Source organism: Sinohyriopsis cumingii, chromosome 17 (genome assembly GCF_028554795.1).
Source record: "Sinohyriopsis cumingii isolate HCF-2022 chromosome 17, ASM2855479v2, whole genome shotgun sequence".
Lineage (NCBI taxonomy): Eukaryota > Metazoa > Mollusca > Bivalvia > Unionida > Unionidae > Sinohyriopsis > Sinohyriopsis cumingii.
The window spans coordinates 44,860,298-44,982,193 of NC_142977.1; the positions used below are offsets into that span (position 1 = coordinate 44,860,298).

At 34.4% G+C, this 121,896-nt stretch overlaps 1 protein-coding gene across 1 annotated transcript; it reads right to left on the reverse strand.

Moving 5' to 3' along the window:
• Positions 1 to 57,391: 57,391 nt before the first annotated feature.
• LOC149778531 (uncharacterized) lies at positions 57,392 to 121,221 on the reverse strand. The gene is made up of 4 exons (XM_089938353.1): positions 121,143 to 121,221; positions 108,634 to 108,741; positions 58,789 to 58,971; positions 57,392 to 57,633 (listed from the first exon to the last, which is right to left on the reverse strand). Exons 1-4 carry the CDS (start codon positions 121,219 to 121,221, stop codon positions 57,392 to 57,394), a joined length of 612 nt encoding a protein of 203 aa, XP_089794479.1.
• Between the last annotated feature and the right edge of the window lie 675 nt (positions 121,222 to 121,896).

The following is a 121,896-nucleotide window of genomic DNA, read 5'->3' on the forward strand; positions in this document are numbered from 1 at the left end:
GTAGGTGACTGACATTAACCTATGTTACATTACACACACAAAGCTGCTGGTTTCCATCCTACAACATTCTCGCCGGTAACGAAACACCTTATGCCTTGCAAATGTACTATGTATAATGTGTAAATGTTACAAAGGCCGGTTAATGCCAGGAGTTACATTGCAAATTGCAAGTCCATAACTGAGAAACAAGCTTTTTAAACACTTTGGTTTTCGCGCAGCTTAACCGTAGCTGAAAACAACTTTAGTACCTTCACTGACGTTGCAGCTAACTTTTCATTGCTTTGTCCTAACCATTACATGATTGGTCACATCATGGGATAAACGTTTTGGTCCCATACTACCAATTGCAAAGAACAATAGCGGTACATGATACTTCCAGGACAATGTATCTTACCTACACCAACCCGATACTTGCGGGATAAAACAACACTGACATAAAAATTACCCAAGCGCATTCATGTAAATGTGAACAAAACTAAATTTAAAAACACATATATAATTCTTACATGATAGAAGGGACATGATGCCAGCTGAGATGGATGGTTTTGGTGGTAGTTGTTATTGTGTTTCTTTTATCTTCCTTTACAAGTAAGTCGTGTGAGTCCTTGGCAAGTAAAATTTGTAACATTGTTGCTTTACTCATATACCTTTCGTGTCTTTATTTACTCAGATGTATTCACTGTGAAACAACTTAATTGTATATGAAACACATGAATTATTTATTTTAGCTATACAATTTTATATGAGAGTGCTCATATTAAGGTGTAACTGAAAATACCTTTTAAATAGTAGATTAACAGATAATGAATTTCATGTGGACGAAAATATACATTAGACCCATTTAGAATTAAGTACGAAATAGATTCAAATACATTTTATAATAAGATAATAGTTTAGAAGTAGTTAGCTGATGATACAATTGGCCACACAGGATATATTCGGTTAACACCTTGAAAGTGAATAATAAATTCGAAAATTAAATAATGCTTTTTTAGTGTTGTCTTATGCTCAGACGGGCGATTGATAAAAAATGTATCCTGCTCCTGAACATCTGCTATGAATACATATGCACACAAATTATCGGTTCTATTTATACGTACGAGTACAACAGGTGACCAGTCTACTGGAGATTATTGTTCGACAGAGCTAGTGAGAGAAACAGAAATCGTGTGATTGAAAACACTCTTCAATTTCTTGAATTTTTCACCATGTCAGAATTCTTTCATAACCGGTAAAAAGCGTACTAATCTATTATATATTGAAAAGAATCAACCAAACAATTAAATGAATGGTTATAGAAGTTGTATTGCTGTTTAAAACTGAGACGTATATATTTCATTGACCAATTCATGCTAGTTATCATTCATTTAAGACAATAAAAACAAAATGTTTGAATTCGATTTGACCAGAGGCTGAATTTCAAGTAAGTATGAAAATAGTTTTGTCTACATTTTCAGTTACGACAAAAAATATTATTGAGTAAGAGTATATATATATCGACTGATGCAAAGATAAAATGCTGATTGATTTTTAATTTTGTTTTTATTCAAAAGACCCGTTCCATAGTAAAGTATAAACTGTTCATTCTCCTGACGGTGAATCAAACCCGTAAGGTTGCATAAACATTATTGAACAACTAATTATTAAAAATTATGTTTTCGATTAAATACTATTTGTTATATAACAACAGGTGTTATTAGTCATACAAGATCAGAAAATATGCAAAACCTGGTCCGAAACGGGCATTGGTTGCTATATATTGTTTAAAAGAAGCAAGTTTTACGAAGCCATACAAGATCAAGGGCAAGGCCGACTTTGTTGTCGCCAATAGGACGAGTATGTTATGAGGAAATTTCTTTATTAAATTTGTATGGGCCAAATCTCGAATGGGCCAAATTCGTTATGGGCCGACTCCGTTATGGACCTAGATCTCAAGTTGTTAACATGCACGATCCAAAGAGACATCGACAAAGGGCGTTCTCGTTCGCAATATTTCGTTATTGAACCGATATAGTAACACAAATCAGTAAAACATAGTAAGAAATGTTATATGTATTTATACATTAGCCATTGAAGTTGTGCTTACCCGGCCAGAATTACCATAGACTGAAACGTTTACATGCGCATTTTAAACAGTAATTTCATAATTTCTAGCGTTGTTGTTATTTAGAGTCGCCGGTAAATGGGGTACTGTGAATATAATGTGCAAGAAAAGCCCCAGAAAACGTATGAAAGGCTGGTTGCCCGAAAAGATGGTAAGTGTCATTTGATGGCATTTACTGGTGTTCATGTCACCTACGGATCCCATAAATTCTATTGGGTTCGATAATGGTAAAACTATACGGTGTAATATTTCACCACAAGGGGTAAATGATACAAAATTCATATAATTCAAACATTTTCTAAAGTTTCTGCAGAAATAATGGAACCGTGACATCAGGGCCACTAAACCTGCTCTATCTGGTTTAATCCGTTTAACATCCTTGACGACACTTGAAACAGACTTTTAACTATAATTTTATTTTAAAATCACTATAGGCCACCACTGCTTCACTCCTCTACTATTCGTATCTAAACCAGATTTGCCCTCCACCTGGATTCAGTGTAAAGCAATGAGAACCTCCCTCTTAATGAGTGCTTAACTTCCGGTTCTACTGAACGGGAAAAGTTTATGGAGCAAGACCTGGGCACTTGAGGTCAAAATATTTTGAGAAAATAGCATTTTAATTACCCCCAGTACCTGGACCAATGACGTTCAAAACTTTATGAGAAAATAAATAGGTCACAAATGTTTAATGAAGGAAACCTGGACCACCTGCTTTTTTAATTAGTAGATATACCAATAAAACTGGTGGTACAATAAAACCACTGTGCCAGTGATCTATTAATATTTAAAATAGTTGTTTTTACAATCTATGTACCAGCCCACCTGACTCGCAAAATAGTTCTGTTAAGAGACTATGGTCTTAAAATTATTTAAAAGAAAAGAGTGAAAGACAACAAGCTTTGTAATAATAATAATAATAATGAGGACTTTGTATAGCGCCTAATCTTTAGATGCTCTAGGCGCTTTACACCATTAGAAAAAACATATAACATCAAAAACATATATAATGATATGATTACAAACACAAACACCATGAAAACAGAAAACATATAAAACATGATGGAAATATTTCAGGTAGGAAACATTATCAGTAGGTCTTTAAGTTTGTTCTTGCAGTCTAAATAAGTGAGTTTTGAGATTACTCTTGAATGGGATCACTGTGTCTTTGTGTTTAAGTTCAGTGGGCAATTCATTCCACGTTGCTGTGCCCTAGTATGCAAAAGAACATTGTTCATATGACTTCGTTTTCATTGTAGGAATAATGAGTATACGATTCTCAGAAGAGGATTGTAAGTATCTTTGCTGGTGTGTACGCATGGTGAAATAGGATAGGTATGTTGGACTGGAGTCCGTCAGTAGAACGTAGCACAGCGAACGACTTTTGTGTTTGATTCTGGATCGAATGAATAACCAGTGTAGGGTAAAGATCCATGGGGAGGTGTGCTCTGTTTTTAACTTTTTGATTTGTTGTTGTTGTTGTTGTTGTTGTTGTAGGGTTTAACGCCATTTTTCAGCACACGATAGGCTATACATGGCGGCCAGTATTAGTGGTGGAGGAAGAACCCGGGAAAACCCCGGAAAGAACCACCGACCCACGAGAAGCTACCGGCAAGCTTTCTCACATACCCACATTAGCCGAATCCGAGACTCGAACCCACGCAGACAGAGGTGAGATGGCAATGATCCGTAACGGAAAGCGCTTTAGACCACTCGGCCACTCGGGGCCCCTTTAACTTTTTGAAGTTTCAGGAGTAGATATTGAGATGATCCAGATACAACTAGGTTACTATAGTCCAGTCTTGGAGATAATAATGAACACGTAAGTGTTTTAGTGGCATCAACTGAAATATATTTGCGAATGGAGCTGATGTCTCTCAGCTCAAGATACGCAGCCTTGCATATGTTCATGACATGTTGGTGCAATGTGCAATTACTGTCCTGAGTAACATCTAGGTTTCGGACTGACTGTGTGAATTTAATGTTGGTGTTGCTGAGATAAAGCATGTAAACGACAAAGTCTTTGTGTTGTCATCAGAATGGTCTTAGTTTTATCATCATTCATCTGCAGCTTGTTTCATGTCATTCATGATTTCAGATCAGAAATGCACCTCTCTACACCTTGGATGGTAGCATTAATTTCAATTGGTTGGCTAGATTTGTATATATGGGTGTCGTCAGCATGCAACTGGTTACTATACGTCACTGGATGACGATCTATGACACTTGAGAGCGAGTGAATGTATAGAATGAAGAGAACCGGTCCAAGAACAGACCCCTGTAGAACACCACGACATAGATTAACTGGGCTGGAGCGTATTCCGGTTGCGGACACAATTTGTATCCTGTTGACCAAGTAGGACTTGAACTACAGTAAGGCAGTAAGGCTGTATCATTAAGTAGTATAGCATGGTATATTGTGTCAAATGCTGCAGAAAAATCAAGGAGGGTGAGGACTGTAATCTTTCCGCTATCCAAAGCAAAGAGAATGTCATTAACTACTTTTAGAAGAGTAGTTTCAGTACTGTGGCAAGGGCGATATGCAGATTGTGCATTACTAAAATGACTGTTTGAATTCAGACGAGATACAAGCTGGGATAGAACAATTTTTTCTAAGATTTTTTTATATGAATGGGAGATTAGAAACTGAGCGGTAGTTCTTTAAATCGTTATGGTCTGGTGTTGGTTTCTTCAGCAGAGGCTTTACAATGGCAGTTTTGGAAAATGATAGGAATTGCCCTGATGAGAGAGAGGTATTAATAATATCAGTTAGTGAAGGCAATACTGGATCTAAGTACTCAAGCTGCAGTGATGTTGTAATTGGATCAAGTTCACGTGACTTTGGTGCATTCTTCATCAAGATTGTACGTACGAAATCCATAGAAACATATTTGCATTTGAATTGAAAGAATAATCAAAGACATGCTTATGATTTAAAACACAGCATGGTTAGTTTCTTGAACACTGAACTCGTAGTCAACCAGTCATTGGCAAGCATAACGAAACGAGTGTTGAATAATAAACTAAGCCAAATGACAAAACAACAAGATGTAATTCAAACATTCAAAATTATTTACAGTCGATGTGATTCTGTTCATCCTTTCATTAACATTGGTTCCGATCATAAGATTGATCGATTTGTAAATATTGTCATCATTCGTTGTTCCATAGGCATTGTCGATCGGCACAGGCGATAATTGCCTATGCTAGTTCTAGCTTGCGACGATTGTCCAGAGAGAGAGTAAAACGTGAAAGTGAGCAAAGAATCAAATGTGTTAAAATTGATTAAAAAAAAAAAAACAGAGAGAGATAGAGAGACAGAGAAAGAGATGGAGTGGTACACGGGGAGACTTACCAAAAATATCATTTATATCGTCTATCCCGATGTTTTTCTATTGTAGATTAGTATGCTGCATTAGCAGCCCACAGAGCGAGAGAGTGAGAGAATAGAGCGGGCGGTCTTCGGACATTTTAGTATTGAAAAATAATCTGTTCAGAACATTTAATCGACTACAGAATGTGTATGCCTTCTAACGAAGAAATTTACCTTAAAGTTTCGATTATCCATTACAACTTTGTATCGTTGATTTTGTGAACACCGTAGATAAATCCCTTGGAAAATGTATACATACCATTCCAACCCTGTATCTTGAAGAATACTCGGTGTAAGTTTAGATTTAAGAGGTTTTCTCATTACAGATACTTTTATTCTTCCATTTAAACTATCTTTTCTTATATTTTCCTTTATGTATGAAAAAGAGAGATAGAGGGCTCAAAAGGAAAGTATAGGGATTTCGATTAAATTTTGTACCATGTTAAATCCATTTAGAAAAAGGTTATTATTAGTATCATCTTATGGCAATAATTATTAAAAAGTGAAAGGTCATCACTGATCTAGAGAGAATGGACGCAATAGCTACTGTATAAACTACATTCATATACGCACATTCATGTTCCATGAACGGATCAAAATATACATATTTAATAGCAATTTAAGAAGCAATTCCCAGATTGTTTCACCTAAAAAATAACTCAGATAGTAACAAAGTTTTATTATATTGATAACGGATGGTCTCTGTACGACCGACATGGCTTGGTTGCCGTCAGAACGAAATATATTGACTGTAATCCAGAACATCGTAGGCAAAATACCCCTTGCTCTCTTTTCACCCTTTACATGTTGTGTTAGCACCATCTTCTTGTTTCTGACTAAAATGCATAAAATAAATTTTATCATCACAGTCCCATTGATCTGAGATAAGAGAGAGAGAGAGACGTTAATCAAAAGTGACCTGTCACCGACTGACATGTGCTGTAATTATAAGAAAAATTCACACTAACACACTAAATCATCATAAAAGTCATACTGGTTGAACCTTCCATAAAGTCTTGCTCGGATTTCCGACGATTGGTTAAGGACTTGTATGCATCTTCATGAGAAACTGTAACGTCTTGTCACATAAAGACACGGGTGAAACCCGACGTTAGTAGCTAATGATGACGCAATGACAGTAAAATGACGCTATGGTGCTTAGGAGAACTTAAGATTAAATACACTTTTAAAACATAACATATTGCAGGTAATTTAAGGTCTTCAAACGAGTAACAGTAGATGGCACCATTGTTATGTATACCTATGATATGTATACTATACTTCATAATTAAAATTAGTATACGTTAGTAGGTATTTTAAATACCACATTTTTTCAATAGAAAGTTCGCACTGTCAGTGAAGTATGTATCAAATTTGCCGATTTGTTCATAAAGTTCCAAGGAAGAGATATACTATAGTTCTGGTAAACATCACTGGACATGACACCATGACATAAATTCTGAAAGGCCAATCAGACCTAATGTATGATTAGTCGGTATTTGAACAGCATGTTGTTTTACTAAAAAAGTTATTTCAAAATACCAAGATCGTTCATTAAAGGCTCGCATTACATTCTCTCTAATGCATGTTGGTATTCTATATCATAGAACTATTTTCGTAGAATTATGCAGTCTTGATACTGATATCAGTCTTTGAAGATATATATTGAGATGATTGATTCATTTAATAAATTTAGGCATTCCTTGGAATTACAGCGTTCTAATAGTTTTTAAAGACTTTTTGACATACAATAGTTTGTGTTGGACGTATAGCTGTTACAGGATTACCCTGAATTCATTTAAATACAGTTTTCTGTTATAACAAAATGATTCTTCTGTATTCACATTACTCGAATTTTTTTGAATTGATAGAACATTTCTACTACTATAGCAAGTTATTCACCATGCTGTACGATAATCTTAATTATTTCACTTCGTATTTTACGGAAGTAATTTATATTTTCAATTCTGCAATATTTATTAGGTATCGCTCTTTCTTGTTACATATTTTAAGACCATATTGTGGTAAAACTATGATGACAAAAGGAGCATTTCTCAGTGTGGGTCACAAGCAACAACACCAACGGATCAATGCCTAAACTCAGCTGATGCGGAATGTAGCTCAGACTAAAACGATATCCAGAATATTATATTCGCATGGCTTATGTTAAAAGTTATACTTAATTATTACTAAACGTATACAGCTGACAAGAACATAAGTTCGACGACAAGATCCAGAAAAAATTCCAAATGGCAAAAGTGTCTCTAGAAAGTGTCATACACAAAACAATTATTTTTAATCTAAATTAAACAAATAAGTATGTAAAGACTAATAATTCATAAAAACAAAAGAAAATATCTGAAACCGAATAACAACTTACTAGCGAAATAAAAGCAACTATCAAGAATACAGTTTAGAGCATATTTTATAAGACACAAGATTATAACAAACGATTAAGAGGAAAGACACAAATAGGAAATTAAACACAAAAAACAAAACAAGTTAAGACGGTGTTTAAATAAAAAAGCAAAAAACAACAAAACTTTTAGAGAAACAAATAAATTTGAAAATAAGTTAAAGAAAAAAGTAATCTTTAAATATATGCTTAAATTGTAAATAACAATTAGTTATTTAAAGTTTTTAAAAAAAACTACCAATTGATAAAATCAAACAAGAACTGAACATACTAGAAAATTTAGAACATATAAAACAAAATAACAAACAGAAATTAGAAAATTACAAACACATAAAAAATGCAAATAACAAAAATAAAATGATAAAATATAAAATATGTTTGGAACTAAAACAAAAAAATGACAAAATATGAACAAAAAGTTTTGAACTAAAACAAAAATAAATATACAAAATCCATAAATGCAAACTATACATTAATTTAAAAACAAAAGCTAAAAATTGCAAATTAAAACATTTAAGGATATTTTGGAAGGTGAAAATTATGATGAGTTTCATAAATATAATAAATTGTGAGGGCATTATAAAATATAGTTAGAACAAATAAACCTATAAACATTTGCCAGTAGAAATAATTATAAGCAACCTATCCAAATGGAAACATTCTGCGATCATAAGAAGGAAACAGTAAAACTAATTAAACCTTGGACGCAAACAAATTAAAACAGATATTGAGCAAATTGGTCAAACATTGAACAAGATGCAAAAAGAAAGTAATAACAAATAAACGAGTGGAACAGTAAAATAAGAAATTTAACACAAATAAAATACATTAAATTAAACAGTAAACAGTTGTGCCTGCAATAGGAAAAGTAAGGTAAAGTATTCAATTACAAAAACTAACTAAAACCATTACCAATTGCACCATCTCTCTGTCTTTGGCATTAATAGGTTATAGATTTTATACTATAGATGTGTGTGTGGAAATCCAAATTATAATGCTACTTATACTAAGTGTATTTTTCATTTTCACTGGTGTTCACTTGTGTTTTCTCTTTGGAAAAGGAACGAATTCACACTGAAGTTTCAATTCTTTCACAAAGGTCCGTTTTGTATACGGTGTTGCTTAAATCTCTCATAGGGCATCGGTTCTTTCAATTCAGAAATATATTTTTTTTTCTTTGTCTCACTTGCTTCTATTTATCCTTACAGAAAAAATCTGACTGAAATGGGACAGAGAGTGAAAGTTTGTCACCTCTCCAAACTTCAATAATGTACTCTTTATATTTTGCTACTTTACTTTTAAATGGTACTATATAGCCAGTAAAATGTTGACATGCCGATAAACCAGATACATACATACACACATACAATACATGACGTACACTAGAGCAATTAGATAAACAATAAACAGCAACGTTCTTTTATATGATATCAAAGGAGAAACAGTATATTGAGATGACTAAAACCATATATTAGTGTTAATATTTTGTTTTATTTATAAACAATTGATTGTAAGATCTATTATCATTGCCTACCTCTGTCAGCCTGACTACTGGGTTAAAGTTATAGGCTTTGAGTAACCTTAGAGTGACGGTCAGTATTATAATCATATTGTAAGCATAAATGTCTACCTTGATTAGCCACTACTGCTGGAGACTCACTGCTGTTAGCCGTTTGAGGGTAACCTATAATCAGTAATATCGTAGGCTGAAAAAAATAAATATACAATATCCAACTGCTTTGGCCAGAAAGAACCATCTGTACAGGCAAGAATGCATATTGCATAATAAATATATGTCGTAAGCGGCTGAGCTCAAATACTTAACCAATGTTATCAATTGTAAATAATAGTGACCTTCTTTGTACCTAGGATGTAGTACAAAATGAAAAGCATTCAATTATCAAGTTTCACGTTCGTTCCATACAATACATTCATTAAATAAACATCAGAAAGGATAATAACAACAAAGTCACTGTATTTTGGAACATAGGTCACCTAGACTTATTGTTGCAATAATATTTAGTAGTTATCAAGATGCATCCCATCACGAAGTTTCAGGATGTTAGACATCGGTTGCTACTCCGACTTTAAATGTGCAAAAACGCTCATTCTTTTCAAAGTGTTACGATTTATGATCGAAACTTCTCTAGCTTCATGTGAAGAAAAGGATAGTGACTGTTCATGTTTACCGAGATGTGTGTGTGTGTAGCTGGTGACGTACACAAACATTGGAAAGATGTACGTGCCTGGAAATGTGTTGGCTACGACGTTTATACGCAAAACGTGGCACACTATGCCAAAGATTTGTGTGAATGAAATTGCTTCAAGAATAGACACTCACTTGAAACCAAAAGTGAACGTGACATTTTAGTCCATGTTAGAAACATGCGTAGAAGAACCCAACGCAGATTAAAACTAAGTTCTGGACAGTACCGTCATCCACATCAAAACGACTAAAAGACCATTATTGGAGGAAACATTAGCGGCTATAAAGGGTGTAGAGACAAATAAAACATTTGAGCTTGTCCCTAGTAAATGTGAGTCACAGTTCGATCAGCATTGATGTACACTGACTTGTTTATATTCAGCTTTGCAGATTTTGTGGTTATGACACTTATTCAGCCTCTCATCCCTCGCTCAATAAAACAGAACATGTCAGGGTCTGCGAACAGTTCTAGTTTTATTTTGCTGTAATGCATCCCATCGTAGTCCATCTGGCAAATAATACCAAGCGGGATCCAGTTCATAATTATCAGCGCTGATATCTCTGAAATATTGAAATATATAAGCCAGCAACAACAGTACATCTGTGGTAAGATACAATTCATGATAATCATCCGAATGAGTCTCATTTAAATTTAGCATAAGCATAAGCATCATCACTAACACGCTCAAGATTTAACCGAGAATAAAACTTATCTTTATCACGTAGACACATTTCATTAAATCTGTTCCAATCATCAAGATATTCGTGAAGAAAGATACCGTTCATTGTTAACAAGCTCAGCAAGTCTGGCTTGCTGCCAAAATGCACAGGTAAATTGTCAAACTTAGCGCAGCCTTTAACAAGCTCGTCCAATGATGCTGCCAGAAACTCAAGACTATCAATAAATCTTATCTTGCCAAGTGTCACTGACGTATTCTTTTATATGTTATTTGGAATACATTTTATTGTATCGCTGTTGTTAATTTTCAGACGGTTCATTATATACTTATTATCGAGTGCTTCGAAGATAATATGAGAATCATAACCACCAAAATTGTGAAATACAACAGTAACGAGATCCGATGCGGCATAGTTTAAGTTACATTTATGATATGACATAAGAGTAGTTGATAACATTCTTATTTAATCTGATATATACAGCTGAACTGCTGATTGCTGTGCTTTGGAGTTAGCGAATCAAATCACTATGTTAAAGATAATATTAATCGGATGTTAGATAACCGTTTGATCTGAGATTATCTAAAATTTCAACAATTTCGTTGTCGATTTCTGTGCTTAAATTCCTTTGATGATATTGAAAGCATTTCAACTATTTCAGCTTGAGAGTTAAAGATTGTGATACCGAACCATTATTTTACAGGTACATGCTGAGGTTTATACGTTTGTGCTAATGTAAGTAATTTAGTATTGCGTTAATTTGTATTTTTGAGTTTTTATATTTTTAAGTAGTAATTTATACTTTAGCAATAACACTTTTTCGGTATTTCATAACAAGAGTATACGCTTCCAAAAAATCCTTTTAAGTATGGATATTAACACGGTATTCAGATTGATTCAAATTATTATATATGTTAATAACTCGATATAGCTAACAACCTCTGCATCTGACATTCTTCTGATTTTACCTACCGTAACAATTCCTTGTAATTCAAATACATTACTTTCCAGATCAAGTATTTAGCTATAATGTAGGATCATCGTCAATTATTTTATTGCTTTTTCAATATCGTTTAATCAAATTTATCTTTTTCAGAGTAAATTTTCTCTTGTTTTCGTCGTTCTTTATCTCGTTATGTGTTTGGTCTTTCTTCTTCTGCTTCATTCACTCTTCCAATTTCTAGTAAACTATCACCTTTTTATTTACCAGGATCCCCTATTTTTTAACAATTTGCTCAACAGCTTTTTTTCTGTCCTTCTTCAGCTTAACCAGTAGTCCTCGCTCCTCTTTAAGATCTTCTGGTGATGCTGCACCAATATCTGACTGTTTGCCCAGTACAATTTCAGTCACTGGTCTAAAAAAATTTAGCAGTTCCTTCTTCTGTCTGCTCTTATCAACGACGTATTTGCTCTACCTTCTTCTTAAATGTCGCACTTGTTACAACAAACTTTATAAAAACCTCTTTTAGTTTCGAATCTATTTTTATAACTAGCTGTTAGACAAATTTTCACAGTACTAAAACCCGTCTATTCCGCATCGAAACATACGATTTCGATCTCGAGCTAACTTATCATATACAATGAAATTGTGATTTCCATGAGTAGAAGGTTGCTCAGATGTTGGCATTCTGCCAGTTGTGTTATGATAAAGCTCAAGAAATTTATCTTTAATATATCTCCGCACTGCGCTCGAGCTATATTTTGTACATCAATGTTGTCCAGTCCAGCAAATAATATGAAGCATCCTGTATTTCGCCTAATAAATCGTAAAACCCTTAAGCCAGGTAGACTGCATAAAATTTTCGGTTGCAAGATATTGAAAAATAAGATTGCATGGTATTCATCTCGCCGTTGCTAAGTGGGATGTCATTAAAACAAGTACCTTATGCTCGTTAGAATCTAGCTCGGAAAGAGGAATTAGAACTTCAGGTTGTTTTATGACAAATATATCATCGCCAAAGACAAGTTCATGTTTTAATTTTGTATTGTATTCACTAAAAGCAATCGATATTTATCCTGCTGTGGACTAGTAGTATAGATATATACCTTGGCGACGTTGAACAAGTCATTTTAAGTAACAGACTCGTCAGAAGGTTAGTTTGCTGATCCGATTCGTCCTACTATCAGGTAATGACTCATGTATGTCATGGTTAAGTTGATGATTGATTAATCTCTCCGTTTCAAAGTTGATTATCCTCATTCTATATTAGGTATTCACACAATTTTATCTCAAGGTAATACTAAGATTGAGCTATTACAAAATATTTGGTCCGATACTCGGCAGTTCAACAGAAGAAAAATAACGATTCTGCAAACTGAATATCATAAAATAAATAACACAGAAGCAGTACGTTATGCACAACTTAGCGCGTTCGATAATACCAAGTTGTCAATGATTAGTTGAATATGGCTGGAAATATAGATATGGGAGGACAATTAATATTTAATACTCAGCTAGATAATACAACGTTGACCAGTAGCGATTTGTAACAAATATCAAGTTTGTCAAGGACAATTTTGTAATAAAATACGGTGAAACGATGACAGGTACGCGTAACATTGGCTTGAATAAAATAGCAGCGACTTATAATCAAGTCGCCCCATTTGACCTAACAAATAAATAGTATGCTGACTCTGAAATAAGTGCTAGGACAATTATGGTGCGGCCGCTTATCTTAAACATCCAGAAACACAATTATAGGTGCGATCGATATTGTTACTAATATGATAACTTCTACATATATACCGGTTTCTACATCCGATCTTGTGAAAAAACAGTACGTGAACGCTGAGATAAGTGCACCATCAGCAAGTATAATTACTACTGCAGATACCGAGTATTTTAAAAACTCCGGAGGCATAATTACAGGTGCGATCGATATGGTTGCCAACAAGAGAACTTCTACATATGTACCTGTTTCTAAACAGTATGTAGACTCAGTTGCCGTAGCTAGTGGTAGTACAAAACGAGCTAAAACTAACGTTGGTCGCATCCAATATCTTTTTCTAAATAAATTAAAAAATTGATGATCGACAAATCTAACCTTCCTAAAACAAAATGTCATGGTTATAAGAAACAAGAGCAGGAGCGACTAAAATAAAATTTATGACGAGCTTGAAAAATTAGCTGAAACAAGACAAAATACGCTTTTTAGAAAATCGGAACTTCAAAGACTCATTTGCTAAACGTCGAATATTTCGTGTACTCGGTATGAACTATTGTGATAACAATTTGTTAGAAATAGTAGATAATAGTGCTGATACTAATCTGCTATACAACAGCGTATCTGGTTCTGATAGGCTCTCTCACCGGTGATAGAAAGGGTATAACGTGTATCACATTAATTCTGCAACCTATAACAAAATAATTCTTAATCAACTTTGAGCTTATCTGCGAGGTGAGAACTTTATAATGTTAGACCTGATACAGAAGATGGAAGTCAAAGATGATTTGCTAGTTGATACGATACCGAATAGACTTGTATAACACGAGAAACGATATTCGGTAAATTATGTGTGAAATATGAAACAGATAAGATATTAGAGTGTAAGGTATCACGTTATAGATGGAAAGAATTATTTTCCGAGGAAAGCATATGACTATTATGCTTGACAATGAAATGTGCAGCTTGTATTTCAAAAACAGAAATAAGATAACGTTGTCTCTGGTTCGCAAGGAGAATTCAGATTATTTTAGTAAGATTGCTTGGTATACAGATTAGCTTTCTGATACTGTTAAAAATCTTTACAATGCAATATCACAGAATAAATACACAAAGATTACAGTCGATGATGAGCTAAACAAATGTTATGTAAATAAATCAATAGTCTCACCTGGAAATTTTATTAAAATGTTAGAACCTGTTTCTCTTATCAGAGGCTCGATTTTTTTTCATTTTGTTCTGTCATGTTGATAAGAGTTATATAATAACAAAAGCTGAGACTTTAAAAATATCTCAAATGGCTGTGAAAAAATAGCAAAAGGAGGAATATAAAATTATGGATTTTTATTACCTGTAACTCACAGCGAGTTATTAATAACACATTAATAGCAGTCAAACATGTGGCCTGATATGGAAAAACCCTGCGTGTTAGGAATAGTACAATTGTGTGTGAATTTAAGGAATAGTGAAATGCATATCACTCTAAATTTATGCAAAAATTTATAATCAAAACCGGAATTCTAGAGATAAGCGGGTGTTTCTGAACCAATCTCGTTTTGATTGATTATAAGCAATGAGACGTCATCAAGTTAGGTAATCCGCTAAGAGCTGTTGACTCAACAACGTTCTTTTCGTATTTGTTTAGACTAACCTGGGGGTCTGCGAGGGGGAATCATACTGTCGTGGTAGTTCCAAATAGGATTTTGTCTAAGAAACCCCACACATATCTTAATACTTATGATCATGAACCATTCGGATTTCCATCTGCTAACTCTCCAGTGGAATTATATGAAAACTATTTTCTATATTTTCCTAAATCTTTTCAATATTTGTATCATCCACGTGCACATCTGCGTTGTTGTTGTTGTAGGGTTTGACGTCATTTTCAGCACACAATAGGCTATACATGGCGGCCAGTATCAATGGTGGAGGAAGAACCTGAGAAAACCCCGGAAAGAACCACCGAACCACGAGAAGTTACTGGCAAGCTTTCTTACATATGCACATTAGCCGAATCCGAGACCCGAACCCACGCAGACAGAGGTGAAATGGCAATGATCCGTAACGGAGAGCGCGTTAGACCACTCAGCCACTCGGGGCCCCGCACATCTGTGTATATCAATTGTACAAAACCTTTTCCTATTTTAGCAGTAGGAGATTATATATTATCTTTTCATTATTAATTTCATTTAAAGTTGTTAAGATAAAGGCATTTTAAATTTAATATAGTTCATTGCAAGATGCTAACGATGTAGCATGATATTGTTTTGTAATAAACAAATATGTTGCGGTCACTGAAGTTTTATTTAAGACACAGTTTGAAGTCCATCATCAATCAGATGTTAAAACTAAATAAATAGCAATAGTTTTGCAAATTTACGTAGCAACTGAATAAACACGAATATTCAAACTTTCTAAATAATGTTGGGAACCGATATATAAATATATGTTGTACCACTACAAGAAAATACTGTCATCCGTATCATTTCGTCAAAACATTCGTTACAAATATAAGAACGCAAAATATACTCAAAAGCAAACTAAGCGCAAAAGCAATAGCAATCAATTATGTCATATGCAAATGAACAAGTAATCATATTTTGAAATGAAATTAATAACTATGCATCAGTAATTAAGGAAATTTCTTTCATCAGACATCATTCGACCCACTCTAAAGAACATAAATCGCAATGTTTCTAAATATTTTCTGCGACCTCCATTAACAGCAATACTCTCTTTCTCTTTCTGCCCTCTACTAGCCGTCTTAATATGTCTTTTGATCAAACTTTGAGCACAGCTACACCATCCTCCCTTCAATGCCGATGGAGATGAACTACCGCTATTGAGTCCTAGAGAAATATTGTTGCAGAAATAGCTTATTGGAGATAGGTCTGGGTAACCTGATGACCCTTTTATCACTTGAAGACCGTTCCCCTCAGGGACTTTCTGTGCATCCTGCGAACTGTGTGCTCGTGCGTTACCATGTTAGATTTGACAACCAGGTGGTCTGTGAAGAAATTAAATGATTTTCGTTTGTTCAAGATAGTGCCGTGCTACAATATATCTCTGCTACCATGAAATTTAAGATCGACAGTTTGTGTGCGGGTCTTATGTGCATCACAAGCACCTATTACCGAATAATAAATAGCTAATATTTTCTATGAGTGTGGAATAAATTGGAAGATCATTATCAACAAAGGTAAACATATTCATTTGGATCTGATTATAAGATATTGGAACTACTCCATGAAGAACAGGAAGCTTCTGATGCTTACTGAATTCTTTATTGGAATTTCAGCAACAGATTCTATCTGTTTACAACTTAGACGTTTCTAGAAAATTGGAAATCCTGACTGTACATTTGTTTTAATTTATGTATAATCTTGTTTACATGAGGCATTATTCATTCCTTCGATATTTTGGAAGCAAAATCATTTGTACTGTTGTGTTCAGACCTTGAATCGGGTGGAATTATTTATTCAAATTATTATTCTCAGAAATTACAAAGTGCACAATGATATCCTTGGACAGAAATATTAGTTTGGAATTATAGTGAATTCAGACAAGGTCATCTTGGATTGTGTTATTGTGATTAATACGATGAATGTTAGCACATCATCACAGTCCAGTCCACTGGTATATTAGGACATTCAACTTTATTCATTAGGACTGCTGATAGAACTTTCTCTTTACTTTTTACTTTGCATTCTAGGGAAATAAATTATTTGTTGAATGTTATAAAACTTGTTGGTGTTTGCTATTTTTTCTAACTTAGTTTAAGACAATAGAGTATTAATAGAAAATTCAAGGCTCCAGTTGGGATACAAATTTCTCTAACATATTTCAGAAAACATTCTTTTAAAATTTAAATTCACTTTGCTTCGGAATTTTATAAGTCCATGATGTTTTATTTTACATATTTGAGAAATCAATAGCCAAACCAACCTGCTTACACAATATCATCTAAAGTGGAAAACTTTATTTTAAATCCTATCTCGGAAAGGTTAGAATTGTTGAAAATGGATGAATTATTCCAAATTGCTAGAAAATATGATCTTTCTGAACTGAATGCATCTTTAACGAAGCAAGAACTAAAAAATAATTTGGTCAAATATATGGTATAATATAAATTTTTGGATTAAGGTGCTTTAAAAAGTCATGGAATTGAAATCAAAACACAAGACGGAAATAGAGTTAAGAAAGGTGCATTGTCAGAAAGAGGAAAGCTATGAACAAATGATATTGGAGAACGAGGAAAGACAGATAGACAAATACAGCTACATGAAGAAGAAAGAGAATTTCAGTTGCAGAAATATAAGAGAGACAAATGCAGCTAAATAAGAAGAATTTCATTTGCAGAAAGAAGAACGAGAAATAGAAGGCGTGATAATTAAAGTCCAAGTGAAACGGATGAAAGAGATTTTCGATTTATATTTTTGTCGCGGAATAGAAACGAGTGGGTTTTTGGACTAAATGAATAAGACAAACACAATGTGAGAAAGATGGAAATTTATGAAATGAATTAATAAAGAATAATATATGATGTATAAATACAACGATTCGCTCACGCTTTCAACATACGATTGACTCAAATCACTCTACACAACATACACACATTGAAAATAAACAAAAACTATGAAATCAATATGAAGTACAGATCCAAGAAAATTCATGAACTGCAAATACATTTCAAACAGTATTCTACACTGCAAGGGAGATTCACATAATCTCAAATATGAACTCCGATTAAGATTCAAAATAATTTTATGAACACAACTAAGATTCAGAATAATCTTATGAATACAAAAATCCAATTGGAAAAATAATTGAACCACACATATGCTTCTAGACCCCTTGTACAGTCGCGCGATTCCTTGGGTTGGCCCACACTCTTATCGGCCGCTCACACCCGTTATGGATCCACCACATGTACAGTCATGCGTATACACACGTACAGACAGCATACAGCATCCTTTTGAATTTGGTACGTCTACGTCCGTGGTACAGACATACGTACATACATACATGCATACGTATCGACAGCACACAGCCTTAAATACTCTGGAAACTCCTGACATCTCTAAACAACTTTAGACAGCTTCAGACATCTCTAGTATACTCTAGTCAGCTCTAGTCATAGTCACAGTCACAATCCCAGTGTCAGTCACAATCACAGCGACAGTCACAATCACAGCGACACTCAAAATTAGCTACAAGAAAACCAAATTGGTCATAATAATAGTTTCTGTAAAATCTCTAGATATATGCTAATACAATAACCTCTAATAGAGATTTGTAATTCAAAATTCAAATCTGCGTTGTAATAAATGCATTATTAGGCGATAAGACATTACAAACCGAATAAGCTTCGCATATCAAATGAAATGTAAATTTAACATTTACCCCTATGGCTGGAGAACAATGGAGAGCGTACAATCCTTGACGTTATTCAAAACGACCAGTGTCGGTTTAGAAATCGATCATACTTAAATCCATAGGAGAGTGAGCACAAGTCAGGGTCAAATACCCGTGCATATCATGTTATTAATGTTCCTTCGTCGCTAGTAATTTCCGGCGATGTACATGTTAATACAGTCGCTTACCTGGAACAAACACTTATTCACCCTAGATAACGTTGTACGCATGTACAACGAGAAATAGTCAGATAGTTCTAAGGCAAAACCAAGTTATTTCCTTGCCTAATTCTGTGACAGTTTTGTTTTTGATGTTATCAGAAATATTCAGTTCATACCACTTTTAAAGAGAAAGAAAGAGATAAATCTTTTCTTCACCTTTGAAAAATTCCTAAAATTTAAAATTACCAAGAAAGTGATTGAGTATATTATTACAAAGTGTTATTGTTGGCAAAGCTCATTAAGTCTACTTCACTAAGAGTATAACAAATTAATTATTATCCAAATTAATTCATCTTTAAGGGGTATGAGCTGGTACCTGAGGCATATCGACAAATGGTTACGAACTCGAAAAGAAGAAACTGGAAAGACTTATGCCGAATTCGCATCAGAAACATAACACTGTTTTGATAGGTGGTGCTCAGCTATCAGTAACGTTTAGATCTGTGTGGATGAGCAAAGCGTCGAAACGTTAGATAATGCTACTCGTATAACTGACGATTATTCCATGACTGACACAGTTTCTTTTCTTAGCGAGTCTTCCACGTAGCAGTTTAGTGATAAAAAGCAATTTCAGTTTCATACGAGCAATTCCAAATCCCAAACTAACAAAACCTTTAGGAATCAAGTTTATAATAAGACTAATCAGAGGTCCTTGCAAGAAGAAAGGATACGTTATTTCTGACTGCAACAGATTGAAAAAGCCATATGATCATCGATTTTATTACATTTTAGTTATACCAATACGTTATTTCTGACTGCAACAGATTGAAAAAGCCATATGATCATCGATTTTATTACATTTTAGTTATACCAATACGTATTTCAAAACCAACAGTATTTGTTTGACAAATCAATGCACACTTCTGAGTACCTGGCGTAATCCACTTTACTTCGTTCAAAATGTCAATAAATTTCGAAAAGTTTTTCTACTATTCGTATGGCAAAGTTTTCGATATTTAATCTGACTAAAGCTTCTACGAAAAGTATCTTTTGTGAAAATATTATTACATTAGTCTATAGTAAATAATAATTTTTGAAATATTAAGAGTACATGCTACTTTTGTTCAAAACATGCTAGATACAGTACTAAATGGATACAACGACAACAATGCAGCCAGGTCTTTTTACTGATATAAGAAAAGTTCCGCACATAAGACAAAACAGAAAGAGGGGTTATTTGTTACAGTTTATCTTTCTGTCGTGTATTAGCTGATATACTTTTTGATCCAGCAGTTATAGGCCAGTTTCAAACTGATAATGAGCCACAAATCAAATCAGAATTACACATTTGTTCGAAAATAATTGATGAAGTAAAATGCATTATTGCTAGTAGTAGTAGTAGTAGCAGTAATAGTAGTAATAGTAGCAGTAGTAGTAGTAGTATCATTATTATTGAGATGCAGAATGTATGTATTATATTGGAAAAATGTATGCAACACCGTGGTTTCATTAAACACATTTTATGTTGTAATGTGGAGTATCATTTAAATATATAATCATCATTGCCTTATATGATACGTTAATAATACTTTTTCTACTACTACTACTGCTGATACTACTACTACTACTACTACTACTACTAATAATAATAATAATATAATAATAATGTTAATGGAGGATACATAATAATATGAAGTGACTTTTGAAATACAAAGAAAGAGTAGTATAATTCAAGTTAATTAGTTTTGAATTCGTACGCTGCTAAGATCTGAATTCATGGTCTACAGGTAACGGTACATATGCTTTGGCCTCCTCACATCAGGCTAGTTGATGGGTTCCATAACCCACATACCCGGTTACGATTCTCAGTAGATCATGAATTCAGAATTTTCTAATCTGTGTGATAACGTTTTCTTCATCATATATATAAAACCAAAGTTGAAATATAGTGCGAAAATGATATTTCAAAATATAATATACCCAGATTTGCTTGGGAGTTTAATTTTCCTTGTTTCTATTTCAAACTGCTTTCAACAATAATTTCAAAGTTATTTCCCCTGCACCATGGTATGCCAACGGTGAGGCACTTCAGCGTCATCTATATTGTATTCTTCGGGATGATTTGTACTATTTACATGTGTATGTGTGTTTATTCTTTAATTGAGGCATTACTATTACTTTAATAATTAATAGAAATCCGAATATCACATAGAATTAGACAACATTAGAAGAGTTGGAGAATATAAGCTTCGCACGTTTTCATTAATGTAGTTTACTTAGCTCGAAAACTGAATGCGGTTTACGTTTTATATATGTGTTCTTCATGTGGCAGGACATGACCTAGCAGGTAAGAATGTATAGCAATTCTTGAAATAATAACTGCCATTCCATGTGGTGTTCTCGTGCGCCCGCTCCCACATTTTGTTTTAAGACAAGGATGTTTATGATGGTTAAATAGAACAAATATCAGCATACAATTAAAACTATTTCTTTTTGCACCTACATCTTTACCAATTTTTCAGAAATGTTAATGAAGTCAAGTTGATAAAGTCATGGGTCAATAGCTTAAATTACCCTTAATGCTTTCATATCTGTCATTTCATTCTCAAGACTTAAGATAAATGAATAAATATTAACATAATTATATGGCTTCACTAGCAGATGTGTTGCATAAAGTATGTTTATCCCGTCTTCAAGAGCATGATTAGTGGACAATATGTTAAGTTTTCTAACTCCTTTATGTTGGAAATGGAACTAAAAATTAATCCATTTCCGATTAATGCAAATACAAATGTAGTTCTCTCATCTGGTGGGCAAGATGATATCTCAATTTTTCAATCATTCTATAGAACATAAAATCAACGTTGTTTGTAAAACAAAGATGAACCTTGGAAGAATTATTTTGTGTCGACAATACTTCTGAATGCATACCACATTGAAAACGGTATGAAGGTCGTTGATCAGTGTAATATACATTTAGCCAAATTTGGGTTTCTAAGAGTCATACCTGTAGGTTATACAAAAGAGACATTTCAGCCAATGGGACAATTTGAGCTAAACATATATTTATCCAAAACATAGTTTCTACCTAAAAGTAGTACATGTACATTATGGCAAGAGAAAATTAAATGGATAGCCAAATTTGGCTAATCATACGGTTAACCAGGTATTGTTTCTATCAGCCATATGTGTAGGTTATACAAAAGTGCATTGCATGCAGACAGTAGCAAAGTTTGGCTAAGCATGCATTTATCCAACGGTGGTTTCTGTCAAAAGGTCATACATGTATATTATGGCAAGAGACAATGAAATTAAAAGCCAATTTGTCCTAATTATACAGTTACCTACATTTTGGTTTCTAACAACCATGCAAGTGGGTTATACTAAGTAGCATTTACATGCGCTAGCCACGTTTTAGCTCAATATACACTCCTTGTGAAACAGCCTCAAAGTACATGGCAATGCAAATACTTAGCCGACGTTTGGCTTATTTATTCCTTGCTCCTTTAACAGAGTACCTTATTCAAACGTTATGTATAAGGATTAGAACCGACATTGCTCACCAGCACTACAAAAATTCCCATTATGTGTATTTAATATTTGGGGTTGAAAAAGTTTAGCCCATTGCAGAGGTCTGATTTGATTACCGGAAAAACCTCAAATGGAATAGTAAGGTAAGTGTAGTTATTTATTTCTGTGAAGAGATAACTCCATCATCCTGGCGATTCCTAATCAATATTGGCGTGATTTTTGGTTTAATGACTTTCTATTCCAATGAAATGAAACTGATACCTACTAACGAGCACCAGAGTTTTACCAATTCGTGCCCAATGCCACTCTTAAAGATTATACCAACGTTAAAAGAATTCCATAAAATGACTTTTCACTTAAACGTGAACACGTAACAGTGATTTCGAGTGGTCGAGATAATAAATTACATACAGGAGAATCTTTCAAATATATTATTAGGTATGAAACAAAGCGTCAGTAGTTTACCTCTCAATTCTATCAAACGGTTTTGGAAAAATGTGAAGTAACACTCTACTGGCATCCAAAGGTCACCTCCTTCTGCCATACACTGTGTGCGAGCATTATTCCAGTTTTTGCAGGTCTCTGAATCTAATCGATAACAGAAATGCGGCTCACAGATAGGGTCTGAGAACAAAGCATATCGCGAGGGACATCCTGAAGGAAAATTTTTAACACAGATGTCTTTATTGTAATAAGTTAGATCGAGGGACTCGTGTATTGCCATCAATAGAATTTCAATGTTGTTCATTCGATAACTCCAGTATGCAACATATATTTCTTGTTGTATATACTATATAGCGGGTATAGCTGGCGTAGGGTGATTTGGGGTGTTTCTTTCCATGCAAGCATTAATAATTTAAATGCTAGGTCAACAGCCTTTGAATATACTGCTGCTCGGGTCTGATATCAATTAACAAAAAAAGGTGAGTGGTACAAAATGATCTCGATACAAAGATGAGTCAAAATAAATTTATTAATTAGTAGCCATCGGCCCGATAATTCGACTGAATAAAAGGCAGATGCTCTAAGTTTTAAATAGGTTGTTTATATGAGTTTGAATTGAAAACCTTGCCTTTGAGTATGACCTTAGAAACTTCTTAAAGCGAACGTGTTTATATATGGCAACACGTTTTATTAAGAAAAGAAAGTGCTATGCTGACAATTTTGGATGCATTTTTAAAAAAGGTCTTTTTTGATCTAAGGCTTCAAGCCTATTTTAATATCTGTCCGGAAGCATTCAAGTTGTGTTAATATATAATTTGAGAGGAATCGCTTAATTTAAAAATGTTCATTGGAATTACAAAGTGTTCATTAATATCATGGACAAAATCATTATTTTGAGATTATTGTGAATTCATTCATAGATATTCAGGATTATATTATTGTGATATTTAAAGGCTATTCACACATTGATCTCATCTAGACCATTGATACATAAGTGCATTTATTGTTGGAATTCAATCGGAATATTTTATTGTTTTACCTATGATAGAACTTTTAGGATTATTGGAATTTCGTTCACATTACTGAAAGTTCCTCTTAAACATTTAATCTTTGATTATTTTACTAAATATATTGGTCTTCATTCTTTCTGTTACTTAGTTTAAGACCATAGAGTGTAAGTTCGTGAGAGGAGAGAGAGATCTGGTGGTACTAGTGATGTTGGTGGTACTGTTGTTACTGGTGGTACAGGTGGTTCACATGTAAGTTTCGAGCTTCGGAGTAAAATACTGAAAACAATAGACGCCAAGGTTGCAACAAAAAGACTATATAAATTTGCAAGCACAGTGAAAGGGATGGTGTTTTTGCTGGCAGATGCCGTCAAGTGAGAAAACAATTGGAGAGCTAAATATATTAGAAAGTAACAAATAAATAAATAAATAAATAAATAAATAAATACAAGATTATATACAAATAAATAAATAAATTTTAAAAAGAAGAATCCGGTTTTATGTCATGAAATTGCTCATCAGTCATTAATTCAATAAACAAGATAGTACAATGACAGAACGTCAACTATGGTGTTTCCATGTAATTTTAAATAGGCATGAAAAAAGTAAATAAATAGTTTATTAAAAATGATATGATGCAAGTCACAGATCTGAATCTTTTTCAGAAAATATCAATCAGTCACATACATGCATGCATAGTTTTGCACGTGTGTGTATATATTTCTATATTGGTATACGACTCTACGGATTAAAATGAGTCTCTCTCTCGTGTGTGTGTGTGTGCGCGCGCGCGCGCGTGTGTGTGTGTGTGTGTGTGTGTGTGTGTGTGTGTCTGTTTTGATATACTTGCGAGGACCAGACTTGAGATGCACAAAAACATCTCCAGGATGTGACAACATTGTGAAGACTTACACACCAGTCCTCGAAATCATTCTGCGGAAAATGTTTGAGAATGATCATAAGAGGTGAACTACGTGTTATTTTGAACGTCCTTACAAAGTCGGTTATGTCTGAGAGGCAGTTACACTCAGTATGCATAGTACACAAACTATGCCGTCTGGTTGGAGTGCAAATGATTAGCCAGTCAAAAAGACGTGTGCCTTCTGATTGTTGGTCATCCAATCAGAACATTGCTTCTGTGCAGTGTCACTGCATATTTTGCATACCGACAAATACTGCTCATAAAAATAATTGCTAGCATTATTATTGACTTTGAAAAAAGAAATAATTGTGTAACAATGGTAAAATGGTGATGCCGGCAGAAAGTTCGATATTTTAAGCCCGGTGCCGCTGATATAGTGTATTTGTGGCGCATTATTTGGTGTATAAATGGATTTTATTGCATCGAGATTTAATGCACCTAACAATCGGAAGATGGTAAGACGAGCTGGATCAAACTGGTAAGAAACAAATTGATTCTTTATACAGCTGTTTATTATATTCGTCCAAAACAGATGTTCGTTCATTCATTCGTTAACAGCTGTGACAACTTGCTTGTATCTCGTTCCAACAATAAGCTTGATGATTAGGGCCTCGTATCATTGATTATATTTAACTCTCAGTCGTACACGCAGTATCAAATAATATTATGAGTTACAGTTAAATTGTAAGCAGCGATACTAGCCCCTGTGCGAAGATCTTGATTATTATATTCCCATGTCAAAATAGTTTACATTCATGTCATAAGAGTGGGTTAACGAAGAAGAGGTTCTCTCTTTCTCCATCACTCTCTCTCTCTCTCTCTCTCTCTCTCTCTCTCTCTCTCTCTCTCTCTCTCTCTCTCTCTCTCTCTCTCCATTTCCTTTACAGCTGGATTCTTGAACGAGAAGCAGATTGAATTGAACTTTATAGCACAAGACTAATGTTGTGCTTTTCCTTGTTTATTTCTTCCAAAATATACCGAGAAAGAAAAATAAAATTTAAAAAAGGTCAGATAGGCAGGGAAAGGAAAATGGAATACCTCTGTATCAGTACTTGATACCCTTGAAAAGTAAATGGGTCGCCCCTTTCAAGCTAGTACCGTTCTCACTCTTGATGAAACAATATATCTCCCAACATAAAATAAGGCTTTGTACATGATATACTCGTTGATAAACAAACTTGATTACTATAGAATAGTCTGAATTCTGACTTGGTATCTCACAAGCAGGAGAGTTCCAAAATCACATTCTAATGAACTAGTCAGCTACAAGTAAGACCTAGTTATTTTCAGGGCTATGCCCGTTGAGGTTCGTTGTCTCATCGCCGCTACGGTAGCCGGATTGATCTGAGTATTTAGGGACGAAAGCGTACACTGACACTTTTACTTTATTCTGCCTTTCATATCATTACTCTTCTGACTCATATCATTTCCGTCTTTACTTTATCTTTGACCACACACAAACGGTTGCTTAATAGTCAAGTGTGACTATATACATCTCCCTGTCTTTTTATTTTACCCCGCCACCGATTCCAATAACAGAAATCTTTAATGTGAAAAAGGTGCACATAACTTAGTCATTTCATTCATTGAAGTCCTAACCTGATTGTGACCCGAGTTGCAATGACACTGGCATTCTCCTCACCTTCCAATCTTTCCATACTATCACGGCGGCATATTGTATACACTATGGATGAGTCTCTTTTCCTCAGAGAGCATTGTGATGTCGTGCATCCTGTTCGGTAACTGCCGGATAATTCCATACATTACATTAATGTTAAGTGTTTAGTTTTATATCTCTTTTCACTCATGAATATAAACATTGCACCGCTTGTTAAATCCACGGGAAAGGCAAATTTGTACTTGTCATTCTTTTTTCTTTCTTGATTCGACATTGTAAATATCGGAAGCAGACAACATAGTATTTTCCTTCTATGTACATGCATGTAGACCTGCATATTCCACTTCGCTGAAAATGGACTTGTCCAGGAACCGGAAATGACTGACAAGCATGGTCGTCTTTTAAACTGAAAACTCCGTTTGAAGTGAAATGTGTAGATGATAACTGGGCAAGGGCCACCCTGAGCATAATCCGGGGTTGAAATTATTAATCAATAAATGAACTGATTACGGTCTGAGCATCTTTGATCTCATTTGTGCCATTTGCTTTTTTAATTGGAAGGGGGATTAAAATCAAACGGAGAAGTATATTCAGACTATAGTTCAAGCTCGGTTAATTGGAACTTGATCTTGTTACTGAATGGCATGGCCATGTCAACATGTGATGTCAGAGCATTTTCACATGAACACTTATATTCCTAACGAAAATTAATTCTTATATTTGGAAAAATCTGCATTTTGCTATTTATACTTGTACACTTCCACACAAAGCCCTAACGAACTTTATCTGACGTAGGACTATACCATTCATATGAACGGTAGTTGGCAACAACTGGCTATTAGTCAGCTGTGAGACTGCAACTATAATTGACGGCCACCATATTGCTTGCATCAACGTACAGTGCTGACAACAGCTTTGTCTGTTGTAATATTTGTTTCACTGATGATCTATTACAGTGATACAGAGCTACGGACTATTACATGTGCTATCTCCCTGCTATTATTAGCACACGATTAATAGTTGGCCTAGATTGGACATCAGAGGTCGTTACTGTCCTGTGCCACAATAAATATTACCCATACACAGAGCTAGGTGATATTTGACCATAAATATATATTTCCCACATACAAATCTTGGTGACGTCATCCATAAATATATGGCTCCCAAACTACCCGAGTTAAAATTTTTTGCACTTTGCATCTTCACACAAGTCTACTACTCCCCGTGCCACCGTTGTAATATATGCTCCAGTAGCAAAACATGTTTTAGAGTAACAACAGTAATACATAGAAAACTCAAATTTACCTGAAAAATGATACTCCTTGGAGGATATCAACATTGGGCTTGATAAATGGTCCTTCAAATAATGATGTAAAGCACACAATTTAGGTATAACTGATATTCAGCTTGAATAAATGGCATTCCAGTGCATTGCTTTAAGTATAATCACTTTGATTTTAATGACCTCATTTTACATATTGATAATTTGTTTCTTCCCATTGCGATCCAATATTTTTCAATATTATTAAAAACAGCTGGAAGGATGATGCTGTCATTTTTCTATCCAAAGTCTGTCCGATTATTCTGCAGTTTTGTTTTATCCATTCATATGTCCTTTTCCTAACATTTAACCCAGATATGTGTAATAGCTAGACAGAGTGTCATGCACAGCGAAACATTTTCTGTCTGATGTGTTTTACATATCTGGTATATTGATATTTTTGCTTTAGGAAATATGATGATGAATCGACATGCAAATATACATTATAGGTCACCATTTTCACATATTTGATAGGTCCCAATTGTAAAGGTCACATCATAGCAAGATATAAGAAACATATCAGGTTTTATTTCTTTGTTATAGCACTTTTGATAATGAAAACATTTGGCAAGTATCCAGTTCTTACGTTTTATTTAATATACAATATATTTGAAGATCTATTCTTACAGATGTTATTGAAGACCATCCGGATGATGGTTCAGAGGAGGGAGAAGAAGACGAAAGAGCTCTGTTACAAGTCTATGATCATGAGATAAGTAACAAAAATGAGCGAAAAGTAATAAGCTTTGTAAAATTAAACAAATAATTTATTTTCCTAGAATGCAAAGTGAAAATGCAATTAAAAGGAACTTAGGGTATTATTAATAAGATACCAAATAATCCAAGAAATACATACACAAGTGATATTAATTTAAAGTCCTGAATAAGTTAAATCCAAACTGAGGGTGTTGATGTGTATGTAGTAGCTTTCAGAGTGTTGACGTTCCAACAGTCTTCTGTTCAATCATGGTAAAATAATTCCAGGTTTGAATTCACTATATATTCCAGTGACTGTCTCTATCCAAGAATTATATCAGAGCACTTTTGTATTTCCATAGAAAATAATCACTTAAATTCAATAATATGAAGGAAAAAAGGATTCCAGCCCGAAATAAAATATTGGACACAGCTTATAATTCAACTGACTAGATATTAAAGCTTGACTGAAAAATCCTGTCAGCATCAGAATTAAATAGTTCTCTACCTAACCTCAGGTCACTACTAGGGGTTTCTAAAACAAAACCTAATACATAATTGTGACAATAAACTTCTAGAATGATCCTGATGTTTAGAAAACAAAAATGTTAGTATTTATTATAACGCAGAACCTGGACTATGTGAATTACAAATTAAATTTCAAAACCTAGACCCAGGCTGTTGTTATGTCAATGATGTAGACAAAATATAACAAAAAAGCTCATAATAGACAACTTATCGCTCTCTCTCTCTCTCTCTCTCTCTCTCTCTCTCTCTCTCTCTCTCTCTCTCTCTCTCTCTCTATTATATTGCTTCTAAATATGTTAACAACGGAAACAAAGCAGATGTCTGGGCCTACATGTATCTTAAACGACCTCAATTTGCACTAAAACATAAACTAATTTAAAGTAGGCGATCCTGTGATAATAAAAAACATAAAAAATATCCATTTCGTCTTTCATATCAGCAACAGTATGCATCAGAGATATTTAAAATTTCTAATCGCCTCTTAACAATGGTACGTTATATTTACATAAAAGTTATGATACCGATCATTAATGTCCAGCTATTCTTTAGATGCCTTCAAAGGAAAATTAAAATTGCCACTTACATTTAACAGATTTATGATAGTTGGATTAGTTCAAATGTGTTCCTCTTTTAAAGAGATGGAAAGAAAAAAGATTCAATCATTACTACATGATATTTGTATACCAACATTTGCAAAGCATTGTGAAGAATAAGTAACCTCTTTTGGGAATTATTTTCATTTTACGCAATATCCATTCTATTTATATCAAGCATCCCTTTAAATTATACATACCCAGTTCACAACAATGGATGAATCTTTTTAAAAGACGCTGCAAATGGTGAAGAGTTTTCACAATCAAGCAATCAAATCGGTGGATCCAAATATATTCATTCTTTAATAGCAACATTATAAAATTATAAGTCCGAGGAATCTTTTTTATCATCTCATCAAACATCGTACAACGCTGAGCTCCGGCAAAGCAAGTCGTTGAACAGGTTAAATCTTAATTGTAACATGAATAAAATAATATTAATAGTAAACCACTACACTCATCTAAATTGCAACATAAGAGAAAACGTATAGAAGAGAAAGAATGTTAATAAAAAAAAGAAGACGATACAAGTCAACAATGAAGACAAACTCGAAACATGATATATCTCTTCAAGAAATTCGACCACTCTCACAATTGCCTAAAGATAGTCCCACTGAATATAAAATCAGCTGTCCAACTTCTATGGACTATTTGGATTTTGAAAGTGTACAGTCTTATGTAAAACTGAAGGTGAAAAAGCAGATAATACAGATTTAGGTGATATTTAAAAAGTCGGACCTCTGAATTAATTTTGTCAAGCTCGTTTCTCTGTAATAGAGGTTATCTTCAAACTGATGCGGTGCAGTCTGGCTTTAAGTGACCATTTTACATCAGCTAATCCATGTTGCTGTGATGCATATACATAAATAAACAGTCTCAAAATCATTCTACGTATTTTCTATTAAACACACATTTTAAGACCTGATTTAGCTGATAGTAATAGTATACAGTTGGAAGCATTTATATTTTATATTAAATGTTGATATTTCCCCATCTTGACTGCACCCAGAACTGTATAGTCAGAAAAGTTAGCAATGTGAACAGGCATCGATGCATGTTATTACCTGCATTAATAAATAATGTGTCGCAGCTCATCGGACTCATATGGTGAACAGTGTATTAATAGTTGTAAAAAAACGTAATAGCTCACTGGTATGTATGCTTCTTTTATTTTGTGTAACCTTTCAGTTACGAGAAATTCTACCACTAACACCAAATCTTATTGACCTTTAATTCATAATTGTTATGTACAGATCAGCAGCCGATATTGTTCCACTTACTGCCGTGATCATGGTAGCAATTCGTACTTCCTTTGTCCAGAACAATCCTTTAAGCTTCTGACAATAATTACAGCAAAACTTAGACTCTTGCATAAATCTTTACAATAGTTTCTTTACACTTTCTCCACACACTCCTTCTTTGCTCCCATATGATACTCTTTGATGATCCATGTCCACGGATCTTATCTCATCATATACTTCGACGTCTATTGCTATAATACATACTACATTCAATAACCCTTTATCTACGTTCACCCCAAGCCTCTCTGCACTCCGTTCAGCATGTTGGCCTGTAACGTTTTGAATTGTCCACTAATATTTATCCTATAATACATTTCACTCTTGACTTAATTAATCACTTAGTGCCCTTAGAAACGGCATATACAATTTAACTAAACCCCCATTAGTTTTTTTCTTTATTACCAGCCATAATGGATTCATGGACCGCTTTTAGCACGTGTGATTAATATTCCTGAGGTAGGTTTACGATGCTTCTTGTCGCTTGTCATTATTTTTCTCTTTCACCATGCCAAATTATCACTTAGAGAAACTGTCTCGACTATTCATTTTGAATTACCCTCAACTTTCGATATCCTGACATTTCCTTCCAATATTGATGGAGTCTCAAAAGTATATGGTTACCCTGTTCCTCGGAGGTGTGTGACTTCTGCATTGAGAACTTTATCCTCTTTCTCAAGCAGGTGTTTATCAATACTTTTTATTAATATGACAGAAATATTGGGAATGTAGATATTGTTTAATTGTTTTGAGAGAGAGAGAGAGAGAGAGACAGAGAGAGAGTGAGAGAGATTTGGAGGGGATGGTAACTAGATATTAAGTTTGATTCTTCTTTAAAAATTTCGATTATATCCACTGTATGTACTGACTTTAAACAAAACAGGAAAGTGTCAGTGGGATTAATATTGGTGACAATCCAATTTCTTGTTAGCCTTGATTGTACCAAATCATCAAATTTCCAATTAAAGAAACAAGATGGAGAATTCATATTTAATCGAACAAATATGACATGCAAAACCTTGAGGCTTACCTCGCCAAAAATGTCCACGTAACTTAACATTGTCCACTAATAACCAGATTCTTTAAAATTGAATTTGCCGTGCGTATTTCTCGGCGTGTTTAATACTGACCCTCCAAACGTACGAGGATCCAAATAAAGCGAATAATTGCTAATTAATGGTATCTGTAAACAAACTCTAAAACTGACACCCATTACTGAAATAGTCGGTTCTGAACACCGTGACCTGTATGAATTTTATTGTATGTTATATCATATTCGTACATAAAGTGGCATATGGGGCAAGTTGCCCTACCTTTTCTTTCACTTTTAATTTTCCTTACGGCGACACATTTAAGGAACGATATAATGAATGTATTGCATGTCTGAGCATGAATTACTTAGAGATTCTCTTATATATTAAGTCAGCTGACAAGACATGATGAATAATGTCTCTTTTTTCTAGAATATGAATTCCTCAGAATGTCTCCTTATTGTCCAAGTTAACATGATGTACCCCTAAAGTGATCTTTTAGTGAGGACGATATATACCACGACACTTTGGCAGATGCTACAAAGAAAGGAGGACGGTTCAATCCATTTGAAATAAGGTAGGTTCAAGTTACATTCAAATGTGGTGACGAAATGTGGGGGAAAAGAGCGGAACACGGTGACATACATCCCGTTGGAAATGATAATGTGCTTTACGCCTTCTTTCTGTGTCAAATAGTGTTTCACTTCCAAATAGTTTGATACATATATTTTGATTTGTTGAATGTAATCATTAATGAGATTAAATAGGAAGGATAATAACAGAAATCACTGGTCCATATGTTAATCCGCGCGTGATCTGTTGCATGATTCCATGTTACTGCTATAAGCTACATGTATTCTATTTCTATGCTTACGAAGGAAAATTAATGGTTTATTAACTGTCAACGCCATTTACTTATATGTTTAATTACGTGGATTTGAATGAAAGGTCTTAGCTACGAATAAAACTGCAATTTTCTTGAAACTATGACAATAGCATTTAGCCAGATTTATTGAAATATTTAGACAGTAAGTCAGTAGCTTCACTATTGAATCTCTTTCCGTAACAACCGTTATCTTCCTGATATGTGATTATATTTACTTTCAATTCCAGGAGAGAAAATAACTTTGAAACAGTTTACAAGTTCTCTCGGTTTTTATCGTGTTCGTCAAAATTGTTTTTCTGTATGTTGTAAAGATGAGGATGTGTGGTAACTAAATATTAAGTTTTGATTCTTCTTTAAAAATTGCGATTATATCCACTATATATACTGGCTTTTCACAAAACACAAAAGTGCCATCGGGATTAATACTGGTGACAAACCAAATTCTTGTTAGATTTTATTGTACCAAATTATCAAATTTCCAGTTAAAAAGACAAGAGGGAGAATTCATAGTTAATCGACCAAATATATAATACAATACCTTTAGGTTCACCTCGCCAAAAATATCCAAGTAATTTAACACTGGCCAAAACTAACCACGTTATTTAAATTTAAATTTGCCTTGCGTATTTCTCAGCGTGTTTAATACTGACCCTTCAAACGTACGAGGATCCAGATAAAGCGAATAATTGCCAATTAAAGGCATTTGTAATCAAACTCTAAAACTGACATCCATTACTGAAATAGTCGGTTCTGAACACCGTGACCTGTAAGAATTTTACTATATGTTATATCATATGCGTACAAAAAGTGACATATGGGATAAGTCGCCCTAACTTTTCTTTCACATTTAAAATTTTCCTTACTGCGACATGTTGAAGGAACGAAATAATGTTTATATCGCATGTCTGGGCATGAAGTACTAAAGAGGTTTTCTTAGATATTAAGAAAGCTGACAAAACATGACGAATCATGCCTATGTTTTCTAGAATATTACTTCTTCAAAATGTCGCCTTATTGTCCTAGTTAACATGATGTACCCTTAAAGTGATATTTTAGTCAGGACAATATATACCACGGCACTTTGGCAGATGCTAGAAAGGAATGAGGACGGTTTAATCCATTTGAAACAAGGTATGTTCAAGTTCCATGCAAATGTGGTGACGAAATGTGGGGTAAAAGAGCAGAACTTGTTGACAAACAGCAAGTTGAAATGGATACTATGCTTTACATCTTCTTTATGTGTTAAATCGTCTTTAACTGCCAAATAAACAGCTAATATATTTTGATTTGTTGGATGTCATCTATAATGAGATCAAAAAGCAAGGATAATAGCAGAAATCGCTGGTCCATATGTTAATCCGCATGTGATCTGTTGCATGATTCCATCTTACTGTAATAAGCTGCATGTATTATATTTCTAAGACTACGAAGGAAAATTAATGACATCTTAACTGTCAGCTTCAGATACTTATATGTACAATTCCGTGGATTTAAATTAAAGGTCTTACCTACAAAAAAGACAGCAATTTTCTTAAATAGCATTTTGCCAGATTTATTGAAATATTTAGAAAGTGAGTCGATAGTTTCACTATGGAATCTATTTCCTTAACAACTTTTATCTTCCCGATATGTGATTGTATTTACTTTCAATTTCAGGAGAGTATATAACTTTGAAATAGTGTACAAGTTCCCTCAGTTGGCATTGTGTTCGACAAAATTGTTTTTTTTTTCGGTATGTTATAAAAATAATCTGTGTACGCAGTCTGTGCACATTTTGTTCTGCAATTTCCTTACGGTTTTGAGAAATTCCGCTCTTCTGGGTTTCTCTGAGTTCCATACTGAAAGTGTGATAATTCACCGCAGTATCGTGAAGTATAGGACCATTATTCAATACTGTCGTAATTTTTTTAAAAACTACAAACAATTGCTAATATTAGGCTGCTTGCTGATAACGCATTTGCGTACAGACTTATATTAATATTTGTTTCATTGCTACGAAAATGAAGGGGTATGAACCCAGAGGAGGAATGAATTAAGATTAACTTAGAGAAAACAAATCAAAATTATAACATAAATATACATGTAAGAAAATGAAGGGTTGACACTATGTTTAAATTTAACAGTTAAATGTTCATTCCATTAATGTAAATGATATTATCAGAGGAAAATACACATTCTAGATGAATTAAAATTTATCATCTCATTCAATTTGTACGACAAATAAAAATAGCTGTCAACAAGGTGGAGTCAACTAGCTTGCGGTTCTTGTTTGAGACGTGTAAAGTGTATCCCCTACCGTATGTTAAACATAAATCATCATGCAATAAAGGCATAAAAATCACCGACATTACTCTCAAATTTTTCTTGTTACATCGGATTTGCATTTCATAATTAAAAGTAGTTATACTGCCACAAAAGGAATAAAAAATTATCAAGTGTAAAGAAGAAAGAATCATTTAATTACTCGAGATAGAAGTATATAACGATGTTACTTCTTCTTAGCTGCTATTTCCCAACTATAGAGGACGCTAACCGGAAATGACGCACATTTATTCCCCCAAAGACGAAGTACATGCTTCTTGGTGTCGAAATATAAAACACAATAAACTATGGATATAGAACATTTAGATGGAACTATTTAAAACTAATGTACCGTTCAGCGTAATATCGATGTGAGTGCATGATGCACTAGATTGTGTCGCTATCAAAAGTGTTCCATTGTTTCAATTTATTTTCGAAATTCTCGTTAACACGTGTAAATAGGAATCAATGCTGGCTTCCCTATATCAACCGACTTTTTACGAAAAAAGCAAATCGGCACACTGAAAAGAAACCAAAGGAAACAAAGTTGGCTTCCTTATGTCGGCACCATATATACAAAAAAAAAATTAAAACAATTGGCCTACTTAAAAAATCTAAGGTCAGTTTCCGGGGTCGGCTTGCTTAGTAATAAAATAACCTTTACATTTGCAATCCTGTCGGTAAGTTTAAGCAATGGGTTTATTGCTCGCTGCCAGTTTTGTTTATTCATCACCCGGGCTTCTCTTTGTTTGCCATATGTAATCATAATTGATGCAAATGACCATTGATGGTATATAATCTTGCTTATTAATACTATTGTAACTCATGCGAACGAAACGACAATCATTTGCACTCATAGTGAATGTATTTTCAAATAATGATTTTTATTTTCGACATACCGTCGTGTAGTTAAACTTGATACAATACAATTTTGGTAATTTTGCACCTTATAACGTATCACGCGTGAATGGCAGGTGCCTTCAAGCAAATGGCTGATATTACCGTCTCATTTGCGATTTTATTGTCGGACATAAGCGATGCACACTACAGTAAGGATGACTATTTAAACAATTTATCAGTCTTGTTTTAATTTCAGTCTGTTCAGATAATATTTAATATGAATTATTTATTTACATCATTCATTGAAATTTTAAGGAGCTCATATATTATTTCATTATGATTCTTCAAGACTATCGGTACATCAGCACATAGAACACATTTGGCGGATCAGCACAATCATAGCTATCGGAATTCATTCTGAACATTCCACACTGTTGGACTTGCTATTGGACCTTTAGGATTATTTGGAATTTAATTCACAGTACCACAAGCTCCTCTTAGGTTAACTTCAACAAATACATTTATTTGTTGAGTTTACTAAATTTCTTGGTTTAGCTCTCTTTCTGATACACAGTAACAGTAAGTAAGTAATCTTATGTAAGTGTATGTATGCATTTTTAGGGTCAATGTTATTTGCAAGGATGAGTTCATTCTAACATTCATTTACTTGCCAAAACATTCTAATAAAAGAAATATTTTATTCAGTGGCAGTATGTTTTATTTCACAAAAGATTTTAGTAAACTTTGGGCTAAGTTATCTGCTATAAAATTAATTCAGTTCTGAGACATATTTGTGTTTTTTATTTTCTTTTGGTAAAATTTTAATTGGCTCTATTATTTATTTTGGTTGTCTTACATGGGAAACACAAAAGCGGATGTGCTACATATTCTATTCTTGAGATTGATTGATTGATTGATTGATTGATTGATTGATTGATTGATTGATTGATTGATTGATTGATTGATTGATTGATTGATTGATTTAGTGCTTTCTCATATAAAACCAGATTTTATTTATTCATTTATTTATGTATATATTCACTAGGTTAATTTGCATGTGTCTACATTTCTTGATGGCTTCTTACAGCCATAAAAATATATATTTTATATATTTTAACACATTTCTTAATATTTGGTAGTTTGTTTTCGTTTTACTTTTCTTTCATATTTTTTTCCCTCTTAAGCCCGACAGTGAAACCGTTTCCAGGGCATTTAGAACTCTCTCTCTCTCTCTCTCTCTCTCTCTCTCTCTCTCTCTCACACACACACACACACACACACACACACAGACACACACACACATATATGAGTATGCATATACAGGTGAGGACCTTAACATATGACTACATTTCGAGGACCATAAGAAGGAGTGAAAGTATATCTTAAAAATGATATGTTAGAAATTTGAAAATGAGCTTAACTGTAAGCCAGGCAATATCTGTATCACTTCATTTTTGCCGTATACTTCTTTGAACGTTATGAGGACTACTTTTACTTTACCATCATTGTGAGGACTAATAATACACATTCAAAGACTACCATCAACCGGAGAACCTGAATATTTTTCTTATTGCGCCTGTGCTGCAAAAACATGAGAAGATATTTATTTAATAGCTTAGGAACTAATTTATCTGTAATTAATATAGGCAGACAGATACACGAGCTTAAATGTTCAAATATTCTTAAAATATAAGTTTAAGTAATTTGCCAAAAACGAAACCTCAGGCACTATTTTGCAAATGTGTAACTTCTTTTATTGACACAATCAAAATATACCGTCCAGTTGGGAAAGGTGAAATAGCATTATAGCAAAAATATGCATCAAGTCTAGATAGTGCAAAATAAAAACTTAAGAATATTAAACATATATAAATTCTCAATTCATCTATTAAAATACAAAATGTGATCTCTAATAATGTAGGTTGACAACAAAGCAACACATATGTCATAAGTCAGTTTGCCCAACGCAAATTCACTGGAACTGAAGTTGTCTTTGGGAAATATGCGCTTGACTCATTATATTGAAATACATCACAACTAAAGTTTAAATATTAGGCAGAATAGATCGGGAAGTTGAGGAAATTGCGCTCCATTTGTTTGACGGTTAATTTTTATTTTGTTTATGCCTCAAAATCATTTGTCCATAATTAAAGTTATCAAAACGATGTGTGTAAATAATAAATGAAGATATATATGTACGCAAGAAGGAAAGAAAGGGTTAGAATGCATATATATGCATGCGTATATGCATAGATAAATATATTATGGTTTTGAAATATTTAGAATTGAGAGAGTATAGGAGTATAGATAGAAAGGGGGGTAGGTAAAATACATTGAAATGAAACATTAAAAATGTTGTCTTCTCAAGGGTTCATCCGATTTGATTTTGGAACCGTTATTAAATTCAATTTTCTACGCCTAGATATGCTACCAGATGAACATGTACTGTAATGAAAGCTAGACTTTATGGAATAATATTTTGTTCATAAAACTAAATGATTTGAGAACACCTTCTTATCCATTTGCTTAACAATAATCATCTAGTCACCATGAAGTCGGCGACATGGATTTAAACTCCCTCTGACGAGCTTACTTTTAACAAAGAGTTAAGTACACTTATTTTAATTCGTTTACTTCTTTTTCAAACAATAAAGAGTTATCAGCCTCCTGTAATTTTAATTAATAAATAATCATACAATAGATGATAAACACCGATTCGGTTGCTAGTGTTTACGTTGATTGATTAGGCATTTAAAGAAATATAAATGGCTATAATAATTATGGATACGTGCTTTACTAAAAGCATGCCTGTAAAATAAATCTCACACGAGTTGCATTATTAACAGGTACAAGTATTACCTAATTACTATTAAATAGGCGACATGCATTAAAATAATCGTTGAGAAGAAGATTGTTTAGGGTTGGGAATTTCGGCATATAATGCAGCCCGCAATCTTTCCATGGTTGTGTTAGGGCTTGGAGTCCGCGTACAACGAGATTTATACATTTTTCATTAAAAGAAAAAGAGGCTTGTCGAACATCCTTTTAATAATAAAAGATTATTCGAGTGGTTTATAATTGATACAGCGTGCATACCAAGCGAAATGATGAACAAACAAGAGGTCATTAAATTATTTTAATATATTTACAGTTGATCGAAATCATCATTCTCCTTTAATAACAGTACTAATGACCATAAACTCTCTCTGGTTCTCTCTCTCTCTCCCCCTTCGGTCAGCTTGGATTAACTTTGACCATCATTCATAAGTCCAGAGGCATCTTGGGATGACACAAATAAAAATCCTCCTGTTAGCTCGTCCTTTCATAATTTTCGCCCGTATCTTCTACTATCGTCCAGAGAGAGAGAGAGAGAGAGAGAGAGAGAGAGAGAGGTGGTGGTGGTGGTTGACATTTTCATATTTAATTAATAATAATCGATTTTAGAACATTATAATAGGTTTAAGAAACAACTACTAACTATTATATACACAACAGTTTGGACTGCTCCGGTGGACTAGTGGTTAGTGCGTCAGCGTCGGATGCGGGAGGTCGCGGGTTCGACCCCGAGAGGAATCATACCAAAGACTTGTATGCGGCATGTTTCCCCAGTGCACTACATCACTACAAACTGCCACACTGCAGATATCGTAGGGATTTGACTGAAAACTTGCTAAGGCTTCTTTAAAAATTCAGATCACAAACACACATCATAGTATAGGTATGTGTAGCACGTAACCAAGAAATTTACCTTACAATGTCGACAGGGTTCGTAACTTTCTATCTTTGATTATATAAATCCCAAGGAATGTGCACACATACAGTTACAACGAACCATATTCATGTCCGTTACTTGGTTTAAGTTCAATTTCAAGGTTTTTATGCATCCCAAATTCTTTATCTCTCTCACTCCAGGTTTCTGAGTACGGATAGCAGAAAGGATTGTAATGCAATTGTCTATTCATTTAGAAAACGGGGATTATTAACATTTGTATCATTACTTTCATACGTCACTAGTGAGTAATAAGTGGGCAGAACACAGTAACAAAGGCGTCGTTGCAAGAATATTTATAAATGCATATTATTGCTTCATGGGCTCACAAATTGATATAACAACAGTATTGGTATATCAAATTGCTTTATACGAACACAAATGGAAACCATGTTATTATATATATATATATATATATATATATATATATATATATATATATATATATATATATATATATATATATATATATATATATATATATATATATATATATATATATATATATATATATATATATATATATATATAATGTGTGTGTGTGTGTAAATGACAAGATAAAATATAAATATATAGTACCTGTTGTCAAATATTCATGTTATGTCACGGATTACAAAATGGAAATGATACACTTTAACAGAGATAGACTGATTATATAAACTATGGACCATTATGTAAAATAAGATTGCGATATATGTAATCATACACAAAGGTGATGATATATGTACTTTGGGGAGATCGCAAAGTATGAAAATTGCAAATCATAAAGAATTACTAACTGTACACGACCTCTCTTATTATTTATTTTTTTGCCTTTCCCACGGGATAATGCCCGAGACTAATATGAACTTCTTCCTAGCATCAGGCAAGTAGATTCTGAAAGTGCTAATAACAATAATACGAGTGTTTATTATATTCTGCATCAAAATGATGACTTGTGCAAGTAACTGATGAGATTTACAACTATAACAACTGTACGAGGTAGGTGATGGGAAGAGCATAAAATCAAATTCAGTTATTTTTTATTCCTACGTTTTGAACATCTGATATTATCAATATTCAATTGTTTACATGTAATATATTGCATTGAAACAGTTTCAGATCACATATCGTTCACAATTTCATGATCTCTCCTCCATGAAGATCAAACTAATAGGACCAAAGCAACACTGTTGTGTCCATATTAGACATCAGATCAGCACCATTTATGTTTAGAATAGACTAGACATAATACGTTTCTCCGTGAAGAGCCGATGGCTATATAACTTTCTATTATGGGGTAGCAAAACGATTTTCAAGCCTACCATGGTGACCATACTTAACATCCAATCGGCACCATTTTAATTTAGGACCAATATATTACATGAAAACTGATGGTGAGAACCTTATATTGAGGCGACTATGCACTCAGAAGTAGCGAGAACAATATTGTCAAGATGGATGCTGTGTTGGCCATGTTGAATGTTTAAGTGGCATCATTTTCATTTAGAACCAGTTAGACTGCGTGTAGTAATCTTTCATGGCAATCCTTATGGTAGAGTCCTACCAGCAGACAATGCTTTTTTACAATGTGTTATCTTCGCATTTTTGTATCATACATCCAAAGAGCATAGCTCACTTAAAGTTATCGTGCATGCAAATATCTGAACAACTTCATTGAATTGCATTGTAACATACCACCGCGGAAACAATGCATTACCTGAGAAGAATATGACAAAAGCTAGGGATTCCCGTCCTCATTGCTCTAAATTATGCACCAACCATTTTGGACTAAGGATAGGAGCAGAGTTCTGTACAGTTGTAAATTTCCATTCACTTTCTCAGCTCTCCTTGATCAAAGACATACTCTATTTCAGTTTGAAATACATTTTTAGACCAGTGGTAGCAGAGGAACCCCATAATACTTTCAACTTCTGGTTCCTTTTCACTGTTCGCAAACGATTCATTGTTAGAGCGGTATTTTCAATAAAAGCAAAACTGCTGGTGGTTTGTACTTGTACGTACTATACAGGTGGTATAATGCAAGGATTTTTCTCTCAATATAAATGTGGGAAGTAGCCGAGACTCTTGATACCGCTGACATATAAAAACGCAACTTTAAAAACATGTAACAACGCTTGTGATTTATATTTAATTTGTATTTGTTTGCCTTTATGGTCATTTGTTACGTATCTCAAAATTGTGATGTAGACCTTGGACAGTAATTGAGTTTAATGCCTACCTGACAAGACTCATATTTTTATGTAAACAATATAATAAATAATTAATATTTATCGATGATTTTAGATTATATATTAAGATGAACATTACTTGAGATAAACGTTTATTTGAGATTGAATTTAGGAAACTGGTGTTCCTATTGGGAATTCCAAGTGTACCTGCTTCATTACATGTTCTTAACTGAAGTTTTAGTAAAAACCTGACCGTGTTTAAAACTTAAAATATTCTCAAAATAACCTTCAACCTGGTTGTGTTATTAAGAGAGAAGTAACAGAACTTCTTTAATGCATGTCTTAACATAAGATTTTGAGGATTCAATTTAGGTTGCAATTCAGTAGTTAATATTTCAGAGGATTAATTTCTTTAAATTATTCACTGGAATTTCAAGGTACTCATTCTTACTTCTTAGACTAAATCACTATTTGGAAATGTACTGAATTGATTTAAGACGTTTTGGATTATATCACCCCGATACATGAAGACTGTTGGCACATTAGCACATTCGAGGCTATTGACATATCAAGTTTGCATCACTACTGGAATTCATTTGAAGAAGAGAAAGACAACCACAATTTCAGAAAGACGAAATAGATAGAGAAGATATGCATTTGGTGTGTGTGTGCGCGCGATTTGGATATTTATCATAGCTTTTCAGTCATATCACTACAATATCTGCAGCGTGGCAGTATATAGTGATGTCTAGCACTGTGTATTTTGCTGATGTCCTACCAAGACACATTGTCCTAACACCAGTCTAACAAATACCAACATTAAACTCTTAATGATGAGCACCTAGCGCGGAAGCTGTACCATTTTTGTCTTTGGTATGACTCAGCCAGGGTTCAAACCAACGACCTCCCCCATCCAGGACTGACGCTCTAACCACTAGGCCAGCGGAGTGGTCTATAGGCAAATGGAAATATAAAAGAAGAGATGAAAATACAGAGAGAAATGGAAAAGGGGAAATGCAATTTAGATTAAAATTTTACAACTGAAAAGTGAAAAGCGACCCTCCCTTTACATGTACGCTTGTCTTTTGATGTCATCATAGATAATAACTTAGTATCTTGTTAGAGAAGAGGAAGTAGATCATCAGCAGTCAACAACAAGGACAAGTTTTCAAGAATTTCTCTCATGCATTCCCTTATTGAAAAAACTACTCAGATTTGATCCATACTGTGTTAATTAAACAAAATTTACTCTGATGCCTATCTCCTTACAAGTATATACAGATAAAATCATATGTGTTTTTTTCTTCAAAATGTATTGACCATCATTTCAGTAGATTGAAGAGTTATGGAAGCGGAAATATGCCTAATATGTGCGAACTAAGTGTAAAATTTAAAAGAAACGAAACTACTTGATTTTATGTGGATATACTTCCACAAGGAAAAGGGTATAATGGTAATTTCTGTATGACCAAAGCAATTAGACAACGGAACATGTATGCAGCAGCTATTATTTAGGAAATGTGTGTGTTATTTGAATTTTTAATGTAGCTTTAAAATATTTTCAGTCATATCACAATGATGTCTGCAGTGACAAAGTTTATAGTGATGTCTAACAATAGGCATTATGCTACAGACATGCAGCATCTTGTCCCACCCAGTCACACAGCACCGGCCTTAGCAAATGTGGGGCCCGATTCGGATCATTTTGGTGAGGCCCCCTGGATTTATGCACACGACCCCTTTTGAACAAGTACTTAAAAATGATTTTTAAAACAAGTTTTATATGATGTTGAACTTATTTTTATGATATTGAACTTAAAATCGGTCCCATTACACTAAGACCGACCCTGCAGTAACATTATCCTGACACCTGGCCAACCAGTTCTAGCACTAACCTCTTAATGCTGAGTGCTAAGTGAGGCAGCTGCTAGTACCATCTTTATAAGTCGTCCGTATTACCCGACCGGGGTTCGAACCCACAATCTCCCTCATCCGAGGCAGACACTCTAACTACTAGGCCACCGGCACGGTTTGTTTAGGAAGTAAGACAATTACCAGCCCTAATCCCATTATACTTATCAGGGGTGAAAGCTTACACAGTAAGACTAGAGTAACAGTGTTATGTTGCTCAGTTTGCAACCGTATAGTAGTCCATAATGCAAGCATTAATTTCTAATTTTGGAAACAGTAATGCAGCCAGTGCTTTTAAAATTCAATACTTTACTGACCGCTAAACGGGGCCTTCAATGAGACAACTACTTAATTCATACGCGCCAATTAAGATTCAAATCAAGCTAATCATAAAATCATATTAAATGCTGCAAATATAATAAAAACTATGCACTTTTCATTTGATTCTGTAGAAAGCATTGATAAGGAATCTCAAGACAGAAACAATCATGCTACTGTTTTGCCAAGGTATGCCCTCATTACACACAGAGGCAGGGTTCTCAACAGATTTCCAGACTAAAGAGTCATTTGACAATTAATTCCAAAATCCCAAGAACATTTTATTATATGTCTTCTCAAAGGTTGTAATTTAAAGCGTTCCTAACACTATGCTGTATAAGTTTCGATATTACAGCCATATTAATGTGCTTTATACACAATGACAGTTTCGTCCTACCCCATTTTTATGATGCACTGTTTTGAGTCAAAGTCATAAACTCCCAGTCCTCATGAGAAAGAATCTCTCAATGAGAAAACGTTACTTGCCATAAAAAAAATCTATTACACTAATTATCCTGTTTTGAATCAGTAAAGTTCTCGAATTCCTTAGAAACTATTTCGATGAGGCAAACAACCTCTGATTAAAACAGTCAGCTACTAAACATGTCTGGGCAATGCGACAGACAGTGGACACCTACATCAGTAACACTTTTCAGAATACTGAAATGAAATCTGAAGTTCCACGAGGAGCTGTTGTAATCAATTTTCTTAGGTGGTTCTTTGTTACTGTAAATACCTTTATAATACATTTCATAGCTGTATCAGTGTCCTTTATATTTGTTTTAAGGGCCCCGAGTGGCCAGTGTCTAAAGCACTCACCGTTCCTGATCACTGCTATCTCACCTCTGTCTGCGTGAGTTTGAGTCTCAGGCTCGGCTAACGTGTGTACTTGAGATAGCTTGCCAGCAGCTTCTCGTGGGTCAATGGCTCTTCCTGAGATTTTCCAGGGTACATCCTCCACCAGTGATACTGGCCGCCATGTATAGCCTATCTTGTGCTGAAAATGGCATTAAATCCTTCAAAAACAACCTTTGTTATCTATGGAAATACTATGATCTTAAATCTGATGATAAACGCGATTTTACTTCAAAAGTCAATTTCCAATAATCCTTCTACATTATCTTGACATTTACCGTAATCTGACCTATATACTATAGTTCTTTTGAAGATAATCATGATACTGGTAAGAATGATAATAAATTGAAATCAAAATCTTCTGCTGTAACTTTGTCTTTTGTCTATGGTTATTTGCACTTCGCGAGGAATGAGTTATGATGGATGCATATGCACATTGCCCATTTGTTTTTATTAAAACGTGTCACAAGCTAAATCTGAGGATAGGCTATTTTTTTTACAATAAGTAAGCAATTTTATTATAATACCATCATGATTTTCCCCAAATTTTATTATTTTTGCTCTCGAGACAAAATCTCTCCCAATTATAATAAATATAAGAAAACCTTAAGGACTATTAAAGTTTTTTGTCTCATTTTTCTGGTAAATTTGAGTCTTTTATGTACTTCTGTTGGTACTTTAAAACAATGTTTTGTACTGGAGCATTTATTACAGTGGTGGCACGGGCAGTAGTAGACTTGTGTGAAGGTGCGAAGTTTGACAAATCTTAACTCGGGTAATTTGGAAGTCATATATTTATGGATAACGTCACCAAGATTTGTATGTGGGAACTATATATTTATGGTCAAATACCACCTAGCTCTGTGTAAGGATAATAAGTGTATATGTTTATGGCACTGGACAATGACGTCTTATGATGTCCAATCTATTAATCATGTGCTAATCATAGCAGGGAGATACCACATGTAATAGTCCATAACTCTGTATCACTGTAACAGAACATCAGTGAAATAAATATTACAACATACTTATTTGCCCAAGAAAGCTGTTGTCAACACTGTACGTTGATGTAAGCAATATGGTGGCTATTAATTATAGTTGCAGTCTCACAGCTGGCGGTGCTGCTGACTACCGTATATATGTATGGGGTAGTCCTAAGTTGAATAAAGTTCATTAGGGCTTAGTGTCGAAGTGTAGAAGTATAAATAGCAATATGCAGAGTTTTCCAAATTGGAGAATTAATTATCTACAGGAATATACGTGTTGATATGAAAGTCCTCTCACATATCACATGCTGACATGGCCATCCCATTCAATAACAACCGCAAGTTCCACTTAATCGAGCTTAAGCTATAGTCTAAATCTACTTCTACATTTGTTTGTAACCCCCTCCAATTTAAAAGCAAAAGGCACAAATGAGATCAGAGATGCTCAGAACTTAATCAGTTCATTTATTGATTTATAATTTCAAGCCTGATTATGCCAAGGGTAATCCATAACACAGTTATCATCTGAGCATTTCAATTTTCGTCAATTAATACTCAGACCAATCAGGCTACAAAAGCAACGATGAGATAAGAACCTACAACCGGCATAGTTCTGATAATCACTAGGTCTTACTTTTAGCTGACTAGTTCATTAGAACATGATTTTGGAACACTCCTGCGTGTGCGATATCAAGTCAGGATTCAGACTATAGTAACCAAGTTTGTTCATCAACGAGTCTGTCATGTACAAGCCTTATTTTCTGTTGGGGGATATATTGTTTCATCAAGAGTGAGAACCGTACTAGTTTGAAAGGGACCAACCATTTACTTTTCAAGGGTATCAGGTACTGACACAGGGGTATTCCATTTTCCTTTCCTTGCCTATCTGCCATTTTTTAAATTTTCTTTTTCTTTTTCGGTCTTTTATGGAATAAAAAACAAGAAAAAGCTCAATATTCTTATTGTGCTATAAAGTTTATTTTGCTCTGCTTCTCTCTCGACAATCAAGTTAAAAAGGAAATGGAGAGAGCGTGATAGAGAGAACCGGTTCTTCGTTTATCAACTCTTATCACATCAATGTTAACTGCTTTGACATGGGAATATAATAATCAAGACCTTCGCACAGGGTCTCGTATCGTTGCTTACAATTTCACTGTTTGTCGTAATCTTTTGTGTCCTATGTATATGACTCATAGTTAAATATAAGCAATGATATGAGGACCTGTGCATCATTGGTGGAACCACAAGGGCTCGTATCGTTACTTAAAAGTGACCTGTCATACATGTACTATATAATAACTAGTTATTATAAAGTACATGTAGGACAGGTCAATTTTAAGAAACGATATGAGCCCCTGTGGGTGGAACCGGATACAAGGAAGTTGTCACAGATGATCACTAATGAAAGAACGAACAGTTCTTTTGGACGAATATAATTTTAACAAATTTATAAAGAATCTATGTTTGAATCTCTGTTTCTTGCCAGTTTGATCCAGTACGTCTTGCCATATTCCAAGAGTTAGGTGGATTAACTCTCGAAGCAGTAAAATCCATGTACACACCATATCACGCGCCACAAATACTGCACTATATCAGCCGCACCGGGCTTAAAATAACGCCCTTTCTGCTGCCATCAGCAGTTTACCTTTTTACAAAATTATTTCTTTTTAAAAATCACTAATAATACTAGTGATTATTGTATGAATCTTATTTATACGTATACGAAATTTACAGTGACACCGCACAGTAGCGATGTCCTCATTGGATGACAAACAATCAGAAGTCACTCGCCTTTTGATTGGCTAAGCCTTTGCACATCAGTCTACTTCCCAAGGTGGGTCGCAAATTGTGTGAACAATACACACGGAGTGTAAGTGTCTGTCAGACATTATCGACTTTGTGAGGATTTTTAAAACAACAACATCTCTTATGATAATTCTCAACCATTTGCCGACGAAACATTTCGAGGACTGGTGTGTAAGTCCTCACAATGTAGTTCAGTCCTCAAGATGTTGGTGTGCATTCAAACTCAGGTCCTCGCAAGTATACCAAAACACACCCACCCCGCCCAACCCCCACGCCGCACACACACACACATTGCTGATATTATTAATACATTTTTACTGAGAACTCCATCATACTCCTAACCCTGATGTATTGTTACTTCGGCATCCGTTGTTAGAAAAGGTAATTGTTTAATATATAAAGTACTATGTTATGTTCAACCTCGATACATCAGCAAATACTGATGAAATATATGTATCTTTGGATCCACCTAAACTTATTTAAAACATACATACATACATACATACATACATACATACGTAAGGACAGATAAAAGATATTCATACATAAATATACACATCAATAAATCCACTCATCTGTAAGTACATAGATACATACGTATACAAATACATATATAGATTGCATAAATAGGATCATAATAACTAAATTCATGCATATATTTTTGTAATCATGCATACATACATACATACATACATACATACATACATACATACATACATACATACTCAGGGCGAAGCTAACGTCAATCACTAACCAAGTGCATCCTAGGAAACGTGGCCCCTGTGGCGCTAAAAGGTACAAAACCTGTCAACATATGGTAGAGACCAGCATATTTTCTAGCACAGCGACTACTAAAAACTTAATATACATGGTCAAAACAAAACATGCAAAAGAGGGAATGTAATTTATCTCATCACATGTAAGATCTGTAAACTTCAGTATGTCGGAGAAACTGAAAAGCTACACAAAAGTCTCAACCTCCATAGATCTAATTGGATGACCATGAAGCTGTACAGAAGTCCAGACGCAGAACACTTCTCATCCCGTGTGCGCACTTTTAGTGATATAAAACTTATTGTAATTACTCACAACTTCATGTGGAGTTCCAAACCCGGAAAGAAAAGGAATCTTACTATATACGCATTCTTAGAACATTGAAACCAAGCGATTTAAACCAAGAAGACTATAAAATCACAAATGCGCATAAATATAATCATCTTTTGCAGGCAGCACATTTTCTTTTAAATATTTCGCAAAATTTACGTAGTCACACAGTAGCTTATAATTACTAATATCACTATGAAATGTCCAGGATATAATTTGCGCTTACATAAATTTTCATTAAATAACAGATGGCGATATGGCTCATCCATTTCTATGTCAATACAAAATATTTTTCAGCCGCTGCAGTATGTTAAGTAAACTTGTAACGAAACATTACAAGTTTTGTTGCTGTGGAACGCATAGCCAATATGACAATATGACAAAGGTAGGAAAAGATAACCTTTTGACACGAATATGCCAAAAACACTCCAGCATGATCTTTGAAGTGATAAATGGCTCATCAACGGAGTAACAAGGATACCATTTATGACCAGGAGGTGAATCACCAGGTTGTTGCATATGAAGTAACTGCCGTGAAATGCCAACCGATGATGAAAAGCAGTGCTGCAAAAAAAAAAATGTCAAACTGCTATCAAAGACTTCCTTCAAGTAATGCTTTGGTAAATTGTGTCTTTCTAGTTCTACTTTCCAAAAGTCTCGTGACTGTAATCTGTCTTAATTGCTCATCCAGAGTTAATATTTGTGTTCTTTATTTTTTATTATTAGTGAATTAAGCAGCTAATTGAAAACTATGATTCATGTTCTTTGTTATTTATGTTTAAAAATGCCAGCAAATAATGTACAACAAAAATATCTTAATTCATAGTCTGAATATAAGTAAATCACAAGAAAAGAAAATAACATACCATATTTTTTTAAATGTGCAATCTTTACGAACTTCAAAATATTTCACTAATATAGAATGATAAATTTCCATGTAATAAATAAATTACTTAGATATGCATCTACCAAGATATTTTTTAACAAATAAATACACATACAAGTTTAATAAAATGTTGTAATACTTGCACAACTGCTGTGTCTGATTCTGATGTGGTTATATCAGACACAGCAGGAATTGGTATCCGAAGAATTATTGGCCCATGTGCAGAAGTTGTGGTTAAGTCTTCCGTGACAATCCTCTCTGTTTCTAATGAATCTTACCGTTTTCCTTGCACTTCATAATATAGGCACCGAACTGTAAGAGTCCCAAAATATTGGGTCACTAAGGAAGCAATTAAACAACGCCGAGAAGCATTGAAACATTTAGCAATCAATTTAACAAGCTCTGTGTACAAAACAATGGAACCAATGATCTATTCTTGGCTTTTATGGTACTTGGAAACTAACAAGCTAATATCTCCTTTCCAAAGTGACTTTCGTTATGGCCGTAGCACCAATGATTATCTGGTTAAACTGAAAACATTTATTTACGATGCATTTATCAAAAAGGAACATTTAACAGCGGTTTTCTTTGATTTAGAAAAGGCCTATTACACGACATGGAAGTACGGGATACTAACTGACCTGCGCGATCTGGGTCTAAAAGGTCGTCTGCCCTCTTTCATATCAATGTTTCAGCCAGAGAATTCAAGGTACGTGTGGGCTCTACCCTCTCAGATTTGCACGAGCAAGATATGGTGTGCCCCTGGGCAGCATTCTATCTGTGACGCTTTCCAACATCAAAATCAATAGCATCACCAAGTGGTTGGCTCCTGTTGTGGATTGCTCGTTATACGTTGATGATTTTCTAATATGTTATCTATCAAAGCACATGCATACAATTGAAAGACTACAACAAAATATCAACAAGATTCAAAATTGGGCCAATATTAACGGTTTCAAATTATCGAAGTCAAAGACGGTATGGATGCATTTCTGTCAGTTACGAAGACATCATGATGAACCTAAACTCACGCTGGACGGAACACCTATTCCAGTTGCTGAGAAAACAGAGTTATTAGGTATTATCTTCGACAGAAAACATTTATTCCCACCTAAAGAACTTGAAAGCTAAATGATTGAAATCTCTCGATCTACATAAGGTAGTATCACACAATGACGGGGGTGCTGATAGAAAAGTCATCCTCAATTTGTATAGAACGTTTATTCGCCACAAACTAGACTATGGTTGCATTGTTTAAGGTTCAACTAGGAAGTCATATTTGAAGAAGCTTGACCCAATTGATCATCAAGGAAAAATACTCGCTTTGGGAGCGTTTAAGACACCCCCGTGTATAAGTCTCCTTGCTGAAGAGAACGAACCACCTTTACCACATCGTAGAGAAATGCTTTCGGCACAATAATCTCTAAAATTAAGATCAACCCCTCTGAACTCTGCTTTTCAGCTCTTTTCAACCCAAATACAATACCTTGTACGAAAATAAACCAAACACCATAACTACCTTTGGCATTAGAATATCATACAGCCTTGAGAGTACAAAAATTAATCAATCTAAAATTCAGAAAACTTCCGTCTCCGAAAAACACTCCCTGGCTACTTAATCAACTTGTTACGCTTCACGATGGACAAAATATGAGACAAACCTTTCCATCTCCCACAACTCTTATCATGTACTCCTCGCCGAATTTATAAACTTCAAAATAATTTATACCGACTGATCAAAGGATGAGGCAAAGGCTGTTGCAGCCCTCGTAGGTGGAAAACACACAACACAAGTTCGATTACCAAATGGCACATCATTTTTTCTGTCGAAATAAGAGCAATAGATCTTGCTCTGCAATATATCGAAAACAAACGTATTTTAAACAGTATCATCTTCTCCGACTCCCTCTCAGTACTTCAGTCACTACACAATAGAAAACTTGAGAACCCATTGTTGACCAATGTTCTCGTCAAAAATACTAATCTGAGTACCTCCCACAATATTGTATAATGTTGGATACCTAGCCATGTTGGTATTAAAGGTAACGAAAAAGCAAATCGCGCTGCTAACATGGCCCTAACTGATGAACCATCTGATTTTAAAATACCGTATACTGATTATAAATCTAGTATCAAAAAGACTTTACGTAAGAAGTGGCAGGCATCATGGAATGAAGCAGTGAATAACAAACTTCACGCAATCAAGCCAAACCTAGGAGAATGGACTCATTCGTACAGAACCTCCCATGGGAGGAGGTAGTCATTGCAAGAATTCGAATTGGTCATACGCATATAGCCCACTCCCACAATTTAAAAGGTGAAGACCCACCAGAGTGCGTTTCTTGCAATGAACCATTCATTGTTAAGCACTTGATGATAGTGTTTCGACCTGCCACCTACGCGCAATTGGTATCACAATGTACATTACATGAAGGAATTCTTTTGATGCAAGACACATGACTTCTATTGTGAAACTCCTGAAAGAAGTAAACATTTATTCTCAGCTATAACCAGTATGCCATCAATTAGAGCATTTTTATGTAATGTCCCTTTTTCAATACCTTTTCATCTGTCTTCATTAACATACACCACTTACATCCCTCGTTGATCGGGAAGCTTTATTTTTTACCGTTACCATTTTATCGTTTTAATTTCAACTATTTGGTTTTTTATATCGCTGGTCGATAAGAAACTTTTTATAATTTTAAACGATCGTACATGTACCGTTTTGTATGGCGCTAAATAGCCTAACAGTGCTGGTGCGCCGTTAAAATACAATCAATTGATCAATCAATCTCACATATGGCGCACATGATAAAACATTCGGTTCAGTATAAATTATCTTAAATTTGCACACAATATCAATTATGTCGCCAATATAGTATGGTACATCTATGTTTTTATGCCACAGATGGATTTCAGATCTTTTATGTGTCCATTTTAGGCCTTAAATCAGGGGTCAAAAACATGCGCTCGCTAGCCGCATGCAGCCCGCAAAGCCGTATCCTGTGGCCCGCGAAACGATTGGCCTCACAAGGTGTCATGAGAGATAAAAACGTGGTGCGGCTCTTTGGGCCATCAAAAATCCCCTCATGCGGCCCTCAAGGTGGTATGAGTTTGAGACCCCTGCCTTAAAGTAATACAATTTGGCAAACTGAGTATGAGAATTTACAAGATAACCTGGTGGGATTTCGGATTCACAACAGAACACTTGTGATGGTGGTACTTGTCGTGAACAAACTTCATGGCTGACATGCTTTTATCAGATTAGAAATTTCACTTCCGTGCCAGTAACAGATTCCCTTTACTTCTTCAACAGGCGAATGTCTTCACAGTTGGAGACTGGAAGTGTCTCTACTATCAAAATGTATTCATCCGGTTTGTGAATATTCTGATCACTGGAAATTGTTGGCACCTTGGTTCGCTTGTCATATACACTTTAATAAAATTATATTTGCATAAATGTATGGTGTACAGGAACTGTAAATGCAAGTAAATCGGTTAATCTTCAGGCACCACCAAATTGGAACCCCTATTTTACACGCAGAAAGCAAGTTGAAAATGTACTAAATTTCGAAATTCTAGTTATTCTTTGGCATTGTAGTATTTGTTAATTCATGCAAACAGTTTTATATTTTGGATAAAATGTATGAACCTACCGATTTTGTGGGTTATGATTTGGATAGAAGTTTTGTTAAAATAATAATAATAATAATAATAATAATAGCAACAACTACAACGAGATTAGCATTTACCCATTAAATAAAATCGAATATTTTCCAAACAGTGAAAATGGTTTAAAGATGAAATTTAGATATCTGTCTGTATCCCAAATTAATTTGGAGAAGGTTAAAATCAGTTTTAAAATATTTTCAGTTTTCTGTACTTAAAATTAAAAATATGGTAAATATAAAATCTTAAGTAGGTTTTTATATTTGCACTGGTGTTGTGATTATGATGCGTTCATCTTGTAAAAGTTTCCGCTTAGCTTACCAGTTTCTAAGTAGGCAGTATATGAATCCTATATACGACTCTGTATGCACCCCACAAAACTGCATCGTAATCATGACTTGATAATAGGGGGATGGTTTTGTATGGAGAATGATTGTGAACCCCTCATGATTCAGCCCGAGACTGACACCTAGGGGATCATATATATATATATATATATATATATATATATATATATATATATATATATATATATATATATATATATATATATATATATATATATATATATATATATATATATATATATATATATATATATATATATATATATATATATATATATATATATATATATATATATCATCAGACTGCCCAGGATGTTGAGACAAAGAAGAGTAAGTTGAACGCTTTTATTGTTCTCATGTGGGTTAACTTACGCAGAATTAAAAAGCATGCATGCTTCCTTTTTAGTTACATGTCTATTAGGTATTGATGATATCAGTAGATTGTATCTTAGTGATAGTAATGTTGCGTATTTAAGGAATAAAATTATATTTGGACACCGAGTGACCGACGATGTGTTTTTAATAAGGTGACGTGAATCATGTTTATTTTGTTGATTTTCTAAGTCATTCATCTCATTCACTATTGTATAGAGTAATTAAAAAGCGCGTTAAACGTTGCACTGGTCACACTTTGTAGCTAGCACCGTGAGATGTGGGTGTGGGTCACACATATCGCTTTCAGCACAAGATTACAAAAGTCATATAGGTATCTCTTCGTTTATGCGTTTATTCATGCGAAATGTCTTGTTGGAATAACTTATAACTGCGCATGCACTTTGCCTTCTGATATGAAATTCACCAGTGCTAGGTAAAACAAACAAGTTTCAAATGAATCGAGCGAATATTTGCTGTAAATTAAATTCACTATTTACATCATTTACACTCGATTTGTCATGTTATTTTCTAACCGCTACACATATTTTTTCGCCATAAGGAATTTTCTGATAAAATTGTCTGCTTTGCCACTGCTTTTGGAAGTCACAGTCATGACTTTTTTTTCTCTTTACCATGAAGTATAGATTTCAGTTATGGTTCATATTGATTTTAAAAAATTTCATGAACATTTATGAAAGTAGTGAAGAAATTATTTTCCAAACTCAAATTGATCTCTAATAATAATATCTAGCAAAGTCCTGTATAATTGATGATACTGATTTAGAACCAGCTCTCATTCGAAGATAGATGTTGTACATACAAAAAACAACCACATAATATCTTGTCCGTTGAAGTATGATAGAGTATGAATAGTAACATGCATGGTCAGAAAGCCAGGTGTGTACTGACTATACATGCGTATTCCTCTGTTTAAATTACTTGACATGACTATGCATGCGTATTCCTCTGTTTAACTCATTGGACGTGACTATGCATGCGTATTCCTCTGTTTATATTATTGGACATGACTGTATGTGTATTCCTCTGTTTAAATTATTGGACATGACTATATGTGTATTCCTCTGTTTAAATTATTGGACATGACTGTATGTGTATTCCTCTTTTTAAGATATCCAGTATCAAAGATTTAGACCTGATTTGTTATTAGTATTCCTCTCAGTAAGCTAGCCAGTACCTAACATTTGGACCTAACAATGTATTGGCAGTCCTGATTTATGATAGCCATTGTTATAGATTTTGAACTGACTGTGTATTTGTATTCCTCTCTGTATGCTAGCCATTATAAAAAGATTTGGACCTGACGTTGTATTTGTATGTCTTCTCTTTAAGATGGTTAGTATGAAAATATCTGGACCTGACTGTGTATTTGGATTCCTCTCTTTAATTTAGCCAGATTAAAAGTTTTGGATCTGACTGTGTATTTGTATTCCTCCCTGTAATCTAGCTAGTATAACAAATTTTGAATCTGACTGTATTTGTATTCCTCTGTGTAAGCTAGCCAGTATCAAAGATTTTTACCCGACTATGTATTTCTATTTCTATCTTTAAGATATATGAAGAGTTTGATAAACAAATATTTATAACATCATCAAATAAAGTAATTTCGTATACTTCATATACCATACAATCCTAATGTAATAGTCCAATTACATTAATATTTTCCGAGTAGGCAATAAGAGGGTCTCTTTAATCATGACTAAAATAGAGCTTTTTGGAAAATTCCTGGCCAGGGTAATGGCGGATCTTTTGGTTCAGACCCCAAGACACAGTTTCCTGCCCATATGACTGGGAAGCCAGTGCAATTTATATCCACGAAGACTTTTAACACAAATAGAGGTACCCAGTCGCAAAGAATGGTTGCACAAGTAAGTAAACTAAGATTAACATACTTGCATGAATCATTCATGCCATCATATTTATTGAGATTTGCTGTTATCGGCTGTCATAATTAATTTGTTTGTTGGTATTCTACACTGTCTTCGCTATTTAGTCCAAAGTCTTTGCTGTGTGGCAGCCTACTGAAGTCTTTTGAACACTATTATTCAGTGTCATTTCACGCTCTTTGTCATCAGCTTCATCAAGTGTACGTCGTTCATGTTTCAAGATAATTACTAACTCTATTGATTTATCAAGACGCCCCAATATGTATTTGAAAAGTGTATTGATCCTCTTTGAAAAATATGTAATTGTTTCATGGAAACTATTCTCAGCGAATATTGTAAGCCAGATTATGTCTCAAATGAGTATGCGTAACTCGTACTCGTAAGTGACAGCGTCCATTCATAATCAACTGACGTACAACTAACCTCGAGAAATGTTATTTTCCGCGAGCGTGATTCATACCTGCAATGTCTCGATCAGATGTACGACGCGGAAACCCTTTAGGACATTAAGACCCCTTAGCAAGTAAGAGAAAAGATCTGATAATTGAACTAAACAGAACTGGTGAAAACATATATGACGCAAATCTCCCGTTCTGATCAATGTGAAAGTTTACCATTCCATTACCTATTATGTACACATCTCATTTAATAACATACATGATCCTCCGTATGATAAATAATAAAGATCGCATGCATGGTCTCCAAATGGAACGTTTATGTGTCAAAGATTGATACGTACGTCCACTAAATATAATCTCAGTCGTTTAAGCATCGAACATTGTCAGTTTGACAGTGTCTTGTCCAAAACAAAAATGATGCATTCATCTATGAAAATTATATGCACGTCAGAATACTAAATTTCTGGTTTAAGTCCGAAAATTGTTATTTCCCCCATGAGAATTGAAGACACGCAGAGGTAAGCTATTTTCTTGACTTGACATCTAGTAGATGATCGCTAACCTAAATCTAAGATCACTAGTATCATACCACTTCATGTAATATGTTGAATTTGATAAACACTTAATGCAATCTCGATTGAATAGGAAATAAAGCCTGTCTTTCAGTCAGACATACACACATATATTCATCCATCTATACATACTTAAATGCTAAGGATGTTGAGAGATAGAGTGAGAGAAGAAAATACACCTCATTTACATTTGCAACAATAACTATTGAGTGAAATCGTGATTTTTTATTCTTTATTCATTCCTAGTATAAACCTGTATTAATCTCTTTCCCACCATATATCCAGTTATATGTCTTTTTGACAAAGAAATCCATTTCTTCTGCCGCAGACTCTGTCGTTCATCTCATAGTCTACAGAAAACGACAATTCAGCACAAAGCTCAATAACTCCATTTCCGTCTCTACCGCTTGGCTCATTTGGTCCCCAGAGTGGGGAGTCATTTGGAATAGTGGCTCCAAAAACTTTTACGAATGGTACACCTATTGCATTTGTATTAGCCCCTATCCAGATCCCTCTGCAATTAGGACCTGAAATCAATGAAACTAATTATAAGTTACATATTTTTATGGCAAAAGTTTTCTTTGTTTTAATAAGTCATGGAATCTTATTGCATTGCATGACCAGAGTGAAAAGTTTAAACAAAATGGTTACTAATAGCATCGCTGGTAGATGTTTATTACCGCGTAGTTTGTTTCTTCTTTGGGAAATATCTCTTAGCATCTCTTTGGCACGTCATTAAGGGAGGAAGCAAATTTGCAGAGAGAGAATGTCGATTCTGATAATGCTGGCTTACTGTCTAGCAGAATATAGTAAACTTAAAATAACCTTTTACCTAATTAATGTTAGTCTTTACACTAACATCTTTTGCGATGCCAGATCAGTATACTTTAGAAAAAAGTTACTGATAAAAGCAGCATGCCACATATTCAAGGTAAAATAGCATTTTATGAAGTAGAAGAAAGCAATTTGACCTGCTACGATTATTTACAAAAGGTTTATATTTACTCCCCTGAACCGTGTTTCGTTTGCAATGAACTAAGTCTTAACTATATTTAACCATCGTTCTTGTGTCACCTCTCATAATCTGCGGATCTCAGCATGCTGCTATGATCTAAGACCTTCTTTGTTGCGGTTTATTCAACTCAATGTTTGTTTCCGTTGGGAATAAAATACTTACAAGGAGCAAACTAGCGTTATTGGTTACTTTATCGAAAAAAAGACGGGCATCATCCAGATTTAAACCGCGATCACTAGCGCGAAACACTCACCGAGTACACTTAACTTCATGTGCAAATTGCAGTGTTGATTTATTTATTTCTGGAAAGAGATATCCCCATCTTCCTGGCGATTGCACATTAACCTTGGCCTGTCCAGAGTAGCTTTTTGTTTAATTGTCTGTGTCTGACTTTTCACTGTAATGATATGAAATCGATACCGACTAAGGAGCACCTGAGTTTTACAATTCGTGCCTAATGATAATCGTAAAATACTAACCAACCTTTACAGTATCCTATTGAACGATATTTCAGTTACTTACTGAGTAAGCATCTTTTCTATAATGGTCGGGATAATAACTTCTGTCTAGGAGAATCTTTAATGCAAGTGTTCTGCGTGTTGCTCCTTATTTCGCCCTTTCACAATGTAGTTGATATTAGATACGAAACAAATCGTCAGTATTTTACCTGCTTCACTTGATGCAAGGTTCCGAAAAAACGAAAAGGAACAGTCGTTAGGCGCATAAAGGTTACCTCCTTCTGCTGGACAGGCTGCTCGAGCGTCGTTCCAGGACCTGTAGCTTAGGGATTCATATCGAAAACAGAATTGCCAACAATCAGCTGAGAACAACGTATATCCCGCTGGACATTCTAAAATAAAATTTATAGAAAGCATTATAGTTATACGTTATTTCGCTTTAAATATGTATAACTATCGATAGACTATCAATGTTGATCTTTCGATGACTCACTTATTGATGCTAACTGTAGTTCATTTTGGCTATACCATAAATCGGGTATATTTGGCGTTGGAAAATCAGGCAAATTTGACCGTGGAAACTGTGGTGCAAATTTATTGCTTCTCTGGAAAGGTCTCTCCGAATTTTAATGTAAAATCCACTGGTATAATATATTTTGGGAAATTTAAATGTGCTACTTTTGGACAGTTTATTTAATCCGGTATAAAACAAATTAGTAAAGAAAACCTCTAGTCAAAAATGCTTAAAACTTTATATTCCTATCGCCCTTTTTGCTACTCATGCTAACTTCACATGCCAAGCTTTGACTTGCTATCTCTAATATTCCAATAATTTCATACAAGAGATGCTCACAAGTCAAACTTAACAGGCAGGCGATTCTTTATTGACTATCAGTTCATTTAGGATTATATGAGAGATCAAGCGATATTCCAGATAATTGGAAAGTAATAATAGAACATATTTAGAAACTGTTCAAAATCACGGGTGCAGAAGGTTCATAGCCTGTTAATTCGCATTTAAATTGCTGACGCATGCGTGGAAGGCAGCAACAGCCCAAGGGCAAGAGTAGCGCGTCGTAATGGTATAGCAACAGAAGAGAATAATGATGACGCGTTGTTGTTGCCTTTGGGTGTTGCTGTTTCCAGGCATGCATCAGGAATTTAAATGAGAGGTCAACCGCCGCTGAATACACGGGTGTTTTGGTCTGATAGGAATTAATGGTAAAAAGGCGAAGGTACTAAAAGGACTTAACGCTATGGATCAGAAGAAGAGGAATTATACTTAACGCCTGGTGACAAAGGTTAGTTGAAATAAATTTATCAATTATGAGCCGTAGGCCCCTCAGTCAGGCTAAATAAAAAGTGGACACTGAAGCACGATTTTTTTTTCAACAATATATTTTCCGCCACTAGTAATGTTAGAACAAAAGGTCGGAGAACAACTTGTTGGTCTGTTGTGGACCTTGAACAAAATGTTGCTCGCTGTAACGTAAGAAAATGTATTAGAATGCAAGTGGAATATTATCAATACTAGATGAAACTACTGATCACAGCAAAAGAACTCATAGCTGCTTTATTTAATACATGCCCTTTTTTATTATATCAAGGATTTGAAACAGAAAAGTAATTTGCATTTCCGTATCATTCATCTACTGAACTGAACTGAAGTTGAATTATAGAGGTTTTCCACAAAACCATATTTGTATTTTGTTCCGCGACAGGGAAATGAACTCTTTTGATATAGCTTATAAATACATCTCTGCCTGCCAGGCTTGGTGTATCCTTACTTCATACCAAGCGTGCTCTTTCCACCGATTCATAACAAAACACGCAACAGTTTTGTGTATATATCGAGCTAAGCCATGTTTTAGGAAGAGCCAAAAGGGATTCTACAACCCATAAAACTATGAAGGTAAGAAGTATGCAATGACTGGAAAATTTATCATATAAAAATAAATGAATGAGATAAAACACAAGAGAACGTAAAGGCTGCAGTGTTGATATATCATCTGTTCTTGAGTTTATTTTAAAATTATTTTAGTACTTTCTGTTAATCATACGTAAGTTCTTACACCTTCTTTGATTCACTACCTAAGCAATAGTTTTGATTATTGTTGCCGGCTGGATGTCAAATTAACAAATATAAGCAAAGAAATGGAGTATAATCACAACTTTTATTTTGTGAACTAAGAAAAACATGAGCTAATATTAAACCACAAAAAAAATAATTAGAGCCACTTAAATATTCTTAAAATAGTAAGACTTTTAATGGCCTCTTCGTCTCACTGACCTTGCTCTTCGAAATTAAAATAATAAAATAACAGGCTAATGCAAGGAGGAAACAGACTCCAAAAAAGAAATTGATTTACTTGTTAATCGTTGATCAAAAACAGGAAAATCCTGACATTTACAAACTCATTGCTGACATAATGTATTGAAGAAAATTACATGGTTCTGGATTCTAATAGGCTATGGTGATGTTTCTTATTTTATTAACCTTTGTACTGACCGTTAGTAAAATGTTCTAAATCATGAAACAACATTACTTTAATCTGAGTAGACGTTGGAGATTTAAATAATGAAATTATCTCACTGAATTTTATCGTAATGGAAGCCATGTAATTTACATAAATATCATTATTAGTGACAGACGAGGTTCTAATACGGAAATTACAGTCCTCAATGATAGCAAGCAAAAGAGCAGTGAAATAAGGCGATAGCAAATACAGGTAGAAATAATAGATTGTTGTATAGTAGCCCTATCTTTAATTGCAGTTTTGTTTTATTTTATACAAAGATCCAAACACATACCTACAAAAATATATATATATATATATATATATATATATATATATATATATATATATATATATATATATATATATATATATATATATATATATATATATATATATATATATATATATATTATAAATGGTATGGCTTCTAAAATGTTGGCATAAGCAATTTCGTATAGATATACCAACAGTATTGGTATATCAAATTGTGATCTGCCTATATCGAGGTAATTGCCTACGCATATATAAAAGTGTTTCAGTATTAGGTTATATTTGAATGGTAGTATATCGCTTTTTTATTCTCTCTATCTGTAATAAATTTCCACTGATTAATAATGAGCGATATAATAAAATAACCATACAAACGATAGTCCTCGTCTTCAAAATGAATTAAACATGGTTCAAAATTTTATCTAAATCATCTTTGCTTCCTCTTCCCCCCCCCCCTCTGATGCATAAGAGATATAATACCGGGATGTGAAGTCAGAGGACAAACGAAAACTGAACTTGCACCAAGTAACTTACAAAAACCTGGGACTTCGTAACTGTTAGATGTAATAGAACCGTGAGATGCTAATACGGCATTCATAATACCAATGATACAAAGTTGAATTGACCTGTCAAGTCTTCTCATAAGGCTAAAATCTAAATTTTGTAGCAGACAAACTGGACAGGGCTGCGCAGAATTCAGTCATTCCGTCAATCTACAGTTGCTTGTGGTCAGTCTTAACTGCGTTGGAAATGCAAGTTTATGTATTTGTATGTGATACCAACGAAATATATGTATATTATATCCGGTGCAACTTTGACGTACCACTCGTTCTATGAATTTATCTTAGTTTCGATCTCATGAAAAATGTATCCATCTAGTGGTACAAGATTGATACAGCGACTACTATACAAAGAGAGAGAGAGAGTTCACCCACTGTTTTCTACTGGTGGCGAAGTTGTCGTTTTAGCCTTTCCAGACGTGAACCTTCGTCGAAGGAAAATATTGACGGCCAAAGCTGAACCTAAGGAGACATTTCAAATATTTACAAAATTAATATATTTTAGGAAGGATACCTTTCTCGAAGGAAAACAAAGTTGTTGGTGTTATATATATATATATATATATATATATATATATATATATATATATATATATATATATATATATATATATATATATATATATATATATATATATATATATATATATATATATATATATATATATATATATATATATATATATATATATATCAGATTTTATATCATCAAATTGTTCATCAATAAATCATTAATCAAGAATTGACTATGAAGAATATATACATGCCAACTATTGTTTTTCCACTTAATGACGAAAGAGGCTTAAGAGTAACCAAGAAAAAAAAATATAAAACGGGTCTCAGAACTGACCTTTTGTTTACAATTAATATCCAAATCAGAATTTCAGTCAAGCCATTAGCAAAGAATAGTCATTTAGTCCTCCAGATTAAGCCACAGTTGCTGGATCATAACGTTGCATCGGTAGTCCTGGAATGCATTTGGTCATTGGGCTAACGCTAAGTAGGGCAAGCAAACCTAGCAACGTCGGGAGTCTCATGATTTTCTTGTACCTGTACGATAAGACAAAATCTAAAAGCAAATCATGTTCACTGCTATATATCTCTCGTTTTGTGGGCATAATCGGAATAATAGCTTATCAATGGATTCCTAGCAATGGGTTTGAAACAATTAATTCGCTCTCAGCAGCAGAGAGAGTGAACAGACAACTTAATCCGTCACGTACGTTTTTTTAGACAAAAAAAAATAGTGACCCTTCATAGAGGTCATTAACATTACCGCGTCATTGATTGACCCAGACAAACAAGGGATGCGGTCACCACCCTCTCTGCTGCTATGCTATTCTGAATAATCCTGAAAATTATGAGGATCTTTAAATTTTAAATAATATTCCATTTCTGTTGGTGGTTTTTCTACTTTTGGGTTGTTACATCCAACACAATGTCGTGAACCAGCAGATGCATTTTTTGATAAAATATAATTATGTCTCCTGCAATATTCTCCATGGCACCTTTTGTTGCATTTAGCTGTTGTTCCTTGAATCAGCCATGAACAATTGTGCATATATTAATGATATCTGTTTAATTAAATTTACACCTCTCTCTGCTACTATAATTAAATCATTATGTTATTAAAATAATGGTATATCCGGAATCTCATACTGCAAGGATAGCTCGAGAACGATTAGAAGCAATCAAAAAATTTCTTCCTGTCACAGACTCATTTAGAAAAAACTTACAAGCGCAGCAGCAATCACAAGTTGAGTACGAAGAAAACACTAAAAAACTGTTTAAACCCGTCACTGCCGCTACTGAGAAAGCTTCAGCGGTTGTTGAAAAAACTATATGGGGAGATATTGCGGAGGAAGATGAGAAGAGGGAAAAGGGTATTCTTCCGGTATTAGAACAAACTGCAGCGCAGACTGAAAAAATAGCAAAAAGAACCAAACAAACAAAAAAGATTTTACGAGATCTTCCAACTGATATAGGTGCGGCTCAACCTCCACCCGTTGGTAAAGAAATACTTGAAGGTATTGGAAAACTTCGTACTGAAGTCGCCGACGTGGGAAAAGAACTTGCACCTGAACCCGAACTAGTAGAAGAAAACGTAGAATTGATTGCAAAATTTAGGAAAGGGTTGTCGAAGATATTAGAAATACTAAAAGAGAAAAATTACCCGAAGTAATATTATTTGGTATATTTAATAAATATGATATTTTAAATCCCGTCATGAAAAAGTAAGTGATAATAATCTTATTAGATGGATATATCTCATATATAGAAACAAAAAACGGACTAGAGGTCCAGAATACAAAAGTCTTTATGAAGAAGTAAAAATACTTTATAGAGAGAAACTGGAACAACTAAAACAAGAACAACTCTCCCAGCAGAAACTTTCATATCAACTTCCTCCACCTCTGCAACAAATAGAACAACAACAATCTTCTTCACCTCTGAAGAGCTACTTAAAAAATCAAAAGAAGAAAGATCACCCTTAGGACTATCTGAGAAAACAACAGAAGAAGGAGCAACGGGGAGTGGTCTGGGAAATAATTTTGTTTGTCCTGATAATATCATTAATGATGTGTCACGGTTAGAAGTTCTCATAGGAGGAAAACGTGCCGAGAATAATTCACCAGAAATAATTAATGAAGCAGCTGATATTAGTCGGCGATTATTTCAAGGTGGTATCATGGATATCGGCTTTTACCGAGAACTTATCGATGAACTTGTTGATGATTATAGTGACTAGTTGTTAGATAAATGGTAAATAAAATAAGATGATAGTATACAATGATCATCGTAAATCCGCACAGGTCAGAGCGGTGAACTCACGATTACCAATCTACAGAGCTATTTATGGAGATGGACTTGGTGATGTTGTACGGGGATTATTCACAAGGATAGCTCCAAAAGTAGCACCTGTTGCAAAACAATTATCGATGAAAGCTATTGATATTGTTCATGAAAAAGCTCCTGGTGCAATTGTCAATGTTGCTGGTAAGGCGTTCTCGGTGATCAAAGATAGACTAGCACGATTAATAAGACGAAAACGACAACCAGTAAAATTACCAAGTACTGAAATTATGGCCGCAGACGTAAGTAAAATAATAAATCATACTGCATATCAAAAACTGGCAGCGTTAGTAGATCAAGGACTCGGTGAACCAAGGAATAATATTTCAAGTTTGATATCAGGAAGTGGAACTTCCCGAACGCGGTAATCAACGTGTTAAACGGAAATAATTATAATAAAATGTTCAAGCGCGTATCCGACGAAGCATTTGATATGGAAGCACCTGTCCTTAAAGATGAATCGGTACGTGATTATCAGTTTTATTCTTATGAAGCACGAACACCAAATCAACGTGGAGGAAGAATTGAACTACAAGTTCATGACACAAGTAGATACTTTTTACCCGCTGAGGCTTTTATTGAGGTAGAAGGTACAATTGTAAGAACGAACGTTACTAATTACGGAGATGCAGTAAAAGTTGGTTTTGTAAACAACGGGATCATGGTATTATTTAATAGCACCACATGTATGATTGATGGAAAAAATATTGAATCGATTCAGAATGATGTCGACGTTGCTACAACAATAATTGGTCTAGCAAGATATTCTGATGATTATACAAGATCAGCAGGTCCCACAATGATGTTTGTGAAAGATAATTCTGGTCACCCTGATGATAATCCGTATAATATAATGCGACCAAAAAAACACTCTACTGCTGCCGATGATGCTGATGTGGCGCCGGTGGTTCATGGTTCTAATATAGATTTCAACTTGGGATTTACAATGCGTAAAAATATGTTGCTAGGAGCCAATAGAAGATTTTCATGTACAATTCCACTATCGCATATTTTTGGATTTTGCAGAAATGTTAGAAAGGTTATTTTTGGAGCTAGACACACGGTTGTTCTTGTAAGAAATAGTGATGATAACGATGCTCTGTGGAGACCCGCTGGTGATGCTGGTAAAGTAGTATTATCGAAACTTTCACTGTGGATGCCGGTAATGACTCCAACGATCGCAGAAGAACAAAAGTTGATTTCTTTCATGGACACTGGTGGTAAATCCTTGTTGTCATGGTTAACAACAAGCACAGATAGTATACAAACTGACGTTAACGGTCAGTTTACATGGCATATAGCATCACAACAAGGTATTTCTACACCACGGCATATTTTTATTGCGTTTCAGAACTATGATCGTTTAGGTAATCAAGAACGTACTCATATGATATTTGATAAACTAGGTGTCACAGATATTTCTTTACGGATAAACGGACAACAAGAACCAACAGAGAATATACAACTAAATTATGAACAAAATAGTATAGGACGTGTATATCATCGTTTAATGTCATTCATGGGACGTGATCAAAATGTTGATACTGGGTTGCAAATATCACAACATGATTTTAGAATTTGTATCCGCTTTATTATTTTTCACTGGAGCATCTTGATCTATCAAAACAATCTGTCGTTGATATACATCTTAAAGCAACATTAAATACAGGAGGTGGTGTTGATTATAGAGCAATCGCGGTCATACTCAGCGATAAAGCCATGTTACTTGAAGGTGGTAGTGGTCGAATGAGAGTCGTTGATGCACCAGTGGAAAATCTTTGATCATGTTATTTAGAAAAATATATTTATATAAAAATGTCGTATAGTCATGTTAATGTTGGTCTGACCCCCGGTCAGGTCAAAAAGCTTCAGTAAAAAAACGCCAACAAATGCGGAACTAAAATATCACTAAAACGAGATCAGATTGGTGGTGGTCCAAACAAATTATCGTTGACAAATAATCCGATTAAACATTTCAATAAAGCCCTAGAATCAAAAACCGGAGTTCAATTCCATCTTTCTCCGAGCGCCATCAAGGACCTGGTTAAAACAGGTGGTATATTTCCACTTCTTGCGGCTATTCCAGCGTTAATAGCTGCTGATGCTCCGGCCGTAGCAAAAGCAGCCGCATTGAGTGCTGTTGGAACAGCTGCTGGAATGGCTCTAAAGAAAGCAACAGGAAAGGGGTACAAAAAAGCCGGGATCTCGTTGGGGAAGAGGTCTCAGGCTTCCACGTTAGATGCTCCAGCATCAAATTTTGATTTGATAAAAGCTGCTAAAAAATTAAAAATAAAATCCTTTAGAGGTGTTTTTATGCGAGATCAATTGCCAAAACAACCAAACAGTGTTGAAACAGGTATTATTAATCTCGACTCGAATTCAGGACCCGGTACTCATTGGGTATCATACGCGGTTGATCCACGTGGAATCGTTTATTTTGATTCATACGGGTTAGCTCCACCCATTGAATTTATCAAGTGTGTTGCACCACTTCACGCGCAGGTTTGGTATTCAACGCTACCCACACAAACAATGACAGATCCGCCAGTATGCGGCCGTGAGGCAATTAATGTACTTAACGCTATATCAAAATCATCCAAACCGCCACATAAAGTCGTGCATGATTATACAAGCAACCGATTCGTTTTAAACAGATCTTAAAATATAATGGTTGATATTTACGGAAGAAGATCTTCTTCTGCAGTTAAGAAAAAGTCCGGCGACGTTGATCTGTCAAAGTACGCGACTAAAGATGAACTCGCTGATATTATGAACCTGGCGGCAGTTGGCCCAGATGAGGTTGTTATTTTTCAAGATCGATATGGTAAACTAAAAACCAGCAATATTAAATGGAATGATATAGTTCGACGAGTACTCGGCGCGGTCACGGATAATATCCCTGTGTTTACTGACAGCGGCAAAATCAGGGGTTCAAGTATATCGTTTACAACCATCAGAGATCAAATTACGGCAAGTGTTGCTAATCGCGTGAAAAATACCGGTGACACAATGACGGGTGAACTCAGCATGAACCGGAATAAGATAGTAGTTTTAAGAGATCCAACATCCGACGAAGACGCAGCAACAAAAAATACGTCGACGTCAACTACAACATCGTAGATGGTAAATTATCCACGTTGCGGCCCGAGTATGACGTTCGCAGAAACTTTAGAAAAATTTATGAAACCGCAGAGGAATTTTTTGGTAATCCGCACACCGTTGACGTAAAACTCGTTGATATCAAGACGAATATCGACACGATCAAACAAACACAGCAAAACATCGTAGCGGGGATTTCTGAGATCGTTAATAAAACCAATTTGATTAAAATTTCAGCGGGAATAACTCCCGGACATATTGCCAACATCGTATACACTGTATCATCGGGATTTGCAACATGGTCGCAGCAAAATAAAACTATCAAATATACCGCAACAGTCACTGGCGTGTACAGGCTGTCTGTGTTCAGTGCTACAAAATTTGAAATATTTACAACGTATCCATGGCGCCATTCAACTGATAAGTTTTCCAGGGTTGTATCTGTTATATTAAATAGCGGAACCGAAGAAATATTTATTCTGGAAGCAGCTGATAAGAAATTAACCGCAACATCTTACTGGTGGTGTTTGGAATTTGTAGCTGAAACACCTCAATTGGTTACTGCATAAAATATAATGAGTACCCAAATCGACGATGCATCTCAATACAGGTATAATCAAACGCGTGAATGGCAGGCAGCGTTAAAAGATCGAGTCGAACAATATACAGTAAAAGTAAAAAAATATCGACGACGACTAGTTATCGTTGACGTAATCGTTTGTTGCTGAAACCGGTGTGATATTATCAACAATAGCAATGATGGCACCAGTAGCTGTAACTATTTGTATTTCAGCTACAACAACGATCACAGGTGTGTTCAATATCATTGTCAAAAAAGTATGTACTTGCACGAATGAAAAATTATCCGATTACATGATAAAATTACATACAGTGATGGTCGCATACTCGAAGTTCTCTTCGTTGTTATCAGCGAGTCTCAGTGATGGAATTATATCTGATTTCAAGTTTTCAGAAATGATTAAAATATATAACAGTGCTGTTAAAGGTACGAGTATTAATAATGACGGAATTACTCCAGCAGATCGTGACAAACACAACCCCACACAAGACCACGATGATCGCGGTAAGCTCGATTAATCCTAAATTTAGTATCAATTTTCCAACTGCAATTCACGCGAATGAAATTGCACTAGGGCAATTACGAGTATACCATAGTTGGCCAAATATCAGATCGAAATCATTTAATGGTACACAAGCAAATAATTCGCTTGTATTTGCTAATAAAACTAAACCCGAAGGAACACCTAACTGGATCGTTGTTGGAATACCAACTGGCAGTTATGAGATTGGAGAGATCAATGAGGAATTTCAACGTAGAATAAAATCAATAGCAGGAAAAGAATAAAAAATATCGATTAACGTACATTCTCCTGATTACGTCGTTGATATTTATCAGTCCACGATAAGATCCGTACTAGGTTGGCTTGATGCTCCCCCAGTGCATGAAGGACCACCAGAACCAAAATTAATTGAATTTCTCACTGACGATGCCAATTTATAACAACTCCAGAATACCGAAATTTCTATCCATGGACTAACATGGATAAATATAATATTTTGAAAGATGGTAAAAGATATCCTATAACACCGTTTTCTATCATTGATTTTGATAAAAAATACTTCAACTAATATTGTTTATGAAAGAGATTTCAGATCAGGGGCTAGCGAAATTAAAACTGAATACACAACTACATTAACGACATTAACACGTTTATTTAAAAAATATATCCTGGAGTATCCCAATATCGATTTAAAACATCAGATAATTGCAACGATACAACATCTAAATCAAATTGTATTAGATCTTAAATATTTTAAGCAGACTATTATTGAAGTAACAAATGTTAATAATTATATAGATGCAGGAGAAAAAAATATTATCAAGCAAGCAAATATTGATCATTATAAAATAACTGAAGCAGATTTATTAAATTTCACACTACCAGGATTTGAAACCGGCGAATTGATAAGATCACTCAATGATCTTGTCGCGAAAAACTTTCCTGAAATACTCAATGCATGGAGAGAAATAGCCCCACCTCCGCGTGTCCTGTCTATATACATGCTACCACTGCATTATCAAACGTTTTATACAGATCGGTTTAAATACTTGTGCATTATAACAGCGGTTTCTAAACAGATTGTAAGTATATAAACTGCGTGTTCTGCCCCGATTTCTCGTAACAGATCTAAAAATAACTCGCTACATTGTATGATGGGAAATACGTTAATATATTTATTTTATGAGCTAAAAACCATAAACAAGCTTCTACGAGTAATTAATTACGACGTAAATGGTTAAAATTGACTAATTACGACCATAAAAATCAGAAATCTACGGATAAATATATACATACAAAAGTAATCTCCATTTCGCATGAGTCAAAAATATGTAGTATAAAAGTGAGGCTTTCTGCCAAAAAAGGATAAATGGTTAAAAAATGGTTAATAAATATAATTCAAGGTAGTGATGATAGTTTATCTCATTAACAATATTGGAAGGTGATTCTTTGTTTATATTTACTGTAAAAAGTGGATTTGGTTATATATTCCGCGACAAATTGTACTAAAGACGAATTAATATCAAAGTCTTTCGCAGCCGCGTTCATTGATTGAAATATAATCTCTTCGCTAGTTTCTCTGTTTGTAGATTTTACCGCATTCTTTCCGGTTGTTTTGCATCTTCCAGTATTACCACGTGTATTACTCTCGCTGTGTAACAGTCTGAAGATTGGATAAACTAGTATTTTGAGGATTCCCGTCCATATGATCGATCACAAGACCATCTTTGATCAACCCCTTGTGACATGCATGCACAAATCGATGACAGAGATAAGGTTTCTTCCCAACAGTAAACAATAGATAACCATGATTATTAATATAACCAACTGGTTTTTTTCAATCGACAATTTCTGATCACACCATCAATATTTGAATCGTAGCTTGTTATTGTAGGATGTGGGACAAATTTATTTTGCTCCATTATACAATAATATCATTTGTTTAAATCATAATTTGTCTGAAAACTTAGTTAGATAATCCTCCACGGATTTTATAGCGCTGTCATTGACGTCATTTTTTATCATAATATCTTTTAAGCTCTCTGTATCGTTTACCACCACAACACGCACACAACTGTGTTTTTTCTCGTACTCCAACACCACATCACAGACATGGTATTGGTCCTAAGCTTCCACGGTGAACGTTTTGCATATCTTGTCCGCAGAATTCCTTCCTGCAGGTTTTATTACAACGAGTTAATGATCCGATCATCAACCATTTGCATTGAGACATTGTATATATAATACTTTTTATTGAAATACTTGTCTGAAATATAATATGGATGAGTTTGAGAGATTATCCCAAATAAAGCCTTGGAAAGCAAATAAATTCAACCTTGACAGGATATCTCCTGACGTGCCAATACGAGATCTGGTTGATCGGGAAAATAAAGGTTTGATCAATAAAATTCACGACGCCAAGAAAGAATTTTACGGAGTCGGTGCATCTCATGTCTGGTCAACGTTCAAGATTATTCGCAATGACAAGGTCAACGCCAAAGGTGTCGACGCTACGATGAATGACAAAAGAACAGCAGCTATTATTAAACAGCTCGATGATAGAAGTTATCTTTTCAGAATAAAATTTGTCATACTTGCAGAAACAGATAACTGGATTATCCGTGACAAATATGATCCCGTCCATGGTAATAAAAAAACTGTCATAATAAGTAGAAATTCCAAACCAGGTCTATTGACCGGTATTGACAAACCGTATTATGAGCGAGCGTATCATCTAAGAGCAGTTATTTATGGAATCTATGTGATAAATGAAAAACCTAGTGTTGATAAACTGGCGCCAATGAAATTTTCAAAAATAAACTGTGTAGCCGAGCGAGTATTAGAACATTTTACAAAGGCGGCCCGTGGAAATGGTTTAACAGATAAAAGACGTAAAATAATAAACGAGTGGGGCGAAACAGTTAAAGATACCGGAGCGTCTATCAAAGATGTCACTGAGTTAGGAAAAAGATTAAAATTTCCAATAACCGTAGCGACGATAACAGGAGAGATTTTGTATGAATCAAAGTATAAATCAAAAGGAACTCCAATAAATATCATTGATCATAACGCGCATGCATGGACTAGCGCAGTAACAATATTTCCAGGAGATCGAACTGTTAAATTTTATGATGATAACATATTTGATTTTATTAATAAAATAAGTAAAAACGATCCTGTGTCAGTGTGGTTATTTAAGAGTTCAGATGATGAAAAATATGATCAATTTGTGCGACCTAACGGTGAAATATATCGTAAAGAATCCCTTCATGAAGAAATGAAAAATCTTGCTCAAAGATATTCAGAAAACATTGATGAGTTGCTCAGCAACTGTTTTACTGTTCCATCTGTTGCAGCTCATGTTGCTAGAGAAAAAGCTCGTGGAAACCAACCCGAAATGAATTTCTTTCGGATATACAATCAAGTTGTGTCGAGTATGGCCACGGCGGATTGTGGAATACCAAATATAATTACAACGATATGATATCTATTGATATGGTTGCATGTTATCCAGGATGGTTTCTCGGATACGGAGATTGTTCTAATTATTTTGCAAGGTTCGGTCATCCAACACATGAAATGACGCGAGAATCGATAAATGGACCATTGCCGGATTTTGATCTAACTGGATTTGCTTGTGTTGAATCATTCGAGTTTGCTATGGATCTTCATACGATATGTTATGTTTGGTTTGGTAGACATTTCTCAGAAAAACGCTGGGCACCAATAGTTTTATTGCGATATATGCTCGATTGTGCGATATTGGTATCTTTGGTGGTTAGTGAGGCAATTATATCATATAAGAAACAAACCGAGGTTTGGTTACCACCGAGCGAAAATATCAGTCTCGATGAGGTCATTAAGGAATTTAGAGAAAGATGTCCTGACGCTTCCCCCGATGATATCCCTAGAATCCTCGAGATCAAACTCAATAATAGCGATAAAACAGCAAAAGATCTTGGAAGAAAAATAATAGGAAAGTTTACTCAAGGTGGTGCATATGATCATAAACAACGTCATGCACGATTAATACTGGATGATACCGAATACGATTTTATAGTTGCTGATGCAGCAGCTAGAAATATATTTATAAACCGCAAGGATGTTTATTTATCAAATGAAACACGATTAGGTACGATTGTAAGCTATATGGATGGAGAATCGCCTCAGTATACGCATTTAAGATCATCGATGTCGGCCTACGTGAACATAAACTTGCTATCTATGATAAATAAATTTCCCGATACCGCAGTTAGGGTTGCAACGGATTCGCTCTACATCGATAAAAAATATGCAACGTTGTTGGATGATTTTACGGACGATAATGCGCCGTGGGGTTCATGGAGAATAAAGAAAGAAAGTATACTTGATTATCCAGAATCAGCAGATGTTACGATCAAAGATGATTATTACAAAAACCAGAGATCAGATATATCATCGACAACTTCCTTGTTACCATCGGTATATGATCCAATAACCAGAAATAAAACGGTTTATCTAAACGAACCGGATGTTCTGGTAAAACCACTCGAGCGATCGAACTATTTCAGAACTCAGATATGATCGTGCTGACACCAACACATAGACTCGCGCGAGAAATGAAACAACGAGGAGTACAATCATGTACTTATCACAGCTTCTTCCGATGGAAGGGTGATACATGGACATCTTTAAGGATGGGTGAGAAATACATTCCAAGGATCATCATTTGGGATGAAATATGCACGGTGCCGTTAGAAACATTAAAAACATTTCTAGATTGGTTATTAACAAAAAATACTGCCGTGATAATGTGCGGCGATCATGGTCAACCAATACCCATAGTTGGACCATCTCCACATGGATGGCTAAAAAACTTTGTCGATTATTACGAAGAAATGAATGATGATCATAGAGCACTTGATGCAACGTTGAAACAGTTTAAAAAATTAATCAGACTACAACCGAATAAAATTCAGTGTGAAGTAATGCGTGGAATAATTTCAGAAACACCCATGAACGACTTTCTGCAGACGTGGCGACCAACCGATTTAATAGTTGCAAGTAGAAAGATAGTTCGTGATACACTTCAACGAAGAGTTGTTTCAGTTGCCTAAAGAAAAATATCCAGCATTGCCAGTTCCGTTATGTTATCGACCAGCAGATACGCGACGGCAAAATATTGACGTTGATATACCAGGACAGGGGAAACAGAATCTTGTGTTGAATGATATTGTCGCAGTTGATGTTAATGTTGTTGAAGATGCTCTATGTGCTGATAAATCCCCGTGGACGCTTGGATACTCAATGACGATTCATTCATCTCAGGGATTAACTATTACTGATACAGTTGTTTGGATCGTCGATGATCACATCGAATGGTCGAACTTAGTTTATTTTGCAGTGTCTCGAGTTAGAAAAATATCTCAAAAGAGACGAATCGTCATGGACTCGTCAGTGACCAATGATGATATTGACAATGATATAATAAGAAAAAAAACTAGCTGGTTATAAACAATCTGATAAAAAAAATAAACGTGATTTTGATCTCGACGTTGAATTTATCAGCACGTTGAAACAACAACAGAATAATCATTGTGCAAGTTGTAATTGTATAATGTTATGGCAGTATTTGAAAAATGATCCAAGACAATTTACCGTAGACAGAAAAGATAACAGTCGCGGTCACACACGAGAAAATACTATGTTGACCTGTCTTGAGTGTAATCGACGTCGGGGTGCTAGTTAAGTGATCGCGGTGGTAATTGTGTATCCTTGGGAATTACTTGTAATTGTTCACGCACAAATCCACGTTGAGGAGCAGTTGAATCTAGTCTGTAGATTGCGTGTCTACCTGGGGATCTTGTTACGGTGGATATCTTATGTGTGGTAACACTCCAAATAGGATCAGTCGCTCTTTTTTACCACCTTCGAGTTCACCGGGCTCGTATAAATACCTGACAGTGATATTACCCAGCACTGGCTGTGCTGAATCACGTTGTTGTATTGGTATATTTTTTTTTTCGTAATTGCGTTAATAGGTTTCATGTTGGTTGTTCGAGTGATCTCATTATTTAACGCTTCTATCAACCTTGGTAATCTTGCAACCCATTCACGAGATCTCGTATCCTGAATAAATTCCTTCGCGTATTGATATCCAAATAACCGCTCAGCGAGCGTTCGATTAAATCGTTCAACAATTGCCTGATCACGATGAATTGTAGTATGTCCTCGTCGCATTTTGGTATTATGTTGTTTCATCAGCGGTGATACTGGGCCAAGAAATTCCTTGCCAGGATCAACCTGTAGCAGCTGTGGCCATCGTAATGGTCCTCGTTGATAAATTCGTTTAAAAGCATCGGCTACTTCAGATGATGTTTTCGTTGATAGCGGTTCTGCATCTTTATATCTACTTGCAACATCAACAACGGTTAGCGCGTATTTATACGTTTTTCTACGTACAGTATCATGTGGTAAAAACAGAATATCAGCTTGATGAACTTCATTAGGAACACTAACATCGAAATGTGCAAATCGAATTTGCTTATGTGGTGGTAGGTAAATTTGCCATATTGCCTGTTTGGATAACCAGGCTTTAGCAGTACAATGTTTAACCGCTGCTGCATCAGCAAGTTTACTAATTGCTGCTTTACCTTTCCAGTATCCTCTTGGAGAATAATAAATCGATTCCATTTTTATATATTACCAGCCCCAAGAGCTAACTTACCTTTCATCGCAGATCTTACTAACCAATTAGCTAATTTTTCCTTAATATTTTTATTTTTTTATAGAATTCAGCGCATGAATTAATTTCACATCTGCAATATGCCTATCTTATAGATTTTTACTTTTATAAGCTACATCATGCGCATGACACGCTTTATCAATAGCGTTTATTGGTTCCTCGCCTGGTTTTGGTTGATCCTGATTATCAAGCCTGATATCGAGTCGAGTACCAGGACCGCAATAATTATATCCTGGTAGATGTTTTTTCTCCTGGGTATTTAGCCCACGGAGTCCCGGGTAATTTTGTTAATTTTGCTGCAATATCACCTCCTCGTTGCTTTTTTTTTACGCTGACTTTGTCCCTGAATTATCACCGGAAATAAATTTAAACTTCTTTGTACCACACCGCGTACACTTACCTGTAACCGCTGATCTATTATTTTTTGTGGTAATAGTTGTTAGTGTATCCGTCGGGGTACGTGTCCTGCACTTCACACAATATAAATCCATAGATATTTTATATAGCATGGATATAATTGATTTCTCAGCGACAAGAAAACGAGAACTTGCTAAGCATCATCCTGCTCTACCGAATTCCATCAGAATGATAATAATAGGACCATCTGGAAGTGGAAAGACACAGTTATTACTTAATCTTATAATGAGATGGTTAAAGTGGGATAAATTGTATTTGGTAGCCCCGTCAGCTGATGATCAACGATGTTATGATGTGCTCAAGGATTTTAATGAAAACGCGCGATTACTGGATGGGATGTTATCAAGTATATAACTGATATTGATGAAGCACCATCAGTAGATTCCATAGACGGATTTATTAATAATTTGGTTGTATACGAGGATGTGATGCTAGATAAACAAACAAACCCAGCTAGAATATTTTCTCGAGGTAGACATAAAAACACTGATGTCATTTACGTTACTCAACGATGCACACAAATACCAAAAGTGATCAGAGATAACTGTAATATTTTAGTTGTGTTTAATGGAATTGATACACACACGATGAGAAATATTCATCAAACTTGGTGCAGCGGTGACATAGATATAATTAAATTCAGAAACTTCTTTTCACGAGCGCATAGATTTATAACAATAAATTTGCACGATCCTAGAACAAGACATCGTGTAGGTCTTGATGAAATATTTGGATGAATAGCAGCAGAGAGAGGTGTAAATTTAATTAAACAGATATCATTAATATATGCACAATTGTTCATGGCTGATTCAAGGAACAACAGATAAATGCAACAAAAGGTGCCATGGAGAATATTGCAGGAGACATAATTATATTTTATCAAAAAATGCATCTGCTGGTTCACGACATTGTGTTGGATGTAACAACGCCGTTAGAGGATTATATCAGATTTGTGCAAATTTCGGTGGAGATCGATATAGAAGTTTGATGGCGTATTACAGAAAAAGAAAAAGAATAAACCCAAAAGTAGAAAAACCACCAACAGAAATGGAATATTATTTAAAATTTAAAGATCCTCATAATTTTCAGGATTATTCAGAATAACATAGCAACAGAGAGGGTGGTGACCGCATCCCTTGTTTGTCTGGGTCAATCAATGACGCGGTAATGTTAATGACCTCTAACCTCTAATGACCTCTAATTTTTGGTCTAATAAACGTACGTGACGGATTAAGTGGTCTGTTCACCCTCTCTGCAGCTCTCTCTATAAGCTCTTTGGGCTATTGGAATACTATTTATTTCGTAGTCAGTTTATTCAGACTGTGTCCAACTGCTTTAATGTTCATTCCATTTTTGACAGACACGTTTATAACGGAGATTCATAACCCCTCACTGCCTATTAACTAATGGGTGACATCCTGTTCATATGCAAATAAAGATTCCAGCAAGATGTGTCAGACGTTCTTGAAAAGATCAGTATAAACCAACAGCCTGAATAAGTTGCTCAGTACTATATAATTGGAAGAACGAGGGTGCGGTGGTGTTGTCATAACGGAATACAAGTCTGCTCCAATTCAGTTTTCGATTCTCGTCTACCGGTGAAAATATGAGATTCTCAACGTGGTTTAATTATAAATAATACCAAATTAAATACTACTTGATTTTGTTAAACCCTTTATGGCCTTAAAATAAGTAACAAGAAGAAACAAGTTTCAGATGCAACTTTCGTTGTTGTGATTGTATAAAGAACATTAACATCGCAATGAAGTGATTGTGAAAACAAACATTATGTGAGGAAGTTAAATGAAAGACACATTGTGTAAAATTATATGCAGCACCCTGTCTTATGAAATAAAGCTGGGATAGTGCTAATTTAATCACCAAATGTGTCAAATTCTAAATAAGGGAATGAAATACGCTGTGATAGTACCCGATTTATTTACGAAATGTGTGGAACGCTAAATAAGGGAATGAAATACGCTGTGACAGTACCGATTTAATTACCAAATGTGTGGAATTCTAAAGAAGGGTATGAAAAAGCTGTGAACTTAAAAATTTATTTACCATATGTGTGGAATTCTAAATAAAGGAATGGAGAAGCTGAAAGAGAGCTAATTCAATTGCCAAATGTGTGGAATTCTAATCAAACTAATGGATGATGTGATGGTGCTAATTTATTTACCAAATGTGTGGAATTCTAACCAGGCGAATGGATAAGATGTGACAGTACCTATTTATTTACCAAATGTGTGTAGTCTAAGCAATGGAATGGATAAGCTGTGATAGTGAGCTAATTTAATAGCCAAATGTGTGGAAATGAAACAAAGGGAATTGATAAGCTTCGATAGTTCCTCTTATTTACCAAATGTATGGAATTCTAAATAAGGAAATGGAGAAGCTATGAGAGTGTCAATTAATTTCCAAATGTGTGGAATTCTAATCAGGGCAATGGATAATGTGATGGTGCTAATTTATTTACCAAATGTGTGGAATTCTAAACAAGGGAATGGTTAAACTGTGACAATACCAATTTAATTACCAAATGTGTGGAAGTCTAACCATTCAAATGGATAACCTATAAGAGTGCTAATTTAATAGCCAAATGTGTGGAATTCTAACCAAGTGAATCTATAAGTTGTGATAGTACTAATATAATTACCAAATGTGTGGAATTCTAAATAATCGAATGGATAAGCTGTTATAGTGCTAATTTAATTACCAAATGTGTGGAATTCTAACCAAGGGAATGGATAAGTTGTGATTCTGCTAATTTAATTTCAAATGTTTGGAATTCTAACTAAGGGAATGGAGAAGCTGTGAGTGCTAATTCGATTACCAAATGTGTGGAATTCTAACCAAGGTAATTGATGACAGGCATCTGTCGTGAAATGAAACAATACCCGCAAACTCAGTAATTTTGTCTTGTTTCAAACCTTAATCTAAGGTAATGAATAACCGTTGGCAACAACCATGAGGAAAAAATTGGCAGGTATCGTGACATGTATCAAATGATCTCAAGTATTACTTGAATTTATATTGCTCCTGCTTCTTTCAGATAATAATATTTCCTTTACCTGAATTTAAATTTAACTTTGGCATTTCAATATAATTTTAGTTTTTAATTTCCTTTTATTCTTGTTTAGGTTGTAATTATGAATATTCCAATAGTCTATTAGTATTACTCAGAACAGACAGAACTCAAATATACCGGTAGATCTAAAAGTAAAGAAAAATAAATGAATCAAGATGTCCAGTGTAAACAAATATTTTTATACAGTTATTAAAACATTGGGAGGATTATCATATATGACGTAGTACTGTTCATATATGTTTATTTGCAAGGCAGGCGAGTATCTTCTCGAAACGGTTTGAAAATAAAAGAACAAGATTCGCATTGCCTACATCGACTATTCTACTGATATACCGAACAAACAAAATTAACGATCACCTAAACAAGCTTAGGAATGTGAATGCTGTTTCAGTATATTTGCTGAAACTTGAAGTAAATACAAGTACACGTCACAAAGAAGTCTGCGGCTTATTGTGGGGATTTGGACAATATTGGCTTACCATTCCAACCAACATTTCTATCTATTTGGAAAACTACCAGAATATTGGGTTTTTACAAATTACACATTTATTCGTGGCCACAAGCTTTAATTTATTTCCATTGAATTATTCATACAAGTATTAGAAGTTTGCAATTTAGAAGTTATTTGTTATATTCATAATAACATAAAATAAATTTAAACAGCATTGTATAATAATATGCATCTAATAATAAATGAGAACAAGAAACATAATAAATTATTGTTTGCATACGATTGGCATTAATATCAGGCAAGTCACGGTCATAATAAAATATTTAGTTTTTTTTACTGTTTTCTGTCGTCCGATGGTACCAACTTGTACTATAAAGAGAAGGACTGTCTGAGAAATATGACTTTCAATTTAAGAAATTGAAAAAAAAAATTATTTTGATCTCCATCGTTTATAATGACAAATTAGATGATAGCCAATAAATGAAAATGTACATCTTAAAGGTTTTTGGATATGAAAATCTATTTCATTCGTCTTCAAGACCTTAAACACGTACACGATGTCACTTGCACATTTGTCACCAAGTTCTTATATTTTCCTTCTTATTTAATCACTACTACATCGCTTTAGAAATTAAACCTTACCTTATTTAATACGGTTGATTCGTCGTTGTTCTATGCATCTGCCAAAATATCTAAGTAGCAATATCACCTGGGGACATTGTGTAAAACTAGGGAAGTAATATTCCAGGAACTTAGGCATGATTGATCAAATATAATCAGCGGATTTAGTACTTATGAAATACGTTTCACTGAATTCAGAACATGCAATATATCAACTCCATGCATCCGTAAACGTGTCACCTTCAAGAAAATGAACAATAAAAGCCCTCATTTTGCCGATGATATTAAGCTACTAAATTGCGACATAGCCTATATCTCCCCTTAGGCATGCATATAGTGTAAGCTTATTTAGGGTGACGACTTAGATATTGCTTTTTGTTTTTCACCGGTCAGCTCAAGAGATTATGCAGATTCTGAGAATGGCATAAAGTTACCTTTTGAGATGTTCACTTTATAACGAAATAATTAAGTTCGTAGTTCACTCAGTTTATAGCTAGATAGCTGGTGCGTACAATCTCGATGTCATATCGATACCATTTTATGACCTGCTGATCTCCATTATTCCAACTATCTTGTTTCTTTTAAAGAAGCATTAATTATTAGAAATTAAGTACGTTACCTCTTCGTCATCAAATACAATTCCACCGGAACTTAGTTTTTTATGAAAGGTCAGTTTAGACACTGGACACAGTTGCTGAAACGAAGAAGAACATACCTTAATATTTAGTGTCATAGCTTTCTCATTATTTCTCTTTCGACCTATCTTTTAACTATGTTGTGTCATATGTAAACAGGTATATGGGTGTGTGTGTGTGTGCGAGCGTGCGTGCGAGAATGTATGTATGTATGTATGCATGCTGTATGTAAAACCAAAATGTTTTGTAAAATTCAACAAATAGTTTATTTCCCTAGCTTACAAGGTGAAAATTAAAAAAGAATCATCACTGTAAATAAAATAGTAATAATCGTAAAAGTTTTATAACAAATCCCAATGTATTAAAAATAAATTCACATATTGAATGTGATGGTGTGTCTGTAGTCTTGAAAGTGCTATTGTTCCAATGGACTGGTGTGTTGTGATTTGTTAACAGTCTTTTGATGTAACACAGTAATTATTGAGCTCCTTGTAATTCCAGTTAATAATAATTTGAATAAATGAATCCACCCAAAAGTAAAACTGAACACAACTAAGACTGATTATTCATCATATGTTAATGCAAGAATGATTAAATGTCAACTAAGCAACGTCGAATGAAACGCTAAGAGACAATAATAGAGCCAGTGTAGGTGGGTTTCCTCTCTGAAACATTCAGACTTGTTTACAAATTTCCCAACAAAAACTTAATGTCCTATATTTAGATTCAAATAAACATGTTTACCATTAGTAATGATCTGAGTATTTAATCTACACTCGTCGAGCTAGGAGAAAGTGTAAAATTTCTTAAATAATACAAGGAATATAATTAGGAATTGTGGAACTTAGATTAAAATTCGATGTCATTATTTGAATTTGTTTGTTATTCTTTTAACGTATTTTATTCCTTTCTTTATTTCATTGATATCTCAACTTTAATTGCAAATTATTGGATTAGGCAAAAACGTTTAACATAGAATATGAGACATCATAAAAACGACCCGATAAAGCCTACATAAATATTGTCCCAGAGACACGATACTGGTATACATTGTTATCTTCAAATTTGCAAAGAAAATACATAGTATATAATTAGATTTTAAAACCTTTTCTTTTTTTTCCACACAAAATCAAAAGCTGTATCTTAGGTTTGAAAATCCAATGTAAATGACTATATATTACTATTTTTGTATTTATTGTAGATTATTGCACCGCTAATGAACAATGAGAAAATTCAAAGGGGCATACAAGCTTCGAATCTCAAGGAACTGTTTTACACTTTTATCTATTTAATCACTGCATTTACTATTTGTTTAAGATTAAAGTACATTTATTAAGTATTTTTAAAGAAAATAAAATCATATGGTTGAAACAAGAACTATTAATCAAAATAGGAAACTCCTTGTATTGTTTACCACCTGGCTAAAACTGGCTAAATCCGTAACCTATGTAATAGACTTCGACAATAATATGAGAATTACGTGTACAAGATAACATACATATTGGCTAATAAAGATGAGGATTCTTTAAACTTATGTTTTAGAAACAAGTTTGCTTTTACTGGATAGTCACTGCAGAGAAAACATCCGAATGTTTATCTATGTATACGTAGACTATTTCATATTTAGTCTTTAATTTCAGAATATTTTATAGGATTTAAAGAATGCTATGGCATCATGTTAATTCACGCTGTACTTAAAACAAACAAATATATACCTGTTTTACAGAAGACTCTTTTAGTGCCTAGACAGTTAGATTGAAATTGTATATTATGTTGTCTACTATTACTGTGATTCAACAACAAGATTGTTGGCATATCAACAATTTAGGTGCTATGACACACCACCGTCTCCAGTTTTAGGATTATTCGGGACTTCTACTGAATTTTATTCAGGACTTTAAATTACTATGATTTAAATCGCAATTCCGTAAATTCTTTTTTTATATTTTTACTTTGTATTCCAGGGAAATACATAATCTATTTAATTGTACAAAGCTTGTTGTCTTTCACTATTTTATGTTACTTATTTTAAGAGCTTAGATTCGTAACATAACTATTATTGCGTGTCAGGTGGGCTGTTACCTCTATTGTAAGAAAAACTATTACAAAAATTACTAACCCACTGTCACAGTGGTTTTAGTGTTAGATCTACTAATTCAAGGAACAGGTGGTCCAGGTTTTCCTCATTAAACATTTGTGAACTAGTTATTTTCTCATTCAATTTTGAACGTCATTGGCCTAGGTACTGGATGTATTGAAAGTAGATTTCGCTTAAAATATTTGGTCGATATGCGACCTTGTCTTACTCCATAAAAGTTTCGCGTTCAGTAAAGCCGGAAGCTACGCACGAATTAAGAAGGAGGTTCTCTCTACTTCACACTGAATCCGGGTGGAGGGCAGAGCCGGTTTAAATCCGGGTAGTAGCGGATAAGTGAAACAGTGGTGGCCTATAGTTATTTTAAAATAAACATTGACAGACGGTCACATCGTATTTCAAAGGCGGTTGAAAGCGTCCAAGAAGAGGTTAACCGGATTAAACTGGATAGAGCAGGTTTAGTGGCATGAACGTTACGTTCCGTTACTACTGCAGAAACTTTAGTAAATCTTTGACGAACACAGTTTTACAAAACAGGGTCTTATGATCCAAAATCTTCGATATCCTCTACGCATCTTCTTCAAGCAGCAAACCAAACGGGTTCGTTCTTTCTCAACCCCTCAGATATGGTCCAAGTTCCTAGGAAGAATTCGTACTAACTTTAATAATGTGACCTTTGATACATCCCATGGTTGCATCCGTTATATGAATTCTTTATCATTTACCTCCTGTGGTGGAATGTTACACCGTATATATTTTGACTATTCTTGAACCCAGTAGAATTTATGGGACCCGTAGGTGACATGAACGCCAGTAAATGCCATCACGTGACACTTATCATCTTTTCGGACAACCAGCATTTCAAACGTTTTCTGTGGCTTTCCTTACCCATTAAAATCACAGTATGTCGTTTACTCTAAGTAACAACTATGCTAGAAATGTTGGAATCACTATTTAAGATGCAAATGTAAATGTTACAATGTATGACAATTTCGGACGGGTAAGCACAACATAAATGGCTGATGTATTAATACAGATAACATTTCTTACTATGTTTTAATGATTTGTGTTACTATATCGGTTCTTTAACGAATATATTGCGAACGATAATGCCCTTTCTCGATGTCTCTGTAGATTGTACTTATTAACAACTGGAGATCTAGGTCCATTAAGTAGTAGGCCCATAACGAATTCGTCTCACTACAGATTCGGCCCATACAAATTTAATAAAGAAATTTCACTATAACATAATCGACCCATTGTCAACAACAACGTCGACCTTGCCCTTGATCTTGTACCGCTCCGTTAAACTTGCTGCTTTCAAACAATATATAACAACCAATGCCTGTTTCGGACCAAATTTTTCATATTTTCTGATTTTGTAGGGCTTAGTAACACCTGTTGTTATAAAACAACTAAGATTTAGTCAAACACATCTTATTTTCTAATTAGTTAATCATTAAATCTTATGAGAACCTTACGGGTTTGATTCACAGCGAGGAGAACGAACAGTTCTTTATTTTTGTGAAAGGCCTTTTGAGTAAAAGCAAAATTAAAAACGAATCAGCATTTTATCTTTGCATCAGCCGATATATAGCCAGCATGCACTTGCTTCTCATTGCTGTAACTCACAACAGCATAGTGTTTGTGCTACAAACATGTTACAACCATTCTTCGGTACCCAAAATGGCGTTCACACTGACAGTTACGATGTATTTTACTCAATATTTTGGGGGGATCGGAAATGAAAATATAGACAAAACTATATTAAAGCTTACTTGAAATTCAGCCTTTGGTCAAAATCGAATTCAAAACTTTGTTTTGTTGTATCAGAAGAATGATAACTAGCATGAATTGGTCGATATTATATAGCAGTATAACTTCTGTAACCATTAATTTAAAGGTTTGATTGATTCTTTTCAATATGAAAAACATTAGTTTGCTTTTTATCGGTTATGATAGGATTATGACCGGGTGAAAAATCCAAAAAAGCGAAAATATTTCCCTGCCACGATTTCTTTCTGTCTCTCTGTCTGTTTGTCTGTCTTTCTCTCTCTCTAGCTCTGTGGAACTATCATGTACAGTAGACTGGTCCCTTGATGTACTCGTACGTATGAATATAGCAGGTACGAGAACTTGTATGCAAATAGGGACCGACAATTTTTGTGTACACGTGTTTACGATAACAATAAAATTAAAAGTTTTAAACATTTTATATGGGAGTTCTGGTGCATTGCACTTTTTCATTTCCTATATATCGAGACGGATTGACTATTGGAACTTGGGGTGGTTGGTAATAGTATATTATTAGTAACTATGGCGCATTATAATTTTCAAACCAACCCACTCGTGTAGTGTTTACAATACTAAAAAAATAGCCAATCGATCTGGTATTTTCAGGCACAGTATATCTGTTTTACACCAACCTATAAAGGCTGGGAAATTATTTATTGCCAAAGATTTATCGCCCAACAAACCCACGAAGCCTACCACCCAAACCAGAACAGTTAACAGTAGTATTCATAGTACAAGTCCAGGAGCAGGATACATTTTTCCATCAATCCAACGTCTGCGCATAAGACATCACTGGACAAAGCATTCTTTAAATTCACTTTCATTGTGTTAACCGAATGTAATCTTCGTAACTACTTCTAAACTATTATATTATCACAAAATACCGTTAAACTGTTAATGTCTTTCATTTCTGTTTTTATTCACAAATTCATTGTGAACTATTGATGTGTTTCAAATACAATTGAATTGTTTCTCAATGAATACCTATGAGTAACTAAAGACATGAAAAGTATATGAGTAAAGCAACAAAGAGTTTTACACATTATACTTGCCAATGACTACCACGAACTATTTGTAAACGAAGATACAAAAACACAATAGAACATACCATTAAAACCATCCAGTCCCAGCTGGCATCAAGTCCCTTCTATCATGTAAGGATTATATTTGAGTTTTTAAATTTACTTTTATTCACCTTTACATGAATACTATGTGGGTCATTTGTATGTCAGTGTTGTTCTATCCCGCCAGTAGCGGGTTGGTGTAGGCAAGATGCACTGTCACAGAAGCATCATTTACCACTATTGCTCTTTACAATTAGTTGTATTGGACATAAACGTTAATCCCATGCTGCGATCAATCATGTAATGGGTAGGACAAAGCTTTGTGTCAACGTCAGTGAAGGTACGAAAGTTCTTTTAATTCAAACTGGACGAATAGGTGGACACCGGCTATGGTTAAGCTGCGACGGGCACCAAAGCTTTTAAAACCTCTGTTTCTCAGTTATGGACTCGCAATTTGCAATAACACTTGTGACATTAACCGGCATTTGTGACATGCACACATTACACATAGTTCATTTCCAAGACATAAGGTGTTTCCTTTACCGGCGAGAATGTTGAAGGATGGAAACCAGCAGCTTTATGTGTGTAACATAACATACGTTAAAATCAGGTAGAAAATGTGAAACAGCCACACTACAAAATAGTAACAGTGTCACTATAGTGGTTTGCATCAGATTGTTATAGGAAAGAAATGGATTTTCATTGTTGAATCCCGGATCAGGAGAAAATAATGAAAAATGAATTGGAGGAATGAGCCTAGGCCAAGTAATCATTTGCAGCAGGCGGTCAGTAAAACGAATTGTATGTTCATTAGATTCAAATGGTCCTGTCGTCCGTGTGTTTCAGCCTCACTCTGCTAGCGTCACTGTTAATGGTACTGCCTGTAAAGTATTGAAAAAAGTTGTAAAACATCATGAGTCATCCGTCCGTACGGAGGTTCCTGAGGCACTCATCTATTTTTGAGCAATGCACTAGTGCGTAATGTTCACAAAGAACTTTATTGAAGAGCGTTCTAATATTCACAACGCTTCAAGTACCCCTCACGTGACTTTGCATGCATTGTTTTAATTAAATGTCACTTTGAGGATTTCTGACGTTAAACACAAATTGGGCACGGACGTGATTTCATTGTTTTTATAAATATGAAACTCTCCAACATTGGAAGTAAATGTATGTTTACCATGCAATGTAGCACATATTCGATATATAGTTTAGATACAATATGCATATGTTCGTATAAATGGTGATTTTAGAAGGCTATTATTTTTGCCTTCAAAGCATAAAAATTTAGGGGCATATGATGTTGAATATGGCAAATACGATCCAGACAATATTTAATATCACACGGACAAATAAGCGATCGTTGTAAGAAAAATAGTCATAAATTAATGTCGAAATTATGCTATGTATATATAAGTTGTATTGTTTTCTGGCTTTTGTTAATGATATTATGTAATGTACATTTTGATTTTGTACTACATGTCTTTGTCCAAAATCATTGTGCTCCATTAAAAGGCTGTTAGCAAATCACCACACTCCAGGCCATAGGAACACAAGAATGTTCAAGACTAAAAGTTCGCCATCAAAATCAATATTGGAACTTATTTATAATATATTAGCACTTGTTATAAAACGTTTACGATTATTTGATTTGATTCACAATATTGATTTTTGTTTAATTTTCACCTTGGATTCAAGGGAAATAAACTATTTGTTGTCGCTCTTTACTATTACATAAGTTGAGATGATACAATCTTAATAATGGATTACTTTTTTAAAGGAACGTGGATTGGGTGTTTTCTAACTTTTTGCGTGCTATTAGCCACTACACAAGCATTAACACAAATCTGGAAACATACACACGCACACATACATACATACATACTACGATGCATACTTTGATACATGCTTACATGCATGCATACATACATGCATACATACATGCATGCATGCATGCATGCATACATACATACACACACACATCCATCCATCCATACATACATACATACATGCATACATACATACCTGCATGCATGCATGAATGCATGCATGGTTGCACGCACGCACCCATGCATGTATTTCATAAGTACTAAATCAGATGATTATATTTGATCAATCATGCCTAAGTTCCTGGACTATTAATTCCTCAATATGTCCCCTCAAGGATCTAGTTTATACGAGGTTCCCAGGTGGTATTTAGAATTATATATATATATATATATATATATATATATATATATATATATATATATATATATATATATATATATATATATATATATATATATATATATATATATATATATATATATATATATATTGCTACTTAGAGAGTTTTGCAGAGGCATAGAACGAGGATGAATCAAACATATGAAATAAGGTAGTTTTCAGTTCAAAAACAATGTAGTAGTGATTAAATATGTAGGAAAATATAAGAACTTGGTAACTAACGTGCACGAGGCATCTTGAAATTGTTCAAAGTCTTGGAGACGAGTCAAACAGACTTTCATATCCAAAATCTTTAAGATACACATTTTCATTTATTGGCTCTCATCTAATATGTCATTATAAATGATGGAGATAAAAAAAATCTTTGTTCAATTTTTGAAAGTGGACGTCATGTTTCTCAGACAGTAGGAACTGTTTCCTACTCGTTTTAGTACAATTTTATGCCACCGGACGACAGAAAAAGGTAAAGATCTAAATATTTCATTATGACGGTGACTTGCCGGATATCAATGCCAAGCGTATGCAAACAATGATTTATTATGTATCTTGTTTTCATTTATGATTAGTTGCACATCATTATACAAATGCTGTATTTATTTTACTTTATATTATTACGGATAAAACAAATGACCTCTAAATTACAAACTTATATTCCTTGTATGTTTAATTCCTTGGACGTGGCCACAAATAAATGTGTAATTTTTAAAGCCACAAAAATCTAATATTTTGCAAAATATATAGAAATGTTGTAAATGTAAGCCAATATATTCAAAATAAGATCCAGTAAATCCCTTCAATAAGCCTCAGTTTTCTTTTTGAGGTATACTTGTATTTGCTTTTTTAGTTTCAGCAAAGATAACGAAACAGCATTATCATTCCTAAGCTTGTTTAATATCCGTTAATTTTGTTTTTTCGTGATGTCATTAGGATAGTATATGTAGGCAATGCGAATCTTGTTCTCTTATTGTCAAACCGTTTCGAGACGATACTCGTCTGCCATGCAAATAAACAAATATGAACAGTACTACATCATATATGACAATCTTCCTAATGTTGTAATAACTGTACAAAAATATTTGTTTACACAGGACATCTTGGTTCATTTTTTATTTTACTTATAGATCTATCGGTATATTTAGTTTATTACTCCGAATATGGAGTCGTGTCCATTCTGAGTAATACTAATGGACTAATGGAAGATTCAAATGTACAAACAAAACAATATTTGAAAGAAATTAAAAGGTGAAATTCAAATAAAATGCAAAAAGATATATTTAAATTTAGGTAAAGCAAAGAGTATTATCTGAACGAAGCAGAACCAACTTAAATTCAAGTCGAACTTGCGATCATTTGATACATATCATGATACATGCCAAATATTTCCTCTCTGATTGTTGCCAACGGTAATTCATTACCGTCAAAGAATAAGGTTTGAAACAAGGCAGAATTTCTTTATTTGCGGTTTTTGTTTCATTTCACAACAGCTGCATGTCATCAATTACCTTGGTAGGAATTCCACACATTTGGATATTAAATTAACATTCTCACAGCTTCTCCATTCCCTTGGTTATAATTCAAAACATTTGAGATTAAATTAGCACTATCACAGCTTATAAATTCCCTTGGTTAGAATTCCACACATTTGGTAATTAAATTAGCACTATCACAGCTTATATATTCCCTTGGTTAGAATTCCACACATTTGGCTATAAAATTAGCACTATCACAGTTTATCCATTCCCTTGGTTTGAATTCCACACATTTGGCAATTCAATTATCACTCTCATAGCTTCTCCATTCCCTTATTTAGAATTCCACACAGTTGGTAATTAAATTAGCACTATCACAGCTAATCAATCCCCTTGGTTAGAGTTGCACACATTTCCTTTTAAATTAGCAAACCGTCACAGCTTATCAATTCCTAAGGTCAGAATTCCACACATTTTTGGTAATTAAATTGGTACTGTCACAGCTTATTTCATTCCTTTGTTTAGAATTACACACTTTTGGTAATTAAATTAGCACAATCACAGCATATTTATTCTCTTGGCTAGAGTACACACATTTGGTAATTAAATTGGTACTGTCACAGCGTATCCATTCCCTTAGTTGGTAATTAAAGCAACACTATCACACTTATCGATTCACTTGCTTAGAATTCCACACATTTAGCATTACAATTGCACTCTCACACCTTCTCGATTGCCTTAGTTAGAATTCCACACATTAAGTAACTAAATTAGAACTCTCACAGCTAATCCATTCCATTCTTTAGAATTCCACACATTTGGTACTTAAATTGGTACCGTCACAGCTTATCCATTCCTTTATTTAGAATGCCACACATTTGGTAATTAAATTAGTACTTTGACAGTTTATTCGTTCCCTTGGTTAGAATAACACACATTTTGTAATTAAATTAGCACTATCACTATCACAGCTTATCAATTCCCTTGGTTAGATATCTACACATTCAGTAATTATATTGGTACTGTCATAGCTTATCCATTCCTTTATTTAGAATTCTACACATTTGGTAATTAATTTAGCCCTCTCCCAGCTGTATTTCATAAGGCAGAGTACTGCATATAATTGTACACATTTTTTCTTTTAACTTTCTCACATAATGTTTGTTTTCACACTCATTTCATTGCGATGTTAATGTTCTTTTTACAATCATATAAATAAAAGTTGCTTCTGGAACGTGTAAGATGATTTTCTCCATAAATTGTAGACGAGCTGAATGATTTGAAACAAAATTAGTGGAGAACCCCTAAAGAGGCATAGTTAGCATTATTTTTAAGCAAATAAAGGAACTAGAATGAATATATTCGTATTTATGTGACCATTTAAATAAAGAGCTTGTACGAACACAAAAAGAAAAATGTGCCGATGTCTATTTTCTGAACCCAATATTATGCAAAAATGACATCACGCTTCATACCTGTTTAGAATGAGAAAGCAGGCAAAATGTCTATTTGTCTATGTTACAGCTTTTATTCTGTATTAAAGGCCTCTTCTGTATTATGTGACAGATATATCATCATTTAGCAAACACTGAATGAATAAACATGCACTTAAAGCATATTTCCGTATTAATTTGTGATGTTTAACAACTTGTAAATCTTCGTAGAATAAGATAACCATGCTGCCTTTTTCAATGTCGAATTACCTGGCTGCCATATTGCCGTCTGTTTCCTCAATATCGAGCAACAAATCAATGCAACTTCCAGTCACACGAAATAGTCTGGTTCCTTTAGGTCATGTGACTCGATTGTTTATCAGTTTGTTATTAAATTGTCACGCGATGAATGTGCCATGCTGTGAACATTATCCAAACCGGTTTATACAGTATCAGTTGATACGTCCTTTTTAGAGACTGGTATGGTTGTTTAACCGTGATAATAGTAACATGATGAGAGATTCATCACCTAACTTTGATACGAAAATCAACTGACTCGACATTTAGTTTCAGCTATACGTTTTCTTAAAATCTGTAATGCACTTTGTGTAAATCAAAGTAGAAAAGGAGATTGGAGGTACTGTAATACGTTTTTTTCTTTCTCAGAGTATTTATTGTCAAAAGCAGATATATATATATAAATGAGATATTCGTAACTGACCTCTGGGACAAACATCCCTTTAACATCACGTGGCTGATATTGAACACAATAGGACATCCATATTGCAAGTCTGCCGATAGGATTCAATCAAGCCTCGCATTGCATTCTCTCTACTGCGTTTTATTATTCTATGTCAGAGAATTAGCACGTATAACTGGGCATTCTTTGTGGTAAATATCAGTCTTGGAAGGTACATTGAACGAAATGTATTTCTTTAATTTAATTATTCGTTGCAATTACAATGCTTGAAATATTTCGGATTAATGGATAAATAGCAGTACGGAATTTCCGTAAAGTCATTTAAAGACTATTTGAATGTAATAGCTGTCACAGGATTACTGTGAATACATTTAAAGACATTGTGGGATCCCTCTTTACGGTCAGTATTACTGACCATCATTCGGAAAACTTTCGGAAATCATTCGGATTACTTGAAAAGTTTAGAATTGATAGAACATTTAGGACTTTATGATTTCATTCACAAGACTTTTAGTGAAATTTACGTTTCCACTTTATATTTTAAGGACATAAATTATATTTTCAAATTTATAAAACTTCTTGGTATCCTCTCTCTCTTTCTCTCTCATGTTGCTTATTTTAAGGCCATAGAGTTTTAACAAGATCAAGTAGTATTTTATTTTGTATTATTTAAAATCTAAAAACAGATGGAGATTGTCATATTTTTATCGGTAGACGAGAATCGAGAACTGAACTGGAGCGGACTTGTATTCCGTTATGACAACACCACCATACCCTCATTCCTCAATTACTTATTACTGACCAACTTCTTCAGATTATTGGTTTAAACTGATCTTTCAAGCATGTCTGACACATCTTGTTGTAATCTTTATTTGCATATGAACAGGCTGTCACCCATCAGTTCATAGGCAGTGAGTGGTTATGAATCTCCGTTATAAACGTGTCTGTCAGAAATGGAATGAACATTTAAAGAAGTTGGACGCAGTTCGAATAAACTGACAACGAAAGACATTGTATTCCAATTACGTAAAGAGCTTATACAGTGCGAATTAGTTGTTTCAAACCCATCGATAGGAAGCCTTTGGGAAGACATTATGCTGGTTATGCCCACAATACGGTTGAAAGATACATAGCAGGAACAGGATTTGCGTTTACATTCTGTGTTATCGTACAGGTACAATAACATCATGAGACTCCCGACTTTGCTGGTGATGGGGGTTGCTTGCCCTACTTAGCGTTAGTTCATTGACAAGCTCCATTTCCAGGACTACATATGCCACTTTATGTTTCAGCACCTGTGGCTGGATCTGGAGGATTTGAACCTAATTTTGCAGTTTTAGGTCTCTCTCTCCCCATATCTCTCTCTCTCTCTCTCTCTCTCTCTCTCTCTCTCTCTCAGTGACACCGGTTCCAAGGCACCCAGAACTCTCTCTCTCTTTCTCTTTCCGACTGGCTCCCTTCATTTTGCTAGTCTGTCTTTATGTATGCGATATGTTTATAAATATGAATATAAAAATATATGCATGCATTTATTTATTATGATCGTATTTATATATATTGAGCGATGTATATATGTATTTGTATATCTATGTATCTATGCATTTACAGATGAGTTTACGGATGTGTATATTTATGTATGAATATCCTTATGCATGCACATATGTATGTATGTATGTATGTATGTATGTATGTATGTATGTATGTATGTATGTATGTATGTATGCATGTATGTATGTATGTATGTATGTATGTATGTATGTATGTGTGTGTGTGTGTGTGCGTGCATGCGTGCGTATATATGTGTGTGTGTGTGTATGTATGAAGGTAGGTAGGTAGGCAGGCAGGCAGGCAGGTAGTATGTAAGTATATATGTATGCATGTATGTATGTATGACTAACTGACAATACTTTGGTAATGGCTTGACTGAAATTCTGGTTCGGATATTTGTTGTATACAAAAAGTCAGTTCTGAAACCGGTTTTTGTACTATATATTTGATAACTTTTCCTTGGTTGCTCTTATGCCTCAAATGGAAAAACAATAGTTGACATGCGTACGTTCTTTACAGTCCATTCTTGAATATGATCATTTTGATGATATGAAATCTGATATATATATATATATATATATATATATATATATATATATATATATATATATATATATATATATATATATATATATATATATATATATATATATATATATATATATATATTCTAAAGTATATTTGTAAAGATTTGAAAAGTCGCCTTAATTTCAGCTTTGGCTGTCATTCATTTTGTCCGACGCAACTTCATGACTGAAATGATATCCGATGGTTCGATTACACCTAACCGTTACGAAGTCCCGGGTTCTTGTAAGTTATCTGGTGCAAGTTCAGTTTTCGTTTTTCCTCTTACTCCACATCCCGTTATTATCTCCCTTATCCATCATAGAGAGTGGGAGAGCGAGATAGCAAAGATAATTTGGATGAAATTTTGCACCATGATTAATTCATTTAGAAGACGGGGATTATTCTTTCTATCGTTTTTCTAATACATCGCTAATTATTAATCAATGGAAATTTATTACAGATATACAGAATAGTGAAGCGTAAGACTACTATTGAAATATAACCTAATACTGAAACACTTTTTATATATGCGTAGGCTATTACTGCGCCATAGGCGGATCACAATTTTATATATACCAATTATGTTCGTATATCATATATGCAATTGCTTATGCCATCACTTTAGAAAGCCATGTTGACAACATACCAGCAGAGCTCATTCAAACAGGTGGAGAAGAGAATTCAAGAGTCATAACAACAATCTGCAAGAAGATATGGCAGACAGGATAATGGCCCACCACATGGGCTCAATCCTTGGTCATTGTGCTACCCAAGAATGGTAACCTACAGCTATGCCAAAACCACAGAACGATCAGGCTGATCAGTCCCCCGAGCAAATTTATGCTGAAGATAATTCTCACATACTAAAGCCTCAAGGAGAGAAAAATATTTCTGAAGAGCATGTAGGATTCCGAGCACCACAGAACAAATTTTTAATCTCAGACTCCTTTGTCAGAAATAACTTCAGCATCAGCAGAATCTATACCACGTCTTTATGGATTTCAAAAAGGCCTTTGATAGGGTATGGCATGCAGCCTTATGGGAAACTGTGAGGAAGTACAACATCGGCTCATACCTCGTGCAGGTTGTTGAGCACCTCTATGATAAAACCGTCAGTGCTGTCTTCATTGATGGCAGCAAAGGAGATTAGTTTCGAAGAACAGTTGAAGTCAGACAGGAATGTATATATATTTACAAAGACGTATGCATCATAAAAGATGAACTATGCGGCATAATATGCCCAGCCTTAAATGTGGTATCAGAGTAAATTCCTCTAATCAGCTTTACCAACTATGCTTGCCTGTTCGATATTATTGTCGCACCAGCCGGAAAAGACTCATCAACGAAAGTATGGAACATATTGTTCTAGAAAACCCCAACGACGTCGACGCCGTTGAAAAATATACAGAAGTCTATGATTGAAACGAACGAAAATTTCTTATCCACGTGAAGTAAAAATATTGCAAACAATTATTTTGTTTCATAGACCAGAAAGCTAACAGCTAATAACTTCAGGCGATTTGTACAAGAACGTGGAAATAAAGATACAGAGAGAAACAGTGAAGGTAGCTGTACCTACAGTATTAGGACTGTAAACAGCTTCGCGAAATAGCAGCACGGTATTATATCAAGATTTCTCCAAGGCGGGCCGAATCAGCATAGGTGTTTGCCAAAGAACAAGAGCGTCGCCTCTGTGTCGCACGTACCATTGTTACTGAAGCTGCCGCAAAAGAACGACTACTAGAAGTTGCGGACTTTGAGTAATATAAACATAGAATACCATGGGACAATTATTCCCATTGAACACGAGCCACGAAAAGACGTTATAAAACTTATTTCGAAGATTAGTACGGGAATTATATTAACATTAGTGCTTGCTTGCATATCCGCGGTTAAAATAGACATTGTTCTTCATGTGCGTTTGTGTATGCTGCTTAACCCCAATTCGCCAGACAATGGTGGGTTTAAAACCGTAACTTGGTGAATTAATAGTGGTGCCCGTGTGATCTTAAACCCCAGTGACACTGAGACCATCAATAATCAAAAAGATGAAGCTGCTGTTTAGATTCTACACCAACTCAGATTCAGTATTGATTGTGAACAGATGTCAGGAACCATTTAGCTGCATATTTCCCCATTAAAACTTTTCCCAAGTCGAATGATGTTGAAACGCCAGTGTGTATTCCGCTGACAGTAGTAGTCAAAGTAACAACAAACAGCAATCGATGTGTCGAATGTGCGAGGTTCCTGGCGAAACGTTATACAGTTCAACTGCGAATATATTGACAGTACATGGTTAAACTCAAGCCTAACATCAGAGAGTTACCAGTAAAGTTACAAAAGAAATTATTCAAAAGTTTGAAAAACTCAAACTTGTTATTGCCGTTAACGAGTTTGCTTTGAACAGCGGCCTTTTGCTGATTGAACTATCTCGACATCTACGATTGGGCGCCGATCATTGCCATCTCACATCTGTCTGCGTGGGTTCGATTCTGTGACTCTGCTAATGTGGGTACGTGATTAAGCTTGCCTGTAGCTTCTCGTGGGTCGGTGGTTATTCCAGGGGTTTTCAAGGGTTCTTCCTGCACCAGTTATACTGGCCGCCATGTATAGCCTATCTTGTGCTGAAACATGGAGCTAAACCCTACAACGACAGCAACAACAACGACTTCTACGAAGTTAATTTGTTGTCGTTGAGAAACATAGATGATCCAGGGACGCAAAATCTTTTACAAGTGGAAGAAATAGTTTTTGTGTACCGGTACAATAAGTAGAAATGGAGGAAACTAAATGGAAACATTTTATAAATGTGTGTAGCATCCAACTGTTTTTTAATGACCATGAATTTTACTGTGGTTGAATCAGCGGGAAACAGAATAAAATAATTCTAGAACCTGTTAACAACATTTTGAAACTGATCGAGAAGAAACGAAAGATGAAAATCCCGCATGTGATTCACGTGAACTTTGTTCCTTGATGACTTCTGCCAGGACGAAAGTTTTCTAAACATATATATTTATAAAAGATATTTTCATCTTTGGCTGTCTTTCTTTTATTTATACGCCCGATAACACCGGCACGACGTGAACTCTCTTTCTCTCTCACATACACACACACATCGTTTCAATATTTTGCCTGAAGGATTTATCATACTCCCAATTCTAATCCGTTGTTCCTTTTGGAGGTAGTTATTAAATAGGTTAACAGGTTATTATATCCAGTATCATCACATATTAAAAAATAAACACGAATACCTATATATGGGAATATCTTCATCACTGCTTACCTCGATAATAAAGAAGCGTTTAGCATTTGAGCTGTTACAAATTTTGTGTGCCTGTCATGCAATATTTCTCTTGTATTCCAACACTTTCGCGTATGTAAGGGCAAACGGAACGTTTCACACGATTCCCAAGACTGCTGTACCAACAAAATGGAGGTCATGGTACTTCTTACGTATTTAGGCTCTTACAAAACGTAACACAAAAAACGTGAAGACAACAAGCTTTATAAAATTTAACAAATAATTGATTTCCCTAAATAAACAAAGTAAACTGAGAAACAGAACTTGCGGTTTTACGAATCAAATCCACAAATTATCAAAGAGTAATCCAAGAATCAAAACAATAGAGGTCCTAGTAATACAAAATGGAATGCAAAGACATATGAATTTCCGAATTGTCACTATATCTTCTTTCCAGGTGTCATGGTAGATGATGACATCATCGATGTAAGCATAACAATTATCTAGACCAGAAGTAATCATATTCATTAGACGTTGAAAAGTACTTGGCGAACCCTTCATCCCAAACGGCATCACTTTGTATTGATAAAGTCCATCTGGAGCCACAAATGCCGAAATTTCCTTTGCTCTTTCCGTCAGTTGAATTTGCCAAAATCCTTTCTGAAGGTCAAATTCGACGACATACCTGGCATTTATCAATGCAATCATCAATTCTTGGTAATGGAAATGAATCTGGTTTAGTCACATTGTTCACCTTCCTACAATCAGTGCACATATGGAAATTTTATCTGGTTTCAGATCAAGTATACTTGGTGAACTCCAATCACTTTTAATGGGCTCTATGAAATCATTCTCTAGAAATATTGAGTTTCTTTTCTCAAGTATTCCTGTTTGAGAGGGCTTATCTCGTATCAATGTTGTTTCACAGGTGTGGAAATTACAATTTCAACGTCTTGGACAATTTTGCTTGTTTTATAGGAACATCTGGAAATAAGTGCTCATGTTCAAATAATAAATGTTTAACTTAGTTCCTTTCTTGCTACTGCAAATGTGAAAGTTTCTAGTCCAGATCATTCATAATTCCGAAGATTTGTCACTCCTATTATCATTAGAGTCCGATTGCATTACTTCACTTAAATATTCACTGAGTGGAACAGGTACGACTAAACTGATTGCATGTTTAACCAGGCTATCCGTCTTAATATATTTGTAATTCTTTAATTTATTTATATCTCAGGGGTACTATCATTATAATTTAACTCATTTATTTTCTTTTTAACTTTGTAAGGGCCGTAATATCAAAACTGAAGAATATTTTAAACAATGAGCAAGAGACACAGAACTGTATTACCAGACTCAAAAGGTCTCTCCATTGTAGTTCTTTCAAACCATAATTTTACGTTTGACTTGAATTGTTGGATGCCAAATTAAAACATAACTGGCTGGAAAAATTAAGACATAAAATGATACCCTTGACCAGATCGGACAGATTTGGAAAGACCAAACTGAGTTTTACAAAATCTTTATCAAAGCTTTTAATGTTGTTTAAGATTTAATATTCCTCAAAGGAATTGCCTCTGGGAACCATGTTGACACACGCATTATGGTCAACAAGTATTGGTTCCTTGACTTGGTCTTAGGTAAGGGACTAACACAATCTACCATTATTCTGCTAAATAGTAGTAATACAAGATCTATAGTATTCACAAACATCACTTTTTATTTTTGGCCAATAGAAGTGAGTCAAGATCTTGTGATAAGTCCTATTAATCTGTAAATGGCCAACCAAAGGACTTGCATGGGCCAGACTAAGAATATCATGTCTGTACGATTTTGGAACTACAATTTCAAAGTTCATTGACCACTCGTCAACAGCAAATACCTAGGGAGGTCTCTGTTTTCTCATAAGAATTCCATTTTTATATGAAATAACAAACACGTACAACAGTGGCGTCAGTTTCACTAATGGCCCTTTGAAACCAACAGAATATCACGGAATCATTTTTATGTTTGACGACAAGTGATTGCCGTTTGTCACACAGATTAGAATAAAGAGAATGAGTAGTTAAAAGAGGATCAATGTGATCAATACCCTTTGATTGATCCAAACAAGGAGTGAATGTGACCTCATCAAAAGCCTGAAAAATACATGTGTCAGCTAAAGGAATACTTTCCTTATCATCGTCATTCTCAAAAGCTTTATTTGTCATAACTGTGGTAACTGCACAAGCTGGGTATAAATCAGGGAATTCTTTTCCGATTGGATCCACTTTGTGACACAAACAAGGCTTGGCAGTTACGAGTGGATTAACCACAACCTTACCTTAAGCTAGGTCGTTGCCTAGTAATACATGAATGTTCATTTGTCAAAGTAATCATCTTTTTACTAGTCAGCTAGTAGCGAAACTGAAACAACACAAAATACCAGTTTGTTTTTGTATCAAACAAAATTGAATCCTTGTGAGACAATGGAGACCACCTGATACACCCGCTAGAGACGAGTGGTGGTGAGCTATCAAATCGTTATTCATAAGTCAAATTGACAGGAAATTCTTAGCCTGGACCATAAAAAACTCCTTTGGCTGGTTTTGTCATTTATGAGTCAGTAAGACTTACCACAAGATCTTGAATTATTTATATTAGCCTAAAATTGCAAGTGATGTTTCTAAATACTGTAAATCTTGTCACAGTTGTCAAATGATAGGAAAACCGAATTTGAAGATATCCAAGGCTCCTTGGCAACCTATTCATGTATTTGACGAGCTATATAGTAGAAGAGGAAGCATTGGTCCCATACTTAAGACCAAGCCAGGCAACCAATACTTGTTGGCCGTAATGTATCCCGCTACAAGATTTCCAGAAAAGATTCCATTTATGAATATTCAAAACAAAAACCATAGAACAACTTTGGTTACGATTTTTGTTTACAGAATTTGGTCGTTCGAAAACTTTCTAATATTATCATTGGTTAAATTGTACGTCTGGAAGTTTTTGTAGCAAGTTATGCATGAATTAGGAATCCAGAGGTTTAAGTATTCTGCTTATCACCCTGAAAGTCAAGAGGCTTCAGAAAGATTTGATAAACCTTTAAGAATATGATTTGTTTATACTATTTTGATACATAAAAAGATAAGGACGCCTGTGTTTATTTATTATTATTTGCTGCTAAAGAACCCGATCAGGAATCATCTGATTTTAGTCCTTTTCAACTAGTTTCTGTACACATTATTCGTTGTCCATTGAAGTTACTAAAAGAGAAACTTCATTCAACCGAAGTATAAGAAATAAATCTTCTTGATTATGTCTGATTTCAAATATACATTGTAAAAGGTTTGTAAATCAGCAAATATTAATCTTCAATCTACACAGTCAAGAATGAAATTATTGTATTACATAAATACAAAGGAAATGAATTTTCAGCCTGTTGTTAACGTTATGGCTCTCTTGCCGATACCTCAATATCCTCATAAGGTATAGTAGTGTGGTCCTTATACACTTGAAAAGAAAGTAAGTGACTAGATTACAGCATTAAAACTCTGGTAGACGAAACCAGAAACACCTTTGTCATACAAATATATTAAAGGAACATGTTGATAGAGATAGTCCGGTTAATCATTCAATCAATTTACTTGTACAATAGTGTTGCAACAGAGACTGCGGAAGGAAGTCAATTACTGTATTCGGATATGAAGGAATACCAAAATCATTTACAACATTAGTTCCCATTAACTTTGGGACAATATATCGTGTGCATGTGGTAGTGACTACGTTTTTTTGGATTTAGTTTACCATTCATTGTGGACTATTTATGATCAATACGTACAAAGACAGCATAGTTGTTCCTTGGACTTCAAATATGCACGAAACACTGATGCTATTAGAAGTGTTGCGATTTCCGATCGATACTTCTCTAACTCTGTGTGAAGAATAGATTCGTGACTATTCATGCTTTCTGAGAAGTGCATGAGGTTTTTGGCGTACACTAAAAGTTCAGGTCAGCACTGTAGTCCACATCGAAACCACTGAAAGAACATTCATGGAGACTAAAAGAACATTTGAGAATGTTCCTAGAAATTCTGTGACAGTTCGATCAACAATGCTGTACACTGACTTGATTATATTCAGTTTTATTTATTTTTATTTCTGTGTTATCAATGGATTTAGTGATTTGATTATTAAGTGTGTTCGTATTTAACGTAAAGATGTGAATTTAAACAAGGAAAAATTGTAAAATGTCTTGTTTCGTCAATATAAGTACAAGACATAACAGTTGTGTTACAAAGTTTATTGGATTTATCCAAACAACAACTGTCACACCACTATCCCCTACAACCTTTTGTGAGAATGACTTGTAATACTTTAACATTTTTCCAAGTAGAAATGTCTACAAACAATAGAAAACTATGTGACTTTAGTGTCAAAACTCGAACATATTCTGAACTTTACATGTGACAAGAGAAAATTGTCTATATGATCTTTTCCCAAAATACGCATACTTGCAACTTTACCAGAAATCTTCACATATACAAACCATTAATTTCACTAGTTTGAAGAAAATGCCACTAAATGGTGTAACCCTTCATTCTAGTGTAGTGAAGCTTTTTTTCATATGTATGTATATCTGTGTGTGTGTGTCAAAATATCTAAGTGAGACAAATTTTGTTATTTCAAAACGCGAACGTTACAGTTCAGTATTTAGCGTGGTAAGGAAAAAGGCTACAACACACGAGACAGGATTTCAAATTCACGCTAGGAAGTCTATTCTGCAAAGGTAAGAATCCTAGAGCGTATGCATTGTTTTGTCACACTACCCTGGAACAAAACAATGCGTCATTCATTGTAACTGACTTCACTGGCTAACGAATGTTTCCTATTGCATTTTCGTCGGATTGGCTTAAGTAGCTATATACACAGTGAGAAGATCAGGAGTGTTTTTCAGTACCTAACTTTTGCTCGCTAGGCAAATAAATAAAATGCAGAAGAAAAAAATCCTACAATTTGTGATCAATGGAATCTGTGTCAGTCTTATTGCAAACTACATCACGGAATATTTGGATATGTAATATTTTGTATGGTCCACACACACACACACATACACACACATAAGAGGTACTATTGCAGCTGCCTGGTTGAGCTTGTGAACACTCTATTGATCACAGTTCTGATCCGATTTTGATCGGTCGTACCATATTAGTGTCCATGTCCAATACCTCAAAGGCTTTATTGCATTCTGTGTAGACTTGTATATGTTATTTAAGGCCTTATTGCATTCTGTGTAGACTTGTATATGTTATTTAAGGCCTTATTGCATTCTGTGTAGACTTGTATATGTTATTTAAGGCCTTATTGCATTCTGTGTAGACTTGTATATGTTATTTTCAATCATTCTAATTTCTACTTGACTGATTTCATTAGCCCATAGCCCTTCTCAAAATAACATGGATGGTGTTTAAATTACCGATTGCAGATGCCACTATCACATCATATGTCAGAAACATTGTTTTTCTTTAAATATTTTTTATCCAAATCACAGGTAACTTGCCAAATATCCATTAATAGTCACATAGCTACTCTTGCAATTAAACATTCAGCTGCTGTTATATATATATATATATATATATATATATATATATATATATATATATATATATATATATATATATATATATATATATATATATATATATACTACCTTAAATTGTAGGCATGCTAGCAGCTATCCAGTACAGAAACTTTATACTTGTAATTAGTTTTAATACCTTTGTGATTTTGATCTTTTTAACAAAATCATTATTAATTTCTTTAATCGTATGCAACCTACAAGTATATCCATTATTTATCGGTAGTGTAGCTGGAATTCGATTTGATATGATGTATAGAAATAAACAGCTTTGATTTAGAATATTTTGTATATGGTGGAGGTAGTGGTAGGTTAAACAAGAATAATCTGCGTATGATATTCTTTATAATATGTATTAATTGGTAAACCTAGTGTAATCTTCATCAGCTTCCTCAAAAGCACCAACTAGGAGAGCTTTATTTGTTGTTGCTAGGCAAATGGTGTAAGTTATGTTTTTGTCTCATTTGCTAATCATCGTTTGAAATTTCACATAGATAAATGTATTCAATTTGCTTATTCCTTTGGTGCAGTAACTATAGCAAGTAAATTTACCCAGGTATAACAGAATTGTAAATGTAACCCAATGTCTTATTTGTGCACATCGCTGCCAGACGTAAGACAGCGATACCGAACTTATTTAGTAATACATATATTTCAGGAAAGCAAATGTTTGTTATCTAATTTCGTCTTGTAATGCTTCAATTTTTTGTGCTCATCTTCTGATATCTCTCTTATTATCTGAATGCTTGAGAACGTTTCACAAATGGTCTACCTGATTCAGATTTAAGAGGATCATTCGTATTTTACCTTCTCTTGTGATCTTTAGTATTCCACATTTCTTGTTTATGTTTTCGCCATCTTCAATTTACTTTGCACCAAAATTAGCCGGTGTATGTAAAGATGATTTTATGTTAACTTTCAAATTAATGTAATCTTTACACAGAATTACATTTGTTTTACAATTCTGTTGAAAGCATCAATATCAGCAATTAAAGCAATTTGACTAGAGAGCAAATAGTATAGACTACTTTATTCAGATTTTATTAACAAATTCAGGTTTTATGAACAAATAGTGTTTCAATACGATTTGAGATATATAATTTGGGGTCGTCAAACTGCTGGTCCACTCCCGTATATGCGGTAGACAAAATTTGTATTGATTCCACGTCCGTTTGATACCTATCCTTGCGGTTTATAATATGTGATGGGAAAGTTAGTTTGCGATCACATCAATCTCAAAACGTTTGGCTTATCCCTCAGCATTAACAAAATAACCGTCAGTACAAGGGTCTGTATGTTCATGCATCTTATGGAATCGTTAGAAGCACATATAAACCATTTTGGAGTTGGAAATTTGAAGACGTTTCTTTTTAACATTTTCAAAACTCTTTTGGTGTATATCAGTGGTTGACCTACAACCCTATGCATCATTTTTATCAATAGCAGATGAAAGAGTAATTGATTTATAATGATCACTCAGTTCCTCATGGATTAGGAAATTTAACCATATTGTTCATTTTGATGTTGAAACGCATGACTGTCCTGCTATTCTGGTTTGCACCCTGAGGTGCAACCATATCCTAAAGATACTTTTACAATGGATAATACCTACCATAACTCTGAAGTTTATATTGCTATAAGCCAGGGGTCTTTACTTGACCGAGCGGTTGTCAAACCCTGGCGCGATTCCCGCAAGAAGTCATAAGTTTACCCCAACTTTTCAAATACATCCATACAACTTCAGTTGTAAATTGGAAAGCCCGACGTGTCAATTTTATGCCTAAATATTACTCTAATTAATGCAAGAACACAGATAAAGCATACTGCCAAATATCTATCAACCTCACATCTGCATGGTTTATCTTCATCAGGTTTCCGTACCGACAGCCGTTCACGCCTTAGAAAATATACGAGTATATGCTAACAATGGGAACTAATTTAACTCCGCCATCTTAGGCCAGTCAATGTATGCTTTCCAGGCACATTTCACCAATATAACTGCACCACGTTTGCCCCCCATGGCGACATAAACGGTATCTGCCTAGTGCCATCTTACTTATTCCTTTGCGTAATTTACCGGTTTCCTACCATAAATATTCCCACTGCAGTCACACCACCAATGTACACCACTAGATTTTAATAGGAACCATGGTAAGACAGGGACATTCATTCGGTTTGGGCCTGAATTCACTACTAGTGAACCATGGCACCGTGGAAACTCACTAACACTTCACTCCGTGACGTTTGCTCCTAATAATTGGCTAAATATATCGGGCTAAGGTTATTTCCATTGCGCCGAATTCCAATAATCACACAAGTAATCACACAAATCTAAGAATTCCTTAAAACGCGGTGCTATAACCAAATGCGCATACTCCAACTTTATTACAATATCTTTCAGAAAGTTCCCCGTAGAAATGAGTACATGGCAGTACTTCTATGTTTCTACCCCTGAAACAATTTGTAGAAACAATTTCACTATTCTGATAAATGAAACTATCGACGTTACTTGGTGGCTTTAACTTTTCAAATGTAAAGTCCTGCACCTACCCAGAATGCGAACTTATCACATTCTTTCATTTTATGGACACCGTTTTAAATTCTTTCCTGTATCATCTTTGTGGCTAAACTTAGAATGAGGTACTGATAAACCATTTTTACGCGATTTTGTCTTCTCAAATGACGAACGGATTAAATTCTGATTCAGAAAAAGGAATGGCTCCTAGCAAAAGAGACAAGTGTGATATTCTTTTAACATTTTATGTCAGGAGGAAATTCAATTTAAAATAATCGATATCAGCTGATTGAGCTGACTATGCAAATTGACACAATTTATGAAAAAAGACTGAAAATATTTTTCAAAATGATGGTGGCGAAGATTTCTAGAAGGGATATAAAATAGTGGAAGATGGAATCTCAATTAATATACACATTAAAGTAATTAGAAAACTCGTAAAGTTAGATCCATATGTGATGTTTTAGACAAAGTCTAAACGACAGAGCAAGGCAAAACAAATACCATAGCATTTATATTTGAAGAAGAGAGATAAAGATACATGCAAGGAAAATGTCCATGATCAATGACAAATGTTTACAATTTCAACGGAAGGAAAATGAGTTGCAATGGAAAAAAAGACGTGTATGTTAGTTGATTATCTTTATTCAGCATTCAGAACAGAACTGTTTTTGTCAAATAATTCGTTGTAAGAATGAACCAGTGGTTTAGCTAAGAAAACTATGATATTGTATATCTATATCATCGAATGTTTCATGATTCTGTCAGTTAAGTATGAACAAGTTCATTTCCTAACAGTGCCTGTAAGAGACACGAGGCATTGTATAAATAATGTCATTTTATCTTTCAATCTTTTGAATTTGATGAAGATTTTCACCTGATATATTTCGTTTTCCAAACCTGAATAATATACATCTTTTCAAAACATATGAAAAGTCATTCTCATTCAACATATTGTATCATGTTTAAACAGCACTCACAGTGGACGTTGAATTTCAGCATTACTGCCATGACATTCAAACAAACTTATTTATGAAATTAAGTGGCAAATCAGAATGGAATTTCAAGGCCGATTTGACGGAATAGAAAGTCCATTTATATGAGTAAGAGTGGCTTGTCTTTAAATTATCTTTCATGATAAATAATATATCTTGTGTTAAAGTATCATTTGAATTTCAATAGCTTGAACATAGATACTAATTATGTCAATTTCCGTGCTGTCACAGAATAAAGCAAGAAATAAGTTAGTTTCGCCGTGGAACGATTTGATCATTTTTCGTCGTACAAGCGTACAACGTTACCTAGGGTGGATAATAGTTTTTCTACTTAAGCAACCGAACTAGCATGTATCTCGTAGTAGATCGATTGCGGTAAGAGACACTAAAAGCACGCTATGTACAGATATTTTACCCTCATTAATATTCATTCTCTTGGATCTTGTCAAGGAGTGTACGTTCTCCATTTTTGTTCTTTAACCATAGAGGCAAGTGTTACATTTATATTTTATTTGATATGTGAAACATAATTAGTTTTAATGTCGTTGCGTGAAATGATGCCTTTACCACTACGCGGATTTGAAACGTTGTGAACTTTTTGAATTGTTGCAAGTTGCTATTAAGAGTTTAATTTAGTAAGCAATATTCTATAGATTTTAATTCCGTACCTGTTATTATGACCAGTTTGATTTTATTCTAGCTTTCTGTACGTAGGTGTGTCCTTGTATGTCATGGTGTCGGTCTGGCTGTCTGTATGTCTGTATGGGGATGGAAGCTAGTGTGACCATCAAGGTCATACATGGACAGAACCGCTGATTTGGACACTTGAGTGCATGGTGGATCCAAGAATGGTGCGTGTGTCCAATACAAGTGTCAGACAATCCAAGAATTCAGGAGAACTGTTATGTTTGACAACGGACACTTTTGCAAGTTTTTACAAGTATTTCAGTCATACAAATGACTGAGTCATGAATGAGTCATATGTTGTTTCAATTGATTTATGTTGTTTCAACTGATTATGTTGTTTCAACTGAGTCATTTTGATTACATGAGATTATTTCAGTTTTACGTTCATTTCATGTGGTTATTTGAATCTTACCTTCGTAGATGAGAATACATGAATCACATTTTTTCCCATATGTGAATGTTTCTGTAAAGCAACTTCCATCTTTCGTCACATTGTGTTGTGTTGTCAGTTATTCCAAGCATCCATTCAGGTCAAATCCTATTACACGTGCTTATATAACTGTCTATCCAATCATTTTCATTCACTGACTGTAACTGACAGTAGCATGCAATTGCTGAAATCCTTACTTTTGTTCTTAAAAAGATATGCATGAAGTTTTTAGTTATGGTTTTAAACGTTTATTTTGATTGGTTCGTTTGATTTTACTATCGCGTTCAAGGAAAGGTGGATTTATTCTCAATATGCCATTATGCGAAAAAGCTATTTGATGTATCATCTATTTTATTAAATTATATTCATACCAACAAGCATTTCAAAACAAACAGTATTTGTTTGATAAATCAATGCACGCATCTGAGTATATAGTTGGTAGCGAAACACAAACATAAAGTGTATCCTTAATAGTGTATATTGTCGTCATCCACTCTATTTCGTTCAACATGTAAATTAATTTCAAAAAGTGTTTCTACTATTTGTATGGCAAGGGTTTAGATATTTAATCTGACTAAAACTTACACGAAAATTATCTTTTGTGAAATTATTATTACAAGAGTCTAAAGTAAATAATGTTTTTCGAAATATTAAGAATACTGGCTATTTTTAATTAAAACATGCTAGATACAGTATTATATGGATAAAAAGAAAAGAAAACAGCTGGGTCGTTTTACTGATATATAGAAATGTACTGGACACACGACAAAACACAAAGAGATGTTAGTTTTAGTTTATCTTTCTCCTACGTACTACCTGATTTACTTTTTGAAAAATACGAGTTTTGTGGATAGTAATTTAAAAAAAAAAAAAAAAACATGAGCAGATAACCAATGAAGATTTAGTTCATCATTTGACAAAGGTTTTGATATAAACACTTTCTTGTACAAATTCGTATAAATGTTTGACGACATAATTCAAGTTATATTCCATCCATTTATACGTTTGTAGAATCATACATAAATGCATATATGATGCTTGCATACATACATACATACATACATACATGCATACATACATACATACATACGAGTATAACAGAGGTTGATGGAGAGAAATGGAAATTTAAAAAATGTATGCATTTACAAGGGTAACCATTAAGTGAAAGTTTCTGTATAGTTCCTCTTTTGAACATGTGTCTACTTGTTTCCCTACCATTTTTAAATTTATATAAATATTTGGCAAATAAATCCAAACCGCTTTTGGCATATTTCGTCGTTCATACGATATTGCACATTTCGCGTGAATGCTACACACCCTTCATTTCTTCCAGAAGGTTCACCTGGTGCCCAAAATCTGGCATTGTTCGGAACAGGATCTCTTTGTACCGTTATATAGTTAGTCCCAGGAGTTGCTGTGTTAACCCCTATCCAGAAATCAGTGAATGTGTCTGAAATAAAATAATATTAAATTATACCTTATCACAAGGGAACCTTTTTATTTTGCTGCTTTGATTAAGCTCGTGAATTTGTCCCGTTGCATTACTAAACTGACCTGTTTCATTAGGTTTACGACCTTTAATCTAAATGTTTCTTTTGAATAACTTTCATATACCGTTTTGAGGGAAATCTCTCTTGATCTTATTTTGCAATAGGTTTAGCTATGAAAAATTGAGCATGCTGAAAATACTGTCATAATGGGTGAAACCAGAATAACAATGTCCATAAACCTATTCCTCATTATGACAATGATCATCTATTCCTATATGAAATCAATTTAAGTTTGAATAATTATAGATACAATCAACGTATCATACGTCCATAATAAAATAAGGTTCCACAATAAGAAGAACCATTGGGCAATGTTCCATGGAGATACTAGCTAATCTATGTGACTTAGGTTGATTTCACAAACCACAGTGAAGAGCTAATTTCTTTTTGAGCTCTTTTTCTTTTATCAAATCAGGACTCTGCTGTGAGCTAAAATATCTTAACTCAAAGTACAAAATGCACGTAATGAGAATTGTGGTAGACCTTTTGACCAAATGTATTGTCCGAACAATTTTCGAGAAGCCATGCTTTAAATAAGAATACGTTTAGCTTAGTATTCTTATTGTCATACACAGTGATCCTGGTTCATTTTTAATCCTTACATAGTCAAACGTTGCTATATATGTACTCTACACAACCATTTGTTCCATCTGGTCCTTTCGTATACCAATGTAAACAGTTTCACTGACAACAACGAGGGTCATTATGATAAGATACTGGTTAATTACACATACTCAAGCATGAACTGATGTAGTGTTATGGACAATTTGTATCCAGCTATGGCTATATTACCCTAGTTACTTGTAAGGTTCCTGGATGATTTCAGCAGTTAAAAACTACGTTACACTGGCATAATTTTCATAGACTCGTCAGGTATGAGAAATAAGGAAAAATTAAATGCACAGATGAATGTGTCATATTTGTTTCCGGATTTTAAATTTAATTAATTTTTGCAGATTAACTTCTTAAAGTTTGCTCAACTGAATAGGAAATGAAATAAATGAATTAGAGCTCACTGACCTATATTAAACTGTTTATTTAAAAGGACAGATGGCATATTTATTTGAAAACTTGTGAGTTAGAAATAATGGAACATATGTAATCTTGAAACTTTGGGTCAATTATGTAAAGTTATGAACTTTATGTTAATTGTATCATTTTAAAATGCCTTCTTGCTAAGCTATGATATGGAGATCAAAACAAATAATCAGTATGATGATAAAGTAACCAGGAGTACAGTAAATGTAAATTTTGATACATGCATATTAGGTCCAGTGAAATTAACATGACATGTATGCAGCATGTGCAGCCTTGAAAACAACAAGGTTTATCAATTACTTGTTTAGTACACACGACATGTATGTTATCTTCCCCATGAATAATGAAAATATGTATAATTATTATGTTTCCGCTGTTGAATATTCATACAATTATTCTCTTCCATGCAATAAAGATTTTGATCGATTATTGGTACTGATAAATGATAATACTATTTGTTTCCATGGATATACGTGTGATTTTGTTTATTTCTTTTCAACAGTGACTGGGATACGAATGCAGACACCAAACTTAACATTCGACAATCGTTGGACCAAAAGTTGTTTCAGATCATCAAAGTACCAGAACTTTGAAACACTGCACTTTGCAAGTGCATGATAAATGCAAAGCCCAAAGCTGGGAAGATAGGTTCATTTCTGTCTAGAGTACAATCTCATAATTAACTAAAATATATAAAATAGTTCTTTCAAGAAAAGACATATATATGCTATGGATGTCTCTTTCTTTGGGTAGACGATGACAAAAATATGATCATAATATTATTGTTTTTGGTCGTGCCAACAAACAAACGTGAAAACATATTTTCTTATTTTCTTAAATCCTAACAAATGAAGCAAGTATCATGGCCATATTTGATAGTGTCATCCAGTATCGTTGTATGTAAGAAAACAAAACAAAAATAATAACTTCTGAATTAGTAAAGGTATCAAGTTAAAAACAATAGATTATCTGAATTATTACCATTAATCTACTATACATATATATTGTAATTTCTATTCCTTATTATTAACACTGACTATGAGTGAATTATTTTGAGTACATTGTAAACTGTATATAGAATTTTAAAAGCTAAAGCAGCGTAGCCAAAAGCAAATTAAAATACAAAATTGAAGTTCAACAACATTCACTGATAGATATTGGCGGGACACAAAATCATAAGGGGCCATCACTATTAAGAATGGTGGTCGTGACCTAAGTGATCAGATCTGAAGCAAAATGTATTTAAAACTTCAACTAGAAAATATCACAGAGCATGTCATAATAACTCTGCAAAATGGTACATTTTCTAAACTCTATATATCTGATTAAAAACATAATAACCAATGTGCAGACCACTCCACCTTGCAAAGTCAAACCTACCCACTCTATAACACTGGCCTTTCTCCACCCTCTTTTATTGCAATATTTACGTATCTGATAGTGTTTATTATCCCAACGAAAGTCAATATCAGGTATACAAAAAGTGTTTATTTTGCTTCTTATCCACAACTAGGAAAATAATGTTGCATTTATGTACTGTTAACTGTATATGAATATGTGACAACATTGTAAGGATGTTATTCTGTACCAGTCTCAAAGTAAAATTCAACTCCCTTGGTAAACTCCTGCAAACAGCATGACATTAATGATTCAATAATTTTACATTTTTAATGGTCATAATCAAATCTATATTTATCAGTATATACACGTCCTTAATGATAGCTTCCTTGTAGAGAAAACCATATGAAGCATTGCATTTTTAGAATCTATAAGTGTTTTAAATAAGTTTGTTCGATTCCACACCAAAGAGTCGAATGCTAATTTCAGTAATAATTTTCCAAACTCAAGTCTGTAAAATTACTGAAATTCCATCACTTTAACTTGTGTTGTTCTTTCAGTTACAACTAGGATACTCTATCAAAAGATTCGTTTTACAAAATGAGATCAGTCTAGGTGAGTATCCATATAAATTTAATGTTTTACATATTGTCAGTACATCCTTAGGTTTAAAAATGCACAATGTTCTTAAAATGGAAATATATAGTTATATTACAGTGAACTACTTACTACTCTCAAGCATTTTTATGGAATTGTTACCTAGCAAACTAAGTTAAAAAATTTCTTTGGAACATGTAGCCTACAAAAAATCACGGTTCAGTTTGGTTTCATGTTACATTTCAAAACTTATGCAGTGCTCTTGATCATGTGGGTACTTATTACATTTTATCATAATTTGTTTAAAATGCAACATTTGTTAAAAGATATGTTTTGCAGCATCTTTATTCTCTATTAGAACGGCTTCCCATTCTCTCTCACTTCTTTTCAAATTCCATATATGCTTCATAGTAACATCTGAAATGTGGTGTTTCAGCTGTGTTAATATTTAACAAATAAACACATATTTGTTAAGTAAAACAACGATTAAATGCAAAATCAAATAATATTGGCAGTTGTAAGACATTTTATTCAATCTGTTCAAATAGTTGTGTGTTATCAATAGTAAAACAAAAGTGAAGTGTACTTAATTCCTAAAATGAAAATCTATACAATAATAAAACTTGGTATACGGGCATATATATATGGGCATATATGAATATCATTGACAAGTTCAATAATGAACAAAATCCAGGAAAATTCATGAGATGATCCCGTATCAGAGTGACTTCGTTTGCTAATCGGTCTCAAAGCCATATTCCAGTAATATAGGATGACATCATTAATATCTCTTCTACGTTTGGTAAGGAGTATTCTCCATTCTTAATAATAATAAAGTGATCTTGCACTTGATTGAGCTTCTTACTATCATGTATGCCAATTTATACATTTAGCGCAGTTTTGATCATACCTGGAATGTAGGCTTATATCAATGAGATCTTGATTAAACATCAAGAAACTGTATTACTGATGCAATTGTGATCGCTCTTGGCTAGCGTGCTCGTCATCATGCCCCACAATTAAGTTTATTGTGATTGAGATAAAGGTATGGTAACGAGGTGACCTTGCATCTGATTAGCAGAGTTTCTTGTGACTTGCAAAACAATATTTATGATCCAGTTTGGATCTGACTAGGCGGATAGGCTTAAATAAAAAGGATGTTGTATGACTTTGACTATATGCAAGACATATACATATGACGAGGTAAGCCTACATCTAATTGGCCGAGTTTGTTCCTACTCTTGAAACTATTTTGCATGATTTTGATATAACTTGGTAAATATGTTTAGCTCGTGAAGATGTTAGAGGTTAACAATTGGAAGCAAGACATACATATATATATATATATATATATATATATATATATATATATATATATATATATATATATATATATATATATATATATATATATATATATATATATATATTCCATAATGCAATTTTGCATCTGACTGTCTGACTTTGCCAACAAATCCGGGATTCCATTTCTGAGGAAAAGAATATTTTCATCTAATGTAGCGAATATGATTATTTGATCAAAATGTTGAATTTATTTGATAATGAGTAAGACCTAATTTTCATCTGAATTTGATAAAACTGGTTAATAGGTTCATATCATTAAGAGCCTGGAAGAGTGATTACATGCGAGATTATAACATATTAAGCACATCTGCAGAAGTATTTTTGTCAAGCTATAGGAAATTAGGTGTGTGCGTATGTATGTGATTAGGGGTTTTAACGTAGCTTTAGCAATGTTTCAGTCATATCGTTACGATGTCTGCAGTGTGACAGTATATAGTGATGTCTAGCACTGAGCCATCGTGCCTCAAACATGTGACATGATATCCCACCAAGTCACATTATCCTAACACAAGGACGACCAGTCCAATGGCTAACCTCTTAATGCTGAGCTCATACAGAAGCAGCTGCTGGTACCTTTCTATAAGTCTTTCGTGTGACTTGGCTGGGGTTCGATTCCGCGACCTCCCGCACCCGAGGTGGACGCTCCAACCACTTTGGCCACTGGAGCCGTCGAAAAATAGGTAAAGTCAACGTGGACTGGTGCAGTATTTTGTCGCACAGCAACACAAGTAGGTTACTGTCTACTGATACAATTGGGTGTAATGTACCTAGCCCAAGGCAGGGTTCCACTACAGTACCCAACCAAGGCTGATATGACATCAGAAAATGCAGAAGAGTGCATGGGGCCTTTTATATATCTCAAATCCCATGGGATATAACAATTAACATAATATAAAACAAAATACAAATAAATGAAAACACTGGACAACAAATTTTTACAAAAGTCATGTTACTGAAATAAAATTAGTCAATTCTTATCAATTTTTATGTGCTGAACACGAATATGACAGTCAAATTGCAAAATTGGCTCTAGTTTTTTTGTAATCTGCAAGAAATTAATGTTTACATAACGAAATGCATTCCAATAGTAAAAGGTCAACTGTAATAGCCTACCTATAAAAAATCAAGTCATTGACTACATCTTAGATTTCTTCGCCTGTCTCTTGTACAGCTGTTCGGGAGCATCTCTGAGTGTCCAGCAGTAGTCAGCCAGCATTGTAGTGGACCATTTTCCCTGGTATCTTTGTTCCATTGTTGCGATATCTTGATGAAAACGTTCGCCGTGTTCATCACTAACAATACCACAGTTGCTAGGAAAGAAATCCAAATGGGAATGAAGGAAGCGAATCTTTAGAGACATATTGCAGCCAAGTTTCTTATACTTCATCAACATGTCTTCTACTAGTTCCTTATAGTTTTCTGCCCTAACATTTCCGAGGAAGTTTGTAGAAACTAGGCGAAAAGCATTCCATGCTTGTTTCGCGTCACCTTCCAGCAAGTTGTTGAACCGGTCATCTTTGAAAAGCTCTCGAATCTGAGGATCCACAAAAACTCCCTCTTTAATCTTTGCTTCGCTGAGTCGAGGGAATTTTTCATGCAGGTATCGGAATGCTGGCAAAGTCCGGTCAATGGCTTTCACGAAGTTCTTCATCAAACCTAGTTTGATGTGAAGGGGTGGTAGCAAGATTTTCTGAGCCTCAACCAGAGCTGGGTGTTGGATATTCTTCTCTCCAATGGCTACATTCTGCCTGTGAGTCCATTCCTTCCTCATGTAGTGCATTTCCCTTGCTCGGCTATCCCACTCGCATAAGAAACACATGTATTTTGTATATCCTTGCTGCAGTCCCATTAAAAGGGCAACTACCTTCAAATCACCACAGAGGTGCCAGCTGTACTTGTTATACTCAATGGAATTCAGTAGCTGCCTTAAGTTATCGTATGTCTCTTTCATGTGGACAGCATACGCTACTGGAATAGATGGAAGAATGTTTCCATTGTGCAAAAGCACAGCCTTGAGACTCAGTTTCGAAGAGTCCACAAATAGTCTCCATTCTTGTGGGTCATGAGTGATTTTTAAAGCATTCATGAGGCCCTCAATATCGGAACAGAATATCAGATTACTTTCCTTTCTGAAGAAAGGCTCCAATTGCTGGTGGCGCTTTCGATATGCAGTAATTGTGACATCTTCTTCTAGAAGATTCCATTGTTGGAGTCTTGATCCTAGCAATTCTGCCTTGTTCTTTGATAAGTCCAAATCACGAATCAGGTCATTTAGTTCTTCCTGTGTTATTCTGTGTGGGGTTGATGATGCACCACAGTGAAAATCTGGATCACTGCATGCTGATGGACCAGGAGAAGAACAGGTCGACTCACCTTTGTCTTCGTCAGATGAATCAAGAGAATATTCTGCTGGAGGTTCTGGAATAGGAAGTCCCTCACCATGTGGAACTGGTCTCAATGCAGACGGAATGTTTGGGTAGACTATTCTCGACTTCTTTCGCTTCGTTATTCCGCCGGAAAGAGGAGGAACCAAGCAGAAGTAACAGTCATTTAGGTGGTTGCTTGGCTCTCTCCACACCATTTGGACTGCAAACGGCATTGATGACCTTTTGCAATTCAACCACTGTGAAAGCTGTGTTGTACATGTAGCACAGCATATATGCGGAGCCCAAGGCTTGTCTTGGTCACCAACCTTGCATCCGAAGTAAAGATGATATGCCTTCTTCACTTGAGAATTGATACTTTTCTTCTGGTTGGCAAATGTCACTTCCCCACAAATATAGCAAAAATTGTCCGCGGTATTAACACACTTTCGAGGCATTACTGTTCTTTATTGTACGTAAATGGATAAAATAATAAGTTTTATGTAACAGTAGCTTGAACTGTCTCGCACAACGTCTAAAATATTTTAAATGCTGAACCTGTCTGATTGGGCTTTATATAGTACACTGCTTACGTCAGCTTCAGCAGCCGCCTGGCATTAGTATAATAGGCCTACACATGTATAGTACACTGCTGACGTCAACTTACTTCAGCAGCCGCATGGCATTAGTATTGCATTGCATCAGAAAATGATGCAATCAACTGTGGATGATGTGAGCATGATGGTATTATGCAATGTTACATCATTATTCCGGATGTTGCTGCAGTCCTACTGGAGAAATTTACACAGTGAAACATAGAAAATGAGGTATATGAATATCTTCAAAACGAGAGCCAATACAAATTTTTCACGGTTATATTCGTGTTCGGCACACCAAAATACTACAGATTAGGGCCTTTTCAAGTCAGTAATGATTTCACTGTTGACCAGTGAAATGAGCCAACAGAGAAATATTGCATGCGGCTCTGGGACACAAAAGGAAATTAATGTAAAAGCACTTAAACAAATGACACAAATTACTTATCTGGCTTACATAACTTAACAGTTTACCATTTTACTAAGCAGGAATATCTAGCATTGTAAGAACAGACCCCTATACAATAATCTCCCAACTTTCATCAAAAATCAACCTCATGCCATGAATGGCGAATTATTGCATAGGAATTGTTCTAATTTTAAAACATAAAATGTACCTGCATGTCATGACCCTACCAGAACCATGATTGTGACTACAGCCCTCACATATGTTCAGTTGACTTTGCTCATTGCAAACATAATTGGGAGTATCATCCCCACTCCCAAACTCTTGGACACATTTATGATTTTTATAGTTTGTGAATTTAATACAGTCTTATAATTATGGCAGATTAGTTACATTTTGTCAATGATTAGACATATGCAATGACGCCAGTAACTGGACAGCTCTTAAATTCTTTTATTTGACTTCATTCATGTTTACAGTGTAAGAGAACCTTAGCTGAGCCGTTTTATGAAAGACATGTATCATCGTGACATCGAAATTATAATAATAAATGCAGGAGTTCAACTAAGAATACTAAACTACACTGTCTCGAAGATTTAAACTGGTCATTTCATTCCTTGGGGATCTAAATGTACACTGAGAGTAATTGATGACCTAACGGCCTCTAAAGACCCTACGAACATGCCAGCAGGGGACCGGATATTTCTTGATCCAAGAGTTATAGGCCAGTTTCAAACTGATAATGAGCCACAAATCTCAAGAATTACAAATCTGTTCGAAATTAATTGATGAAGATAAATGCATTATTATTATTATTATTATTATTATTATTATTGAGATGCATCATGTATGTATTGTATTGGAATAATTTATGCAACATCATTCATTAAGTGAAGACCGTAACTGTCCATTTAACAGTTTACCAATCTTTTATGTTGCAATGTGGAGCATCATTTAAACATCTATACTTATTATGTCAGTATATGATATATTAATGATACTTTTTCTACTACTACTACTACTGCTGCTACTACTACTACTACTACTACTACTACTACTAATAATAATAATAATAATAATAATAATAATTTTAATGGAGGATGCATAAAAATATGAAGAGATTTTTGAAATATGCAGAAAGAGTCGTATCCTTCAGTTTAATTTTGAATTCGTACGCTACAAAGATCTGGATGCATGGTCTACAGGTAACGGCACATATTCTTTGGCCTGCTCACATCATGCTTGTTGATGGGTTCCATAACCTACATACCCGGTTACAATTCTCAGTAGATTATGAATTCAGAATTTTCAAATCTGTGTCATAATGTTTTCTTCATTATATATATAAAACCAAAGTTGAAATATAGTGCGAAAATGATATTTCAAAATATAATATACCCAGATTTGCTTGGGAGTTTAATTTTCCTTGTTTCTATTTCAAGCTGCTTTCAACAATAATTTCCCAGTTATTTCCCATGCACCATGGTATGCCAACAGTGTGGCACTTCAACGTCATCTATATTGTATTCTTCCGGATGATTTGTACTATAAAACCTGTGAATGTGTGTTTATCATTTAATGGAGGCATTACCAATACTACAATAATTTATAGAAATCAGAACATTACATAGAATTAGACAACCTTAGACCAGTTGGAGAATATGACCTTCCCACATTTTCAGTAATGTAGTTACTTAACTCAATAATTCAATGCGGTTTATGTTTTTCATATTGTGTTCTTCATGTGGCAGAGCATGACTTAGCAGGTATGAATGTATAAGAAGTCTTGAAATAATTTCTTCCATACAAAATGGTGTTCTTGTGCGCCAGCTAACACACGTTTTTAAAGTCAAGGTTGTTTATGATGGTTAAATAAAATATATACCAGCATGCAATTAAAACCCTTTTTTAATGGGGTTCAGTGACACTTTGTAACAAGTATGTTTTATGTTCTGTGCCATTTTATGAAATGAAAGTATGAATGGACAGCATACTTTCTGTATTTTTTGTATATGAACCCAAGTGCGGATCTATTTATCCCTTTTCTTTTTGTACCCTACATCTTTAACACTTTTGAGAAACGTTAATAAAGTCAAGTGGGTAAAATCATAGGTTAATAGTTTAAATTGTTGGTAATGCTTTCATTTCTGCCCTGTCACTCAAGACTTGAAATAAATGAATAAATCTTAACATAATTATATGGTATCACTAGCAGATGTTGCGTACAGTGTGTTTGTCTCGTCTTCTAGAGCAAGATTAGTGGCCAATAGTTTAAGCTTTCTAATACCTTTATGTTGGGAATGTAACTAAAAATTCCGTTTCCGATTAATGGAAATACCAAATCTAGGACTCTCATCTGGTGGGCAAGATGATGTGCCAATGTGTTTTCAATCTTTCTAAATTTAACGTTGTTTGTAAAACAAAGATGAACCATGGAATACTAATTTTGTGTTGGCAATTCTTCTGACTGCATACCACAATGAAGACGGTATGAAGGTCATTGATCAGTGTAACATACATTTATCCAAATTTGGGTTTCTAAGAGTAACACCAGTAGGTTATACAAAAGAGACATTTCAGCCAATGGCCAAATTTGAGCTAAACATACATTTATCCAAAACATGTTTTCTATCTAAACGTAATACATGTACATTATGACAAAAGACAATGATAACCAAATTTGGCTAATCATACCGTTACCTAGATTTTGTTTCTAACAGCCATACATGTAGGTTATACAAAAGTGCATTGCAGAAAGCAGCCAAATTTTGGCTAAGCATACATTTATCCAACAGTGGTTCCTGTCAATAGGTCATACAAGTATATTACAGCAAGAGACAATGAAGTGGAAAGCCAAATTTGGCTAATCATACAGTTACCTATATTTTGGTTTCTAGAAACCATGCAAGTGGGTTATACCGATGGGCATTTACATGCGCTAGTCAATTTTTGGCTAAGTGTACATTACTTGTGAAACAGCCTCAAAGTGCATGGCAATACGAATACTTAGCCAATATAAAGCTTATTTATTCCTGGCCCTTCTAACATAGTACATTATTCAATAGTTATATATAGGGATTTGAAGCGATGTCAAAGGTGCTACAAAAATTTCCATTATGTGTATTTAATACTTGGGTCTGATAGATTTTAGCCCACGGCAGAGGTCTGATTTGTTTACCTGAAAAACCTCAAATGGAATTATAAGCTGAGTGTAGTGTTATGTTACCCAATTAGGCTCGAATAAACAGTAACACAAAAAAAGAGTTAAATCAACAAGCTTTAAAAAAATATAACAAACAACTTATTTCCCTGGAAAAATACTGTAAAATTGAAACAATATGGGCACTTACGGTTTCCAGAACCAAATCCAAAAACAATATAAAAATAATCCAGGAATAAATTTTTTGCAGTCTTAATAATGAAATGTTCTAATGATTTTAAGTTCGAATCCTGACGAAGAATCCAAGATGGAAGACGATATCGTATCATGTTCTGTGTTGACGTCTACCGTTCCTTGTACAAACACAATAATTTATACTCCGGTCTTGGAAATCCAAACAGAATTTTCAAAAAATGTCCTTGTTTAAAAATTCTGTATGAATATAATATTTCCAGAGAAACTAATTAATCTTTGAGATTACAAATAATCTGGAGAAAAATTAACTAATAACTCAGCAACTCAAAAGTTCATTTCTGGTCACAACAGAAGAAAACAACTTGACATGAAGTGTTTAAAAGCCCTGGACTCTAAGATCTCTCTCTCTCTCTCTCTCTCTCTCCCTCTCTCTCTCTCTCTCTCTCAATAAACATCAATTTTAATACTAAGTATTTCGCAATTTCGGAAATGCCTAATTGCGAAATATAGTGCGAAATCGAGGATGAAGTGATCATGTTTACGTGTAAAAGTCACATAGCTCCTGCATGTCCTTGTTAAGAACCAATCATTGTACTCCTAGAAAAAGTTGTTTACTTGATTCTAAATCAAGGCCAGGAAATAAGCCAAAAATAGAAACTATTGTTTCTACTATTAGGTATCTAAGGAAAACTCAGGTCAAACTGAATTTTCTGGAAAATATCAAATTTCTAGTAAACAAAATTACATTATATTGACAGATAAAGAAAATAAAAGCTTCTAAAACCCACAATCAAATCAAATCAAATACAACTTAAATCAAATATAACTTAAATCAAATATATGTAACAGTAGTTATTTATTTCTGTGAAGAGATAACTCCATAGTCCTGGCGATTGCAAATCGATATTAGCCTGTACTGAATTGCCTTTTTTGTTTAATGGTCGGAGTCTGACTTTCTATTGCAATGAAATGAGATCGATACCTACTTACGAGCACCAGACTTTTACCAATGCATGACCAATGGCACTCTCAAAGATCATACCAACGTTAAAAGAATTCCATAAAATGACTTTTCACTTAAAAGTAAACACGTAACAATGATTATACACATTGTCTCGAGTGGTCGAGATAATGAATTACGTTCAGGATAATCTTTAATACAAGTGTTCTGAGGGTCTCTCCTTATTGGGCCATTTCACTTATTATATGATATAAGGTATGAAACAAAACTTCAGTATTTTACCTGTCAATTCTGTCGAACGGTCTTGGAAAAAGTCGAAGTAACACCCCGCTGGCACCCAAAGGTCACCTCCTTCTGCCATACACGTGTGCGGGCATTATTCCAGTTTTTGCAGGTTTCTGAATCTAATCGATAACAGAATTGCGGCTCACAGTTAGGGTCTGAGAACAATGCATATCCCGAGGGACATCCTGAAGGTAAATTTGAACCGAGATATCTTTATTGCTATAAGTTAGATCGTGGGACTTTTGTATAACCTTCGACATAATTTCAATGCTGATCATTCGATAACTCCAGTATGCTAAATATAGTTTTTATTGTATTGAGATAATTAACGTTTCAAGATGGGCCACAAGGGATTATGACAAAATAAAAAGGTAGAAAAAGAAAAGTGATACAAATACAAACCAGACAAATATGGAGGAAAGAATTATGCAATGACTAGAAAATGCTAAATATAAAAACAATTGGATGCAAATAAAATCAAGTGTAATGACTGCATATCAAGCTGACAAATAAATGTAAAGACAAGAAGCATAATAATAAATATAGAATTGTGAACTGAGAAAAAAGTCAAATAACATTAGAGCACACAGATGGATATATTTAGAATTTATAATTATTCTTAAATTAATAATACGTGCAATGACCCCTCGTTTTGATTGATTTTTCTATTCCAAAATTAAAATAATAGCCCTGAGACTTCTTTAAAGAGTATCAAACAGATTCAGGAAAATACTTTTCTTTGGTATTTTAA

Coding starts and splice junctions, on each gene's coding strand:
- LOC149778531 (XM_089938353.1), bottom strand. CDS start 121,221: ATGGCAGAAGGAGGTGACCTTTGGGTGCCAGCGGGGTGTTACTTCGAC. Junction 108,742..121,142: donor CCGTTCGACAGAATTGACAG/GTAAAATACTGA, acceptor ATTTTATTTCAG/ACACATTCACTGATTTCTGG. Junction 58,972..108,633: donor TGCCAGATTTTGGGCACCAG/GTGAACCTTCTG, acceptor ATTTTATTTTAG/AATGTCCAGCGGGATATACG.